Genomic DNA, 144,179 nt, shown 5'->3' on the forward strand with positions numbered 1-144,179 from the left:
GGCTGAAATCAAGGTGTCTTAGGGCTGTGTTTCCTCTGGAGGGTGTGGCGAGGAATCTACTTCCTTGCCTTGGCTCCTGGCCCTGTATCACTGCGACCTCTGCTTCTACTTTACATCTCTGTCTCTGTCCTCTTACAAGGACCGCTGTGATTGATCACATCGGATTACCCAAGATAACATCCCATCTCAAGATTCTCAACCACATCTGCAAAATGCCTTCTGCAGTGTATTGTAACTTAGTCACAGGTTCTGGGGAGCAGGGCATGGACATGTTTGGGGGACATTAGCCTACTACGGTCTTTCATTTGGTCCCAAAGATTCATGTCCATCCTGCATGCAAATACATGTCTCTCATCCCAACATCTTCCAAAGTCTCAATATAGCATTGCCTCTAAGTCCAATATATAGTATAAATCTCATCAGCTCAGAAGTCTAATTATCTAAGTCAGGTATGGGTGAGAGACCCTGTGTGTGATCCACCTTTGGGAAAACTCCATCTGAAACTGTAAAACTAAAAAACAAAGTATTGTTTCTGAATATCTGGAATGCCTGGAGAAAACCCCATGGACATACAAAGAACATTCAGACCTCATATAGACAGTGGCCCTGGCCAGGAATCCTTTTCTTCCCCTCAACAAAGCAAAACACTGTTGAACAAAACAACATTATTTGAAGAACTGAGTATCTATGTTACAGGCGAGAGAACTAAGGCTCTGGGACATTTAGTACTTTGCAAAGCACAGAGCTAGTAAGTGGAAAATCAAGTTGGGTTTCAAGTAAATTATGAGCCTATGGAAGGTTTGAATGATGCCTTCTGTTGGTTAGCATTTCTCTGGTATCTGTTTTGTCTCTCTCTCACTTTGGAGCTCTGTGTCATCCTTTTTAACTTTCAATCTATGTTTTAAATTTAAATTTTGCTTTGTTTCAGGTAAACAAATGAAATCTATATATAAATCTATCCTTTAACTTGCAAGTTTATTCCATCGAAATATATTGTAATTCCTGATGATGTTTCATTTCTAGCATCGTATTTTGTGATGTTTATTTATGTTGCTCTATTATTCCTGCTTTATGTCATGCAGTCATGGCCAAGAACATGGGGTCTAGAGAGTCTCTCTGGGCTCGGACCTGTCACTTGCTAACAGTGCAGGCTTAACCAGAATACCTGATCTCTTTGGGAATCAGTGTCCTCTATACAAAAAGGGATGATACCCACCTCCAAGTCTGTGAGCATTAAGGGGTGAAATATACAAAGCACTTAGAATAGTGACTGGCCTATCGTACATACTCCATTATACTGCTTTTGTATGTATTCTCTTTTTAAGTAAGTATTTTAGAGATAAGTCCTGAATTTTAATGAAGGTACTAGATATTGAAAGTTACAATCTGCCTGGCTGGCGTAGCTCAGTGGATTGAGCGTGGGCTGCAAACCAAAGTGTCACAGGTTCCATTCCCAGTCAGGGCACATGCATGGGTTGCAGGCCACAGCCCCCAGCAACCGCACATTGATGTTTCTCTCTCTCTCTCTCTGTCTCTCTGTCTCTCTCTTTGTCTCCCTCCCTTCCCTCTCTAAAAATAAATAAATAAAATCTTTAAAAAAAAAAGAAAGTTACAATCTACTGTTTAATCTACCCAGTGAATTTTATATATTAATTGTTATATTTTATTTTCATAAATCCTGTTTGTTTTTTTAAATGTTATTGTAACAGGGCGCAGCCAAGAGGGTAGCCTCAAATACGGATCTGTAATAAGATCCAGAAGAGCCTAGAGATAATTGGCTCCACACCACAGGGCCACACCTGCACGGAATCTGGCAGCTGTAGCCAATTGTGAGAGGAGCCGGAAATGGGGCTTCAGAGGAAGATTGGCGCCGGGATTTAAACCGAGACGCAGCAGCCATTGGAGGGGGAGAGCTATGCTGCTTTAGAAAGGAGAACTATGCTGCATTGAGGGGGGAGAGCCATGCGCAGCCCTGCAAGAGAGAACCCCACAGCTTTGGCAGAGTGAAGACTCCCTTGGCCCTGAGAGGAGAAGGAGAAGCACGCGGACTTGACGGAGTGTAGACTCCTGCAGCCCTGAGGAGAGAACCACGCGGCCTGGCAGAGTGGGGCCCCCACAGCTTTAGAAGGGGGAACCACCACCTGGTTTTAGCAGAGATCCCGGCAACTCAGCTGAGGGTGCCGGGAACCCAGGGAGGTCTCCCAGTCGAGATGGAGTACTAACTGAGAAGAACCAGAGGACTGCCTGAGCCATGGACTTCTATTACCTTCCCTGAGATACGGTACTCTGGACTGGGCAAAGGGGGAAGGAAGGAAGGACTGGGTCTGTTTGTGGGTGTTTTAAGGGACTTTGGGATTTTGGTGAAGACATTAGGTCACTACTTTAAGTTTGTATATAGCATTAAATAAACGTTTCCTTTCCTTTTCACAAATCTCTGGCATTGAGAGACGTCTTTCCTCTGGCGGCGGACATAATGGACCCGGGGCCTTCTTTCAATAATAGTATATCATCCCAGGCCTCCCCTTGTGTTCTGTAACATTATCTGTTCTTTTTCATGGTGTCCTGATTTTTTCATTACATTTTCTATAATGTATTTTTTTACAATGATTCATCCATACTTATTTCATGTTCTCTTTTAGATTATATTTTTAGATTCTGGAATACTAATCATCCTGGGGTTTAAGAGTTTGCTTCTTCTACTCATGATTAATTATTGCTGATTGTTCTTGGTCGTGTGAGTGTGTGTGAGTGTACATGGAGTTAGTTGTGTGTTTCTCTTCAGCCTGTATAATTTTTTTCCTATGATGGTACCACGAACCCTGGTTTATAAACGTTTCACTAGAGAATAAATTTGTGTTGCTTATCCTAGGCTCTAAGTGATTTGATCAGTCTGGAATTGTGTTATTTTTTGCTTGGAGATCCTGCATCATAAGTCGAGAGTAAATCTGGCTCTCACATCCACATGAAGCATGAGCTTAGGGTTTAGTCTTTTTAAGAGAGACTTTTTCCCTAGAGACCCTGGTAGAACAGGTCTGCTCACCCCTTTCCTGTGTCAGTATGTGGAGTTCTCTGGGTCTCCCTTTCATTGAAAGCAGCTCTTTCCTTACTTTCATTCAGGGGGTCTCAGTAAAGTAAGAACGTGTGTCAGGTATGGATCCTGTCTTTCTGAATGGACATTACGACACTCTTCACTATGCAGATTAAAACCCCTTCCCTCCAGGGTGCTGTGGCATCAGCCCCCAAGCTTCCTACTCTGCCTGTAAGGTTCCTGTTTATTTTTGTCACCTGCAAACTTCTCTTTCCTTCATGGTTAACACAGGGCTATTTTTGTTGTTATATTTTACCCAGTATTACTAAAAATTTTATGTTTCAGAGGGACCCAAATTAGCTCAGTTCATGTTTCCAGAACTGAAAGCTTCAGTTCTAGAGTATCTGTTAGATTCTTCTTAAAAATAACCTCTCAGTATACTTCCTTGGTGAAAATCTTTATCCTTTAATCTGTCTTGCCTCTCATTTCCTCTATTTCATTGAACATATTAGTTATCTTATATTCTTTATTTGTCAATCCCAGTACCTGGGCTTTCATTTGTTGTCTAATGCATCTTACTCTCATGTTATCACTCATGGAGTGTTGACACTGCAGACCTAGGGATTTTTCATTGTTGGGCACACATTGTTACGGAAATCTCCGTGGACGCTGCACATGGTGTCGCCTTCTGTGAGAGAGTCCCTTCCTCCCAGACAGGCAGGTCGGGGGTGAGGGCTGACCCTCCCACTGTAGCCAGGCATGGATGGAGGTGGGTCAGGGCTAAACTGCAGTTTTAAAAACAACTTTGAGGTACAATTTACAAAATACATTTCACAGGCTTAAAGTGTACAATTTATTTTGACCTATGTAAACACCCAAGAAATCATCAACACAATCAAGATAATGAACATATATACATCACCCACAAAAGCTTTCTCATGCCTGTGTCTAATCCCTCCCTCCCTCTCCCTTCCCCTCAAACTGCTGATCTGCTTCCTGTCACTACACATTGGCTTGCTTATACGACCAGGGATTACGATGCATGCGATCCGGCAGGTGTCTGCTGTTAGGTCTGGCAGCTTTCATGCAGTGTAATTATTTTGAAATTCATCCATTTATTGTATCAATTTTTCATTCCATTTTGTTCCTCAGTAATATTTCATTTTATGGGTATGATTTGTTTACCCATTTCCTTGTTGATAAACATTGGGTTATTTACAATTTCTGGCTGTTAAAAGTAAAACTGCTATGGATATTTGCTTACAAGTCTGTGTGATTATAGGCTTTTATTTTCTTATGTGCTCAGAAGAGGAATGTCTGAATCGTATGGTAGACAAGTGTGTCTATCTTTTTAAAAAACTGCTAAATAGTTTTCCAAAATGACTGTTGTATCATTTTACATTCCTCACAGTGTATATGAGTTCTGGTTGCTCTGGTTCCTTGCCAACATCTTGTAGAGTAAGTCTTTTAAATGTTATCCATTCTAATGTGTGTGGAGTAGCATCTTATTGTGGTTTTAAGTTGCATTTCATTAATGACTAATGGGATTTAGTGTCTTCTTACACACTTAATTTTCATCTGTGTATCTTCAGTGAAGTGTCTCTCCAAGACTTTGGCTCATTGTTTTATGGGGTGTTGTCACTGAGTTCTGAGAGTTCTTTATGCTGGTTATGAACACTTTATCAGAAAGATGACCTGCAAATAGTTTTTTTTCATCTATGGCTGTCCTTTCATTTGCTTAACAGTGTCTTGGAAGAGCGGAGAAGTCCGATTTCCCAATTTAAAAAATGGATTATACTTTTGGTGTCATATTAAAGAAATCTGTGCCAAACTGAAGGTCATAAAGGTTTAAAGTTGTGTTTTTCTTCTAGAAGTGTTACAGCATAGTTTTTCTATGAAGGGCTGTGGCCCATTTGGAGTTAATACTTGAGTACATTGTGAGGTATGGATCAAAGTTCCTTTCTTTGCATACGGCCATCTACTCTCCCGGCACTGTTTGTTGGAAAGGTCCTTTCTCCACTGAATTGCCTTTGTGCCTTTACTGAAAATCAGTTGTTCATATATGTGTTATTTCTGAATATTCTATTGTGTTCCACTTGTCTGTTTCTCTTTTTTATGCCAATGCCAGACGTCTTGATCACTGTAACTTTATAGTAACACTTAAGTTCTCCAATTTTGTTCTTGTTTGAAGCTGCTTTTGGCTATTTTGGGGTCCTTTGCCTTTCTATAGGAATTTTAGAATGGGCTTTTAAATTCTTTTTTTTTTTAATATTTTATTTATTTATTTTTAGAGAGGGAAGGTAGAGAGAGAGAGAGAGAGAGAGAGAGAAACATCAATGTGTGGTTGCTGGGGGCCGTGGCCTGCAACCCAGGAATGTACCCTGGCTGGGAATCGAACCTGGGACACTTTGGTTCCCAGCCCGCGCTCAATCCACTGAGCTACGCCAGCCAGGGCGGGCTTTTAAATTCTTTACCTTAGATCCTGTTCTGCCAAAATTCCACCCATTTCTCAAGATTCATCTCCAAAGCCACATTTTCCAAAAAACATGAAAGGAATTTCTCTTTCTTCTGTGCTTCATTCATACTTCATAACACTCTCATTGCATTTATTCATAGTTGCTTCTATGAACTTGTCTGATCTTTCCTGGCTTACTGTAGACCCCTCATGATCAGAAAACTTGACTTGTTCCCTCTCTGTGCTGAAAAACTTGCTTTATGTTTTGCAGGATTGAGCCTTTCCTTAAGAGAGGTCTGCAGAAGATATGCGGCTTATTTCCTGCATATTGTTAAGGAATTTAAGAGATTTAGAATGGTTTATTTTTTGTTATCTCCAAGATCTCTCAGCCTTTATTACTTCTGTTGCTATTACTGTACCTTCAAAGAATAGTAGGATAATTATTTTCCAAATATCAACACACTCTAATTTACTTGAGATGATAATTATATGCAGCTCTCTTAACCTAGTTATTGTTCATGTACTCCCTCGACATTGAACTCCTGGGAGAATGTCATATCTTTGCAGATATCAATGATATCTTTGGCTCCCAGGGCAAGAGTACCTCATGTCAGACCTGCTATATTTCCACTGGTCCCCTGTAGCCCTACACTAGCTCTCAACTGGGGGCGACTGCAGTCATGCACTTGCCCCCTAAAAGCCTATTATTCCCAGGAAGAACTTTTGCGTGGAGTAGAATCATGTCCTTCTCATGGGAGAGTTCAGCCCAGTGATCTGGCAGCATGGGAATAGGTGTAGCCTGCTGTTTGTAGAGTCTAAACTCTTCTGTACCTACTAGGGACAAATACAATGGCGAAATTGTATTAGCATGCAACAAGTGAGCAGCATGATACATGAGTAGGAAAATCAGCTTTCTGGTCACACTCAGGCATTGTGTCAATGTGACACTCAGTGTGGGGAATGATTTCTCCTGTGAGCAGTTTGAGGGTTGAGGACTTAGGAATGGAGTTTTGTTTTTCTTTTTTAGCCATTGCATCTGGCAAGATTGTACAAATCCTGTGTGTTTGTGGAGCACAGCACAAATCTTTATTAAAGCATCATGTGTTTAAAGGGCTAGTAGGCAATTTGTTAGAAGATAGAAATACTCTTTGATTTTTATCCTAAAGTAGAATCTTGATTAGTGGTTAAAGAAAATTTACATTAAAATCTTAAGTAGCTATGTGTAATGACTGATGGGTGCTAGACTCATCTGGGTGATCACTTAATAAGTTGTGTAACTGTCCAATCCCTGTGTGTGCACCTGAAACTAATGTAATATTGTATGCTAACTGTAGTTGAAAAAGTAAAGAAATTATTACAAAAACTCCATGTCCTAAAAAAATCTTAAATACAGTGATATAAAATAAAAAATGATTAACATGATACCAGTTCCGAGTCAGTTTCTGTGTCAGCTTTGTAATGACTCCTTCCTTATCAGGGCGCCCGAGGGGCTGGGCTGTCATGGACACATCATCAGCATCATCGTGGAATTTATTCCTCTCAGAGTCGTCTAACCTTTTGGTGCTCTGCTCTACCCTGGAAGAAGAGTTGTCTTGGGCTACACATTAAATACATTGTGACATGTAATTACAAACAAATCTCATAAGGTTTTCAATAAATTTGATTTTGTGTTGGGCTGCATTCACAGCTATCCTGGGCCACAGGTTGGACACCCCTGCAAAATAAAAAGATGAACAGAGGATGTGTCTGCATGTGTAAATGAAGAACAATCATGAGATGAGATGCAGACATGAGATGCAGAATGAATGTTCCATTTGGAGAATGTAATCATGAAAAACTGGTGTGGTGGACAAAGGAAGTGGTGGGAGTGAGCTGGTCAGATGGAAGAATGAGGACCAAGCAGAGGAGACCGCATGGATGGCACGGTTAGATTCGTGGTTTAGTTTGAATGAGGGGAGTGTGACAGGCAGCCACCCATCCAAGGTAGCCACCTGTGAAAACATTACTGTTCATGGAAAAGGGACTTTGCAGATGTGACTAAGGCTTTTGAGATGGGAAGCGTATCGTGGATTATCCAGGTGGGCCCAATCTAATCACATGGAAAAATTAGAAGTGGAAAAATTTTCTTAGCTGAGTTCAGAGTCGGAGATGTGAATGTGGAAGGATGCCCGACAGGTGCACTGGGCTGGCTATGATGACGGAGGAAGGGGGCACAGGCCAAGGATTGTGGGTAACCTCTGGGGGCTGCAAAAGGCAAGAAAGCCATTCTCTCCTAGGCCCCTGGGGATACCCTGATTTTAGCCCCATGAGAACTCTGTTGGACCTCTGACCTACAGAACTGTAAGATGACATATTTGTGCTGTTTTTAAGCTGTTAAATTTGTCAAAATCTGTTACAGTAATAAGGAAAAGTAATGGAGGATTTGTGTAAGAGTAGAGGTCTTGAATGGAATATGGAGACAAAGGCTGGGATCAGACTGAATAGTGCCTTGAAGACTGAGGTAAAAGTTCCGATATTAACGCCTAAAAACAGGGTGAAATGGGAAGGCTGTGTGCAGAGTTTTAGAAGAACTGCCTGGCAATGCTGTTTTGCAGACAATTTAGGATGAGAAGAGCATTGGGGTAGAGGAAGCAATTAAAACTCTATCTAAAAAGTAAGTCGTGAAATGGTGACAGGGCTCAGGTGGTGGTGGATATGGGACCGGGGAAGGACAGAGAGGTTATTTTGAAGGAATTGGCTATAGGTTTGGTGATTCCATGCCAGGGAGAGTTAGCCAAATGTGGACTGAATGTTTGTGTCTCCTCAAAATTCACACTGAAACCCCAATGTGATGGTATTTGGAGGTAGTCAGGGTTTCTGAGGTCCTGAGGGTGGAGCTCTTATGAATGGATTAGTGCCTTTATGAGTCTCGAAAGTGCTTGCTTCATTGTTTTCCACCGTGTGAGGATAGAAGAGAGCCATCTTCAAACCAGGACATGAACCTGCACCCAGACGTCTGGATCTTGGGCTTCCCAGTCTCCAAAACTGTGAGAAATAAATGTTTGTTGTTTCATCTGTGGTATTAGGTATAGCACCTAATGGAGTGAGCAGCTGGTTTCAAACACGTTTGACTTTCACGAGATGAGTAATTCTGGAAGGAATTGGGATGAGGGGCTGGCACTCAGGAGGACAGGCAGAGGGGCCGATCTGATGTTATCCTGCCAGCTGTGGTAGCTGTGCCCTGAATGTGCGAGTACATGCACTCTCTGGGGACTGGAGGGAGGAGGGGGCTGTATTTGTAGGTGAAAGTCCAGGGTCAAAAGAGATTTGTTTACCAAGTCCCTACTACGTGTGTGTGACTGGGCTGTTGTGAAGACTCCGTATGCAAGTCAGTGGAGTGAGGATCTGGCTGTTCTTGTTAGGGTTCTTTGCACGTGGCCGTGATGAGCAAAACAGGTAGGAAGACAAGGGCATGCACCTGTGCGACTACTTGAACTGACTGCCTAGAACTGGTGGGAGGGGAAAGCTGCTTCCTTCTATTCCGTCTTCTCTAATGAGCTGGCTCATTTAACCCTTTATATTCTTTCCCTCATGACTTCCCCTTTGCTTTCCTTACAAATCCTTCCGCCAAATCCCTTCCAAACTTTTCTCTAAGGAGTTACACAGGCCATGTGCAGTTCTACTTATCTGTCTTCTGCATCAGAACTTTTTCACTGTTAATATAAATACCCTAAGAAAGAAGGGCCCACTGGCAGGTGGCCGGGAGGGGTTGGAGTGCAGGGCAGTCCCTGGGACTAGCTCTACTGGGCCAGACTCCCACTGTGTTCTTGCCTCTTCACCTGTGTGCTCCAAGGATGCACACCTGGAACAATTGCCCTATTTTCTTGTCCTCTCCACAAAGTCTAGTCCATTTCTTGTTCTTGAATTATACTAACAACTCATGTTATTCTAAAGAAACTTGATGCATCTCTTCCTCCTAGGAAATAGGTTTCCGCTAATGGATGCTTCCCTACTGCTTACAACAATCCTATAAAGTAGGTATAGATGGGAAAGAATATCTTTTCTCCTGTTTGCACTACTGAGGTGATTGTGATTGAAGCTTTGACAAAAATTGGAGAGAAAAATTGACTTATTGTGGCTTAAGCTACAGGGGAGGAAACAGGTTCATTAGCAGTAGGACCTAACCTTATCAAGCTGGACAGGTACTGAGAAGAAATACATGTGCTTTTTATTAACAGCTCTTCTACAGAAACTGAAGAAAGGCTATAAATGGATCATATTCTAAAACAATTAGTAACTTGGAAGGATTCAGAAACATTCAAACTTCACTCTTCTCATTATTCACTGCTAAGCTCTTTGAAGCAGGATGGCTGTTGTTACTAAAGTATCTTACCTCATTCTTTGTAAGATTACCTCTTAATGCACCAGAAGATAGATCTTGGACTTACCTATAATCCTTGGTAGGCATGGGTGAGAAAGAGGAAGGTTTTCATTTCCTAGAGATTTAGCCATAAATTTAGGAGTTTTGCAATAAGGGATGGAACTCTAACACTAAAGCCGGCTTTCCCAGGGTTGATAGGTAAATACTAGCTATGGAATGCTGTGGGCTCACAAGTAATAGATCCCATGCAGTGGTGTCAGCAGCAAGCCACATATTCTGATCAAGTTCCTGATGGGAAGGCCTGTGGATGCAGGTGCCTTATAATAGTGTGAGGAGGTGGGACTGGAGGAGAGGACTGGTATTTCCTGGAGTGTAACTTCATAAAAGCCTTCCTATTCAAGACAGTCTAAATGTGTCTATCTTCTGTGTTCTCATCCTGGACCCTTATAAAGGCTAAGGAATGGAGCATGATTCTTGCTGTTTTTAGTTGTAACTAAAAGTTCTGATAGTGTTTATGGATCTTCAATATGAAAATAGAATTAAAGACCAGCCAAGTGCACAGCTTACTCCAAAATAGGATATCAAATCCTCATCCAAGCAGGATGCACTTTTACTGTAAGTGATCCTCTATCCGATGCCGGCACTTCCCTGTGTTTCAGAATCAGCCATGTTTGTGCCTGGAACGAACAGTCCATGAATAGAGTCATCAAAGGGAGGGGGGTACAGCTATAAATTAATAGGTTTTCAGATAAAAAACACACAAAATAATAATCAAAATAGTGTATATTATAACTTAAAGTAAGATTCACATAAAAAATAGCAAACTATAATTAATGCTTTTTTTACCTTCTTAGGAAAAGGACCTTAAAAAATTCTGGACATTAAGACATTAATTGCATTTCTTATATTTAATTTCCACATTTCACATTTGCTACCCATAATTTCACCAGGATCTATTGCACCTGTCCTTTACACAGTTTATTAGCCTCTGATTATTGAGCATTTGGAATATGGCTAGTCAAAGTTGAGATGTGTTTATAAATGTAAAATATACCAGAATTTGGACACTTGGTATGAAAAAAGGAATGTAATAACTTGTAAAATCACATTTTGAATATATTAGATTATATAAATTTCCAAAATTAATTTCATTAAAAAATCTTTTAAAATGTGGCTACATTAAAATAAAAAATTACATGTGGCTCACATTAATTATACTTTTACTGGACAGTACTGGGCATTTGAAACATTTGAAAACAAGGTGGCTATAGCTTTAACTTACCAGTATCTTATATACTCACTATCTGCTTTTGAAAATAGGAATTGCAAAGTAAAAATAACAATCTGGCTACTTTTGTGCATGCTTTAGGGTTTAATTTTTTTAATGAACATATATTACTTTTTAAATAGTAGAAAGTAAAAATGTTATATTCTATCATCTTAGAGTTACAAAAAAAGAATTGGCATTTAAGACATGAAGCATAGAACAATTAATCAAATCCCCCTATTACCTGTGAAATACATTTTTCACCTGTATCAGGTGAAAGAAAATGAGGTAGGAGTGGACATCTGGGAGACTACAAGATAGTTCACTGGCTGCTTGTACAAAGTTACAATTCTTGGCCAAATGACAGCAGAAGCTCTCCTGCTCAGGTGACAGTCGATGTGGTTGTGCTCACATGCCTGTGTTTCCATGGGAAAGAGGGGCTGTTTTTCTGGCACCAAGGATGAGTCAATGATGGCAGAGTATGTGCAATTTTCTTTTCTTTTCATGTCTAGCATATGAGTGAGAACTTTTACTACAAAATTCACTAACTCTAATCACCTGACATAAATCACCTGCCCATAAATTATTTAAAATGTGACTGGTTAATGCTTTTCAGTAAAATACACCATAATGTTTTTTTTTCCCCTTATTGGTTAAGGGCAATTTATTCTGAAACATTGCTTTTATGTTGCTTGTTTTCTGGCAACATATTGGAGCAGCTGTTTTCAAAAGCCGCCTCTGACAGAGGCGCAATCCCAGCCATCGTGCACCTCCAGGCCTTGCCAGGAGGTCATGTGGAGTGTGCATTCCTAGTAATACTCTGGTGCATTCACGTCATTTGCAAGAGCAACTGGCACAACCACCCCTTGTCGGTGCAGCTCTCGGAGAACATCTAATATTGAGTCTAATTCTGTGCGGAACTTGTCCAGCTCACGATTCTTCAACTGTGCAAGTCTTTTCCACTTCTCAATTTCTTTGTTTTGCTCAGTTTCTACCACTTGGTGCGTCTGCTGTATTATCTGTAAATAGAAAAATTCCATATTACTGTTACAGTTCATAGTGGGGGTGAAGAACCTTTAATGACCTCAAAGAGCTGAAGTGGGACAATGCCGACAATGGTGACCTGGAAGGAGAAGGACGGGGAACCCTACCAAACGAGTTCCGTTGTGTCAATAAACAGGTGTGCAGGTGAAGCAGATAAGACGGAAATTCTGATAGGGAATTTTACAGTCCTTTTCTTGTAAGCTGTGAATGATGAGTACCATTTAAAGCAACAGAAAACCTTGGTATGAATCCAAACATTCCCAAAATGCCGTTCCTCATTAGAACAGCATTTGAGATGCAATAAGGACAGTTTTAATATACAATGCATGTCATTGCATTCATTAACAGAACTGAAAATAATGATAAAAGCACACACATGCAGCATCTATCACGTGCAAGGCTTGGTTTTTAACATTTTATCCATGTTAACTCATTTAATTCTGACAACCTGGGGGATACGTTCTGAGAAAGGAATTGTTAGGCAAATGTGTTATTGTGCAAACATCAGAGTGCTTGTACACAAACCTAGATGTTGCAGCTTACTACATACTTAGGCTGTATATAATCTTGTGGAACCACCATAGTATATGTGGTCTGTCACTGACTGAAATGTCACTATGCAGAGCATGACTGTCCTGTAAAAAAATGCCAATGGAATTTTCATATGGATGGCAATGATTCTACAGATTGCTTTGGAAATTTTAACAAGTATGCCCTGCTTTTCAAAAGTTTGCATTATGCCACTTCATGTTTATGATAGACCTATATTAGTACCTGTTTTTGCTAACCAAAAGAAATGTCAATATTTTCACCTTTATTAAAAAAAAGGCAAAAAGAGAAAATAGCATTCAGTGGTTGTTTAGCAGCAAGCTGTTGATAGAGACAGCCTGCACCCCAAACAGCAAGTGTGGAACTTCTTTTACTCTATGTTAGCATTATTTTAGGTTTTATGCGACACTTGGGTAGGTTATTTTGGGGGTCTGAGAATGCTAAAAAAATCTTTACATATAAATTAATGGTAACGGCTTCTTTTTCATGTCATTTCTGCTTATGAAAGTTTTCATGGGACGTACTCCCTTCGGAGAATGGGGGAAACCTGCATTAATTCTTCCAATAAATACAAAGGAATACAGAATACCTCCCTTGGATAGATGACCAAATATTTCATTGCTTGTTTTTGATGCTACTATACACAGGATTGTTTTCTTTTTTTTTTTTCTTTTTTTTTTTTTTTTAAACCAACAGCTTTATTGAAAAATGAGGACAGCTGAGCCCCTCACCCCCACGGTCCTGGCAGCATCAGCCTCAGGTTTGGGGCATCCGGGCATCCTGCAGTACCCAGGATTGTTTTCTTTCTCAGACAATTTGTTATTAGTATGTAGAAATACTACTGATTTTTGTATACAGATATTTTTATTCTGCACCTTCACTGAATTTGTTGACTAACTGAGTTTGGAGGTGGAGTCTTCAGGATTTCTCTATGTAAGATCATGTCACCTGCAAATAGAGTCAATTTTACTTCTTCCTTTCCAATTCTGATGCTTTTTCTTTCTTTTTTTCTTGCCTGACTGCTTGGGCTAGGAATTCTAGTACTGTGTTGCATAGCAGTGGTGAGAGAGCAGTTGTCTTGTTCCAGATCTTGGAAGAAAAACTTTCAACTTTTTACCACTGAGCACTGTTAGCTGTGAACTTGTCATATATGGCCTTTATTATGCTGAGGTATTTTCCTTCTGTACTTAAGAATTTTTGTCATGAATGAAAGTTGAATTTTGTCAAATACTTTTTTTTGCATCTGTTGGGATGATTATGATTTTTATTTTGCATTCTATTAATATGATGCACCACATTTATGGATTCATATGTGCTGAACCATTCTTACATGCCAGGGATGAATCCCACTTGATCCTGGTGTATGACAATTTTAATGTGCTGTTTAATCTGGCTTGCTATTTTTTTTTAAAGAATTTTTGCATCTATAATCATTACAAATAGTTGCATACAGTTTTCTTGTCTTACAGTATTCTTATCTTGCTTTATCTACCAGTATTTTTGAAAAATTTGAGGAATGGCATTAATTTGTGTTTAATAGTTTGCTGGGCTCTCTCTCTCCTCCTTCCTCTCTCTTTTATTCCTCTATCTTAAAAAAATTGTTTTGTGGAATTCACTAGTGAAGCCATATGGTCCTGGGCTTTTCTTTGTCAAGAGATTTTTGATTATTGGCTGACTCTCCTTGCTAGCAACTAGTGTGTTCAAATCTTCTATTTGTTAATGATTCACTCTTGGTAGTTTGTATATTTTTAGGAACTTATCCATTTCTTCTAGTCTGTCCAATTTGTTGAGGTATAAAGTCATACCTCTTTTAACTGTGATTCACAGATATTAGCAATTTTTATAAACTGAAGGGAACATACCTTACCAACAAAAAGATTATGACTAGCTTTACTGCCGGACTCCCTTTCTTGCAGTGGTCTGGAACCAAACTCAGTGTCTCTGAGGTATACATGTTCACAGTAGTCTCCTATGATCACTTGTATTGTTGTGGTATCAGTGGTAGTATCTCCTCTTTTCTGAATTTCCAATTTTGAATGTTCTTTTTTTCTTGCTTATAGTTTTGTCAATTTTGTTTATGATTTCAAAGAATCAATGCTTAGTTTTGTTAAACTTTCCTATTGTTTTCCTAATCTATATTTCATTTATTACTGCTCTGATCTTTATTTGCTTCCCTCTGCTAAATTTGGGCTTAGTCTTTTTCTAGTTCCCTGCGATGTAAAGTTAGGTTGTTTGAGATCTTTTTTTCTTGATCTATGCATTTATCCCTATAACCTTCCCTCTTAGAATAGTTTTTGATGCACTTTATAAGTTGTGTTTTAATTTTCTTTTGTCTCAAGATATGTTTTTATTTTCCTTTTAATATCATCTAAATTGGTTATTTAGAAGTGTTAATTTCCATGTATTTGTAATTTTTTTCAGCTTTCTTCCTATTGATTTCTAGTTTCATATATCACTGTGGTCTGAAAAGATACTGGCTATAACTTCAATCTTCCTAGATTTGCTATGACTTTCATGGAAACAATGATTTATTTGTCTAACATGATCTATCCTAGAAAAAGTACCTTGTGTGATGGGAAAGAATGTGTACTCTGCTGTTTTGAAGGAAATGCACTGTGTATATCTGCTAGGTACATTTTATTTATAGTTAGTTCTAAGGCTGCTATTTCTTCATTGATCCCCGCCCCCATCATGATCTGTCCATTGTTTAAAGGGAAATATTAAAGTCCCTTACAACTACTCTACTGCTGTTATTTTTCTATTTAGTTCTGTTATAATGTTTGTTTTATATATTTGGGTGTGCTGATGTTGGGTGGCTAAATATTTACAATTGTTATATTTTGATGGATTGACCTCTATCATTTTTTGTGTCTTTTGTTTTTAGCTTAAAATCCATTTTGTCTAATATAACCATAGCTAGCCAGTCTGGCTTTCTTTTGGTTAACATTTGCTTGAAATGTTTTTTCCCATCCCTTCACTCTTACTTTATCTGTGTCTTTCAAGCAAGCAAGCTCTTACATGCATTGGATTGGCCAAAACGTCTGTCCAGACTTTTCCACAAAATAAAAGACACTTTTCATTTTCACCCGTAACTTTATTGATTTGGATATTTTGAGTATGTCAGCAATCTCCTGCTATTGGTTTCTAGCGGGTAGAGGCCAAAGTGTTGCTAAACATCTTCCAATGTATAAGCCCTACAACAAAGAACTATTTGGTTAAAATGTCAATCGTACCAAGAAACTTTGCATAGCACTTTTGACATGTTTGATGAGTCACAGCACCTTCTCCATACCCCACACAAATCTTTTTCTGCATTTCGGTTATAATTTTACCATTGTTAAAATAAAGCATAACATGCCAAAAATGTTGCATATTTTCTTCCATCTTCAAATGGCTGCACAAAAATTCACCAATTTTGATGTGTTTTTTTTTTAAATGCATATGACAGCTGTCACAATACAATCTAACAAAATTGTTTCAAGTGAAGTTAAAGGAAACTAAGCACTACTACAGCCATCTTACCAAAAACACTAAACTTTTTGGCCAGCCCAATAGTATATTGTTTGGATCTTGTTTTTTACCCATTCAAGAATTCTATGGTTTTGAATGGAGAAGTTAGTCCATTTAAATTTAAAGTAGTTATTGGTTGATAAGGACTTACAATTGAGATTTTGTTGTTTTCTGATCCTATGTTCCTTGCTTTTTACCTTTTGTACTCATCTTTTATTACTTGATGAGTTTTAACAGCCCTGTGCTTTGACTTTTACCATAATCTTTTGTGTAAGCACTACAGGCTTTTCCTTTGTGATTACCATGAGTCTTACATAAACTGAGATGTACTTAAAATGTCCTGTTTTAAATTGATAACAACTTAAACTTGATAGCATACCTAAACCTTATACTTTTATTTCTTCTACCCCCAATTTTAGGTTATTGATATTACAGTTCACATATTTTTATTTTGTGTATCCAAAACCAAATTAATGCAGTTATAGTTATTTTTAGTAAGTTTTTTTAATTTTTAAACTTGACTTGTAAGTGAATAATGCACCATTACAATATTAGAGAATCTGACTTTGACTGTATATTTACCATTACTAATAAGTTTACACTTGCAGTAGTATGTTCTTATGATGTTAATTATCATCCTCTTATTTTCACTTGATGAATTCTCTTTAGAACTTGTATGGCAGGTCTCTGATTTTGGGGGGAAGGTCTTTATTCTTTGTTTCTAAAGGACAGTTTGCCAGGTACAGTATTATAGATTGGCAGTCTTTCAATATTTTGAATATATCACCTCATTGTCTCCTGACCTCCAAAGTTTCTATTGAGAACTATGATCACAGTCTTATGGAAATTCCCACATATGTAAGAGGTTGCTTTTCTCTTGCTGTTTACAAAATTCTATTTGTCTTTGATTTCTTAAAACTTCTTAATGAGAATTGACATATAACATTGTATTAATTTGAGGTATTCAACATAATTTGGTGTTTGTATATACTGTAAAATTATCACCAAATAAATCTAGTTAACATAGTCACAAAACTTATTTTTCTTGTTGCTTGAAACTGAAATATTAAAAAAATGTTCAATTACAGTTGACATACAGTGTTATTTTAGTTTCAGGTGTACAACAGTGATCAGACATTTATATAACCCAAGAAGTGATTGGCCTAATAATACCCATCTGACACCATACATAGTTATTGCCAATAGGCCCCACATTGTACTTTACAACCCCATGGCTGTTTTTATAACCAGCACTTTGCATTTTTTAATCCTTCCGTTTTCACTCAACCCCCTAATCCTCTTCCTATCAACTTATTCTCTGTATCCATGAGTTTGTTTGTTTTGTTGGTTCATTTATTTTGTTTTTTATTTCAGATTCCATGAACAAGTGAAATCCTATGGTATTTGCTTTCTCTGACTTATTTAATGTCTCAAATGGCAAGATTCAATGTTTTTATAGCTGACCAATATAATATCTACTATATATCATATGATGCATATCATTCACACATATATACACACACACACATATATAAAAATAAATATACATCTATAAATCACTTCTTTATCCATTCCTCCACTGATGGACCCTTCATTTGCTTTCATATCTTGACTATTGCAAATAATCTGCAATGAACATAGGGGTGCACATATCTTTTTAAATTAGTGTTTTGACTTTTTTTGCATAAATACCCAGAAATGAAGTTACCCTTCCTAATGGTCTTCCTAATTTAGCCTTTTAATCTTTGTACTAACTTTATAGTTGGTCGATTCAATGCTTTTAAGTGTCTGCCTTTGTCAATGAGAATTTTTTTCTCTTCTACATTTTCAATCTTTTCTGCTTAAAGAAGTCCCTTTAGCATTTCTGTCAATACTGGTTTAGTGCTGATAAACTCTGTTAGCTTTTTCTTGTCTGGGAAACTCTATTTCTCCTTCCACTCTAAATGATAGCCTTGCTGGGTAAAGTAATCTTGGTTGTAAGTTTTACTTTTCATCATTTTAAATATTTTGTGCTAATGCCTTTGGCCTACAGTTTGTTGAAAAACCAGATGACAGTCTTATGGGAGTTCCCTTGTATAAAATTAACTGTTTTTCTCTTGCTACTTTTAAAATTCTTTTTTTTTTACCTTTGGGATTTAAATTATGATGCACCTTGGTGTAGGCCTCTTTGGGTTCACCTATTTGTAATTCTCTGTGCTTCCTGGAATTGTATTTCTATTTCTGTGGCCTAGTTAGGTGTTTTAGGTCATTATTTCTTCAAATAAATTTTCAATCCCTTGCTTTCTCTTCTTCTTCTGGTACCCCTATGATGCTAATATTGCTGTATCTGATGTTGTCCCAGAGGTCCCTTAAACTATCCACACTTAAAAAAAAAAGATTTTATTTATTTTTAGAGAGAGGAGAGAGAAGGGGAGAGAAACATCAATGTGTGGTTGCCTTTCGCACACCCCCTACTGGGGACCTGGCCTGCAACCCAGGCATGTGCTCTGACTGGGAATTGAACTGGCAACCCTTTGGTTCCCAGGCCAGTGCTCAATCCACTGAGCCACACCAGCCAGGGCTGGTTTTTTATACAATAACATTGTCATCTGCAAATAGTAACAGTTTTACTTCTTTCTTTCTAATTTGGATGCTTCCTTCTCTTGCCTAATTGTTCTAGCTAAGACTTCCAATACTATGTTGAATAAATGTGGTATGAGTAGGCATTCTTCTTTTATTTATGATCTGGAAAAAAGGCTTTCGGCTTTCACTATTGAGTACTGTGGGCTTCTAATATGTGAGCTGTATTGTATTGGGGTACATGCCGTTCAAAACCCATTTCTTGAGAGTTTTACAATGAAAAGTTGAATTTTGTCAAATTTTCTGCATTTACTGAAATAATCATGTGATTTTTAATCTTTGATTTGCTAATGTGGTGCATCACATGAATGATTTGCATTCCTTGAATAATCATGTTTGTGATCCTTTTAATGTAGTGTTGAATTTGGTTTCCTAATAGTTTGTTGAGGATTTCTCCATCTATGTTTAGTGGGAGAAACTGTTCTGTATGTTCTCTTCTCATAGCATCCTTGCCTGGTTTTGGCATTGGGTAATGCTACTCTTGTAAAGGAGTTTGCAAGAGTTTGGTATTCATTCTTTAAATGACTTGCAGAATTGATCCGTGAAGCCATCTGGTCCTGGATGTTAAAATGTTTTTGATTACTGATGTAATGTCCTTACTAGTAGTTGGTGTGCTCAAATTTTGAATTTCTTCATGATTGTCTTAGTAGGTTGTATGTTTCTAGGAATTGATCCATTTCTTCTAGGTTGTCTATTTATTGGCATACAACTAATTGTTCTTAATAGTGTCTTATGATCATTTGTACTTGGTATCCACAGTAACAACTCTCCTTTCATTTCTGATTTCATGTATTTTATTTAGTCCTCTTTTCTTGGTGAGTCTAGCTAAAGGACTGTTAATTTTATCTTTCCAAAGAAACCAACATTGTCTCATTGACCTTTGCTATTGTCTTTTTAGTCTCTACCTCACTTATTTCCACCCTGATATTTGTTATTTCCTTCCGTCTACCAACTTTGTGCTTCATTTGTTCTTCTCTTCCTACTTCCTTGGGGTGTAAAGTTAGGTTGTTTATTCAAGACCTTGTTTCTTAAAAATGCCTTGTAGGCATTTATTGCTATAAAATTATCTCTTACAAATGATTTTGCTGCATCTTGTAAGGTTTAGTATGTTATTTTCATTTTCATTTGTCTCAATATATTTTTTAAAAATTTCTTTTTATTTGTCCTTTGATGCATTAGGGTTTAGAAACGTGGTTTAATTTCACATATTTGTGAATTTTCCTGTTTTCTTCTTGCAAATGATTTCTGGTTTCATATAATTGTGGCTGGGAAAAACGTTTAATATGATTTCAGTCGTCTTAACCTGTGGAGGTCACAGTAAAAAAAAATTACAGCTTAGGGTGTGTGTATCCAAGAGACACATGTACATGTTATGACCAAACTGATGGCTTAAACATCATGGCTTAACACTAGTCATGTACAAACATGCAGCAGTCATGACCTTGAACTTATACACCTGATATATGTAACAATATTTAAGAGTTTGTATCTCTCAAGTCAGCTATGACCTCCTGCTGGGTTAACTTTATTAAGACTTCTTTTGTAGGTATATGATCCATCCTGGACAATGTTCCATGTGTGCTTAGGAAGAATGTGTATTCAGCTGCTTTTGCATGGAATGTCCTATGTATGTTAAGTCCATGAGGTTTAATGTGCTTTTTTAAGATCAGTGTTTCCTTATTGATTTTCTGCCAGGATGATCTATCCACTGCTGAAAGTGAGGTATTAAAGTCCTCTACCATTATTGTATAGATTCTTCCTTTAGGCTTGTTCATACTTGCTTCATATAGGGTCCAGCAGAGGTAAGGCCTGCTAGAGTGCAGTTGGTAGAGTAACAATATGGGTGCGGTTGGTAGAGTAACAATATGAGTGCGGGGGTAGAGTAACAATATGGTTGGTAGAGTAACAATATGGGTGTAGTTTTTGGGGGTTTTTTTAAAGATTTTTTTAAGGCTTTATTTATTTATTTTTTTAGAGAGGGAAGGGAGGGAGAAAGAGAGAGAAACATCAATGTGCAGTTGCTGGGGGTCATGGCCTGCAACTCAGGCATGTACCCTGACTGGGAATCGAACCTGTGATACTTTGGTTCACAGCCCATGCTCAATCCACTGAGCTATGCCAGCCAGGGCAATTTATAGTTTTTAATTTGAACATTTCACTTCAAGTGTCATATGATATGCTGAAGTGTGATATTGTTATGTTACAGAATTACATGCTTATGATTTTGTAATAAAAGAGGGGCTGGACCCTGTATATTTAGGTGCTCCTGTCATGGGTTTTATATCTTCTTACTGTTAATGTTATATCTTCTTAGTGGACTGACCCCTTTTTAATTATGTATTAGCCTTCTTTGTCTCTTATTACAGTCTTTACTGTACAGTCTTATTTTGTCTGATATAATTGTAGTTATCAAAGCTTTCTTTTGGTTTCCATTTGCAAGGAGTATCTTTTTCCTTCCCTTCACTTTTAGTCTATCTGTGTCCTTACTACTGAAATGAGTCTCTAGTAGTCAGAATATAGATGGGTCTTAAAAAACAAAATCCATTCAGCCACTCTGTCATTTGGTGGGAGATTTTAGTCGTTTTACATTTAAAGTAATTTTAAGTATGTACTCATTGCCATTAAAAATATTTACTAGGTGTTTTGTAGTTCTCTGCTCCTTTCTTTTCTCTTCATGTGTGATTTTACTATTTTCTTAGTGGTATGCTTAGATTTCTTTCTATCTTTTGTGTATCTACTGTAAGTTTTTGCCTTGTGGCTGCCATAAAGATTACTTACATAAGAAAATTTATATTTTTAAGCCTATTTTAAGCTATAACAACTTAAATTTGAATGCATTCTAAAACTCTACATTTTCCCTCCCCTGTTTTGTTTTTGATGTCACAATTTACATCTTTCTATCCTGTGTATCCCTAAAGAAACTTTTATAGTTGTATTTTGACTCCCTTTGCCTTTTAGCCTTCATACTATCTTTATATGATTAACACACCACTTTTACAATGTTAAATTATTTTGTATATTACCAGGTATTACCTTTACCAGTGAGATTTAATCTTTTATACATGTATGTTTTCCTGTTACCAATTAGCACCCTTTTGCTTCAGCTTAAACAATGTCCCTTTAACATTTCTTGTAAGGCTAGTGTAGTGGTGATTAACTCTTTTAATTTTTGTTTATCTGGAAAACTCATTTCTCTTTCCATTGTGAACAAAAGTTTTGTTGGGTATTCTGGTTAGTTGTTTCTTCATTTCAGTACTTTTTAAAAAATTAGCATTTTAAATTATGGTTGACATACAATATATGAATTTCAGGTATATACCATAGTGATTCAGCATTTAAATACCTTATGAAGTGATCATCACAATGTAGTAATCATCTGTCACCACATATTGTTATCACAGTATTACTGAATATATAGTAGCATTGTATATTACATTCCTGTGACTTACTTTATAATTGAAAGTTTTTACTTCTTAATTCCTTTCACACTTTCTGCCTGTACTTTTGTGCCATTTCCTTCTGGACTGAAAAGTTTCTGCTGATGGTATTATAAAGGTTTCCTCAATGTCTTTAGTTTCTGAAGATTTAATTTCAATGTGTCTTGGTGTGGGTTTCTTTGGGTGTTTTTTTTGTGGAGCACTCAGCATCCTGAATCTGGATGCTATATCCTTCTCCAGGCTATGAAAGTTTTCAGCCATTACTCTTTAAGTTTTCTGTCCCTTTTCCTTTTTCTCTGGGACCCCTATAATGCAAACATTGGTCTGTTTGATGGTGTTCCATAAGTCCCGTAAGCTACCTCCACTATTTGTTTTTTTCCCCCCTTTCTGATTGGATTATCTTCACTGCCCTGTCTTTGAATTCACTGATCATCTTTTCTGCTTCATGAACACCTCGAAATATTTTTCAGTACAGTTATTGTATTCTTTAGTTCTGTGACTTTTACTTGGTACTTTCTTATAATTTCTACTTCTTGATTGAAGTTCTCACTCTGTTCATTCATTCTTGTTCCAAGCTTGGCGAATATCTTTATGACCATTATTTTAAACCTTTTAACAGGTTAATCACTTTGTTTCATGAAGCTCTTTTTCTGAGGCTTTACCTTGTTCTTTCTTTTGGAATATATTTTATCATTTCTTCATTTTTCTTGACTCTCCGTGTTCGTTTCCATACATTAGATAAAAGAGCCATCTCTTCCAGTCTTGAAGAAGGGAGTCACACAGGAGATGAGCATGTTTGCTCAACTTTGCCTTACTTGTCAGAGAGCTCTCCTTGTCTCTCTACTTACCCTCTTCCACCCTGCAGTGTGCACACTGAGGAAAGGCCACCTATAAGCCAGGATGAGAGTTCTCACCAGAAAATGAATTAGCTGGAGTTTGATCTTAGAATTCTAGCCTCCAGAATTGTGAGAAATTTAATCTGTTTTTTAAGCCTCTGAGTTTATGACATTTTGCTGTGCCACACCAAGCTGAATAATACACTGTTCAAGCAAAGTTCAAAATCAGCACCAAGGCTAATGCCTAAAACATATCATGCCTTTACTTCTGCCATTTTTCTTTTGCATCTGTTTGTGAACAGTAATGGTATTACTTATGTTAGGCTCATAAGAATTGAAATGATCACAGTTTAATGTTTACATTAAATTACATTAATGTAATTACATAATTAATTACATTAATGTTGTAAATCTTTACAAAGATTTATTGAAATGACTTGAACTTTTGAGAGACCTAACAATAATTAACAACATGATACAAGTTGTTTCTCTATTTCTCCATATACAATGCAAACCAATCTTCAGGTATTTGAGATTTAAAGTCACTTTTAAATTGTTAATAAGATTAATATATAATGGAAACACTTTAAAAAGTAAGTTTTGCTAGGGATGACAAAGCTATAGCAAAGTGGAGGTACTTAAAAGTGAAGAACTATCCCAATATGTAAATGTGATTTACTACCTTACCTGTTGCAGTTCTTGCTCTCTTTGTTTATGTTTCATTTCCATCTGTTTAATTTTCTTTTCTAAGTCCATGAAATGTTTCATTTCTGGCGTATGGTTTTCTTTGGCCTCTCTCAATTCTTCCAAGAGTTTTGTAATCTAAAATTGAGGTATGAAGTAAATGAAAAACTATGATATGGAAATAATTCATTTTTAACAAGTAGTCTTAAGAGGTAAGAATGTTAACCACGTCTTCTGAACTGACCTCACATTCCAAAAGGTTTCAGAGTGGGCCACCTTTCCCTCCCACATATGCCAAGCTGGTTTATGGCACTCAAAATTAAGCTGGGCACTTTTCTTTGGTGTATTCAGCTTTGCTAAAAAATATTTGTTAATGGAGTGATTACTTTTAAGATTAAATAATACAAAAAGTTCAGTAAATATGGATCCTTCTGTCAACTCCCTATAATCCTATTTATAATTCTCTTCTGGCTCTTATCATTTTACCCTTTATATTTCATTCCACAAACAAATGCATGCATATAAAATAGAGATAATGAAGTAATAAACTTTCTGTGCTTGCTGCTGTGTTAAATCCTGAGGTTGCAGAGGTGAAAGACACGGGAAGTCACAGTTTAGTGCACTATCTCCTTTTTCACATGAGGGCCCACAGAGAAAGTGGAAATATCTTATGTCGCCAGGGAGTTAAATGGGAGGATGTGAAGCTTCTTTATACTGGGCTTGATGAAACAATTACCTGTATTTCCTTTATGCCATATAATTATAATTTGCTAATTGTTAACATCAAAAGGCAAAACAATTGACAAGCAAATGAAAATAGACAAAATTAACAAATTCAATTATGTTTTACATGGAAACATGTAGTAACTGATAATACTAAACACATACTTCTTCCTAAATTAATTTTTAAAAGGAAAAAATACAAGCAAACTAAGTCAGGGGCAAATCAAAGTATTTTAAATGTGAAACATTCCTGACCAAAAAAAATATGCAGACTTTAACTGGATGATGTGCAGAAAGGTCATACAGGCTGTATAGAACATGCTGTGGTGGATATAAACTATTATATCAAAACAATGATCACCAAAACCTGTAAAACACCAAGAACATATAAAACAAACAATGACTCTAAACTAAAAAGTTATCAGAGGCATTGTTATACACATAATGGTCAAATATCACTTTAACTTCTATAAGCTTTTTAATGATTGAAAAGTGACTGTGAGTATATCAATAGACAACATTCCCAGCCATCACTATCTTGTGATCCACAGGTAATCAATCCATTTCCTGATACATTAGCTGGGGAGTGCTTCGTCAAGTGAATAAAAAACAGTTGAGTGAATGAGAATTCCAATACAATGTGCTATGATGGTGAGATGCCCAAAGAGCAGTGAAGGACACTTAACTCAAAAGAGAGGTGGGCCACAGGATTCTTAATCTGAGACAACTGTGTTTGAATCAATCTTAATCTGAGACAACTGTGTTTCAATCTTAAACAGCAGTAGTGAGTCATGACATTATGTGCTAGGCACTATTTTAAGTACTTTACAGATGTTGTCTTAATTTATCAAACATTTTTTGTTGTCTGATTCCCCAAATAAAAAGTAAGCTCTAAGAAAGCACGGATTTTGTCTACTTTGTTTTTCTAACACTGTGCACAGCAAAGAGTAGGTGTTTAACAATTATTCATCAGTTAATAAATGAATTCCCCTTTAAACAATTAAACATTCATTTGTAAATTGCATGAATTCAGACAATCGGTTCTAGACAAAGAATAGAAAAAATTTCTCTCCATTTGTACCTACTTAAACGTATCTTTAAGAGTATAATTAAAATTGAATACTTATTTTTATAGAATACCTATTTTTACAAAGTTCTTGCATTGTAGTGAATTTATCCTATGTAAGTATTGTATTTTGCTGTGTATAATGTGCACATGTGTTTTTGTGCATGTTATACACGAGATTATTATACCCATGGTATGTAATTATTATACCCACGTATAATGTGTATTCTTATTTTTCCCTCAAAAATTTGGGCAAAAAGTGTGCATAATACATAGGAAAATACGGATAGATACATAAGCAAAAATGCATGATCAAACATGTTTCCTGTTACATAAATACTATAGAAAAAACTATAGTAACAACCTCCATGTCCAATGATAAGGAGGGGCTTGGTAACCTCAGGCAAGTTACTTAATTTTCCTAGCATCAATTTCTTCATCATAAAATGGGACTAACAGTACCTACCCTTTGGGGTTATAATGAAGAACCACATATAGCACATATCACAGTGCCTGGTACATACTAAGTACTTAAAACTCAGTAACTATTATTGCTATGGTGAGTTTACAAAAAGATCTATTTCCTATAATTATATTATTATTGGCGATCCAGTATCAGTCATGATACTTGACCTATTTCCTAACCCAATTAAATAGTGTTAGTACTTAAAGAACAAATGGTTTCAATCATACAATTATATATCATAAAAAATCTAACAAAAGAACCAAAAATCCCATTTCCCCACTGCTCAGAAAATAACATCTGGGAAAGCAAACTTTTTTTCTATGAAAAGTAGACATTTATTGAAGATACAAGATATAAGAAACACTGTATGTAGGACAATGACGTCTCAGTCCCCTTCAAAGTAGGCACCTTGGGACCTCACACAGTTCTCCCAATCACCATCAGCTGCCCCATTGTATTTTCCTGAATCTCATCAATGGTCTGAAATCTCTTCCCTTTCAAAGGTTATTTTAGTTTAGGGAAAACCCAGAAGTCACAGGGTGCCAAGTCTTATTCATTGGCAGTGGTTTGAATTAAGTCATTAGCCAACAGGACTTTCCATAAGCAAGTTATTAATGTAATCTTGACATGATATTTCTAGATACGTCTATTTGTATATTTGTTAAAAATTTTATGCAGAAATATGAGTATGATTGAAATGGCTAAGAGAACCTTATGTTAGTCCAATATGTTTGTTATTTCTTACCTCTTTCTGTAAAATTTCTTCTCGAACTTGAGAAACTACTAGAGACTCTTGTTTATCCTGCAGCTCATTAACTTGATTTTGGAAATGTTTTATAAGTACCTAGAAAATTATGTTAGAAATACTAAGTTAAGAAAGCTCTTCCTTGAACATTATTTGAAAAAATATATGAAAGTCAACTAATGACTTTTGTTCATACTACAAAATTTTTTAAAAATCCTAATACTTTAAAATTACCAAGTTCTAACATAGAAATAAACTGCCATAGGAATTAAGTTTATTGAATTAATTAAATTCACAAAATAAATTCATTGTTTTGCTTCTTTCAATATTTAATATAAATTTTATGTTAAATTATAAAGCATCACGCTTATTACAAATTAATGGCTATGTAACCCCTTGGATTTTTAACCTCTAGTACTTTTTTTCTGAGGCCTGAAAAATACCTTTTAAGACTGCTGGAGGTAGGGGACTATAAGGGGACTAAATGGTAATGGAAAAAATATAATAAAGATTAAATAAAATAAACCTATAAAGTCTAAACATTTTGAAGAAAGTGGTTATTTTTATACTTTGTGATTAAAGTAGAATAATAGCTTTTATTTAAAAGCTATTGACTAAATAAAGATAACACAAGCCTAATGTCTGTGAAATAAATGTTAGCCTCATATTTTTAGATACAGAAACTGAAATAACACTAAGACTTCCTTTAAGAAATCAAAAAAGCTTAGGAAAAAATCATCTCATCTGTAATGTTTTACTTTTACTGTTTACATGATCAAACTATGCCAACCTCTATTTAACGCACAATTTGCAATATTACATTTAGAATGCTGGGAAAGTAAAATATTTGTGCCACTACAGCATCATGAGACTATTTTGCCTCTCCTAGACCATGCCTTACTATACAGTCATGTGACATGTTTACACCACACACTGACACCCACTCTTATGAAGAAAAAGGCTACAGAGGTTATCTTCAAGGCTTTATAATGGTTACTTTTGATAAGCACTTTAAATCTTTTTACTGAATTGTTGAAAACAGTCACAGTTCTTTCTGAGCTGAGATTAAATACAGGCCTCATTACATTTCATCCTTATGTACCCCAAACATTTCAACATGAATCTCCTGATATAGATATTTTCTCACAAAATCACAATGACACTTTCATACCTAAGAAAATGAACAATTTCACAACATCTAATATGTAGTCCATATTTGAACTTCCCCAATTTGGGGGTTTGTTTTTAATTAAGATGATATTAAATAATTATAAGTGGGAGAAGTGGTAGTGAGATAATTATTTCTTGAGTAATTGCCTTAGCTTTTTTTAAAATTAAAACCTACAGAAAAATATAGAGCAAAATGAACATTCATATAGTTTTCAACTTGAATTACCAATTGCTAATATTTTGCCCTATTTGCTTTTTTTCTTGGATACAGCATTTGAAAGTAAATTGCACATTCTATTTTAATGTTGTTTGTTCACCTTACTAACTCCACAGATGGGCCACACTGTAGATATTCATAGATATCTGAGAAGAAAGACACTTTCGAGGAAATGCAGATGAGCTGTCAGCATACTGTATAGAGCTATCTATGTATATCTCTGTTCAATATTTTGTCCCCCAGTGCCTGACCGTCTACAGATGCAGGATCGTTCTTTATTCAACGGATAACAGTTAATGGGGCAAAAGAATGACTGGGACAATTACTTGTCAGTTGAGATTTGGGGTAGAGGGAGATGGTTTAACATTCAAGTTCAAGGACTAAGTTCCCAATCACATTAGACACAGCCCTCAACCACCCATTAACACTAACTTAGAAGAAGATCTACTTGAGAAATACAGGGACAAAACTGTAAAACACATACTTAGAGGTATAACTTTAGAAGAGTTAAACATAAGTAATGGCATCCTACACAAAAATAAAATCAAGCTAATACCATTTTTATCACCAACATAAAGTGAAGTTAAAATAATTCTAAAGTAGTGTTCTGTTAACAATACCAAAAAGAAAAATGATCACATTAAAGCAAAGAAAGTTTGTTAAAGTCACTTACCTCCTGAGTAGCTATTTTACGATTTAGTTCAGCTACTTTGGAAGAAGAATTTTCTACTGCGTTTTGGCAAAGGAGCTTCTCCACTTCCCTCTGATGAGATGCTTTGAGAGATGAGATGTGTGCTGCAGTCTCTTCCTTGAGCCTTTAAAAGAGCAAACAAAAGAAAACCACACATAGAAGCGGCTCTTCAACCTCTAATTCAGAGTTAGCACAAAAACAGTGTAAGAAGACGGGAAGTTAAAGAAGTGAAGGGAGAGCAGGCACCAATGTCTCCTGCACTGTGCTAGGTGACTTACACATTATTTATTTATGAGTTTGTACAACCACTCCATGAACTCAATTATTTACTGAATTGTTTAAGGACAAACTTGACTTTAGGAAGGAGTGCTGTATCTAGGCTCCTGGATCAGTAAGTTGCAGAGCTGTGGTTTGGGCCCAGCAGAGCTAAAGCAGGCCAGGCCTTCCACTCTACTCTAGTGCTGCACATCTGAGGGAATCAGGTTCTAAATGTTCTGTCTGGATTTAAAGCAAAGGGCCTGTTATTTTACCTTTTAAGAAAAACTCATATTTCTTGCCCAGATTCTTATTTGGATAGTCACAATTGTTCCCTTTAAAAATCACCCATGCTTTGTCTAGGCATCCTTCTCCAGTTTTTGGTCCATGAATATGACTCTGGGCTAGCTGCATGTTGTGAGAATAAAACTGTTTTTTACAGTAATTCTCAGGACACAGAGTAACTGAACCAAATTAATCTGGATCATAAGAGACTAATGATTTGTCTCTGTGACAAAATGTATGTATTCAGAGACCGTTTAGCAAATGGTAGAGTTATAACTCTGATATATTTCTTATAAACATTTCCTCTCTTATTGAAAATATTATTTTAGGGAAATGTAGAAGCTAAAGAACTCATAAGTATGACACATGGACATGGACTAAAGGGGGGGAATGTGGGTGGGAGAGGGGGCACAGGGTGGAGGGGAGTGAAGGGGGAAATGGGACAACTGTAATAGCATAATCAATAAAATATATTAAAAAATATCTTAATAAAAAAAGAAAATATTATTTTAAAATGACAGGATTGTAATCAAAGCAGATAGTCACTAGTGATACCTATTAATATGAAAATTCCAAAATCACAAACAAATATATCAATTGCTTATTTGATTATATGAATACTTTGAGTAGGGCCCTAAGAAAAGCATAGAAATCTGAAGCACCCATGACATAACTGTATATAATAAAAAAGAAACACAACACCCTAAATCTGCTGCTAGGAAAGGTTATTTCTTCTTAGACCCAGAGCAGTTGGAGAAACAGATTAATAATACTAAAAAATTATAAATATGTATAGAGAAATTTATAGGAAAACCTGAAATTTTTCTAGTAAAGAATGTAATTCTTTCTAAATAGCTTCATTGCTACTATCACATTTGGGACTATAGAAAAAGTTTCAACTTGGAAGCAATATGGTTACCATGATGACTCAATGAGACATCCCTGCCAGTCAATCAATAAGTATTTGTTAGGTGCTTCCTATGTTCATTTGGTTTCCTGTGCTCACCCTTCCTGTGTTCTACTAGGACCCACCTATTCCTTCATGCGGGCACTCAATACTCAGTGTGACGCCTCCATCTCTGTGTTCCTTGAGTCAGGTAAATGTACTGACGTCCTAACCTTTGAAGATCCTAACATTATAGATTCTCAATATATGTATCATAATTAATACGTTGGTTTATAAACATTGAATTACATGTTTTTGTGCACCCTGAAACATTTTAAATCTCACAAACCTATTGTGTTTACTGGTTGCAAAGGATATATAGTCTTTCATCAGTTCTCAAGGATCTACAAGGCAGTTATGTATGATTAGTGCTGTCTAGGTTTATACTCATAAATCATGTAAGAGTTGGGAGGCAGAAGCAGGAAATTTCTTGGAAGCTCTAGGAAATATTTTGTGGAAGAGGTAGGACTTGAAACACAAATGAGCTTTTGCTCATGAGTGAATTTGTTCCAGGCAGTGAAGAAATTCAACAAGTTAGGCTAAGAAAGTTTGATTTCTGGGGAGGCAGAATGAAGAGTTGTCATGAGTCAGTTAAAAGGAACAGAAAAAAAAATTTTAGTCAGAGCTGCCAAGTCATGTAGGTTAAAGGAGGCAATCACTTCAGAAAAGGTGAGTGGTTAGCTATGTCAAGGAAAATGAGGATGGAGAAAACTAGCTCCGCTGGACTGGGAAAGGTCATTGACCAGGTTTAAAAGAACGGTGAGGACAAGAGAGACAGAGAAAGAGGACTGAACTTGGTTTATCAGGTGAAGACAGTCTGAGCATGTGAGAAACCTCAGGAAGGAGACATTAGAGAGTCCTTGGAGATTCTGCCAAGAAAAGGAGTGACAACAAGTTCTTCAATGCATGAATGGATGTGATCAAAAGATTAATTTGAAGGGTTATTTTGGAAAAAAGGACCATTTCCTCTTAGAATGTCAACTCGTTTTCGTAATAGGTATTTTTTGACAGCAATCTGCCTATGACAATCATAAATAATGATACTCATTTGCAAAATGGCCCAATGGGTCAGCTTACTAACACCATTTCAGTATATGCAGAAAGAAGACAAGACTGGTCAGCCCAAACACATGACTTGGGTTGACACAGAGATTCAGGTTCATCAGAATCTGGCTTCCAAAATGTGGAGGATCCTACTCAGAAATAGATCTACGCTTAGCAAGCACTATAATTTCTTAATTTGACTATGAATTCAGTTCAGTGCATAACTAATTATTCAGAGAAAATACATCTTGTAATTTAAAAACTTGTTTTGTCCCCATATATTTAAAAATTCACGTTTTACCTTTTTATGGAATTCTCAAACTGGTTCATAGCTTCTTCGGATTTCATCTTCAGCTCATTCCTCTCCATAATTAATCCCTCCAGTTCATTTTTCAATCTGCAGTTTTCTTGTAAAACCTCTGAAATATGGGAATCAGTAAAAGTATGTGGTTGGTAAAGCTTGCCACCCAGGGTTCCAGGGAAGGAGTTTGCACTTCCTTTACCTGGGTGCAAAACATCTTTCTTCACCCTTTTTGCAGTCCTTTCCTCCCTACCCTTAGAGTTCTGATTAGACAGCATCATTCTTCTCTCCTTCTGAAGCCTTTCCACAGTTTTTGAAAGATCTTGTATTTCTCTTCCCTTTGCAGCCAGCTCCTCATTGAGTCTTACCAGTTTAGCTTTAGCATTAGCCTGTTCCACCTGAAATTCTATAGACTGGAAATCTTCATCAACTTTACCATTTTTCTTGAGTTCTAATTCAGCATTCTGATGTTTAAGTCTGTCTATTTCGGCCTGAAGATTTCTTACAGTGATTTGATGGGCTTCCTTAATGTCGTTGAGTTCCTTCTCTAGTGCTTTAAGCCTGGAGCTGTCAGGTTGGTTCTGAGGTGCTTCCTTCAATTTGTGGGCAAGTAGCTGCTCCTGCTCCTCTAGCCTCTGTTCATACTGAATCTGAAGAAAAGAATGCATGTAATGCCAAACCAGTGCTAAAACATTTCATTAGTTACTGAAGCTCCCATGTTACCAGGACCCACCTAATCCTTCATTCAGGTACCCATTATATATTCCGATGCCTCCAACTCTGTTGGAGGTTCTGTATTGAATGCCTAACCTTCAAAGGGCAGAACATTATATCGTCTCAATATATGTTATATAATTTCAGAATTAATGTTAGAATAAACATTAGAATAAGGTAGTGTTTATAGAATAAACACTACCTTACACATTTTTGTACACCCCAAAGCTTATTTTAAACCTCACAATCAAACCTACTATTTTATACACTTCTCTAAGCAAACTGACAAACTATATACATTTTGAGGAATAACAAGGAAAGCAACTGGGGGTACTAAAGTCTTTAGGATAAAGTACATTTTCAGCTTTCTAATATCAATTTAGAAATCTCATGGGGAGTAAATCAGTCAGCTTGAAATTTATATCCTTGAGATTTTTATTAATAAATGAAATAACCTCAACAGTTTACTCTGGAAAGAGGCACTGACAGTGTTTGTTCATTTACTCAATGAATATTTAGCTATGACTGTGTGCCAGGCTCTGGGCCAGATTCTAAAGAGAAAGAAACTCAGGTCTTGCTTCAAGAAGCAAGTTCACGGCCTGGTGAGGACAGTGACATGGCAACAGCTTCAATGTCTTATGATAAGTGTTAGAGTGGGCCTCTGAGTGAGTGACTTTCAATGAAAATATTTTCATCCATGGTAATTTAAAAAATGTTATACTGACTGTGTTATCAGAAATGCTTTATTCTGCTTTGTCATGACTTAATTTACACTAGTTCTAATATCATTGGGAGGGGCTCATGTAAAGATTATCCTGTGCTTGATTATTTTACATTTGAACTAAGTTACTGAAGGAGGACAAAAAGATAGGATGAATCTGAATTTGTTTCTGCATCTGACAACTACAGTAAAGGTTTTGTGGGAAAGAGCTATCTGGTAAAACCAGATCTAAGAAGTGCCAGTTCCCATGGTCCATCTGAGCCCCATCTCTATGGCTACCTGACACTCACTTTGACTTTCTGGAACTGCTGTTCCATGGTACGAAGGCTTCTCTTTGCTTCTTCATCTTTGCCTTCCAGATCAGTTTCTAGTTTTTTTATCCGTTTTTCCATAAATTCCACTGTATTTCTATCCACTGTATCACCAGCTGCTGATGCAGCCAATATTAAAGCAGGTAGAGAATTAGGATATCTTCTCTTTATAATTCCTTCCATTTCCTTAACCTATTAAAATATTTTTGTATATGTGTAAGTTCACAAATATAATTAAGCAGTTTAATATAGATTATGCTTATCAGTTATATCTAGATTTCAAAAAGATGCTTTTATCACATCTCAGGACTAAAGTGAATGCACAGAAACACAGAATAATTTCAAATTTCATATCCTTAGATTATCTGATTTAAAAAACCCTATAATGTACTGTCTAATTAAGTACTGGTGAATTTATAAAATCCTTACATCCATTTGAAATAGATCTTGGAACTGTTTTACATGTAATAGCCAGTCTTTTTAAGGACACAGCTCTTCCCCCCCTTTTTTCCTGCAGACACCCTCAAATGATAGTGCTTATGCTATCTACTGACTGAAATATTACTTACATGTACATGAATGTGCAAACTTCTTACAATAAACATACACCTTCATAAGCACCTGCCCCATCCTGCTCCATCCTCCATCGTACCCTATCCCCACCTCCAAAAGTACCCCTTCAAATGAAGTTTAAAATAACCTCAATTAGAAAGGAGGATTAGATGACAAAGACTAATATTCATTTAGTCTATCAAACAACTACATATTATATGGTCTTTCTGTATGTGAGAATGGCACCAGGGTCTACAGAAATTAGAGTTTGATTTTACATATGCATATGTTTGTATACCTTCTTTTTTAAAAGGTATTGTAGTTAAGATATCTTTGAAACACACAAAACACTCAGTTCTTTTGTTTAACAGTTTTCTAGTTTCTCAGTATGCAAATGAAATAGCAGCTAAGAGGCGGCAGTGCAGTGGTGAGAGCACATCTGTTGTTAGACACTGCCACTAGCTCTGTGCCTGTGTCAACTCCTCAGTCAAAACCTCTTTAGCCTCACTGGTAAAATGGGGATGATAACAATACCAATTTCATGGCAAGATACAATTAAGTGAGGAACAAATGGCATTTATTTTGGTAAACTACTTAGCAGGGTGCCCAGCATATCGTAAGGACTTGATCATGTGAGCTTTTATTATAACTTGGTATGAAAAACTACTTTTCTTAAGGCAAGATGAATGGCTGGTGCTCAAAGCTTGTTTATAAACTGAACACTGTTTATATTAAATATTTAAGTGTCACATCATTTGCAAAGTTAACAGCAAATATTTCCATTCATAACAACTGCTTGCATATTCAGATATACCATAAACTGGGATATAGCCAGCTATGGGTATTAATAACTTATTTCATCTACAAAATTTTCAAAGCTCTGCTTCCTCTGGTATTTAAAACCTAGTTATCTGAAATAGATGTAAGCATATAAAGGCATGTACATATATATCACATGTATTAAGAAGAGAAGCTCTAGATTTTAGTTGTGGCATTTGGGACAAGTGTAATATAATAAACAACAATAAAAAATTTAAAATAAAAAATAAATTTTAAAAGTGAATTTCTTTTAACATATTCACAATGCATTAATTTAAAATTTTAAGAAATATTTTCAGTCAATTTAGATGCCTTGAAATGTATATTAATGCATTTTTGGGGAATCAGATTTTATTTGTATCTTCTTTTTCTTTTTTAATATTATTCTTTAATCACTGATACTAGTGTGGCTGTCATACAAAGTAGATTTTTAAAAAATTCTCACTGGAAATTAAATTACAGAATATTCTATTAATTAATGCATACAATCTGAAATTTTCACTAAAGTATGCATCTAATTAGCCCCATTTTTACTTATATATGCTCTTTAGAAAAGAAGATATTTTATTCTGTAATCTATTTCAGAATAAATGGCTTCAAAATGATTCTGAATATCATATGCCTTGATTATAAAATATTTATTAAGGTTTAAAATCATTAGGATAGAAATATTCATGGGAATATAATTGAGATCTAAAATGCACATGCAGCAAACTATACAAAAAACTACTGATATAATATGTTAGAAATATATAATCTCATAAACAAGTACATTTTTAAAAGATAGTGTTAACAAAAGAGGAAAGTTACTTTTATAAAGTGTTGTATTTCTGGTCAATATCATCATTTCACATCTTTATTTTGCTATTAAGCATGTTTAATATTTTTCTCACACATTTAGTTCTACATTATTTCTCTTAAAATTATTTTATCTATTAGAGAAGTATTTCCTTTGGCCTTTTTTTTCTCACAATTCTGGATGGCTAATCCATATTGACTAATCTAAATCTTAAGCACAGAAAAAGAAGCCAAGCAATGTTAAACTACAGTTATTTTAGAATATTTCTAGGCTCTCAAATCACTTTTGTGGTTGCTTTCCTGTGGACCACTGAATCACACTACCAAGTCATACCTTTTAATGTAAGAATAGGTCATGTAAAAGTAATGAAGTTAATTTTTGCTTAGTTTTCCTTTTCATAAAACTGGGATAATATCCAGCGCACTGATGACCTCACAGTTCTGGGTTTGTGACAGAACAATAGCCATGCATTTAAATGTCATGACTTGACTGCAGAATCATGCTCTCCTATGAGCAAGGCTGAAAATTCTTACTTTAATACTTAGTTATGAATAGAAATACATTATTGAAAAGTTTTTAAAAAAGAAGGAAAAAGGAGGAAAAAGTTTTTAAAAAGGAAGGAAAAAGATCTCCCTGCTACACTGACCATGTAACGAGTATTTTTAAGCCTAAATAGTAAGAAGTCAAAATTACAGCCAGTTCTTTGGGGTGCTGAATGTTCTGTTTCCACGGTGTTTTGTAACACTTCCCAGCATCACTAACACGTTCCAAACTCAAGTATTTCATTTCTTGTACTCCTGTCACCAATATTTTGTCAGGAGAAGGAACCCTAACTCTACACCCAGAGTTCCTAAATTTTGCTTCCTCTTCCTAGACAGACCTGTGATGCAAAATAATCTATCATTAATAGGTCCACCATCTAACAAGGCACATTAGGTCTACAAGAATTTCCAGATTGACCACATCATATAGGATCTCCTGAAACAAGAAAAAACATAATAAGATCATATATAAAATACCTTAATGAAAATTTACCCCTAACACATACTTGTCGCTCTAGGTCCTGAATCTTTTTGGCATCAGCTGCTTTATCTTTTAAATGTATCTTCTGCTGAATAGATGGATTTCCAGATTCAGCTTTCAGTTTCTCAACCTATCAATAAGTAAAAACATGTTAAGAAGTGTATTTAAAACAGACCAGGAAAACACCAGGAAGGTGGCACAATTATAGTTGATTCATCATTTACTTATTAAATCTGAGATAGGGCACTCCGCTAGAGATGCGGACGGCAAACAAGCAGAGCCAGGTCCCTGTTTTTGTGGTGCCGATGCTCTCTAGTGGAAGGAGACAGCTGAGAAGCTAATAAACTAAATTAACAAAATAACCTCAGAAAGTGACAGTACTGTAAAGAAAATAAAAATAGATTGAAGGAATGGGAAGAAAGGGCCAGAGAGGGCGAGACTGGCACCTACACTAGATAAGGCTGATCAGAAAAAGTCTTTCTTGGGAGTAGAAATTTGAGCTGAGACCTCAATGACGAGCGAGACACAGGGAGAACCAAGGCCAGAGTAATCTGGGCTAAGGCAACAAGTGGTTTAAGCTTGGCATGTCCAAGAATCAGCAGGAGATTTGGTGTGGCTGAAGGTGAGTGATTTGTGGGAGTGTGGTTTGTATGGGCTGGAGAGTCAGGCAGGGTTCAGGACACCTGGAGACCTGACAGGTTGTGATAATGAGCTTGGATTTATTTGCAGTCTAATTTGAAATAAACTACACATCTAAAAGTAAACCAAAACCCAAGCCAACTATTTTAATTCACAGAATTTAGAGTATTGGTTCAATGGCACAAGACTAAGAACTGATTGTTGAATTTAATAGGGCTGATTTACAGAAATATATTCTGAAATGATCTATTACCTCAAGTTTGAACTTCTCAATTTCTTCATTTGCTTCTTTAAGTCTAACTGCATCTTTATCTAGAAGTTCCTGATTTTCTGCATACCACTGTAATCTTTTTTGCAAACGACTTATTTCTTGTTTATGCGTTTCTTCTAAAATTCTTATTTCATATAATTTTTCACCTACAAGATAAGTAACTTAATGACTTGATTGTTATTTTTCAAAATGTAGACATAAAGTGAAAGATTTAAAATGAAAAACAATGGTTATCTAATAAATTATGAAAAAATAAGAGGAAAAAACAACTGATGTATGCAAAGTAGTGTCTAGTTTAGCTTATTACTAAAGGGACAAGATTATGTTCATAAGCTAAATCCTCAAACTCATAGCAAAGTTGGTTATATAGAAATTTTTGATACATCAGTTGTTTTCCTCTCCTGACTTTCTTTACAAAAGTAAACTTGTTTTCATGGAAAAATAAATATTGGATTCAAGATATTAAAAATAATAAAAATAAAGCATTCCTATAATTATATTAAAAAATAACACTAGCAAACATCAGTAGGTGCTTACCACACATGATTTTATTCAACACAACTTATGTGATGGGTATGGTTATTATTCTGGTTTCACAGATGAGGAAAGTAAATGTAAGTAATTTTCTCAAAAGCAGGTAAGTGGATTTCACTGTACATACCTTACACTGAAGATTCTAACATCACAGAGGAAAAATCTTTACTTTGGCAGACAAGAGCTCTTCTGATCTACCTTTCTGGCCCTATATTCTGCCATCCAACCCACACGCTCACTCAATAACATGCTCATGAAACACTCAGAACAGTGTCCCTCCATTCTTTCAGTTCTGAATCTTACTGGTCTGCAGGACCCAGCTCAAATGCCACTGCTCCTTAAAACCCCTATTTAGCACCCTTCTCATGTTTATTTGTAATTTTTTTATATTAAACTTTTCTGCATTCTTGTCTTACATACTTTGTTTTCCCTAGTAGGGAAAATATTGTTATATTTTCTTGCGTTTTCCTTGCGTTTATCCTTGCATTTTCTACCAACATAGTACAGTGCTATTTGTTCACTTGGCAAATACTTGAGAGCCTACATTTTTGACCCATAAAAAGACAGACCATGACCTCAGGAAGGTCAAAGACCAGCTAGACTTTCAGACATGTAAACAACTAAACATAAAATGGCACAAATTCAAAATAATCCTTTATTTTCTTTGATCTTACAATTATTCCTGATAAAACCAATCAAATGCAAATACCTATGAATAACCAATTTAAAAAAATGTTTCTAACCATTACATATACTTTAAGGAACAGCATTTTGTTTATGCTGTCCAACTGCTATTACTTAAATTCAAGGTTAAACAGTTATGAGTATATAGGTAAGCTGTTTTAGCTCAGTGTTTTACCTGTGACATAAGCAACCTGATCTTTGGCTTGGTCTCTCTCTTTTTTCATTTTTCCCAAGTCTACTTCAAGAGCTTGTTTGTCTTGCTTCAGTCTTTTGATGTCTTCCAATAAACTGTTTTTTTCTTTCTTGATATTCATAGAAATACAAGGCAAATTATTTTTAGCCACAGTAAACCGTAGTATAGTCTCACACAATCCATCATAAATACTGCTATTTTTCCTAAAATTTAGCTCTGATTTTTTTACCACCCCCCAAATGATTAATAGCTCCTCACAACCTACTAAAATCAGTTCTAACCATCTAACTCACCACAATCTGAAAGACCTTCTTATCTGCTGTTCTAACTTCTGGATATTATAATAACCTCCTAAGTAGTCTGCCTTCTCTATGTTCAGTAGCTACAGTTTATTCTCCTCAAGGTAACCAGAGGAATTGTTTTAAAGAGTCAGTTACTATCACTTCTTTGTCTGAAACTCTCTGGTGGCTCCCATGTTCTAAGGACCCAAAGGCCTTACCATGCCCTTCAATGCCACATAACCCAGGCTTGCCTGTGCCTCTGACTGCATCTACTACAAATCCTCCTCCTCCAACTCCACTCCAGCCAGAGACCTTCTAGTTCTTTGAACACATCCAGCATACTCCTACCCCAATGTGTTTGCACTTACTGCTTCCTTTGTCCCCAGCACTTAGCCCCCAGAGAGCAGGTGGCTTGCTCCTTCACTTCCAGATTTCTGCTCAAATGGAGCCCCAGGAAGACCTTCCCTGATCACTCTTTCTCAAACAGCAGCACCACCCTAGACCCTAGGTATGCTGCTTTATTTTCTTCTCACAACATTCATCACCACCTGACACATTATATATTTACTCGAAAGCAGGATTTTATTTCGCTAACCCTTATATCTGTCATAAACGCATAAAAAATGCTTGGCACATCAAGAAAATGTTAAATGAATTCTCAGTATGCCCTACATTCCACACTACCCTCAGTGGCCTCATTCTGCTGCTTCACAAAGTCATACTTATCTTTCAGAGCTTAGTTCACATGAGGCTATTCTTTATCCCCTCCTTTGCACGCCCACAAACTTTCACTGCACCTATAGTACAGTATTTGTTACTTTGTTTCATGTGACATTGATTTGTGTACATGTTCTTCTTACCAGGTTGAAAGCTCCATGGGGACCAAGATTGATTTATTACTACCTGATGGCACTAAGCACATGGCAGATACTCAATAAATGTGCACTGAACTGAACTCATAACTGCTGGAGAAACTCTTGGACTCATGGTAGTATATTTGGTATAGTTATGTTTCAAAATAAAAATTCTTACAAACACTATACTACCTTACAATCTAAAAATGCAGTCTCACTAACAGCTTTCAAGTGACGCTAATGCTAGGCTTCAAACTTTACTGTGTTTTTCCAAGCTGTCATAAAATATGGCAATATTCTTTTTTAACTTGCTAATTTTGAGGCCCACTGATAAAGGGATGGGGGGCCTGTTCAATTATTTATTCTTTCTTTCTACCTATCTGTCTACGTATTTACCTATCTAATAATTATTCTGTATATACATATATCTGAAAAAAGATCTCTTAATGGATTCATATTTGAAGCTGCATTTTATATACTACAAAAACCAGTTAAACATCAATTATTAAACTATGATATGTTCAAATTCCTATGTAACTGTAACCTCACTTCATATAATTTCTAATTAAAAAGTGGCACATAACTGGAATTTTTCTAGTTTACAACAGCAATCAAATAGATTGGAAGGGCTTTTGTATTTAGTGCTATGATTCTTAAGGGGAGGGCGAGGAGAGAATTAACTGCCCTCCTACAGGGGATGTTTGGAAACAGTGGTTTTGATTGTTACAATGACTGGTGGGTCCACTGGGGACAGGGACTATAAAAATTATGCAATACAGCCCTGACTGCTGTGGCTCAGTGGATTGGGCACCAGCCTGCAAACCAAAGGGTCTCTGTTTTGATTCCTGGTCAGGACACATGCCTGGCTTTTGGCCCAGACCAAGTCCCTGGTTGAGAGCGTGCAAGAGGTAACCAATCAGTGTTTCTCTTGCACATCGATGTTTCTCTTGCTCTTTTTCCCTCCCTTCCTCTCTCTAAAAATGAAATCTTAGAAAAAAAATTATGCAATACATAACACTGTTTTGCTTAAAATACAATTAACCTACCCCAAATTCCAAAAGGTTGATAAATACTCCTCTAGAAAATTCTAGGCCATATCTTTGTAATACAATTAATAAAATAAAGAAAAATCAGGGAGCAACTATTGCATTTTGTATTAGGTACATCAGATACAAATATTTGTGGGTATAGTCTCTGACCCCTAGAAGGAAGTAGTCCACTTAGGAAGACAGGTAAAAAACCAACTAAGGTTTTAAGGTAAACCATCATCTTCAAATTATTTGTCTATTTTTGCTGTACATTTTTCAGGAGGAACTTGTCTGAAATAATGTATGCATGCCCTGAGAGGTTATGATTGCAGTACAACTCCATATAATAAATGCCTGAAGAAACATTGTATTATAAATAGGATGCCATCTAAAACCAGGATTTCGTTGTTTCCTCTGCCTTAGCGCCACATGTATGCTAAATGCTATCTTTGATTTTCTTAATTTTTAAATGGTATAACATTTATAAAAGGGTCTCATTTATTCATAAATTACAAAACCCAGATTGTTTACACATATGGTGATTTTTATAATAATCTTTACTATTGTTAATAATTAAGATCCTTATGCAACTCACCTGTGCCATCCGTAGTTCTGCCAACAGATCTGTAAAATTCTGGTTTCTGGTGGGCTCTGAATCTTCAACTACTTGAGACAGGAAATGATTTTTCTGCATCTGTTCTCTGATTTATTTGGAAAACAAATGTTTTATGAGACACTCTTTTCAAAACAAAATATTCAATTTTGAAACTAAAAACTCTTAATGGATGTTAGAACTAAGTGAGTCACTGAAGATAAAAAGTTTATTTAATCTAAACAGTAAAATACCACTTAAAGGGAAAATACTTTAGAAAAGGGAAATGTTTATATTTAATCTAAATGAACTAAAACCCTAAGACTATTGGCTTATTTAATATATAATGAAATAATATAAGTATAAAAACATTTCCTCCCAATTCTGAGAGAGGAAAAAACTCAACGTCCCGGAAAGACATGCTGAGTATTTTCTGTGGTGTTGCGTACTCCTTGTCACATCCTCCTAGATTCCTTTCTGAGAAACACAAACTGCCTATCATCCACATGTAAACTAACAAAACTAAACAGTTTACTATTTTTACCTTAGATTCAATTATGTTTTTTCCAGAAACATATAAGGAGTTTAAGAATCCACATGTGATGGAGAGCAGATGACAGCTAGTGGGGGGAGGGGGTTAGGGTGTGGAGGGATTGTGCAAAAAATAAAATGGATTCAGGGACATGGACAACAGTGTGGTAATGGCTGGGGGGAGAGGGGTGTAAGGGTACTAAATGGTAATGGAAAAAATACAATAAAGATTAAATTAAAAAATCCATATGTACTCACTCAACCCTAATGTGCTAAAGATACCATTTATTTCATTAAGAAAGTTCATTTAGAATTTTGGTTTTGGATCCTGGAATAGCTCTATTTTAAAGGCCAGGCAGTATAAGATGTAATATATTAAAATACTTTATTGAAGCATGTGGAAAGAAAGCAGATGGAAATGCATTCATGCATCAAAACTGCAGATTGTTACCTTTGGGAAAGGAGTATTTGTTTATTTTTAATATACAAGATAGTGCCCTTGCTTCCCAACCTGTGTACCTTTTTCTGTTTTGCATGAAAGAACAGTAGGAGCTAACAGCAGCCCTGCCTCTTATACCGTAGGTTATTCAACAACAAAAGAGAGGAAGAAGTATGCATAAATATAGCATTCATGTGAAATGATGCACAACTGGTAATCATTTCCTACAAGCAGATAGGACTCTACAATGCCCATGTTTATAGGTTCAGTTTTTTCACTTAGTATGTTAAAGCTGAATGTAGTAATATCCCAAAGACCTGAAATATGATTCCTACGTAGGTGCTGGTGCTGCAACAGCCCACCACAGTGAGTGCTGATCGATAACTCCATTTCTCCTCTGTAGAAATGCCTCAGACAAAGCAAATCCTCCCCCTGGCCCAGAGGGTATCCCTCAACTGCTTCCTGGGACACACCTCAGTCAGTGACAGACTGGCAGGGGGTACAGAAGGCTGCTTCCCAGAGGATATCCTGTAACCCCTTCCTGGGGTGCTCTTGGCCAGTGACTGCCTCACTTAGGGGTAAAAAAAGGCTGCCCTCTCTTGCCTGAAGTGTGGACCAACTACATGATGCATCTGTTCTCCCAAACTTTCTATGAGAGCAGAATGAAGCCAGTCTCAGATGAGAACACATTCCTGCTTACCTTCCCTACCTCCACCCACCCCTCACCTTGCTTCTCTTGCTACTTCTCTCCTGAGAGTTATCATCTAGGAAATCACCTCCACAGATTCCCACCTGAGACTCTACTTGTATGGAACCTGACCTAGAACAGTAAAGTGACACTGTATGATTTTTTTAGCATTATTACTGAAGGCATTATTACTAATATGCATTACATAGGCATCTCAGGTTTAATGATCAGTCAAGAGAAGTATTGTGTGTTCAGTTTTCTGAAACTGATTTTAAACTCAAATATAAATATGCTAAATATACTCACCTATGTTTTAGACATGTAATACTAAAGGAAAACTACTATTAAAAATATAAAAGTTACAAAAGTATAAATCAGTGTACACACTTTTTCATTTCTAAGTATAAAAATGTATTATTAGCCCTGGCTGGCATAGCTCAGTGGATTAAGTGCGGGCTGTGAACCAAAGTGTCGCAGGTTCGATTCCCAGCCAGGGTACCTGCCTGGGTTGCAGGCCATAAGCCCCAGCAACCGCACATTGACACCTCTCTCCCTTTCTCCCTCTCTCTCTCTCCCCCCTCCTTTCCTCTCTAAAATAAATAAATAAAATCTTTAAAAAAATGTATTATTAATATAACAATAAAATGCTTGGAAACAATCTAAGTACATTTGATTTTAAGAATTTAAGAAGGACTTACTTTAAGGAAGCTAACTCACTGAATAAACTCTGGTTTTCCTTAAACATCCGCTCCTCATTTTTCTTGTTTTCTTCCTGGAGGTCTTTCACTTGATTATACAATCTTTCATTTTCCTTTTTATAAATAGAAAATAACATTTAGTTAAAGTCAGTAAATACTTATAAGTACATATGATCGTAACAGATACATCCTTTAAACATTTTTAAGGTTTTTAAATTTTTCTTCAGTTTTTGAGCAAGCAGAATCTTTTAAGAATTCTTTATGTTACAACAGAAGAAAACTTATTTTCTGAAAACTATTTTTTCCAAACTGCTTATTCAAAAAAAAGTTGCAAAAATGCCAAAGCTGAAGAGCCCAATGTCAATAGGAGGTACTGCATTTCACAACGGTAAAAGGGTGGGTGAGTGCCGGAGTAGCCAAGTTCCAACATTGGGCTCCACGGGTGGAAAGGCCAGTGGGACTGTCTGCACCCTGTTTTCTGTTTTTGGCCTGTCTTCCCACAGTGAGGTAGTTTGATGTAGGCTCAGTGAGTGTCCATGCTTGTTTCTGGAACTTTCTGTGATCAGGGAGTTAAGAGACTTGGTGTTTCTGAAAGATCAGAATAAGGCAGAGCAGAGACTAGACCTAGTTCACCACTAGGCTTTAAGCTAAAAAGTGACTCAGTGAGATCAGAGGGAGAAAGTACCAATCCATGTGTAGGTGCTGTGGCTTATTAACCTCTTTAAAATTAGGAATCTGATAAACACCAAGGAGCCTTGAGGATCTAATAAAAACTAGGAACCACCTCACCATGTCTGGCCTCATGCCTGGCAGACTGTTTATGCTTAAATATCTGCAGAATTAATGACACCCCCAAAACTACATAAATGTATTATATATAGATATTAAATTTTGTATTTCTTTTTGGGAGGGGGTGGTTGGCAAACTTATAGGTTTGTGGAATCCTCCTTAAAATTCATGCTCTATATAGCAAATCAGAACGGCAGACCAAGGGTTTGGAAGGGTCTAACTCAAGGGTGGTATGTTCTGCAAAATTAGTACTACTTCATTTACAGTAAACACTGTCATCTCTGATGTGGTAATGCCTAGGCTACAGGTGTCAAAAGAGGAAAAGGTGATAAGGGAGAAGGGAAGGGAAGTAAAAACAAAATGGAGAGGGCAGGGAGGAGGGAAGAGCGAAGACGAAATCTCATGCTGGAGGTCACCAAACCTGTCCTGGCTAACTGTCAGGTCAGCATGACCAGGGTTCCATCACGTATCACAATTATCTGCCTTCTGTAGGACACACAAATTTTCTCCGATTTAATTAAAAAATTTTCACTCTCGCCCTGGCTGGCGTAGCTCAGTGGATTCAGCACAGGCTGGGAACCAAAGTGTCCCAGGTTCGATTCCCAGCCAGGGTACATTCCTGGGTTGCAGGCCTTAACCCCCAGCAACCGCACATTGATGTCTGTCTCTCTCTCTGTCTCTCTCTCTCTCTCCCTCCCTTCCCTCTCTAAAAAAAATAAATAAATAAAATCTTAAAAAAAAATTTTCACTCTCAAGTGATTTCAGATTTATATTTTTCAATATAACAAAACTATTCAATATCACCTATTGAAAAGCACTATAAAAACAGGGAAGTTTTTAAGGAACATAGCTCTTAAAAATAATAACAGGCAACATTCACTTATTGGTTACTCTGTGCCAGGCACTAAGAGGTTAATTTGCATTGTCGTATTTTAATTTCATATCCACCTATTGGGACAGGTACTATTATTATCATCCCCATTTCATGGATGAGGAAATCGGCTTAGAGAAGTGGTCTGCCCAAGGCTCCACAGCAGGTGGCACAGCTAAGTCTGCAACCAGATTTTTTGAATTCAGAATCCATGCTGTTAACTACTTCAATTCTGCCTGTGAGAAATGCTCAGACTCAAATTATCGCTTCCTCATATTTGCCAGAATTCCCATTACCTGTTAAATGAACACATAAATATTTTAATATGCCTTATTTTTATAATCAAAGGATCTCAAGAACAATCCCACTATGTGCTGAAAAAAATCACACCTGTTGATATCCTTGAAGAAGTGTCTCTTGTTCTTGTATTTCTTTTTGGATTTGCTTCAATTTTTCTTCAGTAATAGCATCAGCTGGTTCTCCAAAATGTAACCACCTTTGTTTTTTGTTTGTTTCTCCAAAGCTATTTAACTTGAAAAAATACAGAAATTGTTTACATGGGGAAAGAGATGATAAAGTGAGAAGTGAGGAAGAAAAACAGTCTTATAACCATACTGGAATTAACCTAACACCAACTACAATTAAATCATTACAGTGTTGTTTGTGCTGATGGTGGTTCGGAAATGAAAGTTACTCAGAAATGCTCCACAGTGTTAATCTCTTAATCTAGACCTTCAACAGAAGTTCTTTCTGAACTGTCTTCTTTGAAGGTCACAGTGAACTAAGAGATGTATTTTACAAAGGACTGCTAACTGAATAAAGGTATCAAAATGAGCCAATACAAATTTTGATTGTTTCCCTCGTGGGACTGGTTTTGGACTCTTGTGTAAGGAGGCACTCCGAGGAACCACGCTCACATTTTACACAGCACCTACATCAAGCCATACAGCCCCAAGAACAAAAAGATGACAATGCATTTATCAGGGGGTACAAGCTCTTTTATAATCAATAAGAAGAAACATAGGAAAACATGTCTAGTACCTTGGCTTGAAGAATATAGTTGTCTTGACTCAATTTGAAGAGTTCCTTTTCCTGTTGCTTCTTTAGTTCTTCCATCTTATTTTCCAGCTCTCTCTCTTTTTCTGAGAATGTGACTTTAATTTGCTCAATTAGGGCTTGTGCGCCCCTCCATTTTTCCTCTGCTTCCTGAACTCTTTTAAACATAATTAATTCTGTGTCCATGTTCCCACCATGGTATCTTGCAGAATCCTTTTAAGGAAAAGCATTATTTCATTACAGATTTACATGTAAGATTCAAACACAGGTGGTTTTTAAAAAAAAAAACCCACAAAGAATAAAATGAGAATATTAATGTTCTGCTAAATAAGAAAATATGTATTCAGTAAGAGTGAACACTTAAAGCAAAAGAAATGTCATTTATTTATTAATAATTTGGTTTTAATATGACTTTAGAACATAAAAACACTATGAATAGTGTTTTAAAATTAATACCTACATTCTGAAACTGAACACCGGAAGCACTTTCTGTAGGGTCTTCAGACTTCTCAGGAGTAGCCGGACAACTTTCAGTTTTGGGAGCTGGTTTAGTTAATGCTGCAGGTTTGATGAGTTTTGTTTCAGATAATATCTCTAAATAGTGTAGACAGTAGATAAAAACACAAATGCAAACAGAGTTGAATGTGTATTCAGCAATTATGTAACAATAAGATCAATGAGGATCTCAAAGAGGCTAATGTGTAACACTGAGACCAGAGCTGTTGCCCCTAATCAACATTCTACTCAATTTGACACAGAAGGCTAATGGACTTAAGATTCATGTCAAATGACAAATGGAGCTAAATAAATGTGAGAATGTGGACTGAGATAATTTTGGGCTTTGCTACTTTTAAATAAATTATTCTTTTAAAGATTCATAGCACTAACAAGAATAAACAATGAGTCAAAGAGCAGATGATAACTTTATGAAACGCCTTAGTTGAAATTAAATGTGCTTTCAAAGCATACTTTTTATTTATTTATTTTATTATTTATTTATTTTTAGAGAGATGGGAAGGGAAGGAGAAAGAGAAGGAAAGAAATATCAATGTGTGGCTGCCTCTCGGGCACTCCTACTGGGGACCTGGCCCCCAGCCCCCAGGCATGTGCCCTGACTAGGAATTGAACCAGTAACCCTTTGGTTTGCAGGCTGGCACTCAATCCACTGAGCCATACCAGCCAGGGCCAAAGCATACTTTTTAGAAGTAGTGTGTATTAAGATACTATAATATGAATAGAATGATATAAATTGCATGAAAACTTTATAACAGCTAAATTGACTTAAAAAGATAAAATTAAAATACTGCTCTACTACTCTGTTAATATATATATTCAATTAGAAAAAATGTGATTACTGTATATTCTGGTCAAATTTTCAGCTTCTAAGCTAGCTACCTTGTAAAACCCAAACAGGAGAAAACATTCTAAGGCCAATAAATTCAATTAATAATTTAAAAAATTTAAGGGAAATACCTACAAGTGATCTTGAGGTACATATTCAAATACTACAGGTTTTGAGCTGAACATTCAGTAAACATTACCTGATTGCCTTAGAGGTAGATGAATAATTTGAAATTTGTATTTTTAATATAATTTCTTCAAGATGCTAAATTTTTAAGTCTCAAGTTTACCTTCTGATTAAAAGTGAAATACATGGTTATTAAAGATTTCCAAATAGCCCTGACTGGTATGGCTCAGTGCGTTGTGTGTCATCCCGCAAACTGAAAGGTCACCTGCTAGATTCCTGGTCAGGGCACATGCCTGGGTTGTGGGCCAGGTCCCCAGCTGGAGTATACAAGAAGCAAATGATCAATGTTTCTCTCCCTCTCTTTCTCCTTCCCTTCTCCTCTAAAATAAATAAATAAAATGAAATAAAAAGATTTGGAAAATAAAAGTCTAAAGAAGAAACAAGTCATCAACAGTACCCCACCGATAGATTTCAATCATTTCCCCAGGCACACGGACATTTTCCTCATAGAATAGTAATCATGTTTAACTGGACTGCATGATTTAGAAGATTTTGTACAGAAATTTCTTAAAGCATTCACTAAGAAACTGTTTGAGTCACTGGAAACACAGGCATTAATCCTTCCACCTCACTGGAGGTCCAGTAATGTGGCTGTGGCGTGGGGTGTGATCGGCTGGCACTGTGATTCTCCCTAGGACAGGGCAGCCAAGAGTGGCAGGTGGATCTTGTTCAAGCTGTAGTCAGTCATTGCTTTTATACCAGAATTCTCCCTTCCTAAGTTCTTAATTTTGATTTCACTAAGTAGTTATTTTCAATAATTTATTTTCTCACTTTATACATAAAAAATTACTTGGATATAAAATTCAAACATGAAAACACTGCAGAATTTGGAACCCATGAGCCCTTCTTTGAAAAACAATAGGTTAAAAAAATTCAGGCAAATAAGAAACCAATCAAAATAATTCCAGAATGGAGAAGCTGTGGCTAGACTGGTGAAAAGCATTAAATTTCTTTAATAATCAAAACGAAGATCTAAACTCGAAAACTGAGGGAAATTACAGTTGTAGGAGAGAATATAATAACATATCTTAAACAAGTAAAAGTTAAACCAACAAAAATTGGTAGGAGGCATGTGATTTGGGGATGTAAGTTCTACTACCTTGTATTTCAAAGAAGGGAAAACTAATAATGTATAAAATGTACAAAATTTAACAAAAGAACATGGTGTTCACAACCTCTGAGGGGTTTCCATAGTCTATTTTCTCAAAGGGATCTTTTGGGATATAATATTTCTTAGAATGAAATATTTCTAATCTTTTTACAAATTTAAGTAAAACCAAATCTATCATTTAATTTAAAAAGAACTTGTAAGAAAAGTGTGATCCTATTCTTATAAAACTTGTTCTGCCTCTTTCCTGCCTTCCATCTACTCATGCTTCCTTTTATCTCTGTAAGTGTTGTACATACATAGTGAGAAGCATGGATCAGTTTTTTCTGGCTAAATTATTTCTTCTTTTTACTATCCTCTATTTTTTATTTAAATAATGAACAACTATTCCTTTCATGACAATAAAATTATTAGTCTCAAAATAAAAACACGAGAGTTAACAGAAACCTAATTTTGCCCTGGACAGTCATCCCCCTGGACTCTGTGCAACTGGGGGTGGCCACGCCATCAAAGTTCTGGCCAGTAAGATGAAAGCACAATTTTCCTACACGGGACTTCCAGGAAAGTGACTACTGTCCTGATTAAGAAGTTGATGATTTAACTGGCATGCACCTTTTACCTTTCCTTATGAGAGGGTTTGGAGGTTGAATAAACATGTTACGACAAGGAAGATAAACGTCACATACTAAGGATTTTGCAATGGTAAGGAAGGGATCTGGTTCCTTGCATGGTTGCACCAGATTTGGACTGCTTATCCCTGGCCTCTTTGTTACATGAAAAAGAGAAGCCTGTTGTTCGGGTAGGCCTCAGTAGATGCACTTCTTTTACATCTTAGTGACTGTTGATCCCAAGTCTCTAGACTTTCTGTACACAAACCTCCATCTCAGAGCCTGCTTCTCGAGGAACCCAGCCTGTAACAAATAGCAGTCACCCCAAAGGAATTACAATTCTGAATAAAACTAACATAGCTTTGGGCAATTTTTTCAATAAAAAGAAATAAAAATTCATACCTAATAGTCTAATGAAAAAAAAAAGGAGCTTAGTATAAAATAGACAGCCATAGTTGTGCTTCAATATAAATTTTAGTGATTTGTTTTATTTTTATCTTGGTATTCATAAATACTATAAAATTTTGAATTAGGAAACAGTACTATAAAAACATTGTTGACTTCATCTATTAACTGCTACATCAGCCTCTTGTTTCTTTTCCATCTACTGTGACATTACTTGTGTCTTCACTTTCAGTGACATTCACATACTCACAGGGAACCCTTGCAAACCCTGGGCTTTTGTTTGGTTCCTTACACTTCTCTCCACATCAGCTACTCACTCCCACTAGACATACGCTACGTCATTTTCTATTACCAGTAGTGCAATACCTCCCCAATCGCAGTCTTAGGCATTTACTCTCTATCAGTCAATCCTGTCTCCTACCTGCCACCCCACTGGCACTCACAGTTTGATTCTACTTATTTCAAACTGTATTGCACCCCCTGATGTCTTTTCTTCCTTCATTATTCAACTTCCACATGTGTCAGTAGTTACCCTCTTGCTCCTCTCTCAGTTTACTGTACTCATTTGGCTAGAAATGCTCACCTTGGTAAATTTACCTATTCAGCTACTGAACACCTGCAATCAATCAGTCAGTGAAATGGGGCCGTGCACACAAACACAGACACACACTCTGCCTTGTCTCAATTTAAATTCATGATCACTAACTTCAAGTGGAGTCTGTTGCTGGCAGTCTAATTCTCTAGGATAAGACTCTTCCACATCCCCTCTTCTGTCCTCCAACACTCCTGGCCCATCCTCACTGCCAGCCAATGACACTGTGTGACATTTGTCAGAGAAAATGGAGGCAATCAAAGAAATCACCCCCTTTCTCACCACTTCTACCCACCTAACGGTATCTGTACCTTCCTATCTGCTTCCACAGATGAACGATCCATGTTCCTATCTAAAGCCAACCCTTCCAATGTACATGAGGTCCCACTACAGCCCCTCCACTCAAGGACATTACTCTAGAAATTCTTCCCCCTCTCCACCACGGCTTTTTTCCTGTCTACTGAATCTTTCCAAAAAGCATAAAAATACTACAATTTATACTATTATTTCTTCAATTAAAAACAAGGCAAAGCAAAACTAAAGGCTTCTCTCAACTCCACTTCCATGCCTATTTTGTTTTCCTGCCTGGAAAGGCTACTGACTGTTTTGTTTTCCTGCCTTTTACATCCTTTTCTTCAGGGTGGTCTATAGCTTGAAGTATACAATTCTGCTCCCATTCCCATTCAATTTGCATTTTACAGCTATATACCCAGGGAAAATGCTTGCCCAACTTACTGATGACCTCCTTCTTGCTAAACCCAAAGCTTAGTTGTCAGTCCTCATCTTTACCTCTCAGCAGCAACTGATGGAGCACATCAATTCTCCTTCATACACTTTCTTCACTTGGATCCCACATACTCAGGTGTCTTCCAACCTTTTTGTGTTACTCCTCTGCTCCCTGACCTCCTAAGATGAGCATGCCCAGGGCTCAGGCCTTGGTGGGCTTTTTTCTCTAGCTATGCTCACTCTCTTGATAATCTTCATCAGTCTCATGGCTTAAAAAAACCATGGCTCAAAGAGTATTAGTTTTTAACATCTCCCAAATGATATGTACAGTCCATACCTGCCTCTAGAACTCCAGACTTTTATTATCTAACTGCCCTGTCATCTCCACTTGCATGTAAGACAGATCAACAACTAGATTCCTGACCTCCCCACCCTGAAACCTATTTTGCCTTTGCCTTCCTCACTCCAGTTGGATATAACTCTATTTTTCCAGTTTCTTACGCCAAAACTTTGGCATGATCCATGACTCCTCCTTAATAACCTACAACCACTCTTTTAGATTTTTGGTTCTACCTTCTAAATGTATCGTTATCCAACCACTTCTCATTACCTCCACTGCCAACATCCTGGTTCAAGTCCCACTACTTCTAGCCTGGATTCCTAAAACCTTCTTACTGGTCTCCTTCCTATCCCCTCCATGGTATACATACATGTGTATGGTCTGACACAGCAGCCAGAGAAATCTGCTTAAAGGATAAGTCAGACAGGTCACTCCTATGCCTAAAACTTTTCAGGGGCTTACCTTTTCACTCAGAGTAAAGCCTAAGTCTTTCAAATGCCCTAGGAAAACCTGTGTGTGCCTGCCCCTTTGACCCTCTGGTCTCATCTCCTGCTACCCTCTTTGCTCACTCTGCCCTGGCCGTATGGGGCTTCTGTGCTCTTCCTTGAACGCGCAGGCAGTCATCCCCACTTTAGGACTTTTTCACTGGCTGTTTCAACTTTCTGGGATATGCTATACCCAAATATCCACAGGATCAATTCCCTTACTTCCTACAAGTGTTTGTGCAAACAGCTCTTTCTCAAGGAGACCTACTCTACCCTATTTAAAATTGTGAATGGCCTTACTCCACCACTGACACGCTTGCTCTACTTTTTCTTTTCCTTAGTATATGACATCATTTACTTATTATGGTTATTGTTAAATGTCTCTCTCTTCCTCATCAGATGAAAAGTTTGACAGAATGGGGGAGGGGAGGTTTCTCTGCTTATTTAGTTTACTGATGTTATCTGCCAGTGCCTAGACCAAGGTAGGTGCTGAAAAAATATTTATAAATGAATAAATATGGAAAAAGTAAACTTCAAAAACGGGGGTCATTTTATCTTAAACAAATATAAGAGTAAATAATATTAAAAGCAAAATTTCATTTTCTTGCTTCCAGAGTACAAAATGAATAATATTAAAACAATGAAAATTTTTCATATCTTCTTGATGATTCTAAAATTTGATAAAACATTCCAAGTGTCTTTTCTTCAGTAATATATCTAATGAATGGTCAATTATTAATAGATGACAACATCACAAGCAAATATTCCACACAAAAGTAAGCCAAGAGAGAACACAAAAGATTTCTTAGGGGAAGGGATTACAGGTCCCGAGATTAAGACCAGGAGGAAAGGGTGCTTGTCTTAATCCAACAGAACCACCGTCCTGTCTCTCCAGAATAACCAGCCCCTACTGCTGTTCTCCTTCACTCTGACACAGATCAGTCCTAGACTTTCCATCTCACATGCACAGGTTGCTGCATCAAAAACATACATAGTCAGAAGAAAAGAGTCTTTGATGCCTAAGAATTTTGAATATGGGCATTCCTAGGAGATATGGATTCAGCTCCAGACCACCATAATAAAGCAAGTATTACAATAAAGCTGAGTCGTAATCTTTTTGTTGGTGGAGGGTCTCGCCCTCCATTTTTAAAACACATAATTTCTGTGAAGTGTAATAAAGCAAAGAGCAATAAAATGAGGTATGCCTGTGTAGTCAAAGTGGTCCTGAAATGGACAGTAGTAGGGAAGGGCAAGGGAAGATACTTTAAGGTAGAAATGAATTTTCCAATGAGGGCAGTTCTTCACTGACAACTATCACCATATAACAATGATGAAATTGGTCACTTATTCAATTTGGTCATAAAGAAAAGGACAAAATGTGTCTGGCTCTATCACTGCTCCCCTTCCTCACTCGAGTCTAAAGGCAGCAGAAATGCTGGTCTGACTTGAACATTTCTATTTCTTTTAATAGCTGCATCGGGTCTAAGTTGAAAATTGCCCTTTTCAACTGTCAATATAAATGACTCCATTAGGAAATAACAGAGGCACTGTGATGTATAAAACTATGCAGTATTTGATAAGTACAACGTCCCGTCTCTCCAAGTCTATATTGAACTAATGTCTAGATAATCTCTCTATAAACCTTTATTAGTAGGCTACCATTTGCATTCTGAATTTATTACTGAGCCAACCAGATGAGGAGAGGTTTGACTCTTCTATTCACTTTCCATGTTTTCTGGGTCTCATTCAGGAAAACCCAAATGTAATAATGAAAAACCTATTGTATCTTAAATCTTTCAGAAATAGAATACGTATCCTAATGTTACACAGAGAACAAGTAAAATAATACACTACAGGTGACCCCTGAACAATTCAGGAGTTAAGGACACCAATCCCCCCTATGCAGTCAAAAATCCACATATAACTTGATACCCTCAACACTTAAGTACCAATAGTCTACTGTTGACTGGAAGCCTTACAGACAACATAAACAGTCAATTAACACATATTTTGTATATTACATGTATTATGTACTGCATGGGTCCCCAGGCCACAGACTGCTACTGGTCAGATCAGGGGCAGCATTAGATTCTCACAGGAGCACAAACCCTACTGTGAACTGTGCATGTCAGGGATCTCGGTTGGGCACATTCCCTATGAGAATGCAACGCCTGATGATCCGAGGTGGAACCAAGGAGGCGATGCTAGCGCTGGGGAGCAGTTACAAATACAGATTATCATTAACAGAGAGGTTTGACTGCACAGAGACCCTAATGAATCAATTGCTTGCAGACTCATATCAAAACCCTGTCTGTGAGTGGCAAGTGACAATTAAGCTGCATCTGATGGCAGGTTATAAAGCTATCCACCCCCCTCCCTGGACCATAGAAAAAAATTTTCCATGAAACTGGTCTCCGGTGCCAAAAAGGTTGGGGACCACTGATGTACGATATTCTTAGACTAAAGTAGCTATAAAGAAGAAAATGTTATTAAGAATATCATAAGAAAAAATACATTTGCAGTATTTACTAAAAAAATATATGCATATAAGTGGGCCTGTGAATTCAAACCCACGTTCAAGGGTCAAATGTATATATACAGAATTCTATTGTGAAAAGAGTATATGATGATTACCTTTTTTCCTGGCTTGATGTGAGGTGGGAATGGACCTCAAATTTCTGCTTTTCATGTCTTTTGAAGTTTTCTTTTCATTAGTAGAAAATGTCTTGAATGGTGAACTGGGTTTTCCATAGCCCGAGCTCCTAACTGATGCATATAATCCACTCTGGGGATGTCTTTTAGGTAAAGGAGGTGCACTTCTAGTCTTGTATGGTGCCTGTTTACCAATTACAGCCCCTTCTCCAGAACTGAGTTGAGATCTAAAAGTCTGCACACAACAAGTATAAACTCTTTAGTACTTAAATGAATTTCAACTACAGTTGTAATGAAAATTTAACAGATGGCAAAATCATGGTGATTACTAAATAACATAGTTTGCTAAAGGGAAAACACTACATTAAAGTTCTCTGTCTAATTCATTAGAATTTTGGTATTCTGAAGCACATCTTCAAATCAGGAACAAAAGAGCAAAATATTATAACAAAATAAGCCTGCCAGAAAGCAATATGTGTAATTATGTGAATGAACATGGAGAAAGATGGGAAGAACATATTTTGAAATGACATAAAGTCTTATTTTCTTTTTCCTCTAAATTTCTCAAGATAGAATAAAATTTTAATACCCTGCCTTATTCCACAAAGAACAGGAGATGGTTTTTCAATAAACACATAACTCATTGTTGTAAAATAAAAATAAAATATTGGGATCATAAACTATAAATCAGAATGGATTGAGAGGAGAGGAAAAAGAAACAGTGAAGTTCAAGTTATCAACAGTTTCTAATAGCATTTATGGGAAATGCTAACTTAACTTACTTTTACAAAACACAAATTACTAGAAAGATTGAATGAAAAGCACTAAAATGATGAATTAACTTTATTTCCTTATGCTACTCAAATTCTGGACTATGGTTACTATAAAAAGGAAATGTAAAGGATGTCTTCTAAAAGAAAGCTCATGCCACCCTGGCCATGTGGCTCCACTGGTTGAGTGTCATCCTGAGGACCCGAATAGTCACAGGATGGAGCACATACCCAGGTTGTGGGTTTGATCCTTGGTTGGATGGCACAGGAGAAGGCAACCAGTTGATATTTCTCTACTCCCTCCACCTGTCCCTCCCTCCCCTCTCCCTCTCTAGAAGCAATGAAAAAATGTCCTCAGGAAAGGATTAAATAAATAATTTTCTTAAAAGGAGAAAGCAAATGCCATAGAAGTATTTTTGAACTTGGGGACTGCAGGGTGTTGTAATAAATACTGCTCACAAATACCCAGGATCTATGTGGAGGATAGTTAACTAATCAATTCTACAAGTTTAAGAAGTACCTACATAATAATATTGTAAGGTACTTACATGACTTTATATAATATCATTTATCAGTATGTGAAATTAATTTAAATTATAAACACTTACTTTCTTTATTTTGTCATCCTGAGATAATATTGAGGGACCAGCAGATAGTTTTTTCCTTAAAATATCGAGGTACATTTTATCTATATATTCTTCTGTAGTGTTTACTCTTGGACAGCTACGGTCTACACTTTCACTTGCTGTCTTGTGTAAAACCACATTCTCCTCATTTTCGTTAAAAAATTGGTTCACATTTTGTGGCTCTTGAGATACAACATTTGGCTTCACCTTAAGTGGTAAAGGTCTTATAATTTCAGTTTCTTTACTACCAGCCAGTTTCTTACAGCTATGAAACAAAACAGGACATACAGAATAAACCTTCCATGACTCTTCAAGTACCAGTTTTATTCACATACACACGAAACTATTCAAATTAGGTCATTAATGGTAAATACATTATTTACAATCCTGGTTAATAGAGTATACTAACATGTATCCTATAATTATTTTGAGTTACAAATAATAATTTTAATGCAGTGTAATGAATTACATGAATGACTCTGAGACCTACCTTCAAAGAAAACCCAAACCAAATGTGACTAAGATTGCTTTTGTATAAAAAAAAATAAAATATAAATTTCTAGGTGAACTTTTTATAATGTATCTTTTATCCATACTGCCTTTTAAGATCAACATGCATTTGTGACAGAAAAAACATTTTATACATTTCTAGAAGAGATTAAAGAGATAGTCATAATTTATGCCAAAGAGGCATAAAATATAAATATTAAAAAGCATAAATTTCATCACAGTCTAGGAAAAATTTTAAAGTAAAACAAAGAATCATGAGGATTTTTTAACAAAATCACTTATGTAGTTTAAAACACTTAAATAGGATCTAACATTTAAGACCATTAGATTTTAAAAATATGGAAAATTGTCCCTTGAAATGTTCCAAATATGCTTAAAGATCAGCATATTATGGGGGCTCCTACAACATGGATATTGTCATTTTCAAACAACTTCATAATAGTTAATTAAGTCACTTAATTTTGTTATGTATAAAATAAGATTAAAGGGAATTTAAGAGGCTACCATTTTCATATAAGGTAGATAAACTTCTTAGTAACTGTTACAAGCTTCTTCTAAAGTAGAATCATGTGAAAATATAATAGTTCTTTTGTTCTTTATGGTAGCAGAACCTGACTAGATGTTCCATCAAAACTGTTTCCTGCTTTTGCTGTGAACTAAAACTGTATTTCCTTTCCACCACACATCTAGATGGGGTCATTTACTAGTTCTTGACTTAGAATGTGAGTGCCATCGTGACGAGAACCTAAAATGTGTCATCAGCACGGTGGTTGAGTTTTGGGTGGCAAGGAAACTGATAATAGCTGGAGAAGTGGCAACCCATGTTTACGGTGGTGAAAAACTTGCCAAATTGCCACCTGCAATATTTTATAAGGCCAACCATGTGCCTATTGAGTCAGGATACTAAGAGAAGTGGCCAGAGAAAACAGGGAGTTTTTAAGTGCCAGCTACTGCTGGCTACTTTGGCAAGATATTATAAGAGAGATGAGCTTAAGAATGTGCAGGTTTGTAAGAAGAGATCAAGGGAAGGAGAGTCTAGAAACTCAGGGCCTCTTGGGTTCACGCTCTGTGTCTAGACTCAGACAGTAAGATTTGCATTGAAAACTGCTATAAGAAAGCAGTATTTCATGAGACCTCTCAGCTGAGAAAACTAACTCAGTCCCTTGGCAAAGACTATATTAAAGGTGCCATCTTCACACATAAGGTTATTATGCCCAATAATATCCAAGCGGTTGCAATTAAATCAAGAGAGAAAAAAAAGAGGAACAAGGAAGGAAAGATTTGAAACTTTTGTCAAATAGAACTCCCAAAGAACTTCGTGCAGTTATTGGCACCTGGGATTGACTGGAACCAAAAATATCAGAAGCCTACTAACTTTCTGAAGGCACTCTAATGCCAAAGAAACTACAACCTTATTTAAAAAAAAAAAAAAAGGCCAGTGACTGTCTGGGAGACTTAAAACCATCTGCAGGCAAGAAGTGAACTGAGAAAAGAGTGCATCCTCCAAGATGGGTGCACTTGCCTTGCAAAACCCACCTTAGTGTGCCCAAGGGTGATTAAATACTAGAAAAATCCTCCAAGGAATGGAACCAGGACCTATGTGGAACAACTTATTAATCCAGTAGTTCCTTGTTAAGAGCAGAACAATGGTCTAATTAAGGAAAATCCCTATTTGCAATGGTGTGTGTGTGCATGTGTATGTTGCAGGGTTGGATGGGGGTGGGGGTGTCTCTGAAAGGCCTCTCCAGTGGATTTCAAGTTGCATTAATGGTCACTATATTTTCCTTCCTGAATGGGAGTATTTGTTGCAGTTCCACCATTATACATTGCAATGGCAGGAATGAGGCAGTATATAATTTGCCTTTTTAAATAATTGATTATAGTGAACAGGCTGACAGTGACCAGAGGGGAGAGGGGAGGGAATTTCAGGAGAAAAGGGGAAGGGTTTGCAGGAACAAGTATAAAGGGCAGATGGACAAAAACAAGGTGGGGGGGGGGTGGAAATGGGAAGGAGGTGGGGAGGGCAGGGAGGTGGGCTCGGACGGGAGTAAAAGGCAGAAAACTGTACTTGAACAACAAGTAAAAGAAAATTAAATTAAAAAAATAAATCATTGATTATTAGACAATCAAGAGCCCCATTCAAACCTAATGGAAAGGACTGCACCTCACCTGGAAATCCTGGCCTTTCAGATGGATACAGACCTGAATGGGACTCTGAGCTGTCTGCTTTGGTGGGGGGAGGAGATGAGAGGGTCTGTGCATGAAGGTTAAAATGGAAATTTGGCTATCAGAAGGGTATATTTTGGTTGAGACTGGCTAGATGTCTACCAAAGTCGTTTATTTTTCTTTCTGGGTTTACAAGCAAACCACATTTCCCAGTCTTCTTGGGTCTTGTTAGCTAGATGTGCTATGGTTTTTATCAATAGAATTTGAGCTAAAGCAGTGTACCCTTTTATGTTGAGGCACTTAAAAGAAAGTATCCTAAACTATCCTTTTCTTTCCTTATCAACTGATTGGATGAGGCCATGACATCCTTAAAACCACATGTTGATGACTGAAAAGCCTGAGTCCCTAAATGACTGTATGTAGCAGAGTCCCACCCTTGCCCCACAAACACACATGAAATTACGATGTAAACAAGAAGTGAATTCTGATGATGTTAAACTACAAAAATTTCAAGGGTTTTTTGTTACAGCAGCTAGGATTATTTACCCTACAGTTTCCTAAAGAATTTTTGGACATGTGTACTAAAATTTGTACTACTGACATTTCTATAGTTACTGTTATGCTTTTAATGTAAGTATACTTGTTTGCAGCTTTTAAACACAAATGTAATCTATGTTTTAGAATTCACATTACTAAAATGGTTCCACGTATGCCAGCAAAGGCACAAGACAGAGAAAATCTCTTCCGTAACACTAATATATCCCCAAACAGCAATGGCGAGTAAGTACAATCTACCCTTTAAAAATAATAACCAGCATTGCACATGTGTGGAAGAATACTAGACTGAGCATACAAGTAGATGGGTTTCAGTGTAAGCTTCACTGTATCATTTTTGCTTTAGTACCAATATAGAAACAAGGCCAAGAAATCAACGCAAGTGGATTTCCATGACACAGGTATAATACAAGAAGGGGCTCAAAATGTGTCTGTTGAAAACATGAATGAATGAATAGTACATGAATGGATGATAGACTTTTCACAGACATATTTCTTGGACACCAGAGGTCTGACATTGTTAAGTGGTTGAGCACATGGACGTCCTGTGTACCCTGGTCACAGATCACTTTTGGCCATTTATTTAACCTCTTTTAAGACTCAGTTCTCTTATCTATGAAATGGAAATAATAATCGAATATATTTCATGGAGTTGCTGTAAAGATTAAATAAAATAGTGTACGTAAAGGACTTTGCATAGTGCCCTGGCCTGGGTGGCTCAGTTGGTTGGAGTGTTGTCCCGTAGACCAAAAGATTATGGGTTTGATTTCTAGTCTGGGCACATACCCAGGTTGTGGGTTTGAACCCCTGTCGAGATGCATGTAAGGTGGCAGCCAATCGATGTTTCTCCCTGACACTGATGCCTCTCTCTCTCTTCCCCTCCCTTCCACTTGGCATAGTACTGGGCTCACTGGTGATAAAAATGTTAGCTGTTGCCCTGACCAGTGTGGCTCAGTTGGTTGGGTGTTGACCTGCAAAGCTAAGGGACACTGATTCGATTCCCAATCAGGGCACATGCTTGGGTTGCAGGGTATGTGCGAGAGGCAACTCATCAATGCTTCTCTCACACATTGATGATTCTCTCCCTCCCTTCTTTGTAACAGTAAGTAAATAAAATCTTAACAAAAAATGTTATTGTATTCATCCACATCACTCAGTTCTTGTGAGAGCATCACCACTGAAGTAAGTTTACTGTATTTTCATCACTTGAATGACGAGGATTAAGGATGCCTCTCCTATTTGTTAGAAAAACCACATAAAATAATGAATGTGATACTCTGAAGTGATACACAAATGCCAAGTATATGGCAAGGTCATTATGATATGCTATTTTGTGTGGTAGAGAATGACGGTGAGGTTCCACAAACTTCAACTAAAATGTACTGGAGCTGGAGCACCTTCATGAAGCCCATTTCTCCTGTGCCCAAAGAATTCGCCCTATGAAATGATGGCCAGTCTATGACAAAGTATGAAACTAACTGGTTTATAAACAAGCAAGTCTATGACTCACATATAGAATAAAATTCATGTTTCATCTCTTCATTCCAATCAACTGTCCCTGAGCTACTGAAAGCTGAAGAAATTATATTTTTCAGTAAAAGCCTTTAAGACAACTTAATGGCATTAACTTTTTTAGTAGCATATATATATTTTTTTATTTTGGCACTAGAAGTTTGATGAACTAAGTAAAAATTAATTTTAAAAAATTTTTAAAAAGAGGACAACAGTGACTCACAGGTAAACACATATAACTACATTAATAATTCACTAGGAATCATTATGTAGAACAAATGATTGTAGGTGTTTCCAGTGACAAAACAATACACAAGAAAAAGAACTTGCACAATCCATTTCAAAAAACTCACCTGACAGGTTGTAAATCCAAACCACTGATCCCACAAGAATCTATTCTGATAGGTTTCATCAGCTCCTCTACTGTGGGCAGATCTAAGAGGGGGGGAAAAGTTAAAATAGCAACAAAAATATATTTCACTTGCTTAATTTTATGTGTCATACCAACAAAATTACATTTTCTCTGATTGACACAGTTAAAATGGCAGGTACAATTAATCCAACTTCCCACTGTAAAGTTACTTATACCGAGACAACCTCTTTGATATTCATATTTGAAATACATATATATATTTGATACATAGTTATACATATATCAAATGCATGTATATGGATATATCCACACACATATTTATCTGCTAGGTATGTATTTAGTGGATCCCACAATACTGTTCTCTATTTAAAAAATAACTTTGGTATATATATATATCAAAAAGATTTAAAAATGTAAAAACACAAGTAATTTCCTACTTTGGTCAAGGCATATTAGAAAAGAAACTGAAATTTTATCCTGTGTTTAGCTCTAACTTTACAGTTAAACCACCGATTTCTGGATTTTATTTGAACAAACCCTTTAAATAAATTCAGAGACTGAGAAATAATCACTACAGCAAATTGTATCTAAATTGTACTAAACTGGAAACTATTCAGAGAGGGTCTAAAATGAGCTTTTACCAGATTCCGTAGTAGAAATGTTTTTGGAGGAGTCTTCATGTTCTTGAGGATGACCTTTCACTGAGCTCTTGGTATTTTCCATGGCAGTGGTCTCAATTCTTTGTTCATCAGCATCTCCCAAGGAATGGGCTATATGACAATAAGCCTGATGAAGAGCTTCAATGTCACTATTGCTTTGTCCATACGAAACACCTGTTAAAATAAATGTAATCTTCAGTATAGTCAGACAAATACATGAGAAATGTAAGCAACTAATATCACCCCTTAATCTATGGTGAACAATGCTGTAGGACAATGAAGACATTATAAAGATGGAGTTAAATACAAAACTAGTTAATATGTACGTATGGCCTACCAGTGTGAAATCATACCAGGTTCAGTAGCTCTTTCCAGCAAGTTGAGATGTTAACTCTAAAATCTGACTCCACTGGTTATTTCCCTCTCTTCCTAATACCTTTAATCAGACCCTATGCATTAGATAAAACTACTCCTAAATTTCCCAAACTGACACAATCATCTCAAGGATTCTGTTTCTCCCTTACCACTACCTCTCTCAGCTTCCCTGTGCCACCAAGCAGTAGTAGTCTGAATTTCTTCAACTAAAATTCAACTCCTCTAACTTTGCAATCCAGTGTATTCCAACATCTCACTCAAGCTGCTATAATGAAAAACAATTTCCTAAAGGCCAAACACAGTCATCTTTAGTTCTCTTCAACCCTGTGAGACATCTGGCTCTGCCCTTTTCCTGGGAACTGTTCTGCATCCCTTCTCTTTGTTCTCCCACCACTCTGATGGCTACTTTTCCATCTCTTATGGTAACATGGCTCACCTCAGGGCTCCCTCTTTAGCCTTCTTTTTAAAACTCCTTTCTTATTTATTTATTTACGTACTTACTTATGCTAAACATCATCAAAACCCTTAGCTTCATCTACTACACATATGCCTGTGATACTCTTACCTGTCTTTTGTCCTTATTTTTTTTCTGAATAAATACACTTAGATTGTTTGGTAAGTATATCACATCTAACATATCCTCATCTGAATCTATTATATTCCCCAATACAATTCATTTTACTACTAGCATTTCCTACTTTAGCTACGGGCATCACTGTTTCACCTAGTCATCCAAAAATGGAACACCTGATGTCACTGTTCACTCCTCCTTCTCTATTGACTTTCTCCTCCTCCCACCAACTGATAAATAAATCTGAAAAAAAAATTAGAGGAATGCAATGATAACAACAATCCAATATTTTTATGAGTATTTCCCTACTCATTTTGTAATTTTCATTACAGTGAAATTTTCAAAATTAGAAAGAAGTGCAAGTCATAAAAAAGGGGGAAAATGGGTCGACCAGTCTCCTCTTCTTTTGATTAATGCTTAAAAATATAATAGTACATACAACCTCATCTTCCTCTACATAAGTTCTATAGTTGCTATTACTCATCTAAGGAGCTCTTTTTAACTCTAAATGAAAGAGGCAGCCAAATGCCACACGAAAAGAGTGTGTTATGGAATGCCTTACAGTGGGATATCTTTCTACCTAATTTTTCAGGTCACCAATGCTATTTGGAGCATGTTCAATAAACAACAGATTTGCTTAAATAAATTATAAACAAAAAAGGGGGATAATTAGAGCAGAATTGTTAACAGTTAAGTGGCAAGTGGCAGGGATTTTTCAATAGGACTTCAGAAAAAGATCTTGCCTGTGAAGGTAAGCCTAACTCTTTCCCTAACCATCCGACAGACTGAGGAACATGAATGAAGGAGAAAATTAGTCTTTATAAAAAAAGAAAAATGGCACAGGTATTTTTTTCTCTCTTGAACAGAAATATCAGAATACTTCAGTGTCTGCTGAGTATATATAACTGAAATGACCCCCATGTTAAGTAACATAGCAGTACTGAATGCTCATACCTAATTTATCAGGTGTGAGCTTGTCAGAAAGAAGAGGGTCCAGGCCCTCTAAAGCAACAATAGGGCAAATGTGCACAAAAACAAATGACTAAAAGTTAGAAATTAGAAACAGAGGATAGAGAGGTTTAAGGGTGACTCAGAAAAAAGACCAGGGAAAAGATACTTTTCTTCTAACTTGGGTCATTAACCCAAATGACATTAAAATATTTCAAAGTCATACAAGTTAACTTTTTTCCTGCATTTTATGAAAAGGCCTGACCTGCCTGCATCTTATATTTAGAAAGACAGTGTTCTATGTAGTTATTTTATATATTACTACAAAAGTCCAAAGCTCCCTGTATTTTTCCACTAAGAAAGCTGAGACAGGTCAAATCCTACTTTGCAGAGGCAAGGGCAGGTGGTGGAGCAATACTGTCACCCTGTGACTGCTCTAGTCCAGGCAGCCAGTGCACAAAATGGTACCTGCCCATGAGACAAGTGAAAGTAAGTGAGAGTCTAGCTCTCACCTGGTGTTAGAAAAACCTCACTTTTATATATACTAACCTTTTTAATACAACAAAGCACAAAGGCTTTCATAAATATTATTTTAAAAAGATGATCTTTGACAATGTAGCACCTAGTCTAAGCCTGCTTAATCCTGGAAAAAAACATAGTTAAAAAAAAAGCAAAACAAAAAAACTATTTGTTTTAAGAATCTATTCAGTTCTTAAACAAAGTTCAGGTGCTGATTTGAAAATTTTCAAGGGTACTTGAAAAGTACCAGGTAAATTCAATATCCCACAGCCAATCAAGTTTATACTACAATACCTCCAGGTTCTTTAACTTCTATTAACAGAGAGTTGATATAAATTATAATGAACAATAGAGTTGCTATTGCTTGTTGAATCTTAACATTCCATATATGTTACCTCAGTGGACTATCACAAGGTCTCATTTTAAAGAGCAAACAGGCTTAGAAGTATTAATTGCCCAGTGTCACCCAGGTGATAACTGGCAAAGATGAGAATATGAATCAAAGTCTACATGATAATAAGTTTATATTCTATTATCTTCCAGTAACTAACTCATCAAAATATTTCATTGTCAAGAACATTTAAGAAATGACACCAAAAAAAAAAAACAAACAAAAACCTACAGCTTTATATAACTGCTTGGACCATCTCAAAGGAATTTTTACATTTATCAATACATTTTTTACTTCTGAGTTTCTCTTACAACCTACAGTAGTGGTTTTCATACTATATTTTAAGAAAGCATAATGCTTCACAGAAAATCATGGATTCCACAGATGTTTGGTTGAAATTTCACTTTTAAATGTGCTTTAAAACTTAAAACTTATAGTAGAAGTTACTCTAAACAGTGCACCATTTATGTAACTGTAATATTTTAAAGACCATCACAGTGATAACTTTGCCTCCTGCTTTATTTTCATGCAATTGTAGAATAAAGTTTCTCTGGTCATGCTGTACATGAACTTCCTGTAATGTGTGTCTAACTAGAAAAACTATAGCTTGACACTGGTCTTTTAAAAGAATTCATGCCTACTTACTGAAAACTGCGCAAGTGGATCTATATCACAGCCCTTAAGTGACATGAACTTAAATGACAGCAGGACTGAGGAACATGTGTTCACCACATGCGTTTGTCATAGCAGAATACCCAGTTGAGTAATAACAAATAAATGAGTAACATGTCTTGATGGAAAAATTCTGTTGTAGTTTTTTGACTTTTATATATATTTTAAAATAGAAATGGGTGAGACGAGTCAAGGCAGTGGTGACTTAGCATGGCAGAGACTAGAAGAAAGAGATCTGAGTAGATTTTGTGGGTTGGATCATGTGTTTTTGATCTGGTTGCTGGCTACATGGGTGTGTGTTCAGCATTTGAAAATTCATCAAGTTGCACTATTATAATACATGATATAGAAGCATTATATTACTTTTCTATAGGCATATTATACTTCAATAAGAAAGTAAAAATTAAAAAATAACAATAAAATTCTAACAGATGTTTAGAGTTAGTTAGTGATTTATCAATTCTATTGCTCTTTTTTCCCAAGTGTTTGGTTTAGTTGACCATACTGGTCAACTGGGACTTGCAAAGCAAACTGATTAAAAGTTTCCATTTGCAACTATTTATGTGGTAAATCACGAACACTTTCATATTATACAACAAAAACAAAATACACAAACATATTAGAAGTCCGATGGTCCAATGAGAATAACAAATATCTGTAACTTCTGATTTCAAAAACTTCAAAGACCATTACTGCTTTAACTTTATTTGTAAGTGTTACAATTGTAAACATTTATGTTTATACCAACAAAATACCATTTTTATCTATATGGAGTATACATAAAATTTCATTTGAAGATAAGGAGTCCACATTGTCTTAAAGATCTTGACAACCTTGCCCTGGCTGGTGTGAATCAGTGGGTTGAGCACTGGCCTGCCAACTGATAGCTCCCTAGTTCAATTCCCAGTCAGGGAACATGCCTGGGCTGTGAGCCAGTTCCCCTATTGGGGATGTGCAATAGGCAAACAATTGATGTTTCTCTTAAATATCGATGTTTCTCTCCTTCTCTTTCTCTCTTCCTTCCCCTCTCTCTAAAAAATAAATAAAATCTTAAAAAAAAAAAAAACCTTTACAACCTTTAGTAAAGTGTAGATGGTCTTAGGCATTTCAAAATTTTCTGGGGTATAATCCAGCTTTTTCGTGAACAAGAGAACTATGGAAAAGCATAATAAGACTGAAGTTTCATTTCTCCTATACAGGGCAAATTTAACTAAATACTCTGGAGAAGGACAAAAAATTTAGTTAATATTCACCTGTAGTGGTACACTTTGTATTAATATCATTCATTCATTCATTCATTCATTAATGAGCATTTACTTAAGCCCTGGCCAGGTAGCTCACTTGGTTACAGCAGCGACCTGACACATCAAGTTTGTGGGTTCTATCTCTGGTTAGGGCACATATGAGAAGCAACCAATGAATGCATAAATAAGTGGAACAACAAATCAATGCTTCTTGCTCTCTCCCTTCCTTTCTCTCAAATCAGTAAATTAAAAAAAATTACTTAAAAATACACTTTATTTGGCTGACTAGCACTAGGTATGACCATCAGCAAATTTAGATTAGATTACTTAAGGTGTTAAATACTGTAAAAAAATGTAAGATATAAAATTTTATTGTCAATAAAATTACTATATGTTATTATGTAGTATATATAAATGAAGTTAATCAGTCATAAAATATTACATATTTAGAAAACATTTGAGTTTTTCAAACATTTTTACCTGTTCCTGCCATTTCATTATCAGTTATTTCAGGCAGAACTTTTGGCACAGTTGCTGCTTTATCCTGTTCATCAAGGTTGACCTCTGCAACAGAATCTAATGAATCAAGCAGCACAACTGGAACAAAAAATAAGAAAAGATATTATGAATGTAGAGAAATTTGTATGGCTCCTTAAAGAAAGCATTATAATCATATGAAATCCATATAAAAACAAAGATAAATATTTACATATAAAGAATATATAATCACAATATTTATAATAAGCATGATTTTCTTCTTATGTACAAGAGTAGGATTACATCAACATACATATCTATAATTATATACATGCCTAATTTACATTTATATGTGGAAGGCAAAGGGCCTGAGAAAACTTTAAAAAAAAAAAATGGTTTTTCCCCCTAACTTTATTGAGGTATAGCTGACAATGAAAAATTATATATATTTAACATGTACAAGTTGGTAATTTGATATATTTATACATTGTGAGGTATTTACCATAATAAGCAAATTGACACCCATGACCTTGCATAGTTATTTACCTTTTTTTTATGTGATGAGAACACTTGAGATCTTCCTTCTCAGCAAATTTCAAGTACATAATACACTACTGTTAATGACAGTTAGACACTGGACCCAAGGAAGTACACATCAAGGGACATCATAATTACATTACCCAAGATTAAAGATAAGGAGAGAATCTTAAAAGCAGCAAGAGAATACGAGAGAGTTGCCTACAAAGGAGTTCCCATAAGACTATCAGTTGATTTCTCAAAAGAAACCTTACAGGCAAGAAGGGGCTGGAAAGAAGTATTTGAAGTCATGAAAGGCAAGGCCCTACATCCAAGAATACTCTATCCTGCAAAGTTATAATTCAGAATGGAAGGGCAGACAAAGTGCTTCTCAGATAAGGTCAAGTTAAAGGAGTTCATCATCACCAAGTCCTCATTATATGAAATGTTAAAGGGACTTATCTAAGAAAAAGAAGATCAAAAATACTGAAAGTGAAATGACAACAAACACAACTATTAACAACAGGACCTAAAAAAACAAAAACAAAAACAAACATGAACTAAGCAAACAACTAGAACAGGGACAGAATCACAGAAATGGAGACCACAATGGAGGGTTATCAGTGCGAAGAGGGGAGAATGGGGGAAAAGGTACAAGGAATAAGAAGCATAATTGGTAGGTACAAAATAGACAGGGAGATTAAGAATAGTATGGGAAATGGAGAAGCCAAAGAACTTATATGTATAGCCCACGGACATGAACCAAGGTGGGGGAATGATGGTGGGGGGGGTAGAGGGTGGATGGGAATGAAGGGGAGAAAAAATGGGACAATTGTAATAGCATAATCAACAAGATAAAAAAAAACCCAGCCACATTGTTACACACTAGATCTCCAGAACATTTTTATCTTGCATTAACTAAAACTTTGTACCCCTTAGCCAACACTTTCCTATATCCTGATCTCCCAGCCCCTGGTAATCATCATTCTATTCTCCTTCTATGATTTTGGTATTTTTAGATTTCACATATGAGATCACAGTTATTTGTCTTTCTGTGTCTGCCTTCCTTATTTCACTTAAGTGTCTATCATGCTCAACTATGGTGTTGCAAATGGCACGATTTCCTTTTTTGTTTTAAAGGCTGAAAGAAGTGTGTGTGTGTGTCTTTAACCCATTTTGATTGATTTTTGTATATGTTTAAGGCAGGGGTGTCAAACTCATTTTCACTGGGGGCCCCATCAGTTTCCTTCAAAGGGCTGAATGCAATTTTGGGACTGTGTAAATGTAACTACTCCTTATCAGTTAAGCGAGAGCTCGGCGCTGCCACTGGGTAGAAACAAGGTGCCAGGCAGGACAAAACAAGGTGAAGGGCCAGATTCAGCCAGTGGGCCTTGTGTTTGCCACCTGTGGTTTAAGGCATGGGGTCCAGTTTCAACTTTTGCATGTGGTTACCTGTTTTCCAAACTCCATTTACTGGGGAGACTATCCCTTCCTGGGTATTCTTGGTACCTTTGTCAAAATTAACTGATCATATATGCATAGGTCTATTTCTGGACTCTATACTGTTCCATTATGTGTGTTTGTAATGGTAATAGCATACGCTTCTGATTACTATAGCTTTTTAACACACTGATAGTTTGAAATCAGGATGTGTGGTACCTCCGTTTTGTTTTTCTTTCACAAGATTTGTGTTGCCTATTTGGATTTTTTGTGGGTCCATGTGAATTTTAAGATTATTTTTTTCTATCTGTGAAAAATGCTACTGGAATTTTGATAGGGACTGCACTGGGTATGTAGTTCACAGATCCAGTGATTTAATGTCCTGTAGTATGGACTTTAAAACAATATTAATTCTTCCTATCCATAAGCATGTAATATCTTTCCATTTACTTGCATCTGCTTCAATTTTTTTCATTGGTTATTTTGTAGTTTTCAATGTACATGTCTATTACTTCCTTGGTTAATTTATTCTTTTGGATGTTATTTTAAATGGGATTGTTTTCTTTTCATGATGTTCCTCTGATTTCGGTACCAGGGTGACCCTGGTCTCATAGAATGAGTTTGAAAATATTCCTTCCTGTTCTTTGAAAGAGTTTTAAAAAATTGGTATAAGTTCTTCTTTGAATGTTTGGTAAATTGCACCATAAAGCTATAGTCTTGGGCTTTTAAAAAAGAAATGCTTCAAGATAGCAGAAGGGATATATTATTGAGATAAACCATGAACTTTAATTCTCTAGAGATATTAAAAAACAAGTATAGATAGTGATTGATTCAGAATTATTTAGATGTGAACAATTAAAATAAAAATTAAAAAAAATTATTTAGGTGCAATTCCAACTAAAATATATGAATATACATAATATTTACCATTGGCCAGCATGCCAGTTTTCTCTTCTTCCTGTATTCAAGGTAGAAAAGAACCATATCATTTAAAATGAAAGTTATATAAAATGACCACAATGGAAATATTAACAGAAATTGAAAGTCAATGCTTTATTCCATTAGGAAAAGATCAGGAAATGTTCTTTCTAGGTTTACCATGCCCATTCACTGGTAATTCTATAAGACTAGACATTGTACCTATGAGAGAACTTCTAGAAGTCTCTTTAGAACCTTGGAAATTATTAGAAATTAATTTAGACTTTTAAAAAAGCCTTGTTTAAAATATACAGATGCCAACTGCTCATCTACTTTGCTCAGAAACTTTTTTTTAACTCCAGGATAACAAGTATACCTCATATAAGATTCCTTCTATTATAATATCACCATTCCTCCCTTGTTAAAAACTAATGATGAAATATAATTTATTCTCATGGTCTCATCTACATTTTGAGAAAATTTTTCAAAAAGGTGGGCCACGAAGTGGTAACATTTAAAATTCATCAATATTATAGTTCCCTTACCGTAAGTTTTCTGATCAGTGTCATCTATATTCTCCACGTGGACAGGCAATGTACAATTATCTCATTGTAACAAAGCCTTATTTCCTTTCTATTTTAATCCTCACCCAGACAACTCTCTCCTAGGTTCCCACATTGAGGTTGACACGTTTTTGATGCAAGCTACCCTTTCTTAGTATACCACATTAGCATGCCTTCTTCTGACCTGTTTATTTTTCATAAAATATTATAAATGCCATATTCCAAGTATAAATCCCATTCAATTTCTAAGGATACTCATCAGATCTCATCAATCTTTGTGTATTTCTAAGGCCATTTTGTTTTTCTACCTAAACTATAGGATACAGACTCTCACAGACACGGTACTAGGTAAGAAGATATTTCTTGGAGTATTTATTAATACCTGAAAGTGTTTCTTACTCAGAGAGTTTATGGTTTCACACTTTCAAAACATCTAGACCTGACATGTAGTGCCAACGCATGTCCAGATCAAGAACAACATAATAATAATCGTCCTTCTGGTTACTATTAGGTAGCTCCAGGATAAGGTCTATAGGACAGGCAATATGTTGTAATATCCTTAACTAGTCTTGGCAGGAACTGAGAAGAGAGATAAGAGTATAGCAATGTTAAATGTGAAGAAAGTAATTTAATTCATGGTCTCAGCTAAGTAAATCTCAGGCACTTGTACTACTATTAGCGTAAATACCAAGGGGTACTTACTGTATTCACGAGGACAAGACTTACCAAAGAAAAGCATAATTTATTAAACTTGCTTAAAATTAGATCTGAGATTTTAATTAAGTTTTTATCTTTTAAAGCTTAACTTAAAGAAATTACTTGCCAAAATATATCCTAAAGAATATCATCATTGGCCATGATATTTCATTAAGATTTATGCCAAACTGACATCCTAGGAAAATGTCTGCATGTTGAGACCTATAACTTTATAATAATGAGCAAGACTATAAAGAATTCTGTATTTCTTGTTCTTCAAATAGTGACAGCTAAAGTGATAAAAGTAGTTTCAAAGCTGTCAAATGCATAATTGATGTATACCTGTTTGGATTCATTTATTTTTTGTGACTCAGGATTTTCTCTGGAATTAGTCTCCTCATCTTTAGTAGTCGAAGATGCATCAATATCCTCCTCATCTTCAAAATCATCAGTGTAATTTTCTGAAAAAAAATAATTTTTAGAAATAGAAGGATCACATTGTCAAAAGGTCAAATTCCAGGAAAAGACTGATTTCCAAATGAAAAATTCTGCAGAAGAATAATTTATTGAAATAGTAACATAAATATAACTTTAGAGAACAGATTTTTTGGCAAAGATTTATTAATTCCATTCATGAGACTTAGTTTTATTTCATTTTTTTTGTACTACCAGGTACTTATAAAATTATGTTTTATATTTTTAATCCTTTATATTCTTAACTGACTAAAATTTTCTAGAGCTGCCCTAGAAATATCTAGAGCTGATAGAAAAAAAGATTTTGTATCATCTTTAAAAACAAACTTTAGTATGTTTCTTAAAGACAAGAATCTCATATTCTCATAAAGGCAACACTTTTATTAAATCATGACTCTCATAAAAGAATGGTTTTACTCATTTTTTAAGTTGATTTTCTTGGTCTCTAGGTATCTCTTGGTCTCTTGGTCTCTAGGTATACACATTCAATGGTACTTATAAGAAGTCCATCTCTGGTACTCCCCTTAGGAAGTACTGACCCTCTGTGACCTTCAATTTCCCAATCCTGGGCACTTCTCAGCTAACAGCCCAAATTATATTTCAATGGCTTTGAAGTAGAAGAGAAAGGTGTGTCCATGTTAACATGATGCTATCAGATTATTTATGGGGAAGGTAGGGCAGGGATGATTTAGTCAGGATGTATTCATCAATTTTCAACTTGTTGTTTATAGACCTTATGAAGGATTGGCTGGGATCTGCAGGCTGCAAAGGGGGAATGACCTTTTCAGGGTCTACAAAGAAATGCAGACTTATTTGTATTTCAAATATTAGATCGCATTCAGAAACAGGATGGCCTGATGAGAGAAAGACTGCATGAGGAAGAGAGACTGCTTCTGGAAAGGCTTTTAGTCTTCTCGTTGAATGGAGGGGACAACTTGAGTGTAATTATTAATGGAAGTTTGGGAATAAACTTGAGAGGGCTTGGAAGTTAAATAGAGATGCTTCCAGTGAGACCTCCCTACAGAACACCTCCATTTTAGATCATTAGGAATATGAGGCTAGAACAGCGTGGGTATTGTAACCTAGATAGATAAGCTAGGTTTCTTGGTTAACATCTACATTTGGAGGCTGAGAAGCTCACCTTTGTTTCTCCACCATATGAGAAAGAACACTGGGATTTTCTAAGTAATGGTGGACACAAATTTACAAAGTTATTGAGAAATTACTTCATATCAGACATTGTTCTAGGACCATTATAAAAATGACTATGATTCTAATACTTTAGGTGGGAATCACTGAATTTTAAGGAACCTAAAAGATCAGATTTGGTTAAGAAGAGATGATAAACAAGGAGGGAGGAGATATGAGAGAGTATGACAATAAACTTAGACAACTACTTGGGATTTGGGAACTACCTGAAATAAGTGGAAGGGGGTATAATGTTTGTGTGACTGCAAACAGGTGGTATAAGAAGCAGTGCAGGCAGTATGACATAAAGTTTAAGAGCATGACCAAGAGCCAGGAGGCTTGGATCCACTACTTAGTTCTACTAATTTCAACTACAGAATGTCAGCAATGGTTTAATGTTATTTGAAAGTCAAGTCTAGTAAGATAAAGATGCATATTGTGAATCATAGGACAACTAAAAAAATATAGCAAAGACGTACACCAAGCCAAAAGAAGGAATAATGGAATGCTGTAAATACTCAGTCTTACAGAATGCAGGGCAAAAGGAGCCATAACAACAAAAAAGATGGAAAGATACAAAATGAATGGCAAAACAGTACCGTATTTTTCGGACTATAATATGCACTTTCCCTGCTCCCCCAAATTTGGGAGGAAAATGGTTGTTACTGCTGCTGTTGAGTTCTATTTACATTGGTGAAATATTATGTTATTTATGTTATCAAATATTTTACCACATTTTTTGCTTCAAAATTTTTTTCCTATTTTCCTCCTCTAAAACCTAGGTGTGTCTTATGGTTCAAAAAACACAGCAAATGACCATTCCAAAAAATTCATTTTTGTAAAGTGTAGAAACATGTGAATTAAAAGTCAGAGATTATCAGATTGGATAAAAAAGCAAAACGTAGCTATATACTATCTGTAAGAAAATCACTTTAAATGTAAAAACAGACACATTACAAGTCAAAAGATGGAAAAAGATAAACCACCCCAATCACAATTTAAAGGCATTGGTCTAGGCTCCACTGATTTCCCTGGTCCTGTCTTCCCAACTGGCCCACTGCCAACAAATAAGGCAGCAGTGCATTTGGCAATTTCTTTGTAGCTCAGACTGCAACATAGGCAATTCACGCTACCTGTTTAAAGTTCTTTCCAAGACAATATGATTTTCTTTTTAATTACTTGTCTCTTATGTTTACTAAAAACTATTCTTTTCAAATATTGAAATTTTACTTTTATTCTTTTAATAGTTCGTTTTCATATTTTTTCATTACTATTTATTCCCCTATACCCTTTTCCACCTCCATCCACCCCTCCCCCCACTCACCCAATCCCCGCAGTATTTAAAAACCAATAAAATTACCTGCCGGTTCTTCATGTCTCAATTCATTCTCATATTTATCTTCGGTTAGTTCTATGTTAGCTTGATTACTGGAAAAATATTTACTTAATTTAGTATTACATGTTATTAATACATTTCCATGCAATCCTTTGTGTATGTTTAAAAAAACCCTTAATACTATGTATTCCTTCTCAAGTTTTCTTGTTTTTATCAAAAGCAAAAAATTGGGGAGCTATAAAGAAAATATTTTGAAAATAAAGGTTTCTTAAAGCTTAAATGTAGCTGACAAAATAACAGGGAAAAATGCTATGTTTTAAACTTTACACACATACACAATATTACACCTACAGTGTGTGTGTGTGTGTGCATTTACATGTTTAATGATCCAGATATCTTTTCTAAAGATTAGAAACTGACCACAAGCTATGAGAATCAGTGAATCTCCATGGAGGCCAGAAAAAAGGTGCCAGAGCCATCATTTACATGCTAAGCAATTTGCTCCTGAAATGGGAGTTGCACAGGAGCCTTAAACCAAGAAAAACTCAGCAAGGCAACAAAGATGCTTGAACCAGTTTGAATTACACTAGATGTATTAGTTCAGATGCTGCTTTCTTTCAAACCCAGGAATTAGTTCTACCCTTTTCAGTCCATCAATTCTGTCTTTAGTGAGATTAGAAGGTCCAAAAAATTATAAAACTGTAATAATAGCAGAAAACAATATTGTATACTCAATACTATGCTATCCTCTGACTAGTGTGTTTTGGAGTAAAAATATCAGTAGTTAAGAATAGCATTAAGGAATCAGAAAAAAGTTAAGGGCAAAGACCTGTGGCTAACCTGGGCATGCCTAGTCTATGTTATCACTGTTGGGAGAGGCAATCACCATGGACCTGCATGTTCTTGCTGGGTATGCCAAGGATGCAAGGCATGGACTCCCCTTTCCTCGGTTATTTCTCAGGGTTGTGTTTGCAGTGAGCCACCTTGAGAGGAGGACTGTTTCCACTTTACAAGCAGTGGAATCCCTAGCCTCAGTGATCTTCTTATAAAGCAACCCACCACATGTGTGGAGAGCCATCATGGACCCTTTGGGCTGCTCCCATTGGCCTTGTGGGACATAGGGAACTGAGGCAACAAACTTGACAGTTAGGTACTCAAACTTTTGTTGCGAGAAATAAAGTCCCTCGTTTCTGACCCAGGAATCTTGTATCTATTGTCAGCATCTATAAAACTGGCAGGCTAACTCACTGACTTCCAGGTAGGGTACAAATCCCAGACCCTACATAGTTCAAGACAATCACTGCTTTGTCTACCTCCTGTAAGAAACTAAGCATCATGAGAACAGGCACTGTAATATCAGAGGTTATGATTCTCTTGACCCTTAATATAATTATAGTTTGGTATTCTTAAAAATCTTAAAATTATGACTTTCACTTAAAATTTAAATAATTAAATGATACATGAAATTGAGGAAATTAAAGGTATCAGGTTTCACAAAGGTCTTGAAAATGTCAAAGGTCCACCATGCTTACAGAGAACCAGCTCAGTCAACTAGTAGGATTTCCACAATAAATGAGGTTTTCAGATAGTCTTTAGGGTCAAATATACACAAAGGTAGGGCACAGACCAAACCTGTCTTTGCTCCCTGGTTCCCCATCCCCTTTCTGTTCCTTTTCCCCCCTGAGTTTACAGCAGCTACCTGGACTCTCTTATTTACCTCATCTGTGGAAAATCACTTGATAAATCACTCTCCCAGTAACATCTTTCTGGCAATGTACTATTAGTCTCAACAGTTATCTCAGGCATGAAATTTCAGATAGCTAAAGGTCAAGTGGCTCTCAAATATAAACCAATGTATTCTGTTGATATAAAAGAAAAATTCTGACCAATATAATGAACTTAAAAATAAGATTCCACTTTTGCCTGTTACAATATTTACCCATTTTAGTCCATGTATACACTAGACTTTCAAAAATATAGAAAAACACAAAAATCATTTAATGTTCAGTTTATACTTTATCTTCATTACCTATGGAAAGCTTTAAAATGTGTGGTATCGTTAGAATCCAATTCCTTATTTAATCTTGAATAATCAATGGAAGATGTTAAGCCTTTCTCAAGTCTGGCAAAAAATTGCTCTTTTTCCTCTTGTTCTTCTAATGTGTCCAATCCAAATCCAAGAACACTATGATTGAGCTCGGAAACTATGTCTAAATGAAAAGCACAAACACATTTCATTAACATAACAGAATTTTGATAAAGTTAGCTTTAATGATGCATTTATTGATATTATATATTACAATTTTTAAAAATCTGGAACACACTTTTCTTAATCTTTCACCACCAATATAGATTTATATTCATAATCAGTAAGGCTCCTCTAGAAGTATAATTATAAACCTTCAAGGAAGATATTAAATCTATCTGTTTCATAAAGGAGGTTCCAATATAATTGTAAGTTAATTTTTGTAAAAATTATAAGTATGGTAATTAACCCATCAACTCTTATGTCTCAGATTTCTTACCATTTGTTTCTAAGCTGTCAATACTTAAGATAGAGGTTCCACTGCTCTTGAGAAACTGAATCCTTTCAGCAGACTCCTCTTCTATTTCCATAATAGGTTGAGAAGTCGTCTTTGTTTTCAAGTAACTTACATTTGTTCCAAGCAGTCCTAGGGATAAGATTTAAGATTGCTGGATATTTATATTCCGAGCATTGTTTTGACAATCATGCCAACACTGTAATACTAACTTTGTGGATCATCACTATAAAATAAATCTAGTCTACTGAATAAAAATCCATCAGATCTAAAATTCACAAAAGAAAGATTATAATTCTATTTGCAGTGTATTTTATGAAGAATGTTTCAAAATTCTGCATAATGGGGTGAAAAGAGACATGATTTTTAAAGATTATTTTGAAGGATAGTACTTTATCCAGTATACTAAGCCACTTTAATGAGTATCTTCTGTCTTATATACAGCAAAGAGTAGAAAATAACTAGCTGAACTGGAAAAGAAAGGCAATTCCAAGCAAAGGGAAGAAGAGCTACAAAGGGTCAACAGTGGGTAGGACAGGCCACATCTGAGGTACAAAAGGGCCAGTGCAGGTGGGTCTGGAGAGTGAGGGTAAAGTCCAGGTAGAAATAAGCCTGGAGCAGGAGTTGACAGTTACATTGTGTTCATCCTCACAGGCCGGGGGTAAGATTTGCTCTTTATTCCAAAAGCACTAGAAAACAGTGAAAAAGTTATTCAATCAAAATTTCTTTATCCTAAGAGTACATATTTGTTGTAAAAACTGATACACAGAAAAAGTAAAAAAGTTATATTATGTGATAAGAATATGAAGATTAGAATAATATCACTTTTGCTTAGAAGGAAGCTTTATTAAGAAGTCACAAATTCTATAATTCCCTAATTAGTGTCCTCTTGGAAAGGGTTCAGAATCTATTTATTTTATGGCTTTGTGTGAATAATGGTTTAATAGCTTGAATAACTTTCACAGCTGCAGAAAATCAAGAGGTATATCTATAGGCATTTCAGAAGAAAAGTGCCTGCCAAGGTTGGGGTGCAATGGTGGTGTCTGTCTAGGGTCTCGTGTTGGCTCCAAAGCTAGACGCAGGGATTTGACCCACACTAAGTGTGCTCACAAGAGACTGCTGTAACTGAAAACATGATCCAATTTAGATATCTGCACTGAAAAGTACAAAAGGATTAGGTAGTTTTCCCTCTAAGCAGAAAACCTTCTCTAAGCAGAAGATTTTATCCTCATGGTAACTAAAAGAGAAAGCAAAATTAGAAGGCTGGAGTTGCTCAATGTAGATGTTTAATGGCATCTGTCTCAGATGGGCAATGTGTTCATTCCTCAAGGGGGTGTTCATGTCTGCTTCAGCAGCTCCGACATTCTGGATGGCAAAAATCATCTAGTAGTAGGAATTACCTAGCACTAAGAGCAGGACATAAACTCCGTAAAAGTTTGTGACTGAACCAGGGACCAGGTCATTCCGTTGGGTGGAGAAATGCTCTTGCTTTCCTTTAAAGGAACACTGTCAAAGTTTGTTTCTTAAGTATCCTATCCTTCGTTGTATTCTTTCTAATCAAATCTACTTCTGATTGATAAATTCCTTTAAAGATTATTAATACCTTTAGTCAGATTACATTCAAGTGTTGGTCTAGTACCTATTCTTTCCCTTTGTGGTAGGTGTCCACAGCATTCCATCTGATTATTTTCTAGAAGAGACTTTAATACTATTAGTATTATGTAAGTCTTAAATCTTTGTCAACAATTCCTATAGTACTTCATCATATAATATCCTTTTCAACCACCAACATGGAGAAAGATTCTAAAAAAGAATTCTTCACATGCTAACTTTAGCAATGTTGCATGATTTGGGGTTTATGAAAACGGCACTGAATTTTTCAATAAGGCAATTCCTTATCACACACTATTGAGAACAGAGAAGTGACTATCAAATTCACTCTTACATTCGTTTGTTAAACAAATTATTCTTTACTATTGAGGAGCAGGGGATATGAGGGAAATAAAGTGTTTTATGCCTTCACAAAGCTCCTAACCTCCAGAGTAGCCCTATAGGTTACAACTATTAACACAATGTATAAAGGCTATTGTGATGTTCTGACTTGGAAACAAAGGAGAAAATAACTGTGGTAATAAAGGAGTTAGAAGAGTTAGGGGAGGGTTGCAAAAATACTAGACTTTTCTGGACAAGGAGGAGAGGAAAGGCATTCTGGTGGCAAGAAGCATAAGCTAACATGGAGTCAATGGGTGTTTCCAAGAGACAAGGAATAACTGAGTGTGGCTGGAGTGAGGCTAGAAAGGTGGTTTCCCATCAGATTATGTAGAGCCTTAACTACTGTATTAAGGAATTCAGGCTCAATTTTATAGGAAAAAAAAAGCCATAGGTAAATTTTTCCTCTAGAGAAGATTTATCAAATCTCATCAGTATGTAAAATGGTGCTTAATGATCCACAGTGTGAACATAGGTATTTCATAGAAGTAGTCTTGAGCTTCGCTACATACAGAATGCTTATCACATATAGTATAGTGAACAAAATACTCCACAAAGTAATTTTCCATTTGTAATGACACAATGAGGAACAGTTCAGAGATAGGTATTCAACTGTGTCAGAAAAGATTAAGAATGAATTCTCTACCATTAAGGTAATAAATTAGCCCTGGCTGGTGTGGCTCAGTGGATTGAGTGCTGGCCTGTGAACCCAAGGGTTGCTGGTTTGATTCCCAGTCAGGGCACATGCCTAGGTTGCAGGCCAGGTCCCCAGAAGGGGCACATGACAGGTAACCACACATTGATGTTTCTCTCCCTCTTTCTCCCTCCGTCCCCTTCTCCCTAAAAATAAATAAATAAATAAAATCTTCTTTAAAAAAGGCAATAAATTAGTTCTTTTACTAGTGTTATTAAGAGACTGTGATACCAAACTCTATAGATTTTGTTAAAATCTGTCCCGTAAGATGGCATTAATGTGTTGTCAGAATATTTTATTAAATCACATTAAATCAATTTACCATTAAACATGATAATGTATAAATATACCTATACCATTATTCATCATCTTAATTTGAGTAAATAGAAATTACCTAAATGTAAAATAACCTAATAGTGCAGAAACATATATTCTCAATTACATAATATATAATACAGTGAAGATAAAAATCAATTTAAGACTCAAAAATTCACACCATTAGTATTAAGCCTCAAAAATTCACACCATTGTATTTTACTACAGTAACAAATCCAGAATTAAAGTCTTGACTGACCCCTTGTGGTCAAATAATTTGAAATCAAAAATCAGCAATATTTACCACCATCTTCAAAATCATCTGCTGTTATCCACCATGGAAGTGTATCTTTCTTTTTCACTTCTCTTTTAACTTGTCCAAGTGTTTTGTTTGAATTTTCAAAAGAATCATCTGAAAGCTAAAGAAGATATAACCTGCTGAATTTTAAATTTGAATATTTCAGATTCATCACTAAAAATGTTCCTTTGTTCTCTCAGTTAAGCTATCTCACATACATAAGCAATATTCTCAGCAATAATGTATGAATTCACATTTCTAAACATGTGACCAAAGTACTTAAAAATCAAGCATGTATCTCTGAACACCAATTTTATACACAGAATTAAACAAGTAAACTAATGAGGGAAAACATAAACAACAAAGAAATAAAGAAAATTTGATCAAGAAACTTAATCAGTAAAGGAAAGGAAGAAAAATACAATCCTCTTCTAGACATTCTCAAGGGTCTAAGAATAAACAATAATTAAGCAAAATTACCTAGCATCACTCTAGAAAAACAAAGATTTCTAAGACTGAAGAGAATTGAGTGTCAGGTGTTTACCAGAGAAATTAGCATTTTGTCACAATAATTTATAAGCTTTAATAAATATTTATTTATCCTTTTCAACTCTTCAGGTCCAAATTTTACAATCCTAAATTCCCCACTATAACCCCAACCTAGCCCCTCACTCTTAGCCAATAACTTGGCCTCTCTCTTCATTGAGGAAATAAAAGACCTTCAGTCAAAAACCATCCTCCTTCCCCTCATGCCATCACTAAACTCACCTTTTAAGATACTGCTTTCCTTTCTCATAAGAGAAATTATTTTCTTCTACTTCAAGGAGAACCTGTAGAGGGGTTACTTCCCATCTCTCCAGGCTCTTACTTCCTTGGTTATCCCATTTTACCTCTGCCTCTTCAATCCCTCCTCTCCACCCTTCCTTCGCATTACACAACTGCTCATCACTGCATCCCCAGGCCCTGAAACAGCACCTGACACAAGTGTAGACTAGAAGAAAGAACACTCAAGTCTACCCTACTTAAAAAAAAACAATAACAACAAAGGAAAACAAACAGAATAAGGTCCATATTCCTATCTCCCTTTTACTCAAAGTATCATTTTTCCTTTATATACCAACTTTTTAAAAAATCCTTACCTAAGAACACGTTTATTGATTTTTAGAAAGAAAGAAAGAGAGAGAGAGAGAGAAACTTCGATGTGAGATAGAAACATTGATCAATTGCCTCCTATATATACCCTGACCCAGGATCAAACCTGCAGCCCAAGGTATGTGCCCTGACCAGAACCAAACCCACAACCCTTTGGTGCACCGGATGATGCTTCAAACAACCACGCCACCAACCAGAGCTATTTAGCAACTTGAGTTCACTGCTCAATCCCTTAAAACCTGGTTCTCATCCAAAACAGTTCCCCTACGAGACACCAAAGGCCTCCTAAATGCCACTGATAAAGGACCACTGTCAGTCATCTTCCCTAATCACATCATAGAACTTGATACTGGTGACCAACTCTTAAACTTCTTGAAACTCTCCACCTTTGATGCCACAGCACCACTTCCTCCAAGAAACTTGGTGGTTAGGTGGCAAAAGTTTGGTGACCTTCCCCACTCATCTATTTTAACAGCTCTTGGCAATTTTGTCTATTTAACACTCAACTTCCACACACCTCAGCTCTTTGTCCTTTTTATCCTTATTCTACACACACTTTCTAGAGAAGCAACCAACATTTTCCCCATAGCTGCTCTATTTCAGGAACTATTCTCAGGTTACCCCATTGTTGAAGTAATCAAGGAGATTTTACAGATAGGGAAACAGCTCAAAGAGGTTAAATAACTTGCCCAAGTTGCTACTATTAGTGCTACAGAGCTGGGATCCAAGCTGAGATCTCTGTGACTAAAACCTGTCTGCATTCCATGACATTGTGTGACATTGTGTAGTCCCCCAACCAGGACATTGCTACCAGAGTGACCTTTTGAACTTCCAAGATGACAACACACATATTTCCATCTGCCAGCCAAGCAACTTTACCTCAATGATTTGTGAGAATATCATTTTTAAGATGTTCAAATGGAACCCATTGTCCTCCCTGACAACCAGACAGGAAAAGAGAAAAGAAAATATTCTTTATCCCACCTGAATTTTACTTATTTTTTAAATTTTATTTTAATCGTTGTTGCAGTACAATTTTCTATCTTTTACTCCCATCCCAGCCCACCCACCCAGCCCTCCCCTCCTCCCTCCCATTTCTACACACCCCTAGTTTTTGTCCATGTGTCCTTTATACTTGTTCCTGTAAACCCTTCCCCTTTTCCCCTGAAATTCCCTCCCCTCTGAACACTGTGTCCCACCTGAATTTTAGCACATCACTTTCTACTCAGTCTCTAAACTTACTATCACCTTGCAATGTTCCAATTCTCTCTCCTCCCCACATCTCACCATTTACCAAGTTCTGAGAATCTGGCCCAGACTCAGCCTACTCTTCGTAAACCCCACGGTCACATAAAAGTGTGGAGAGAGTACAGGTTTGGGGGCCTCACAAATCTGAGTTCAAATTTCAACTTCAAAATATGCTAGCTCTGTTGTTTAGTGAAATTACCTCTCTTTTTATTTTATTCACCTGTTAAAAATAGCCACAGTAGCACTGACCTTGCAGGGCTGTGGCAAAAATCAGGGGAAAAAAAATGGAGAATGCCCACCTTGCTGTTTAACACACAGAAGGTATATTACCACTTTTGACACTACTGCAGTTTTCCAGATTACTATCATTGAAAACAAAAAAAAAAAGAAAGAAAAAATCTGGTCCCCAAATAATAAGTGTTGGCAAGGATATGAAGAAATTGTAACCCTAATATACTCACACACTGCTGATGGGAATGTAAAATGCACAGCCACTTAGAAAACAGTCTGGTGGCTCCTCAAAAAGTTAAACAGAGTTCCCACATGACCCAGCATTTCCATACTAGATATATACACAAGAGAAATGAAAACATTCATCCACCCAAAGACATGTGCGTGGCTGTTCATACCAGAATTAATCCTAATTGCCAAAAAGTAGAACAGAACTCATATGTCTATCAACTGATAAAGTGGGTAAACAAATGCAGTGAATTCGTACAATGGAATATTATCCAGTTAAAAACAGGAATGAAGTACTCAAACACGATACAACATGAACCTACCTTGAAACATCACGTTAAGTGGAAGAAGCCAGACCCAAAAGACCACATATGTATGATTCCATTTCTATGGAATGTTTGTAATAGGCACATCTTCAGAGACAGAAAGTAGATTAAAGGTGCCTATGGCTGGGAAAGGGAGTAACTGCTAATGGGTTTCTTTTGGGGGTAATGAAATAGTCTAAAAGGGATGGTGATGATGGTTGCATAACTCTGTGAATATACTAAAAACCACTGAATTATGCACTTTACGTAGGTGAACTGTAAAGTATGTGATATCTCAGAATTGTATATAAAAAATCTGGTATTACCAATCTCCTTAAGAACCATATGTAAACCATATATCTCCTAAGTAAACTATTTGAATAATTTATGAAAATGATTTTAGCATGACTCTAAAATTTTTTCATTGTTAATAATGAGACACTATCTTACCCAACTCTGTAATGTGACACACGAGCTTTTATCAGTTGAGGCTTAATATGAGAGAGAGAGGGAGGAAGGGTCGGAGAAAGGATGGAAGGAGGAGAGTGCTGCAGGGGTGATGAAGGGTCGAAGAAAAAAATTACTTGTACTGCTTTTTATTATTTACAATGAAAATACTTCCCATAAATTTAATTTTCAAAATGTGCCCATATTTGATATAAACTTTTTTAATGGGAAGTGAGAGTCATACCCTGAGTATCTACTACATCCTGGAGGCTGGCAGATGCTTTTTTAAACCCTCACAACAATCCTACACAGTAGACATCATTTTACCTATTAGATAATGAAAGTGAGGTTCTTTCTACTACATCATACATCAAACTCCCTTTTCGAACAAGAATGTTAGCATAATAGTTTAAATGTGACTCTTCAGATTGCTCTACAAGGTCTCTCTCCATGTACATAAATACATAGGATGTGTTGTAACCCTTTAATTTGTACATTCAGCAAACACTCATTAAGTACCTGTTAGGTTCTGCAGGTATAGCAATGAACATATAACCATCACGTCACAGACCTATACAAGTAAAATAATGAATGCTAAGTGTTACATAGAAAATTAAATACATGGTATATTAACAAGTGACTTGGTGTACCTTTTTACTGGATAAACAGAAAAATCTCTCTCTGAGGTAGTGATATTTAAGGTGAGATTTTCACTAGGCAGGTGAAGAACAGGGGAACAGCTAGTACAAAGCTCCCTGTGTGAACTGAGCTTGGCATGTCTAGGGGGTAAAAGGCCACTGTAACTCGAGTGGCCACTGTAACTCGAGTGGGTAATGAGAAAGTGAAGTAGCCATGAACAAAAATCATCCAGGGCTTTGTAAACCACGGGAAGGAGGACTTAGAACTTTTATTCTATATGATAGGGAAGCCAACAGAGTATGCTGTACATAAAGGACGAACAGAGTCTGAGTTATGTGACAGATTACGCAGGACACTGAGTGGGGAAGCAATGCTGGGGCAGCACCTGGGAACTGATGCAGCAGCGGAGCTGAGCTGCTGGACTAGGATGGGGGCAGTGAGAGGGAAGGGAACTAGAAGGATGATGAACTATATCTTAGAGGTGAAAGAGAACATTGAAGGATGAGTTTCTTAACAGACAGAATTATAACATAGCTTTTAAAAATACAAACTTACCTCTTTCATGAACTGTTCAAAGTCTTTATCCAGTTCTTCTTTGGCATAGTGAGCCATAGTCAGTAACTTTCACTTCCCAAAATAAATATTCCACAATATTTACAACATTGGAAACACTAAATAACGAGAATAAACATCTTTTGAGAAAAGTCACCTCACATCATGAAAACAACCAGACTTAAAACCTCAGACATTTCTCTTATGATTTAGTATATATACACGCTTGTGGACCAATAAACTAGACAAGAGATTCCCAATTTGTTCATAAAAATAAAACTGATTTGGAAAAACAGCCTTCAAAAGCAGTTTGCCTTGTACTTAGGGTCCAGAATACGTTTTTATTGTTAACATCCAATTGGTAAAGGGTGGCCTCCACACTACACATATTTGTGTGTGTGTTAAAATTTAACATCCCTTAAAACAAACCAGGTCCTCTCAAGGAATCTTTTAAAAATTATAAATTAGCAAACCCAAAAGGCTGTTTCTGTTTTGCAAAGCATAGGACAGTTTGAGCTGCCTTATCATTAAACTAGTTATTTATCAAATCATAGTTAACAGCTTTGCAAAACAGACTTCTCAGAAATGAGGATGTTTCCAAACACAGACAAATGGAATCAAAGGGAATTTTAAGACTCAATCTACCTAAAACAAAATTAATGGAGTACACCAGTTAATCAGAATCCGTTGTGTTTCTTTTGGAGCGAGGGAAAGTCAACAAAAACGATGCAACGTGACTTGCAACGCACAGCTCTCCACTGCACCGCTACGGAACTCAACCTCAGGTCCGCCCCACACCGCAGCTTCCTTTCTCAGAGGCGGGGAAGAAAGGAAGGAGGGGACGTGGAGACCAAAGCAACACTTCTCCTTATCGGTGAAATAACACCTCCTCACCCTCATCAGCATTTCTGATTAGTTTTAAGATGTGTGCGGTTAAGGTCCTGAACCCAAATCTTGGTCAGAGGCGGATGCCACCCAAAGGCAGGGTCCCGGCTCCAGGAAGCGAGGGCTCGAACTGGCGGGAAGACAAAGACTAGCTCGCAATTGCAATTGGAGTCAAGGCGGAGGTGGTGAGACCTGAAACTAAAGCTCCAAGGACACTCTTGGCCATGGGGAACCGAGTGGGAAGCAAGTGTACACGACTCACCTGCCTTCACCTCTGAATTCCCCGCTTTGCCAAAAGATGGGCTGGGGCCCCCAGCAGTTGTCAGGGTAACAGACCTATGCCGCCAGGCTCCCGGGTCACCTGATCAGGTCCAGTCACGTGGTTCGTGGGCCCTACTGGACTGCCGTTAAGAGTCTTTTTGCCTCAAAAAGTGAAAATTGAAATAACCTCCGCTCGGGATACTTTAGTTACTGGTAAGAACCGTTGCTGCCGCACCACTAGAGACCTTGCCGCTTCCTTTGCGCTTCTTGGAAACCTGGAAACAGCAACGGGTGGAGCGAGCAGAAACATGCATGATGGGTGTTGTAGGCTAGCTAGCCCATGGCTTTCTGGGAAATGTAGTTTAGCTCCCCTAGTTTTTGTAGTTCCGCTCTCCTCACCTCCTCTTTGTAACCCTCCCTTGTTTCACCTCTCTGCATTTCAAACTCAAGCTTTGAAAACATTTAATTTTTTGGATTTATTCTACGTGTGAAGTCCTGTGTGGGCGTTGTAAGAGAGATTTACACCTGTGACAAAGAACAGAATAGGGATTCTGTTCTACCATCTAGTGGGCAGAAAATTGAAAACACTGTATACACTACAACCTACCACACTTCCTCTTTTCCTCTCATTCTATAGCGGCATCTTATAATTACTTTCTTGGAATTTTATTTTATTTTTGCTCTTTCTGTAAAAAACAACAGTTTGGAATTTCAGAGGACAGCAGTTAAGGTAGTGAAAGTAAAATCCACAACAGTTGAAAGAGTTACTGCTGGCTGATGTAGCTTAAGGACCTCATCATCTTCAGCCTCAATTTTTAATTCAGCATGTGTTTATTGTGATACAAATGCATACATGGCAGGAGCTGTGCCATATGACAAAGATTTGAATAATACAGATTTTTTGAAGCTATTATTTATTGCATGCTTAAGTTGATAGGAGCTTCACCTGCATTATTTCATTCAATTGTTGCAATCTACAAATCATTTCAATTCCATTTGTATTTTCTTGGTGCAGGTACAAGATAATGATAGGTGCCAATTCTACAGCCCTATTACATTGCTCTCCCACCCATCCCTACTAGTAAGCTTCTTGCAAATCATGCCTCTTTCACATTAATTTGTATTATGCAGTAGCCTCAGACCTTTTTGGTCTCTTCTTTTACTCCAGCCATAGCTCCTTAGAGGCTTTGATGAATTTCACGCAGGTGTAAGTCGACTGTGAGCCTGCGATATACACCTCTTACTTTCTGATCCCTGAGATTTCTCTGATCCTTTAGGGCAAGGGTGTCAAATGCACTTTCACCAGGGACCACATTGGCCTTGTGGTTGCCTTCCAAGGGCTGAATGTAATTTTAGGACTGTATAAATGTAACTACTCCTTAACAGGTAAGCGAGAGCTCAGCTCTGTTGCTGGGTGGAAACAAGGTGCCCAGCCAGATAAAACAAGGTGGAGGGCCTGATTCTGCCCTCGGGACTTGTGTTTGCCACCTGTGCTTTAGGGAATTCACTCAGCACTTAACACTTACAAAGTGGAAGTATGGGGTCTTAACCTTTGTGGGCCCATCATTAAACAAAGAGGGTTGAAGCTGATGAATAAATGATTCCCCTCTTCAACTTCAGGATGAACTGTATTTATACAAATTTCATAAGGCTTCTCCAAATGCCCTGTGTGGTCCAGAACCAGTTCATAGCCAATTTGATTATACATTCTTGTATTGACTTTCCATACTTCTCTATGTCATTTTCCTGTTCATCACTTCTGCTACTTGGCATTACATTCTCAAATAAGTTGCTCTCATGTAGATGTATGCCTCATGTTCTGTTTTCAGGGCAACTGTGGGAAAGAGAGCGAGTGTCAGGTTTCACCCTAGAGAGCAGATCATTAGGATGGAATTTGGGAACTGGATATGTCACTAGTCAGATGGCAATGAAGACCCACTGATAGTGGGATGTGTGGTGGTGATAACCAGTGACATCAGCTACTAAGATTCTTATGTGAAGTTGGTTGGGCAGAGGTACAGGTGGAAGGTGAAGAGTTGACTTATACACTTACTGTTATATGAGATCATCATTTTCTGCACCTGATGAGTGTGGTGAAAATCAGACCCAGGATCAAATTATCAGGACAACATAGCTGTAAAGGAGACTGAAGATACAACCCCTCTGGGTGTACTGAGTTAGGGCCCTGGTAGAAAGTAATGTCATCCTGAAACCTGAAATATGGACATTTGGGTAGATGAGTGGGAATCACTGTCAGATTTCCCTGAACTCTCCACACTGGCCCAGGCAGTCTCATTCTCCTTGCTAAAAGAGAGCATCCCCTACTGCCTGGAGACTCTGCAAATATTTAGAGGCCCCGTATAAAGAAGGCAACTCACAAGATGTTGCTTGTCCCCTTCAGGATCCAGCCCTGCCACTACTCATCGTCTCCATGGCAATAACTAGGATCAGATCTCAGACACCTGAGCAGGGAAATATAATCCTTGCTCCAGGAAGTAATGATTTACAGTCATTGCTGGTCCCACATTGTATACTAAAAGGAATCAGGGGAGAACATGTAGGTGTAGGTGTTGAACTAGAAAGGGGAATAAAACAAGACTGCACAGGGAAGAATTTATTAACATGGGAACATTCACTCATGACTTGGTGTTCAATTTCCTAGCAAGAACACCTGGAGCTAGTCTTAATATGCTGCTGGGATGTTTCTTTGAAGGCTGGATGTGATAATGGCCAGTGGGAAAATGAGGTAGAATCACTGAAATTGCTTTGGCATAATATAAAGGGCGATGTCAGGAGGCTCACAGAGATGGGAATGTTGAATGGGATTTGTTACATGATACCTAAACTTAGCACCTGACTTTGTTCCCTGGTAGGATTCACAGGGCATTCTCTTCACTAAGGCAATAAGGAATTCACTGGTGAGAGGGAAGCAACTTTTCTGAACAAATTTGGTGACATCTGTCCTCCACAGGTCAGAGTTACTAAGGGGAGATGTTGCTGTGGAACAAATCTCCCTAGTATCAGTGGGACCAGGGGATTTCTGAATGGCAGAACCCTATAAAAGTACTTTCTCAAAGGCAAGGTGGTTGTAATTGCTGACATGATCAGAAGTCTGTCATAGCAATCAGATTGCTTGAATTGCAGGAATCTGTGGCAAGGGCTAATAAATCACAGTGTTTTGAGAGATGAGACAAATGTACAACTGACTGGGTGATAATACATGTTTGTGTGTATAACAAAAACAAAGAGAGAGATCTGGAAAGCAGAATGCCAGCATCAGCTATCACAATGGGAAATCCAGGTCCTTTACCCATTTTTTAGATTTATACAACTTCACAGACCCAGATCTCATTGGTTAAAAGGGAGGCTGAGTGCCCTTGAAGAAGGACCCTCTATACCACAAAAATAATTATAAAAATTCTCCCTACCCTTCCACAAAGAGCCCTATAGCCATTTACCACAGTAACACTACACATAAGAAAGAAGAATAGTTAGACTTTTGGGGAATTTTGGATAAGGGATATGAGGACCAGAAAAGCCACCATGGTCCTTTAGTTAGAAGGGGGCATATGGAGGCCAGTTAAAAATTGGAAAGAAGGATACTTAGACTTTTCAAGGACTGTTGGATTAAGGATATGAGCTGACACAATGCCAGGGGACCAGAAATGCCATTATGGTTTTCCAGTTAGAGTAGGGGCATGTGGAGGCCAGGTAAAAGTTAAAGTTTTAGCCCAAGAATGTCTCACAGAGGGTGCAATGAGTCTGTGGCCCTGCCACTCTGGAAGTGGCAGCAGTTCATCCTTACTGGAATTAAAACCCACTGTGGCAATGAATTTGCATTCTCTGCCAGCAGAGTCTACACCAGCACCACTAACTGAGGGCTTATAGTATGCTGTATCCATTGGCAAGGCTTTCCTCACACATTGCCTTTGCTCAAGGGATTAATTTATGGCAAAGGTGGTGAAACAATGGGTGCAGGACCAGAGGGGCCACTGGGATTACAGTATATCTCATCACCCAGAAGCAGATGACCTAATACAATGGTGGTCACCTAATACAATGGTCTGTTGGTGTCTCAGCTAAAGTTCCAGGTTGGAGAAAAGATGAGATATGTGCTCTATCAATGGCTGACATATGGTGCTATGTCCCTTCAGGAACCAAGCAGTGGAAGTACAATTATCTCCTTTCATCGTTACTCCTAGTAGCCCATTTTCAAAGTTTATGTTTCCTGTTCCTGAAAGCTTAAACTCTCCTGGATTAGAGGTTATGGATCCAAGGAGGGAGAACATCTCCACCAGAGTACAAAGTAAAATAGTTCTACAGAACATGACTATCACTTGGTCATTTTGGGCTCCTCATTCCAGTGATTAGGCTTCTTATTACTGAAACATCAAGCAAATGGAAATAATATATGAATATATTTTCAAGATTAATCTATCCTTATTACCATAAAGAGCCTGGGTAGCTGCTATACACGTCTGTTTGGAAAAAGTCTATCCATTGTTAATATAATGAGAATAGTTTGCACAACATCGATGTAACCTGGCAGTCAAGGAGAGTGGACTGGAATGCAAATGTGTGAACAATGATAACTTCACTGTACTACTCAGTGGGGGTGGTAGACTCCACTGAGTGAGCATGTGTACTGTGTGGCCACTGCATTCAAAATGCCTGAGCAAGTAGAGCAATGAATCTGCATCAAATTTTGTCTTAAGCTTGAACATTCCTTTATGGAAACTATTTGGATGATTCAGAAGGTTGCAGCTATGGGCAACTGGTGATTGGCAGCTTCATCATGACAATGTCCCCACTCATGCATCATGTCTCGTGTAGAGTTTTTTTGTGAAACACCAAATAATCCAGGTGACTCAGCACCCGCTACAATCCAGATTTGGCTCCCTGTGACTTCTGGCTTTTCCCAAAACTAAAATCACCTTTTTTTTTTAGAGAAGAGGGCGTTTTTTAAAAAATATTTTATTTATTTATTTTTAGAGACAGAAAGGGAGGGAGAGAGAGAGAGAGAAACATCAATGTGTGGTTGCCTCTCACGTGGTCCCCACTGGGCACCTGGCCCACAACCCAGGCATGTGCCCTGACTGGGAATCGAACCTGTGATGCTTTGGTTTGCAGCCTGAGCTCAATCCACAGAGCTATGCCAGCCAGGACTAAAATCACTTTTGAAAAGGAAGAGATTTCAGACCATCAATGAGATTCAGGAAAATACAATGGGGCAGCTGATGGTGATTGGGAGAACTGTGTGAGGTCCCAAGGTGCCTACTTTGAAGGGGACTGAGGCATCATTGTCTTCTGTACAATGTTTCTTGTATCTTCTGTCTTATTCAATAAATGCCTCTATTTTTCACATTACATTGGTGGATAATTTCTGGACAGACTTCATATAATGAAGGCTGGGAGAATATCCATGAACTTGTTTGGTGCATTTCCTGGCGTTTTGTGCCAGGTGACAATGGTGAAACCTAAGGGAAGCAGGTCTGGATCACTCTCAAGCAAACAATCATAGACCAGCTGAGATGCTGGCTAAGGGTGAGAGAAATTTAGAAGGGATAGTGCAGGAGAAAGATGACAGCTATCAATAAGTCTTTGGGACCAGCTACAGCAGCCTGCTGCAGCTAGTTCCATAAACCCTCTTGCAGAGGTTGCGGCTAGCCAGCACCTTGAAGGAGAGAGGCTTAGAAACAGACTAGAGTTAATGACAAGAAAGGGTGAATCTAAGTAGTCCAAAGGTTCTGCTGTATCAGATACTACTTGTGCATCACTTCAAATCTTCTCATCCACATCTTACTGAAGTCACTGTTTCTGCAACTAGTTCTCATAGACTTTGACCAGCTTCCTGCAGCTGCAACTGCAGAGTGCCTCACTGCTGGTCAAGACATGAGCCTCTTGTTTCATTCCCTGGAACTTTTCTGACAAAGAAATGTGAAGCGTCCGTTGAATTGCTATAGATGTGCAACCTACCATTGGTTATGCAGTAGTCTAAGTCCAAGGGGCCACCTTCAACCACAGGGGATGAAAGACTGTGGAAAAACCATTTTCCTTTTTATTTCAGGGATTTCATTAAGGTTTCTCAGAAGACCTATGACATCCAGCACAAGTTGGCCATCAGGCCAAGACAGTATATTATTAACTATCTATTAAGATGAAATAATAAATAAATACAAGTAATCAGGTGTTAATATACAATTATGCTTCAATATTCATATATAGAGATGGTGATGATTTTGTAAATTGTTTCAACTTTTTCAAACTTTATTTTACATTTGAGAGCTAATTAGTGGTAACAGTAAGTTGCTATGTCATTAAAATATTCAGTCTGCTATAGAAGGTGCACACACATATTTAGAGATTTACACATTGTTAATAAGAGGGCTTTATTGTGCTTTAAAGTTGAATGAAATTTTCCAACATTTTTTCTATACTGTTGAATAACCAGTACCATTACATCCTCATGGTGAATAAATAGGAAAAGAAAGGAAAGTTTCTTCAATAACAAGGTCAATGGGATTTGAGGCGTTATTTCTATTGGTGTTTGTAATGTCAGTTTACACTTTCACCATCAGAGGTCATGAAAGGACAGTGTAGAACAGAAAATTTGAGCTTTGTTGAAAATTAAGTTTGAAATTTGAACCGCCACTTTCTAAAAGTTGTTTTAAAAAAGAAAAATCATAATCTACTTACTGTCATTTATAATGAGAGAAAAATAATTCTTAAGAATAAAATTATCTGTTGGCTTACAAGAACATCAGGCTATTATTTGACTTTGGTGCTCTCAATTTTTAAAGAATAAAATTTAAACTGCAAAGTATTGATGACTGCTTGTCTTGGAAATATATAGTGTTTAATTTCATCTGGGTTTGTGGAGCCTATGATTGACAAAAATAAAGAAAGAAAAATAAGTAAAATTAAACTTAGATGTGCCTAGAAATACATTTCTTAGTGAACACAGCATATACTTCATAAAGCATAGTAAAGTGTGTCTCACAAACTCTGCATCTAAAAACTTGACAATGAAAAATGTATCAAATATGTATTGATGATAATATATTTTAATAGAAATATCTAGTATTGATATGCATTTTGGTTATCATAGGTAGCATACACTGATTTAAAACTTTTCTTGCCCTAGATAAGTGATTAGAAATGAAAAAAAAAACCCTAATAAGTTAAAACTAGTTTGCATTTGGGTTTTAAAACCTGCAAGTCATTAGCTGACATTGCCCTTTTTAGTAATAATAAGAAACCTTACAAAACTGATTGTTAATGTTTTAGCATTAATATAGTTTTTTTGGTCTCAAAAATCCTGTACCACATGAAATAAGTGAGCCACAAAAAGACAAATACTATGTGATTCCCATTATATAAGTATCTAGAGTAGTCAAGTTCATAGAGATATGGTTGGTCTGTGGGTTACTAAATAGATATAGAGTTCCAGCTTTTCAAGACTTGGAAAGAATTCTGTAGTGGTTGCACAACAATGTGAATTAACTTAACACCATTAAACTGCACACTTAAAATGGGTAAGATAGTACATTTTATGTCATGTGTATTTGACCACCACGAAAATACTGTGGTACATAAATTGACACTGGACAATCAAAATCCTCTCCACTGAAGCTGCAGTCCAAAGCTACTAGCACCTGTGGTCACCTGTGGGGCCTCTCAGCAGCTCGGGGTCTGCTCCAAAGCGGCCGGCTATAGGCAAAGGAGCCCCTGCAGGCAGAGTGCCTGTCTGGGAGAAACCATATTTGACTTCCACAATTTTAGATTAGAATGTGATGTCACTCATCTCAAATTCCTCATTGGCTCAGTAGGTACAACAATAGCATCTATACCAGTAGTGTTCTTAAGAAATAAATGAGTTAAAATATGTGCAAAATTTGAACAGTGACTTGTACATTACAAATGGTCCATATGAGTTAACTATTGTGTTATTTGTGAAGCATGTCACAAATAACAATTTGTGGTAAACAATTTGATACGAATTATTATCACCATGATTATTTGTTCCATGTTTCCAATCTAGTATATAAAAGGACATTTTTGTCTCTTTGAGCCCCTGTGGCATCACAGGTATCAAAAAGCTTTAAAAATAATAAAACCACACTCTGTGACTGAGTAGAGGCATCCATTTTGTGGGCTATTTAAATAGCCAAACCTTAATCTTCACTCATGTCCATACAGTTGTCCCTCCCCTCACTTCTACTCCTTTATTGGAGTCAGGTCTATCTCACTGGATTTATCCTCTAATCTTCCAGCAGCTCTCAAGTTTTGGAAGCCTCCTCGCTGAAATCCTGTCTTTACATGCAATGACCATGTGTGGCTGTTGGCAGGAGGCCGATGAGCACAGATCAACTTCTGAAGTTTTGCTACAGGTTTTATTATTGTGGCTTATGCTGCTTTCTTGGTAATAATAACTATTCTAAAGTCATTCTTTAGGCTTCTCAGAAATTAATTTTAGACTTTTAGTTGCTCACACCTGCTTAGTAAATTAGTAAATGTAGGGTTCATCAATTTTAATATGAAAATATGGCATTTACACATGAAAATAGAGCTGCTGCCTGTGTAAATACTGATGTGTTCTGTTAGTTAAGAAATACTTTACTCATTTTTGTTTGTTTTTGGTTATGTAATCAATTTTAAAAGGAAAAATATAAATTAATATTTGATATGAAATGGGAGAAATTTTTAAATTTTCTTTCTTGAAGTCCTTCTTTGAAGAGCTTTTTTTTTAATTTAAAAAGTCAAAGCACACATACCATTTTCTAGTCACCATATAAATCTCATTGATGGAAAGCAAACTTTCTTTGAAAAAAATAGCAAATATAAAGAGACTCTTTCTACAATTCTACCAAACCTTTCACCAGTGCTTCTAACAAGTTCCAAAATGAATTTCATCTCCATTCCCTCACTTGTTTGCCCTCGGCAGGAGGTTTTAATGAGCAATGAACTGGTTCTCATGGTGAAAGCCAAAGGAAGAAAAATTCTAAATAATCCACCTTTTGCATTATTTTACATGTAATAAATAAGGATATTGAGAGTAGCATGAGTTCTATAGCACCAGTACTTCATTAAAGGAATCCATCTATCTTTGAGAAAACTGCACATGGAGCTAGAGAACACTGAATTCTAATTTATTTCATGCTCATACCCAGGGCTTCAGTATCATCCTGACACTTCAACTGGAAAAGACAGATCTTCTTTGCTTATATCTCTGAAGAAGAGTTATCTTATTTATTTATGTTTTAAAATATTGATTGATTGAATGATTGCTCTTTCTCTTTTCTCTGACCAGATCATAAACTCTTTGAGGATTTTTGTTGTTATTAATTTTGATATTACACCAATGTTATGCACAAAGTAGGTGCTCAACAAGTAGTTGTTTCAACTGATGGCTTAATTGTCTCTTGGCTGCATTTTATGATCTAATGGTTTAGGTTATAATTTAACACTTTTATAAGTGTTAATACTTCCTGAATGGTTGTCGTATATATAGAAATAATGCTCCACACAGCTGCCAACTTTTTAGCCCACTCCTGTGCATTCACAAACTGTTTTTTCTGAGCACAGGCAAGCACTTTATTTCTAGGCAGAGCTAATTACAATTACAATAGAAATATGGTGAGCCATTATTTCTTTCTCTAATTTTAGTGATAGTAATGATAACCTAATGACTATGAGTAGCACAATGAGAGGTGTGGGAGTTGTAGAATCTCCTCTGTCAGCTCAGCCATTGCTCGAAGTCAACTCTCTACCCTCCTCCAGTCTAGCAAATGAATGATTAAGTTGCTTTCTTTAATCTAGATAAATATTGCATCATGAGAAAATTCTTTAATTTTGTGTCAATTCTGAGGGGCTCACAGCAAATAAAAAATCCTTAACTGCTGACTACTCCAGAATAGGGTTCCTCAGAGTCATTAGAACAAGGATGACCACTGCAGATGACCCTCAGGATGAAGTACCTGTCCTAATGCCTTTGAGGAGCCTGAGAAGCCTTGATATTTTTTTTAACCACATTTTTCTCATAAGTTAATGCTACCTAAAGTAACTTTCTTCAGCAGTTTCATTTTCTTCCTCTCATAACAATAAACACATTTAGGCTGTTCATCTAGTTTATTTAGTAATACATAGGTGAAGATGCAAGATTTATGCTCTCTCTTCTTCCCCCACACCCCACCCCTAGGAAGAGAGGTGTTAATGTTTTATTTTACTTAAAACAGAGAATAAAACCCATGAGATTATGACCTCCATATTTCAAGGTTGTTTCTGAGTTCTTGATACTCTCTTAAAGGAGATAAATTTGATTTAATTTTGTTGAAATTGAGTTTTTTAATTTTAAACTATGTAATACAGACACTGTAAGAAATAAAGCACATATTAACATTATTAACATTAACCCTGGGTTTTTGAAACATTTCTATGTATAAATCTAAGAGTTTATAGGCTGGTTCAGAGGGAAAACCTCTAATGAGAGTCCCAGTTATGGTTTAACTATGGAGACTGAGCCCTTTATAGAGCTTAGAAATGTCACCATCATGAATACATTATACTTTGAACCAAAACATCTAGTGTGTTTGTTTGACACTGGGAATGTGGCAGACAAATGACCAGAGGTGACCACCATTATGAAGGATTAAATTGGACCCACCAGCCCTCTGAGTCTGAAAAGCAGGGGTAAAAGGGGGCTGGAGGGCTAACAGGAAACAGAATGAAAAACAATTATACACAGGCTACCTGGAAGGTATCACCTGAACATTAGAAGAGAATCGTATACTTTTTGTCTCAAATCAACAGCCTTTTAAGATCTGATCACACAACCAGAATTTATTGCTTACCTGAGTTTGTTTTATATTTTTAATCCTAGCCATTCTTCAAGGACAAGATTATTTTCTTTTCTATTTTTTTAATTTTGAAAAGTTGCCTAGTCTTTAAAAAATGAACTTCTAGAATATGATAGAATTTCAAATATCAAATTTAGAATTGTAATTCAAGTTTTGTTAAATGCATAACCTATAATCTCACAGGAAAAAATGTATAGGCCATACATGAAAATTATTACAGTAGAGGGAACATATTTGATTTCTTTTGTTTAAACTTTATTATATTTTTCTAATATCTGCATTAAAAGTATAGTCTTTTTTGAAGTTTGAAAAAATGGAAAGCATGAAGTAATATATGAAACATGCAAATATATACTACCTTTGTTTACATTTAAAAGAATGTTTATTATTGAGACATTTTGAGAAGAAATAAATTACAGATAAAATTAAAGTTCTCTGTTTTATTTCAATTTACAAATACATTTATAATTTGAAAAAAAAAAGCCCTTAATTTTCTGAGAAGTTATTGTTAATATGGTTGCATTTCGTGTTTATGCCTATTTCATGGGCAGTTCCTAATGTAAGAGCTTTATATTTTAAGAAATCCACAGAATACAGAACAATCTGTTAAACTTTAAGGATATTTATAGTTTAAATGAAAATAAAGTAAGTTGTTATATATTTGTAATAAAGACTTCATATTGTGGAAGGGGTCCAAAGTAATAATGCTCTAATAATAAAATAAATAAATATTAAAATAGGAATAGTAGATGCAAGTTGAAACTTGGAACAAAACTCCCTTTTTTCCATTGTTTCTTTATCTAGGTCATGATGAATCAAAATATTTTGTCCTAAGGCTGGAAACTCCCATTACTTGATTCTTGGCACACTGGACCAAATGCAGGGGCCCCAGGGTAAAGATGAGAATACATTTTAGAGACAGAAGTAGGGAAAGAACAAATAATATACTGTAATAATTTTATGAAAATACTGTACTCACCTATACTGGCAGAACTTGTAATGGCAAACCCAAGCAAGACTATATGGAATTGAAAGGTTCCCAAAACCCAGATTTAAAAAATGTTATCAGAATAAATTTCTGAGGACTGCTGGAGTGCCAAAGCCTCCTAGGCACTTTGTTGAAAGCTGTAACTTGTGCAATGAAATAGTGCATTTACATATGTGTGAAAACAATATATCACTGACAATGTAATTATCAACAATAATTACATTGCCCTGAATTTATGCATATTTATTCCACACACAATTTTCCCATTGCAACTATTATATCACTTCTTTTTCCAAAGTTAGCTATTTCAGTTTCATTTGGTGCATGTTGGTGGAATGATTATGATTTTTACCACTATCTCTTAAATGCCTGGAGAACAATAGTTGTCTGTGCCTCTCCAGTAAGCATTCAGCCGACAACTGACAATGGCATTTGTGAAGAATCATATTGCTTTTTGCCAGCATCTAAGTGAATACCAAGTAAAAGAAATCTCAACCCTAAAATAAATAAACATCAATCACCAACGCCTTCTGTTACATTTCAGTTAATATTAATAGTATAAAGAATATTATCTCATATTACACTATTGATCAAAATTTTAATATTTAGCATGAACTTTTTTGCCTTTATAAATTTAATAACTACAACACATGCTGAAAACGATCAAATTGTATATTGCTATACTGACATATTGTGCAATGTTAAAGAGTTTAAAGAATTGTATCTCATTTGGAATCTGAAATCTACTTAGAGACGATGGGCTCTCTACTGTCTTCACAGCACAGTGGTGCCCATGTGAATTTTAGTTTGTGTGAGTATTACCCATCAGGATTTGAAGACTTTTCGAATTTCTTTAGCTTTCATCTCTACAATGATGAAAAACTTTCCAAAGATCGCTGTACTATCCAGTTTATCACTAGTTTAGGCAATAAAACAACCACATGTAAGCCTCACTACAGATGTAACTTTAGCAGTATGCTAAAGACCACAACATAATAAACGGTAGAACTGAGAATGGCATTAAGAGGTGCCAGTTATGAGGCTGATGGCCAGTGTTCACATCAGGAGAGCTTTCCAGCTTCCAATTGTCCTGTGATGTTCTGGGAACAGTCAGCTCCTGCCATTGGGCAAGAGGAAGGTGGTGCCTCTACTATTGACAGGAGCAGCAAATGTCTTGTAGAATCCAAAACACTGGCTCTAGGGGAGCCACAAATTTATTCAACAAACTCCACTGAACATATATCTTTTTCCCCAGGAATGATTTCTGGTCCTGCAGGCAGAGATAAAAGACAGTCTCTTCCAGGAGGAACTTACTGTTGAAATGGGAAATGAATTGTGAAATGACATTATAATCCCAACTCCTTATGAGAGGTGCCATAGTAAAGTGTGGTGACCACAAACAAAAGAAACACCAGCCAATGTTTCACAATGGAGGTGACTTTAAACCAGTGGTAGATAGATGCTCCTTTAATAGAAAATAAGTGTTGAGAGCAGCATTGTTTATAAATGGAGCAAGTCTCCTTTGGAGAATATTATATAATCCATGCACCTGAGGTGTAGATTGCACCTCTGTTAATTTTTTTTTGTTGTTGTCCAGCATCTGATTCCATTTTTACAGCCAGCCTCTCTTTATGAAGCTAAAAGGTCTACCTGCTGCTTTTGCAACCCATACCACGTTCCTCTTTCTTTCTAGCCAGAAGGAATGGATATCTAACAGGCTCTACCAGTCAGCTAGAGCAAGGGAAGGAGAAAAACACATTGAGCAGAGAATCCTTCTGGTGTTAACAGCATCATTGTGGTAGCAGTTTCCAGGGGCAGTAGCTGTGAGGCCAGGGCCACACTCAGTGTCCAGAGAGAGTGGCATTGGTGGTACAAAGCACAAGACCATTGCTCTATGGTGGCAGAAGTGATGGTCTCAACTGTCTTGATTCTATAGTCTGTGTTCAGCTGTGGTTTTTCTGCTTAGCCTGCGTTTCTTCCTGCCTTTTCTGCATCTGGTTCTTCAACTTACCCAAGATTTCTGTGAGCTACTCAATATGTGCTGTCATAAATTCCTTTCCTGTTTAATCAGCCATAATTCTTGCAACTAATGACCATTTTAGGTCAATATTGTTCATATCTGATTTGGGAAGGTGAGGGTGGAGTGTTAAGGGTCTCATATGCCATGCTGAGTTTTTTTCACAGTGAAGTCTTTAAAATAAGGAAATGATATAATCATATTTGTGTTTTAAAAAGATCATTTTGTTTCTGTTTTGAGATTGGAAAGGAGGATAATAAAGACAAAGAGTCCAGGTAGGAGATGATTGTGATGGTCAGGCAAGAGATAATGACAGCTTTAAAATAAAGGGGTAGTGAGAGAGAGAGGGAAAAAGACGACTTAAAATATTTTTCCAGAAGCTAAACATACTGGTTTGGGTGACGTATGGAGTGGGTTAGAGGGAGAAGTGTTGATAGCTTTGAGGTTTCTAGCTTAGATGAATAGACGGAGACATGGGTATTGGGGCCATTGACTAAGGGAACTAAAGAAGTTTTGAATATTTTGAATTGTTGAATTTAAGGTGCAGTTGGAAATATCCAGTAGGCAGGTATATATGCAGAACTGAATTTGAGCTGAGAAGTGAGGGATAAAAAGCAAGGATGACCTTGTAAGTGGTCAGATTAGATGAAGCACCTTGGACTGTTATAGATGGGTAAACAGCTGGCAAAGGAAAGTAGCCTCGGGAATATCAAGAGCAACCACTCTCAATGCTACTTTAAAGATTTTTCATCCATTACCAGTTATTTTGTCGTATACATTTATAAAGGGTATTCAAATTCAATTTTAATTGGAAAAAGAGAGGTATTATGGTGTAGTTTTGTATTTCATTTTTAAAGCAGCAGAATTTATTTAAAATTACTTATAGCATGGAACTCCAATTTATGAGATGTTTGAAAGTTGACAGGCTCTTGTTGAAACAGACACAGAGGCCAGGAAGGAGTCCCACCTGGTGGGCCTTCTCCTCAATTTCCAACACAACACTTACGGTCCCTCTTCAGAATCCTAAGGCTCCAAGGGTAATAATATACATTGGTATGTAAAAATGTGTGAAACTATAACAGTAGATCCACTGTCTCCCTCTGCAGCATCCCTTAATTCCTTACCTGTGCTGCCTGGGCCCCTGTTTGTGTCTGGTAGGTACTTGCAAGGCCATATGGAGGAATTGCACACTGCCACCTGCTATGAAGAAAACACGGGAGCCCACAACAAGGAAACTGTCTTAGGCTACTCTCAAAGCTCCCTACCTGGGATGCCAAGACAATGCCAGGCATCGGACACAGGTGGGGATAAGGCCTTTATCTCCCAAGCTCTAATGTACCTTTCATGGTAGCCCAAAGCACATGTAAACATTTTCATCTGCCTATAGCCATTGCCTTTTAAATCAATCCAGTCTACTGGTCCAGATGGAAACAGATACCATACCATCCCTTCTATCTATACCTTATTTTACTGTCCCTTACTTTGATAAATACCAAAGGCAAATAAATAAAGTCAAACAGATATGTTTGTAAAAGAGTGGTGTGGGTGTATACATATGTGTGAGTCTATGTGTGTGAGGAGAGTATAGGGGGGCAGGTCTAAACCATTAACCTCCAGTCAAAAATGCCCTGCTACACATGGAACACAGCTTAAAAATCACTGGACTGCTTTGAAAAGAACAATGGCTTTGCCACCAGAATGAGGCTGAAATCTTACGCTATTTAGTGCTGTGTGGTTTGGGTTTTAAGTTACTTCATCTCCTTGAGCATTAATTTCTTTATAAGTAAGATCGGAATAACAGTAATACTTATCTCTCAGGACTGTTAAGATATAAAATAGTGCTGGCAATGTACTTGGCACTGGTGCTTGGCAAGTAATTAAGGAAATGGGTCTGATCTATTTTCCTAGATATTGAAAATGTATATAATTAGCATATGCCCTTTGAAGTGGGCATCCACATTGTTCTCTTTGTGTTTTTCATTCAAAATTGACTTCTTCTGTATGTGTGCACATATGCATTACAGAAGAGATATGTATTACACTTATACATATGTATATGTTGAGAGAGATGTTGAATATGTTCAATCATTTAATATGCATGGAGAACTGTATCTTCTATTTACTATGGAGTTAAAGTATTTTTAAAAACTGTGTTTGTAAGATCCCACTTCAAAATGACTTGAACTGTATAAATATTTTTGAGATATTGCTAACTAACAATCTGTGAGCAAGCGTGACCTATGGAAATATTGTGCAAACACATTTGTGCCTTTTGCTTCCAAACACCTAGTATGATTGGAACAAATGTGTGCTCTAAAAGCATTTTTCAGCAAAACAAGGTTTTGGAATGAAAATAAACACAAGGGCTGTTGGACAGGCAAAATAACACAGATGCTGACCATTTTCATTTTGGTGAAATAGTAGTTTGTTAATTACTGTGGTCTTTTTTATACCGTGTGCTCTTCCTTTGTCCCCCTTTATATCAGACTCAGAGAGTCCCTCAAAGAAATTGCCTACTCCTTGCTAATCTATTCCTCTTTTTCCCCCTCTTAAGCAAGACTCTACATGGAATAACTATTTAGTAATAGATGCTTCAGTTTTGCAAATTATAACATAATTTTTCTATCGTGTTGTTGGCAAAGTTTTAGATTGAAAAAATATCTCAGAGTGAGGGAGAAAGTAAAATGTTATCATCGATACCAACAAAAAGTTTTGCATGTTTCTCATATTTCCCATTTAAAATACAATCACTATTGAGACCATCTCTATTTTTCAAGCTGTTCATACATTTGTTCTTTCATTCATTTACTCAACAAATATTTTGTGAGCACCAATGATTGATAAGCTCTGGAAAAGAGCTGTGACTAGAGTATAGAGCTGGTCCTTGCCTTGAACAGAGCTTAAAAATAGAATTGGAAAAATCTTGGCAAAAATCACCAAGAACCCAGAATCTCCACCAGTCACTTCCATGACCCAGTATGGCAAAGTCCAGGCTCGGGAACAACACACTTCATTGTTCTCGTACACTGATGGTCTTACTAATCACTCTCTTATCTGCCTCTTAAGTCAGTTTTATTAATCTGATTTATCAATTGGTACTTCACTCTGATAATATGAAACAGTTTGCCTGGCAAACCTGATGATTGAACTCAGCTATTTATAATTGTTATATATAATTGTCTGTTATATTTAAGATGAATTAGTTTTTAAAATTTCCATGGTACATGTAAATGCTTTCGGATAACAGTGTTATTTCTTAGTGTTATCTTGAAGAGTCTCTATCTTTCTTTATTGCTTAGTTTTATAAGGAGGGATTATCACTGCGAACACGACAAAGACAGCAGTTTGAACAAAGTTCTTAATTCACCACTGTTTGTTTGCTTTTAATTCAGTATCAAACTGTTAACCTTTACAAATAGACAACTAGGAATATGGCTAAATATTTATTTTCATAATCTCTAGTTTCACATATTTGTAAGTTCAGACCTGAAATCCTATATCTCCTCTGACTCTCTAGCAGAGTTAATGGTACAAATTCCTTTTTTGAACTTTTTCCCCTGACTTAGTCCTCTTAATTTTTTATGGCTCTAAAAAATAAAACATGAAAAGGCAAAGCCAGATATATTTTATCTTTCATGTATGACAGATGTTCCCTCACCCATGTTTCATGGACATAATCCATCTTTAGAAAACATAGAGATGGATATTTCTGCCTGCAAAGCTTCATGAAAAGAAGCCTGCTTGTCTTGATTAGCAAATCCTTCGTAATGCATCTTAGGGCCACACACTATTCAGTTTTCTGGTTGAGATTCTACGCTGAGTGGCAAAAAGATTAGCATGAGACTAAAACCTAGAAAGTGGGTCTAAGTATATTAATGGTGATAGTAGTGATTCAGATAGAATATCTGTATCATACCAATATATTCTATTGGTACCATTTTAAAGTTACATTTACTGTTTTTTTTAAAATGTTAGATGCACAAAGGGAAGGGCCAAGCATGACCTAAGGGTGGTTTCATTTTTAAGACGGTCATGGAAGCTTAGGTGTTCCTATGGATATTTTGAATGAACAAATGGGAAAAAATAAGCTTATTAAATTCAGACATAAAACAAACCAGAGGCTCTAGCCACAAAACTGCTATCAGATACAAACTTGCTTTAATCGTCACAGAAGGACAAAGATATGCTCTCTTTTGGTTAAGCCTGATCCTATCTCCTCATAAAATGCTGGCAGATAGAGCAGCTTTGCCTTTCAGATTTTCACCCAGTTATTTTTAGTTCTTCTGAAGCCTGGGAAATAAGAAATATAACCTCCTTGCAAAATCCAAGCGAGCCAACCATAGCAGGGCCTCTGAATCTGATTAGATAAAACAACAAAGAGGGTCTGTCGGGGCAGAGGCAGGAAGAGCCAAGGTGGGTGGCAATCTCTGCTTAACTCAGGGGAAATGTAGCCTCAAAGAATTCAAAAGTGGGTGAAAAAAATAACATAAGCAACAGACAACTTTCCCACATCTCAGGTCACTCTCTAAATACAGCTAGAAAAATTTTCCCCACACTAAACTTTAAAAAAAATTTTTGAAGTATAATAAACAGTATGTGAATGTATGTTTATCCTAAGCACCACACTGAGGGAGATATTTGCTCTCTAGTAATGTTTGTGCTCTATATTAACAAGTTTTCTTCCCTCTTATTAGCTTAGAAGCTAAATTGGGACCCAATTTAAGTTATAAAAGTAGAAGTATTTAAAAGTATTTTAAAGTTCCCAATATAATATTGAAACAATTTCATGAAGCCTTTCCTCTCAGTTATTAAAATGGCAGAGAATCATGAAAATAAGGGTAGATGGAAATTCTCCACCCCCACCATGTTCTGCCATGGAATTCCTGGCTTTAACCTGGCAAAAGGAGGCAGAGTCCAACCAGGGAGGTGCGGGTAGTTGATGTGCTGACAGTTGTCATCAGTAGCTTTGACAGACCTACTGAATAAGCAATGTTGTTCGTGCCGTCCCCCGCATCCCCACTTTGTAAAAGAAAACAAACAAAAAAGGGCCGGGTAGTGAAATACAAGATAGTGGACATCTGGCATCTTCTGGGCTCTGGAAGTTGCTGAAGTGCCCTGTGTTTCAGTCTTGCTGTTTAAAATGGGGTGATTGTCTTACATGTCACATTCATTTGATAATTTGAAAACTGCTGCAAATTTGCATATTCTCCTATATTGCTGATGTCCATGGTTAAAACTGTAGAGAAGCTAAAAAATGTCAAATTATAGTAAGGCATTTAAGTTATTTCTTAGGTATGAATAAAGTCAACCCTGCTATACTTTCTTCCTTTTTCTCTCTGAGTTTCTCAACTTCTGTCTTCATGTATCAATACCCTGGTTCTTTAACTAATATGAGCAGCTGAGAGGCACCACAGCAGTTGTGGGAGGTTTTAATGGAAGAATTGGAGCATGCTTGGGCCAGGGAATCCCCCAGTCTGTGCAGAGGCTGGGAGGTATTCAGGACATATATGAAAATGAGCTAACAGGATGGTGGGTCAGCCAGGATACCAGAAGGGACCATGACTCTACCAGATTCCACTGTTAGCCAGGCTTCTGAGCTATTCCCTGTGGACACATAGGTTTTTCAATATAGTCCCAGTTCCATGACAGTTCTAAATGCTATGGAGAATCTCCAAGCAAATGAACAATTATTCATCTCCACTACTGCAAATCTGAGAACACCACTGACAGTGTAGAGCTAGAGGTGCTCCTGGCTTCCCTACCACAGAAACATCAAGCGCTTGGTCGGAGATCACCCATTGGTCTGTTTGGTTTGAGCTCGTTTGGCAGGTCTGCCTCTTTCCTGTGCCTCCTTATACAATGCCACTGGGAATGGGACCTGGAATGTGCTTCTCAGTATCCCTGTGGCTCTGGTCGTCTAGGGTTCCTCGGAGTCAGACTTGGAAATCTGATAACCGAGGTGGGCAGCCTCCTACACCTTTCTGCTCTTTGGATTGCCAATACTCCTAGACAAAGGCATGGGGAGACTTGTGGTATTAAAATGTCACACAACTTTTTATATCATACACTCATTTTTATCCAAAGGAAACAACTTGATAAAGTGTATCTGTCTTCTGAAATACATAATATTGGCTCCTCACTTGCACTTCCATTAGGTCAGACTGTGATCACCTATACAGAAGTGTTTTGGCTACAGTTGACAGCTTCTTTGTTTGAAGTTTTATGTGTTGCTCATAAGATAGACTACTTGTACTAAAAAGTCCTGAATTCCTCATTCAAAATATACATTCAAAATAAAAGTTGTGGAACTCAGGATCTAATTTCAAACCTTGTCATGAAAACTTTGTATGAAAATGTTAGAATGGGTTGTGCAGTTACCTACCAGCCTCAGGTATAGTAGCTAAGTCATAACCTTCTGGTCACTGGTTTCCCAATCCTCGAAATAAAATACCTTACTCTTAGGGAGAATTTTTCAGTTTACAAGGTGTTTTCACACATGTTACCATTTTGATCCTCTAAGAAGCTTGGGCTAGATGGTTTATAAGTCTCCCCTGGCTTTAAACTTCTATTAGTCTGTGGCTATACTTCTGTGAAAGAGTAGAGGCTGGAAGGTGGTTTCTAACAACAAAAACAGTGGAATGAACTGACCCCGTGTAGCAGAGTGACTTGAGAATGCTCTTCATAAAGTCCCTGTATCTTCAGATAGCACTTTTTAAAATCACCATATGGCGCTCAGACTTTTTGTTTAAAGGGTCAGAGACTCATCATCTGTGGGTTCTGAAGTGGAGGAGACAGTCTGTCAGTGCCCTGGGAGCCCCAGCAGCTGAGCATTTGAAGTAGGCAGCCACCCACATAGTCCCAAATTTGCCACCGTGGAATTGGCTGTGCAGGCTCTGAATGAGAGCACAAAGACTATGACACCTGTCCTCTCACTGATTCCTTTTCTTTCACCATCTTTTTCACTAATCACCTCTGAACTGCATCAAGTACGAGAAATAAACACTGGCAGAGACAAGCCTCCAGCAGAGCGCTCAAAGTTTCTCTCCAAAGTGTGTCTTGAAAATAATACCCAGATTAAGCCTCTTTGTTGTTGCAAGCTTTTTGAGAGCGGTCATTTCCTTAATGTGATAAGAAAGTGAAACTTTTTCAAAGAAATAAGAATTTGGTTATGTGTTTGTCAGGATCAACAGAATCTTAACCAGCACTTTAGGGAATATTTCCATGGCAAGAAATTCTCTCAAGCTTCTTATTCTAATTAGGAAAATAATTTAATCAGTGTTGTGGCATGTTCCCATTTTTGAGGTGGTATAAAGCAAGCGCATGGGGTTTATTCACTAAGGAAAACCTTGCACAATCTAAAACCACCAACTGCAGTTTGGGTAGGATGCACACAGAATTTGAAAACAATCCTTTTTTCCCTTGACAATTAATTCATAGAGGGAGATCAAGTTCTTTTAAAGTTTAGGATCATTCCTTAACGGTCGTGTGTGTTACTAATTCTGTATTCTGTCAAGCTGTATGAGTAGTTCTCTTAAGTAAGGGAGCAAAAGCACAATGGCTGACTCATCTTCGGGTTTGGGTTACATGTGTGGAGTTGTGTTTTGGATGGAGCTTTCTGGAATAGCAACACTCCATCAAAAACACAGTGGCACACCTGTACTCCAAATGCTGGAATAAGGCAAAACATATGACATCAAAATGCTGGGAATCATATTAAAAAGAAAAAAGAAAAGAATGCAGGCTGTAGCAAAGATAGAGACAGCACCAAGGCACTAACACACATGAAGAGTAGAAAGTTTTACGTATGTTGTTCATGAAATGATTTATCTGTCATTTAACCTCTGCTCATAAGCCATGTTTGTTCTGCCTGATGTTGACATGGATGCCACATACACAGTGTGTGAAAAGTTGCTCAGATCAATGTTTCAGCCTCAAAAATAAATTATCATCACAAGTTGTACAATGAGAAATGACTGTGGCTTATATTTCCAAAGGCTCTAAGATACACAAAGGCAACAAAATGCTTTCTTCTGGAATTTTTGGAGGTAATTGATGATGCAGAATAGATTCCACTATTTGAAGAGAAGATGTTATAAATTAATGTTTAATTTTAAAAATGAGGGATTTGTGTCATTGTTTTTCAACTAAAATTTTCACACATTTCTTTTTCAATACAATGCATTCTTATTCAGACCTCTTAGAGGAAAACATTAATACTGTCAATCTGATTGACCTTTTAACTCAGTTTATATTTATAGATATAATTAAAACAATTGTAATAAAAAATTTTTCTGTTTGCATAATCATCTCAATTGGCTGCAAGAAATTGTTCTTGCATGCAAAGTACAAGCAGGCAGTTGTAAAAATAGAGCTTCTGATAGATAAAAGTTTATTTCTATCTGTCAAAAGATTGATTTTTAGTGATTGAGTGTGAACTTTTGTTCACTAGAACTTGTTATATTATAGATCTTCTTGTCCTTGTGGTTATCTGCAAAGATTTATCTGTTTTTCCCCACTTATAGATGATAAGAATATTTCTTATTTGGGTAATATTTTTATAATTTTTTCAGAGAATGCTTCTATATGTGGTTTGCAATTGATTTAGATTTTTAGGAGCTGCCTTCTCTCCATGCTCCCTGCATTACACCCACAAGATGACTGCTCACCAGCCCCGGTGCTGCTCCTTGCTGGGGTCTAAAATACAGGGAGTGAGATTAACATCAGAGTTTGAGAGTCCAACTTTCTAGTAACTGTGCACACGTTGGTTCTATGCATTAGATCAAGGTTTGGCCTTAAACACAAACTTTTTCCTCTAAAATATCACAAGAAATGATTATTAAAAAATATTAACTACTTTTTATATTGGGCACAAAGGAAAATAGACAGCATCTAAGTTGGAAGTTTGTGCCACCTTGGTCTTTATTGAGAAACATGTGGCTGACAATTGAGAAGCTGAGAAATATCGTGTGGATTAAAGGAAATAAATTAAGAGCTGAGTTATATAAATCTTGAGGGCTCGTTGCACCTGGAATCATTTTCGAGGCAGTGCATACAATTGGGCTTTCTCCTCTTTAAAGTATCCTGGCTGCAGAATGAAAATTGCTGTTTTGAGTAAAATGTTATACAAATCTTTCATTTGGCCACTAGAAAAAGATTTTTTTTAAACATTTTTTTCCTTCTTGAGATTTTCATGAAGTACCAGGGTATTTTTGGTAGAGATTAACAAATTCTTCTGTCACACATCTTTGATCCTGGATCAACATTATTTCTGTGTGCATTTTCCTTTAGTTTTTGTTGAATCTATCTAATTCAGCCTATGCTTTATAGTCTCAGAAAATTTGAGGTGTTGACACAGACTGAGTTCAGTGGAGACATTCTGGATATGGTATAAAAAGTTTTAGGGTGTTTTAAAAGAATTGGTTTTGGGGACAAAAAACCATACTGGATTTGTCTGTAGGACAACAGAAATAAACATTACAGTTTCCCTTTATACTATGTTTAGAGAGAAAGTAAGAGGATAATGATTATGCCATTTTGAACTTCTACTTTACCATAGCATTCTGCTAAATTATGTGTGTTATCCAATAATATGAACATTTATTGAGTATTTAATATGTGGCAAACTATAGCTGAAGCCCCCTATGTATATTAACTCATGAATACTTACCAGAAACCCTATTAGATATTTTGTTATTTGCACTTTGCTAATGAGAAAACTGAAGCTGGCAGACCTCTTAACCATTTTGCTAGCTTGCTTCCCTATACTACTCTATTCTCTTAGTCAATATTTGTAGTGACCTAGAAAAAGGCGCAATTATCCCTTTTACATATGCAGGATGATATGGGAAGCTCAGACATTAAGTTACTTGTCCCAAATCATACAGTTAGAAAGTGGTAGAGTCAGAATTCAGGACAGTTCCAGCCAAGATGGAGGTGTAGGTAGCAATGCTTCCTCACACAACCAAAAGAAGGATAACAACCAATCTAAAACAAAAAGTCAACCAGAACTGCCAGAAAATCAAACTGCATGGAAATCCAACAACCAAGGAGTTAGAGAAACATTCAACCAGACTGGGAGGAGGGGCAGAGGTGGGCAGCCGGGTGGAGAGGACTTGCAGCAAGGCAGTGGCTGGCTGGCCTGGCAGTCCCACATTCATGTGGATAAGCCCAAAGGAGCAACTGGGGAGGAGACAGACCATGAAATCAGGGTTCCAGCATGGGAAAAGAAAACCCCTAAACCTCTGGCTGTAAAAATCTGTGGGGGTTGTGGCAGTAGGAAGAACTCCCAGCCTCATGGGAGAGTCCATTGGAGAGGCCCACAGGGTCCTGGAACATACACAAACCCACCCACCTGGGAATCAGCACCTGAAAGGGCACAATCTGCTTGTGGGAAGCGACAGAAAGTGGGGTGAGAGCTGAGCATGTGACTTTGTATCTTCTCTGACCCCTCCCCCAAATGCAGAGCCACAAAACAGCAAACAGGGTTGCCCCACCCTGGCAAATATCTAGGGCTCTGCCCTTTTCAACATAACAGGTGCACTGAGACAAAGAAATACAGCCCAAATGAAAGAACAGATCAAAACTCCAGAAAAAGAACTAAGTGACAAGGAGAAAGCCAACTTATCAGATATGGTGTTGAAAACACTGGTAATCAGGATGATCACAGAAATGACTGAGGCCAGTTGCAAAATGAAGGAAGAAATGGAGGCTATACAAAGTGAAATAAAGGAAAATATACAGGAAACCAACAGTGATGGGAAGGAAACTGGGGCCCAAATCAATGAATTGGAGCAGAAGGAAGAAATTAACATTCAACCAGAACAGAATGAAGAAACAAGAATTCAAAAAAATTGAGGAGAGGCTGAGGAACCCCTGGAACAACTTTAAATACTCCTACATCCAAACCATAGAAGTGCCAGAAGGAGAAGAGGAAGAGCAAGACATTGAAAACTTATTTGAAAACATAATGAAGGAAAACTTCCCTAATCTGGTGAAGGAAATAGACTTTAAGGAAGTCCAGGAAACTCAGAGAGTCCCAGAGAAAGTGGATCCAAGAAGAAATACACCAAGACACATCATAATTAAGTTGCCAAAGATTAGGGATAAGGAGAGAATCTTAAAAGCAGCAAGAGAATAGGAGAGAATTACCTGCAAAGGAGTGCCCATAACACTATCAGCTGATTTCTCATAAGAAACCTTACAGGCAAGATGGGGCTGGAAAGAAGTATTCCAAGTCATGAAAGGCAAGGACCTCCATCCAAGATTACTCTATCCAGCAAAGCTATCATTTAGAATGGAAGGGCAGATAAAGTACTTCCCAGATAAGGTCAAGTTAAAGGAGTTCACCATCACCAAGCCCTTATCATATGAAATGTTAAAGGGACTCATCTAAGAAAAAGAAGATCAAAACTATAATCAGTGAAATGACAACACACTCACAACTATCAACAACTGAACCTAAAAAACAAGAACAAACTAAGCAAACAACTAGAACAGGAACAGGATCACAGATATGGAGATTACATGGAGGGTTATAAGCGGGGAGAGGGAGAATGGGAGGAAAGGTACAGAAAATAAGAAGCATAAATGGTAGGTACAAAAAAGATGGAGTGGGGGCATTAAGAATAGTATGGGAAATGGAGAAGCCATAGAACTTACATATATGACCCATGGACATGAACTAAGCAGGCAGAGAATGCTGAAGGGTGAGGGGTTGCAGGGCAGAGGGGGGACAAAGGGGATAAAAAAATTGGCACAACTGTAATAGCATAATCAATAAAATATACTTTGAAAAAATAAAAGAATTCAACCCAGGACTGAGTGATGCCCAAGCTTCTATTTCACCTTCACAAGAGAATACTTTTTCTAGAAGACTAAGTCAATGCCTTTAGGGAGCTTGTTCTGCCACATTGTATGTGGAATGGCTCTGGACTACCACTATAGGCAGTGTGGCAAGGGCACTGCAGTCTTCCCAGAGCTGTAGCCCATACACATGGTTCCAATTGGCCTTCTTACCCATGCTGCAGGGTCAGTGCTCAGAGTGAATTGGGAATTTCAGAGTGGTTTGCTTCCCAGAGTGGACATGCGCCTTCAGACAGGCTCTTAGAGGAAATCCCGCTGGGACTGCCACATAGCACACATATTTGTAATGCTTTCCCCTGCCTCAGGCTACAAGGGTGCTTTGTAGTTAGAACCTATCATTTTAGTATCCCATCTGGCCTTTGGTGGAGCACATTGCAGAAAGTGAACTATAGATTAACCTCCAAGCCAGAAAATATTTTCATGGTTCCCATTTCCATAGGGTCACAAGGGTGTATGAGAATAGAGTGGTTGGCAGGAAGTAAAAATCCATACTCTCAGGAATATTCTTTTCATTAGTTCTAACTATATCTGTTCAGACCTAGCTACTGAGAAGATACGAGGCTGCCAGTAGGGACCAGTTCAGGAAGCATCATGCTGTTGCTATGGCAAGAGAAAAGGCAGCATATTCCAGGCCCTGCCTGTTCAAATCATATAGAAATAAACTTTCAATAATTGCCTATATAGATGTACTATTTTTATACTATGGTGCTTCCTATCCATTTTGAGGATTACAATAATGTGTGCGATGAAAGATACACCAGAACTACTCTTCACATTGTTTTGTGACTACAAACATATACATTGTCAACTCAGCTCCTTCTCATTTACATTATCATCTGAATTCATGGGCACTGGGAGTGTAATGCTCCCAACTATCTTTTCAGTGCATGTAGTGAGTGCCTAGCCTAAACTCTTTTACAAAGTAGAGATTAATGTAATTTCATCTACAAAATGAATCCAGCAAATGCAAATAACGTAAGTCATATGACTCTGACTCCACTATGGTAAGAGACCATGAGGCCACTATGGTCAGATTCTGAAATATTTTAGAGCAGAGGTTCTGAACCTTGGGTCTGTAGGGCATAAACTCTAGGAGGTCCACAATCCTCTGAAACTGAATGTAGAATTTTGTGTCTGTCAACTGTGGGAGAAAGGGGCCATTGCATTCATCAGAGTCTATAAAGGGCTTATGACCCATAAAAGGGTCATAGATACATGGGAATTCCATTAGCAATATGTCTCTCATCCAGAATTGAAGATGATGAAAACAATAATAAAAATATACATATAGGCAATTTCCTTTTAAGAAAAGATTCCTCATGGATAATGTTATTCTTTTTGCATGTAAGGAGGTGATATGTATTAATATGAAGATGTCCACTTCATTTTGATGTTTAAAGGTTAACATAAAATTCTGTGAATAATGCATAAAAAGTATGTCACATACATAGAATAATTTTGCATGCATAATTATTCTCCTTAATGATGCATGCATAATTTTCTCCTTAATACTTTCAATGTATTAAGCTGTTCCTTCAGTTGTTACTTAACTAAAATAAAAAATATTCAATAACATTTCTAGAAAAATATTTTGAATGATTCATACATTATTCAGAGCTACTGAAGGTCATAAAATGAAATAAAATTCTGTGAGTGATTTTCCATATTGGAATACAAAGATGCTGTTTGTTTTCTTCAGAATACCGATAACAAATATACCAAGAAGAATTGAAGATTCATTTGTAAGACATTCCCCTCTCCACTCAGGAGCAGCAACCCTGCAGCTCGTGAGCCAAGATTTCTCTTTTCTCTGTGACCATCAGTTGGCATCTCCTTCCTTTTGTGCTCACCCTTTCCTCCTCCTCCTCTCCTGCATGTGACCATTGCCACCACTCTCCTGGCTTTCCACATTTTACCTCTTTGGACCAGCACCCACTGGCCTCTGGAACAGCAGTGACATTGATGTGGAAAGGGGAAGAGACATTCAAGTCAAACCTTATCATTCGCCCCGTGTGCATCTATTTTCCAACTATGGCTGTGTCCCCGGAGTCAGTGCACGATGCCATCAGTCGTATGCTCAGCCCCCAGGTCTCCTTACCAATCTATCAGTCCCTTTTCTGCTCTCAAGATGATATAATTTGTTCCATTGAATATAGGTGAAGCTTGCTTCGGTCTGGTTCTAGAAAGCCCGTTAGTTAACAAGCATGCTGACACCCTCACCCTTGCTGCCCCAGGGCATTTGCGCTTGTCTTTCCTCGCCCTTTCAGCTGTGCACTTATCTGCTTGGCGCCCTCCCTCATTCCTTCCAGGGCTCCCATCAAATGATCTCACTACTCGCCTTCCCAGTTTGTCACTTTACATCTCCCTCCACTTGCTCCATTTTTTTTCACAGCACTTTTATGATCACACTACAATGAGCTATTTATTTGTTTATGTTTGCCTCTTTCCATCAGAGTGAGGGCACAGCTCTGTTTCATTTACTGCTTGACGCCGAGAGCAGTGCCTGACTTGTAGTAACACCCAATAAATATTTTAAGTTCATTGAACAAACAACACCTAACACAGTTTTGCAGGTTACAAAGTACATTCATATTTATTGCTTTATTTAATCTGTTCCAAACCCTTATTTGTTATCCTTATTTTATTAGTGAGAAACCCGAGGCCTTACCTACACTGCAATTTCAGATTCCTATTCTGGAATTTAACTCCTAAAAGATATTTGTCCCTTATTCTTTGGTTCTTAAGTTATACTGCCTCTTGTGCTTCTTGATTCTGAGTATATTTCAGAACTTTTACTCAAATATTTAGGAGAAAAATATTATTTTTAGTAAGATGAATTCAGTTACATCATGGATTTCCACTTAAAATATCCATGAATTTAAAAAGAGTAATTTCTAAGACTTCCAAGAAGTGTCTTGCTTGTAGCAGCCTCAGTCATGGTACTGATTCATCCTGGCCAAAGCAAAGTAACCATAGAGGATGGTTTAGAAAACAGAACAAAAATGAACATTATTCAACTTGAACAACAATAAAAGTGCAAAAACATTAACATTCAGTGTAATGAGGCAAGGACAAGAGCTTTAGTTCTTAATGCAAAAAAGAAAAATGAGAAATGAATTAATGAAAAATGGGGGGCCCTATGTAAATATTCATACAGTGTTCGACAGACATATACCAAGATTGCCCCAGACGCTGGAGCTAGGGAGATGCACTGAAGGGGGTCACAGGCTACTGAGAGGAACAGGAACAGTCAGATACGATTACAGCTCAGTGTAGTCAAGGCTGGGAGGGAAGGACACAACTGCAACCGGAGTACAGAGCGTCACCCTGATAATTTTGTACAGTAAGAGTGGGGACAAAAATTGGTCAGAGTTGATACTATGTATTTGTAGAGTACTTTTGGATGAATTATTTGTTTGATCTCCCTCGAACACTTTGAGATCCAACGGTCATTTCTGATACATGAGGACAAGTGAGACTTGAACGGTGTCACGCTGTTGGGTCCTGCCCTGGTCTTCTGTTTCCTGTTTGTGCCCTTTATATGTAACGTCTCTGGTGCTAATTAGAAAATGGGAGAAACTTAGTGCTGTTTATTCTCCTTTTTAAAAAAAATGACAAAATATTAACTTCCATTGGGCCTGAACACAATCTTCTATAACATCAGTCTGGTATTTATAGCAAAATTGCAGCCTGACTAATAAATGGAGTGATTTTGTTGGTATTAAATGCTTTTGCATAAAACCTCTGCCAATCAATGCCTAATCTATCTAAAGAATAAAACCTACCTTTCCTTTGAAATTTTTAAGGAATCCTTTTCATGGTTAAAAGCTAAAGCTTCTCCTATTGGTTTCCCTTAAAAATATGTTTTTTAACTTGCACTATGCGTGTTATCATAACAAATAAAAACATAAGAAAAGCACTGGGTATACTTTTTCCTTTAGATAAGTGCTATGCTACTGGAACATATGACATCACATTTGGCTCCAACATTTGGAAATGAAACAGTATAAAAGATGACAAGTTCTAGTAGCCACGTCATAACAGGGGATGAAATTTAAAACAAGACTGACAAAATAAAATTTGAGGAAACTGACTATTTTTTAAATTGTACATTTATCGTGACAGTTTTGGGGTTAATCTCTGGAACCGGCACAAGGATGAATGAGGTAATAGTTGCACATGTTGTGGATAAGATAACCAAAGGGGGGAAAAGCCCATTTCCAGGCTAACGTGCAACTAAGATTATGTGCCTGATGGCTGGAAACTGTTGTGTGGTTAGGATAATACAGGGTTCAAAAAATGATGCTGATGGAGTGGTGAGCAGTCACATTCGATCTGAAGCTTTCTGAACGGGGGCATGACAAGGAGTAGGTTGGGGCCTGCCGGGGGAAAGATTTGGGAACCAAGAAGATGGGAGGTGAACTACAAAACTCCCTCACAGAAATGACATGATAAGGGTGGGTAATTAAAACTTCACTGCAAAGTGAAATCTGATGATAAGACTAGCTTAATGCTGCTCATGTGTACATTAGGGCACGAGAGGAGATGTGACGCGGACCTCCATTCCCGGTGACCCAGATGTTATTGCCATCAGAGAAACGTTCCGAGTTCCTGCTTGGACCACTTTGTTTTATTCTGTGGCTTTGAGGAAGGGGAAAGAAAGCACTGTGAGAAACGTGTTGACTGAAATGCACCATTAATTTCATGTCTCTTTTCTAAAAAGCACTTTTAAAGTGTGCCAAGATGTTTTTAGTGTTTCAACAACATGCTTTTGTGACAATAGAGAAATGAGGGTACATTTTCATGGTATCAATAAAAATACCATGGTAATTTACAAGGTTGGACTGAACTCTAAATTGGGTTACAATGAAGCCCTTTCAGTGTGAACAGAGATAGAAGCAATCTCTATTTTGTTCCCGAGCCACTGAGATCAGAACAAACATGATCTCTGACCGCCTCTATGATCTGAAAGCTTGGCTGCCAGGGGGCTTGAATTTTATGAAGGGCCCCCATTTCTGGAACTCTCTTCCCTGCCCAACATATCCCAGATTTACAAGCTTTGAGGTCTTAGAAGGACAGAAAAAAGGCATATTTGTTTCTTTCTTAACTGGTGTAGGTTTCCAGATGGTATTAGAAGCTATTATTGGCTGAGAAGAAACACTTGTCTGCATCCCAGTCTTGTACTTGAGTCTGCAAATTTGGCAAATGGCTTCCTTTAAATATGTGAGGAAATAAACAAGGCATTTTCAGTATTTGCTGACACTCATTATCCTTTCCTTCTCAGAGTTTGCCAGATGCAAACACCAAGGGCCAATTTCTCCAGTTTTCTCTTCAGAATTCCTTCAGGGAAGCACACCCATGAGATTTCCATATCTGATTCTTTGTACTAATGCGTCTGTGCTCATATGATTCCATGGTGGCTTACTGATGAGTTAAGTACGGCAGCAAGACAGGGGCTTGTTGATCTAATCCCCTCAACATCCTGCCAATGGGGCACTTTCATGTCGACATCGCATTAAGTTGCTACTCTTCCATGCACAGAAGTAGGCACACTGGTATGCAAAGATGTTTGAGACCAAGTTTCTGACCTGAAAGTATCCTCAGTATTATAGAGACATTGATGAGTACATATACCACTTTTTAGGTCTATTGCTCTAAGAAATCATGATGGAGGCAATGAGTTTTGATGGAAAGCCCAAACGTGAGCTTTGAAATCCAGATGTACATGGGTTCAAATTCTGGGTCAGCTACTTCCTTGCCCAGACCATACCATTTAACCTCCCAGAGCCTTAGTTTTCCTGCCTGATGAGTAGAAAAACTGGCATTACTTCCTAGGGGTGTTGTGAATGAGAAATTGGATAGTCCCTGAAAACGACCCAGCACTACGCTTGATATATAAAAGATGCTCAGCAAACACTGGTTCCTTCATTCAAACAAGCAATAAAGGATCCACAGCTGAGAAAATTAGGAAATGCTCTGCCTTTGAGTAGAGTATTGAAGGATATGTAGAATTTCATGCTAATGATTTAGAGAGCAATGCACTGGAAGACAGAACAGCAAAGAAAGGCAACATATCTAGGTAATAACCTGCCCTTCGATGTGATTAATAAGAGAGCTCTGTGTAGAGACAGGCTACAGATACAGCCGTGGAGGGCCCTCCATGCGGCGTGAGGAATTATAAAGTTCTGAGAGCAAAAAGCATCAGTGACATAAGCAGGGTGGCACTATATCATTGGATTGTCCCAAAGGAACATTAATCTGGCAGCAATATGTTCATCGGTTTCCAGTAGGGGAGAGGCAGAGGCTGGGAGACTGGTTCAGACCATTGCAGAGCAGTTCAGAAGAGAATGAAGGTTTCGACCGTGGAGGCAGGGCAAAGGTCATGTAGGTGTGCATGGAGCCCACAGGCCTGGAATGGCTCCTCCGACTTCTGCCTAGAGAACACTCTATCCGCTACTTGTCTCCTTCCATTCATCACACTAGACAGAATGTTACTTCTCCACAGGGTCAGCTCCCCCTCTCTTGGGGAGTTTGCTGAGAACTGTATTTTGTATTTTACTCATTTGGATATTTCTAGACTCTATCACAGAGTCTGGGAATACAGTCAGCCTTGAAAAGAGTTTGTTTAGTACAGGAGTAAATGTTGAATACCTGTGAAAGACAGATAAAAAATGGAATAAATAGCAAAAGGAAGATAAAAAGAAACGAAAGAATGTAAGTATACAATGAGGGGAAGGAAGTGAAGAGAAAGATAAACGGTTGTTTTGGAACAGTGTGAGTTCATTCACAACCAGGGATGTGAAATTGTAGCCATTAAAATTAGATTAACACTTCCTTTCTTTTTTCCCTTTACCCTGAAGCCTTCACCCCTTGCACTGTTCTTAATAAATAATACTTGATGAAGATGGTGATGATGTGTCCTCTTCATGTTAATCCAGGCAGCTCTCAGTTTGTGAATGGGTCAGGTTCCAAATGTCTGTTGTAAGTCGGTTGTTTGGCTATTGGAATGTATTTTTCCTTAGAGACAATGTAACAGTCAGTGCTTAAATTCTCCAACTACTTCACAAAAGGCTATTTAATCCACAAAGTGTTAGAATTATAGTGCTAATGTACTGTAGAATAGTAATTCCTTATAGGCATATTATATACTTCTTGACGGTTTGCAAAGTGCTTTCGCATTGCATACATTTACAAAACAGAACGCCTCTGCATATTTTTTTTTCCATGGAAAATTGTGTTCCAAGTTTTAAATGAGGAGGCCAGTAACACATCCTCCACCCACTCTGCTCTCTGTGAAATGACTTGGCTTCCACACAGAGGCTCCCACGCTGCCCTTCCCAGCGGCACTGGCCTCAAGGGAGCCCCCCAGACAGGGAAGTGGGATGGGTGTGTGTCAGTGCAGGGGGGCTCCGCAGGGAGGGCACCGCCTTGAGTCTGTCGTCTTAAGAGTCAGTCTGCATGTAGATTCTGCCATCACCAGCTGGCAATCTTGTGTGCGTTTCGAGTCCACTTATGTGGAGTGGAGATAACGGTGCCTACTTCATGGGTGTTTGTGATGTTTAAGATGAGGTAATGTACGAAGGAAAACACAGTACAGTACCTGATACATGGCATATGCCCAGAAATATTCTTAACGCTCGTCCCTGCCCACCCACCAGCACTAAACTCCAAAATGGAATGGGTAATGAGAAGCTCCTGCAGCCCTCAGCTCAGCTCATGGGGCAGGGCCTGGGGCTAGGAACTGGGCAGAGGTGCCACTGGGAGTGCTTCCCTGGTGGGTAAGTTCCGGGTTGGGGTGAGGGCTCCCGAGTGCTGATTCTCCTAGACACCACTGGCAGTTGTGGCGAAAGTTTCTGCATCGACATTGTGTGGAGCTCCATGCCATCAGCAGGGGAACCAGGGCCAGGTTGTGAATTATCACTGTAACTGATGCACCCCAAATCTCAGGCAGGTAACACAGGGAGGGTCAGTGCTCACTCACGCTCATGTGCAGCCCTGCCAGCCACTTTCCCCTAGGCGGTGTTCCGCCAATACAGGTTCTTTCCATCTTATGGATCTGTCCATCTTCCCATATGGAGCTGGTGGCAGAGGGGAGAAAAAGTGCCATTACAGGCTAGGCCCATAAAAAAATCCAGTACACAGCATTCATGTATAACGTTGGCTGCAAAAGATTGGGAAGTGTAGACTTGTCTGTAGCCCAGGAAGAAAAGAAAACAGCTTTGGCGGTCAGCTGGCAGTCTCTACCACAGACCCGAGTAAGAGTGCTAAGCAGCTCCTGGTTGGTACAAGCTGTTTTCCAGTGAGTAATAAGTAAAGGAACACCTGACTGCAATTCAAGATAAATAAGTCAAGCTGAATGAGTACCAGAGAATTCACAATAAGAGGATGGCCTGCGTACTTTGTGGGTAAACTTTGACATGTATGTTAGTTTTCCTTCTCTGGAGGAAGTGAAAGACATGAAATAGATGAATGTTAAGTAGCTTTCCATGTAGATTAAAGCATAAAGATAATGACTCTTTAAAGTTCCTACCTCAAGAACGTGTTTAAAACAATGCCAAATTTAATAATATAAATTAACTTCAGCTATTTTAATATAAGGGCTCTGTCTAAAGACACAAACAGTCACTTTTCATGTTGTTCTTTTCTTTGAGTTATGTAACATGCTGACTCAATGTCTGGATATTCAAGTCACACCCAGAGCTGTGGTTGATTAGGACAGCTATCTACATTCAAACCTCTGACTGGCCTTATAAAAGGTTTTATAAAGAACATGAATTTTGGAGCCTAAACACTTCAACAAGTCAGAGGGTTTCCAGGTGTTAGACTTATAAAGCTCTCTCAGATCTGTGATCACCCCACAAGAAGCTTACAGTCTAGTGACAAAGACAGTAGTATGAACAAGCCATAGCAGCACAGAGGGACCAGGGCAGCCCAGAGTGTGTCCCTGGGATAATGGCATCACAGCGGAAGGAGTGCTGAGAGTGAGGGCCAGGGGAGGAGGGGAGAGTGAGGGTTGGTTTGGAACAGAGATGAGAGTAGGCAGGAGCAGTCAGGACACAAAGGCTGCTTGCTGTAAATCATACTGAAGGGCTCAGCTGTTATCCTATCCCTGGGTAGGGGCTAATTTCACTCTGGTGCACCAGCCACAGTGAGCTCAGAGAAGTGTATCTATTGATTCAAGAATCATGTCAATTTATTTGTAAAAATAGCTTTCTAGAACACCTCGGTGTGGTCTGACTCTATTAAATTATATTAGCACAGGTGTGTGTGCGTGCTAGGGCACACACATTCTTCAGATTATAGGCATAGAAGGCCTCCGTGTGTCAGAGGCAGTAAGTGAAGGGTGCAGATTATGTTCCCTGTGTCCCCTGGGCCTGGGCTTAAAAAATGTTTTTTTTTTAGAATAAAAGTTGCTCAAAACCAATTTAAAATGTATAAATGAATCCCATTGAAAGTTTGGGTACATTGCACTTTGCATTGATTTAACTACTGGTTTAGAAGCCAGTAACTAAAGAGGAGTCATTTTGCTTGTCTTCCAAAAGAGGAGGGAATAGTACCAGAGGGAGGGAAAATAAAGACCCGTACATTATAACCTAAGACACTGCAGTCACCCTATAACGTGGGATTGCTTGCCTCAGAGCATTTCTCAGTTTGTGAAACTTCTTGGTATTAAAGAGATTCTTACCCTTGTCTTCTCCTGAGAGTCATCTGGGAGCTTTAAAACATTCGATGGTCACATCCCAGACCAATTAAATCAGAATCTCAGCAAGTGGTACTCAGGCACCAGCATATTTTAAGGCTCCCCAAGTTTCAATTCCCAGCCCAGTATGAGAAGCAATGGTCTATTAGGTAGGATTACCTGTTCTCATGGAAACAGCAAATTTCAATTAATCAACTCATTTAAATCATGTGCCAGATACTCTTCTTGGTACTGAGGGCTACGACCTAGGCCTGCCTTCAATTGTGTCCCACCCTTGGACGGAGACTGAGCCTGGAGGGGCCCGAGAAAGAGGAGAGGGTGAGCAGTGACAGACTGAGTGTGGAACAGTGGTTTGAAGGTGCATCATGGAACATCGTGGTAAATATTTGCTGATAGTCACGTTTTGTAGCTGGCTAAAAACTGGAATATAAATCTAGATGAACTTGCTAGAGGAAAATTTTATATTAGGTGGGGATTAGAAGCCAAAGAAACTGGCTTCCATTCTCGTGTAAAATTGAATATTATGTTTGTCTATCTACTCCAGACTTGGCTAAGGATTTAAAAACAAAACAGCTAAGGAGTCTTTTTAATAAAATTGCTTAAAAACAACAATACATTTCTAAATAAAATTTACACAATATAATTTGTTTAAAATATACTGTAAAAAAAGGGCACTAACTTGAAAAGACAACAATTTTCTCTTAAATGTTTAGAACTAAAGAGCTCTTACCAGCAGCAGGACATGATTTCATTTTATAAGCTGATGACCACATTCTGTAAGATGATGAAGATGTTAAGGCACTGTTGACTAGCAGGTGATGGATGGCTAACTAATAAACCACACCAATTCTTATTTCTTTCCTTTACATTTCCCTCACAGGTGGGACTACTCTAGACCTTTCCAGAATTTGGGTCTGGACTTGTGCTTTCTTTTCTCTGTATTAGATGAGTAGATGTCATGGAAAAAGCATGGGGGTTGAGCTCCAGTTCCACTCAGGATCTCTGAGTGTACAATGGTGACGGTAAATGTTTGGTTGAACAGCTAGAGTATTAATTCTAACCAGTGTCCAAGAACCATATGCAGATTTTTATACTCACATAGTTAATACTGATCAATGTACGAATGGGGACATATGTCACTCTTCATTCTGGAAAGTACGCTTAGAATGTCTATTCGATACTGTGTGTTGGTTCTCCCTAATGGACTTTGCTCGAGTACATTTCTCCATGGTCTGGAAGGAGCCATGGTAATGTCCAATGTAAGTGAAATGACAGATTCATACAGAGTTCCTATAGTGTTGATGGGGGGGAGGAGAGAAATTTCTAGGTATTAGTGACCGAAAGCTAAATCAGAAAATAATGTAACAGTAATTTAACAAAAATTTAACATGTTTACTAACTTAAAGCATGATTTATGTCATAGCTGATAGAACATAGTTGGATTCTCAAGTATTGCCATGATTGATTTAAGATTAAAAGATCACTTTATAATTCATTGTTTTAACTAATGAAATCCACTTATCTTAATGATGTATACCTCAGTTAATAGTTTTAAGGCAATTATTTTTAGGTGTTGGGAATAATAGGTAAGCATAATTTGTGTGTGAATTCTCTGTGACTTGGCTCATATAAGACCTTTCAACCTGATGCTGGTGTTTCAAATTAAAATATCAAGTCAGTTTATACATCTGGCCTTACTTGGTGGTTTTCTAAGTTGCCCATGCTATATCTTAAGTGTACTTATATTAATCATAGTTCAAAGTAGCCACATTATTAAATAATAATTTTCAAAATATATGTTCTTAGAAATGATACCTACACCCGCTTCAGTTTTTGTTGTTAAACGAAGGGCAGAGGAGAGGCGGGGGAGGGGCAGTGGTGTGGAGAAAAGAATGCCAAGTCCGCCCTGCAGGCCATCAGCTAACCCCAGGAGTTGTTTCATACAGTCTCCATTCTGTTGCCAAGCGAAGATGGAGATGCATGTGGCCACACTGTCATACTCTCCTGCCAGCTGCAAACCTCATCACAGTTCCTGTGAAGTACATTTCCACAGATCAGATTTCTGCCAGGGAAGATTTTAACAATCTCCCACTCCGCTTTCAACCAACAACAATTAGTATTAGCAAATGGTTCAGGCCACTGCCTGGCATTACATATGATTTCTCTTCAAAAAAGACAAACTTTTACTCAAACCAGATCCACATGCTGAACATTTGAGCTCTCCCCTTAGATATAATGAGGTTGAGACAGTTTCTATCTTTCATTTAAATAAAAAATCACTCTCACATTTGAAATCAAGTTGGCTGTCTTCCCTTGCTGGGTTCACCATCTGGTAAGAGGGACTTTAGGGGACTTATGCTCAGGCCAGGAGTTTAGGAAAAAAATTATTATCCTTTTGTCCTTTTGTGCCTTACTCTTTTAATGTGGTCAGACTTTGTTTTAATGTTTTCACAGCAGGTTTTTTTCCTCTTTCAGATAACACATATGGCAAATAAGTTAAATTCTTAATATATTTTACAGCCAAAATGTGCTTTTTTTGAGTTATGAATAAAAAATCATATACCTGATTGAAGTCACTATGGCTCATTGTAAAACAATAAAAATTCAGGGGGTTCATCCTGTCGATCTACTGCATACCTGCGTTTCTTTTAATACTGCTGTTATTTTTTGAGGGTGAATTATTTCTCAGGGTAAGATAAAGTCAGTTTCCTATCAACAACATGTTTCCAAGGTTCACGATTGCACCAAAGAGAGAGACTACACGTTAGCATGTCCAGGGATTTTACTATTTTTCACCAGTTAAGTTCTTTAAAAAGATAGGTTTTGATGCATGCTATCTATCCTTCTCTCTCGTGGTTGTTTTTATCATGGATAAAGACTGATTTTATGTCCAGCAGTTAAGATACCTGTTCATAAGAACCACCTCATAGTAATGATCCTTTCCACTACATTCCCTTCAACTTCAGAAAATCATAGATAATTGAAAGTTATAAGTTTCATGAAACTGAAGGTAGTTATAGAGAGCATTCCTGTTTTACAGATGAGGAAATTAAATTTCAGAGAATTAAAGTGATTTTTTTAAAGCTCATCAAACTCATATAGAGCAAAGAGACAGCTAGAACTTAAATACACTTTCTGACTTGTATAACTTTGCTCACTTTCCCATTAATACAGATACACTGCATCATGAACTAAACTATGTTTATAGTGGTAACAATTTTCAGGAAGCAATGAATATTCATGAAATTCTCATTATGAAACTGCATGGATCTCAACTAGGGATATAAGTTTTGGAGAGAAAATATAGCATTCAAAAAATAAGCATCCACATACGCTTCTAGCTAGCATCTGTGAATTTTGAACTAACTTCAGAAAGTCCAGGTATTTGAAAAACAATTAATGCCTTTGAATTCTTGAAATCATGTTAATGGCTCCATACTTATTAGCCAAGCAAATTCATTTCCATGGGCTTCATTTTTTCTAACCTGATGTTAGTTTAGGCAAAGCTGACCTTTTGTAAGTCATCCAACAAGTAAGTCTGTATGTAAAACATATTCAAATTTATGCATAGTACCCTAGAGTCACAGGAAATATTTGTCCTTTGCTATTTTACTATTTCTAAAGAAAATACCCTAATGCATTTAAACATTTAAAGATTAGATTTAAAATCAACCAGTTTGATATTAATTTCCTCAAAGGAAAGGAAAGAAAGTCAGAGGTCAGAGGTGATATTGATGGTAAGGAAAGCCTATGTAATACCTTTATATGTGTCAATCTTCTGGGCTGCACTAAGTTTCCCAGAGTCCTCTTTCTTACATAGCATGGACCTCAAAAGAGGTTCTTGGGATATTTGGAAGAGGAAGGGCAGCAGCAGCTATTTTGTAGTGCACACACATGATGCTGACCTCCTGACTCACCTTGACAGAAAGCAGCAGCTCGGCCTGCAATTGCTCAACCTCCCTTTGGGTCCTTCTTCAGCTTCTCTGACTCCTGGAGGTGTGGTTAGCCTTGTGACTAAGGGCTCTTGTGTCTGGGTGATATTTGCATTTGTTTTCATTGCTGCTGTAACAAATTATCACAAAAATAGTAGTTTAAATAATTTCTCATTTTATAGTTCTGTAGGTTAGTTGTCTGACATGCATCTCACTACAATAAAAGTCTCATTTAATCCTGTATTTGTTCTAATGTGGGGAAAAGAAATTTGCATCTAATAAGGAAAAGAAATTTGCATTAGCAAATCCCATGACAACAGGACTATTTCAGTCAAAGCTGGAAAAAGGTAAATTGTGGGAAAATTATGTAAACATTTTTTCATGATTTTCTTCTTTAAAATCCAGGCTGTGATGTGAAAACATAAAAGGGATATTGTGAGATTAAACACCTTGACTATAAAATCATTTATATTAATCAGAGGCAAATTATATGCTCCTTTAAGGCTTAAGTAAATAGATAATCATGGGAAATGAATTTGAACAAATTGAGGTCTTGGCGGAATTACTAACTCTTTTTTATTAAGCAATAAAATTATTCATGAGAGAGGTAGAATTTAAAGTTCTTTCATAATGAGTTAAGGAAAAAAATTGTTTTGGGCAGGAGGCTTTTTTTTCTCTAATATATTGCAAATCCACTAGAAACATCTAGATTTATTTCCGCCTCATTTTCTATCCTCCCATGTGAATGTTAGTGGAATGTCATCATAATACTGCATGTGCAATCAAATCACATAGGTGGTTCTGAAAATACAGTAATATGGGGATAGTCACAGAATTCTCCCATGTAATTGGCATAGACAGCACTTCCTCATGTGAATCTCACAGAGAAACTGATACTGACTCAGACTGCTTGGAAATCTGATGGTCCATAAAAATTTTGAAATTAGGTGCATACCCACCCCTTTATACATTAGAAAGAACACATCCAATTTACTTTCTCATCTAACTTCATTCAAAACTTCTACATTTGTTAATCAGCTGGTGTGCTGATGTGGTTCTCAAAGAACATTGCTCTCTCCAAGAGCCCTCACTTAACCACCCACATCCTGACCTGTGTCTGTTTGCACACTTGTTCCCTTTTGTGAATCAGGACTAGAGTGTAAGCTCAATCTGCTACACACCCACACAATGGCACATTCTTGGAGTGTGGCTGTCTAGACTATTTCCTTCACACAGTGGCTCAGGGTCCTTTTTGGAGTGATTACTGAAATGTTAAATTGTGACCAGTGGCTTCTTTAACAGGTTCCTTACCCAGTTTCGACAGTGAGGTTTTAAGTGGTCTTCTTCCACAGATTGATATTATCATTAATGTGTCCATTCACATTAGCTGTAAAGTGAGTTTTCTGGTGGCCAAAGCTCTTTACCTCTCACTTGTTTTCTCTCTAGAAATGAAGAGGATTTATTTAGTTTCTACTCTTTTTTTTTTTCTTTTTGCCTTTTTTTTGGTTAGTTTTCTGTACTGGGATATAAGTTTTGGGGACAAAATATAGTATTAAAAAAGTAAGCCCCATACATCCAAGTACTCTTCTAGTTAGCAGCTGTGGATTTTGAATTAATTTGAGAAAGTCCAAGTATTTGAAAGAATAATTAATGCCTTTGAATTTTTGAAGGCTGTGGTAATGGCTCCATGCTTATTAGCCAAATTCATTTCCATGGGCTTCATTTTTTTCTATCTCAAAAAAAACGGTGCCCAATTAGTAACAATAGCAAATGAGTTAAAAGTAAGGATAGATACAGGGGAATTAGAACTGAGCAGGGGGAAAATAAACTATGCATATGTCAATATTGGGTAAGTTGTAAGGTAATACTTATTTCTCGGAGCTCAAAATTACAACTCACTTTATGTTTCATTTAGGAAAGCTTACTCTTTATAGTATTAACATTTTTTTCTATTTCTTTTATGATTTCTTTTGCTGTGTTTGTTAAATGGCTGCAGTATATTCTTGTGTATGTCTTAAGATAGGCATTATGTCCCATTGTCTTAACATCATTGAATACTCTTCCAATTAGTTTACAAGATATCTTTATTTCAAATTCTAAATCCCCCAAACTCCTGGATCTGTTTCTGGTGCATTAACTTTGCTAGTGCCATAATGCTTTGGTTACTGTAGCTTTCTATCGTATTCTGATTTGGCATACCAAATAAATATATTTTGTCTATTATTTTTAGAGATAAGACTTAATATCAACCTGTCACATTTATTAAGGAATCCCATTTAGGTTCTGGTTAAAACTATGCTGAATTTGTACATGTATCTGGGACAACTGGTGATTTCATACTACTGAATCTTCCCATGCAAGAACATGGTCTACTTGGGTGTTCCTTTGCGTCCTTTTGTTCTTGCTCAGTTGCTACACAGCCCAATTTGATTACATTTAGAGAAGAAACAAAACAAAACACCTTTATGATGCTTGATTTTAGCTAAACCACAAGTTCCTTTTGTGACTGTTGATCTAGAAGAGGTCAAATTATTAAATGTATTAGTTGTAAAAACAAAAAGATAATTGCTTTGGCCACTTGCATGTATAATGTCAGTCCTGTTATATCACAGAATATCCCTTAACAAGTATTTGTTATTAGATAGAAAGTATTGAATATTATTATTTCCTTAATAGGTGGAGGCCTATTGGCTTCCACCTCCAGTTCCACAACATCTCTCCTTGTAGCCAGTAGGGGGTGCTCCTGCAGCAACCTGCCTTCTTTCAAAGCCATTGAATCCTAACACATTTCAAACCTTAGGAAGTATTGGTTTATAAATTATCAGCTGCGGTTCTCACACATTCTAACAGACTCACATCTGTGGGCATTTTATGTAGAAGACAAGTAATGGGAGAAGGTGAGATCTTCAAAGTGTCTTGTAATCGAAGAAGGCCTGTATTATATAAGCACAGAAGGCAGAAAGGGATTATAACAACTTGTGTTTGGGCGAAAGAGGGGAGCCTCTGCTTTTAGGGGCTGTTTTTTTTAGCTTTGGTGCCAGCAGACTGCTTTGTGAGCTGTGAGTTTCCTGATCTTAGTCTTTTAAAGGCAACATTTTTTAAGTGTTGCTTTAAATAGGGGAGACTAGCTCCAGAGAGCAATGAGTGGAGGCTGTGGAAGGAAGCGGGTCTGGCTACAAACAATCCTGTGAGGGGGAAAAAGTTTGATTCTATCTACTGGCTTTGGAGCAGTTCCCCTCATTGCTGATGGCAGCAATGTTCAGAGAGGTGTGTCACTCTCCACCTTCCCTATCAGTCTGAGCTCAGTCCTTCCTTACACTCCCAAATCATACAGTTTTTATTTCTATACTGCAAATGGCACATGTTGTGATATTCACCTGTGTATTTGTCTATATCCCCCTTTAGAATACGCAACAGGAGGGCAGGATCACACTGCATTTGTCCAGCATAGAGTTTGCTGTACTGTAAGCAGCTGACAACTTTTTGTTCAAGGGATGACGGAAGGAAAAGAAGGCAGGTCAGAAAGAAGGAGGGACAAAGCAAAAAGTGTGTCAGAGAGTGGTTAGATTGAAATCATAGGGCAAGTAAATTTTCATACTGATCCAGAATCTGGAAATAACAGTAACAAAATTCACACAAAGTAGTATTGGGTATAACCTAACACAAATGATAACAGAAAGCGATTTGTTTCTAATGAGGTTAGTAACATGTGTAATAGCAAATACATAATGTAACCATAATCACCTGATTGTGAAACAAAAGCTGTTTGATATTTATGTAGAGTTCAGAGCTTAATTGCGTAATGTAAAAGAGCCCTTTAAAAGCGGTGAGATTCTCCTCATTCACTGCAGGTGGAGATCTACACTGGTGCAGCCACTATGGAAAACAGCATGGCAGTTCCTCAAAAAGTGAAGAATAGAGTTACCATATGACCCAGCAACTCCTCCTCTGGGTATCTACACCCAGAAAAATGTGAAAACATTTATTCATAAAGATTTATGCATCCTTATGTTCATTGCAGCATTATTCACAGTGGCCAAGACATGGAAAGAACTGAAATGTCATTTGTTAGATGATTGGGTAAAGGAGAGGTAATACATATATACAGTGGAATACTACTCAGCCACAAGAAATGATGAAATATTGCCATTCACTCAACATGGATGGACCTTGAGAATATCATGCTAAGCAGAACAAATCATACAGAAAAAGTTAAGAACCATATGATTTCATTCATAGGTAGCATATAAAACAGAAAACAATGAGTGAATAAATAAGAAAAATAAACAAACAAAAACTCATAGACACAGACAATAGTATGCTGATTACTATCGGGAAGGGGGGTAGGGGGGTAGGAAGGGGTGAAAGGGTTAAATGTATATTGACAGAAGAAGATTTGACTTTGGGTGGTGGACACACCATGCAATATACAAATGATGTATCATAGAATTGTGCACTTGAAGCTTATATAATTTTGTTAACCAATGACACTCCAATGAATTTAACTTAAAAAAGTAGGGAGGTTCTGAAAGTGTTCCGTGTAGAATTTTATTAAAATCATATATAATATTGAAATTCAAATATTGCAGCATCAACTCATAATTCTAATTGTGACTCCTATTTGAGTGGAATTTTTCTTACCACTGTCTTCTCTCTCTCCCTCCACTCTTAATAAAGCATCAGACACCTATAAATTGAGATTAGTTCAGGTGTTTGCATTCATAATTCTTTGGGTTATTTTCCTGGTAATGCTACTAACTTTCCTTATCTTCAAAAAACTGCAAAATGAGGGTATTTGAGAGTTATCATTCTCCTGAAGAGTTCATTGTCCAACAATGTAGTCTATATGAATCTCTTTTAGAACACTTAAGGGTAAACTGGATGATATAAATGCTGATTTGAGTAAAAAAAAAATAAATGCTGATTTAAGATTTAATAATAAATGATGATATAAATGCTGATTTAAGATGTTCACACTCAAAAGTTTCATGTTTATTAATTTGTTAAAAATAATTACATTATTTTTCTATATACTATTGATTTCCTGTATTTACCTGAATAGACAGTTAAATTTATGAAAGTCACCTGTGTTGAAGATATAGCTGACACTAAAACAATCTATACAAAGCAGCCAAAACAGAGCACTTTCATTTTCACTGATTTAAGTACTTAAGAAGATTGAAAAAATTATGAATATGGTCATTGATTCTTCTAAACACCCTTTGGATCCATTTCACTTTATTCAGTGTGTTTATTTAGTGTTGTGTAAGAGAATCACTGGGAAATTACAGAAGGCTGAGGAGAAGAGGAAGCAGGCTCTGAGAGGAGGATTTTCCTAACACTTATGTATATGAGGAAGGGTTTCTTTCCTTCCTTTTATAAAAAAAACAACTACCAGGCCCAAAGGCTCACTGTACATGGGATTATATGCTTTGTGAAAATTACCAAATGTTGTTTGATATATTGTGTTTTATTAATTGATAAAATGTATTATTTACATCAGATTGAATTTAAGTCAAAGTAAATATAACTAACTGATTTTTAAATATCTAAAGTGATGCAATGAACAGAAAATATGAAGGTAAAATATATATAATGAAAAAGTTTGGTTAGACAAGTATTTGTTGAACATTTGCATTGGAGGTAGACTCTAGAGTGCTCTAGAGTCCGACTGCTAGGGTCCAGATTCCAGCTGTGTGGCCTAGAGGTGGGGTCCTCAGGCATGGTACTTAACCTCTCTGAGCCTCAGCCTCCTTATCTGGAATATTCTTTAAAATAATTACAATTACTATTTTTTATATGTTTATTTATTTACTCACTTATTTATTTGATTCTCACCCAAGGGCATGCTCATTGATTTTAGAGAAAGGGGAAGGGAGGGAGAGAAAGAGAAAGAGTGAGAAACATCAAGGTGAGAGAGAAACATCAACATGAGAGAGAAACATCAATTGGTTGCTTCTTGTATGTGCCACAACTGGGGACTAAACCTGTACCCTAGGCATGTGCCCTGACTGGGAATTGAACCCAGGACCCTTTGGTTTATGGGATGATGCTCCAACCAACTGAGCTTCACTGGCCAGGGCTACAATCACCATTTTTAAGGTTGTAGGAGGATGAAATGAGATAATTCATGTAAAGCAATTAGCATAGTCCCCACTGTATAGTGAACTCTCAGTAAATAGTAGCTCTTACAGTCTCACCATAAAAGATGTTTAAGACACTGCCTGTGTTTTTAAAGAGGTTATCATATTAATAATATTTTATCTATTGAGAACCCTGGGATCTGTGAAGCTGGTTGGAACATTACACATGATTCATTTAAAAAAGTATTCCTGCCTATAAAATATACTTTTCATGTAGATATATAACTTATATCTCATATGGGATATGCTTATATTTCATTAATCTATTACCTTTTATTGTAAAATAAAACAGTTACAGAAAAACATGTGCACAAAATGTATAGCTGAAGAAGTTATAAGGCAAATAGCTTGAAACCACCACTCACTTCAAGAAATAGAACATTGCCAGCTGTGACGGTTAATTTTGTGTCAACTTGACTGGCCACAGGGTATCCTCGTTAAACATTGCTTCTGGGCATGTCTGTGAGGGTGTTTCCCAAGGAGATTAGATCTGAATCTGTGGACTCAGTAGATTGCCTTCTCCAAGGTGGTTAAGCTCCATCTAATTTATTGAGAGTCTGAATAAAACAAAAAGTGGAGAAAGGAGGTATTGACCCCTTTTCTCCTGCTTCACTGATTGAGCTGGGGTATCTCTATCTCATCTCATTTTCTCCTGCTCTCATACTGAGATTTACACTGTGAGTTCCCCTGGTTTTCAGGCCTTTGGACTCAGACTGAATTACATCACTGGCTTTCCTGGGCTGCCAGTCCGCAGAGGGCCGATAGCGGGACTTCTCAACTCCATAATTCCATGAGCCATATTATATGTCTATATTATCTATATCTATCTATGTACTTATCCCATTGTTCCTCTAGAGAACTCTGACTAATAGGGCAACCTCTCCACAACGGCTTTCATCGACCTGCCCGTCACAGCACCTCCCTCCTCCAAAAGGAGCTGCAATCCTGATGTGTACAGAAAGCACTTTCCTGCATTTTTACAGTTTTATCACCCAAGTGAGAATCTTCAGACACTGCAGTGCAGTCTTGTCCATTTTAAAAAACTTGATACATCTTTTATGCCTCTTTCAATCTACAGGCTTTCTTAGCCATTCCTTTGTTTTTCTTACAAACTATCTGTGAAGAACCCAAAGCATTGGCCCTGTCCAGAGTCGGCAGTCCGGATGTGGCTCACTGCATGCCCATGGCACAGGCCAGCATGTTCCTCGGCCCTTTGTGTTTCCCACAGATTGGCAGCTGGACCCAGATACTCTCAGTTAAACGTAAGTGCCATCTCTGCAATACTATGGTTTTCATTAGAAGGCACACAATGTCTGATTTTTAAAAATGTTTGTAGTGCTTGATCTTCAAAGCTTATATATGTATTAATTTATTAGGGTTGCAAAAAAAGGTAATATTTAATTATATCACTTTTTCATTACTAACTAGCATGATTTTTTGAGATGATTCCTCTTATCTACTATTTGGTTGCCCAACATTCTAGGTCATACAGGAATGACAGTTTAAGTGTTTCTTGATTCTTTTATTTACCCAATTTTTAAATTATTTTGGTAACATTTACTGGAGTAACATTGGTCCCTAGGAACCCAAGATTGCTCGCTCTGGTCCATAAGGCACACTTCTTCCCCACTGGCTTCTTTCAGGGAGAGAGAACATAATCTTCAGTGTCCCATATTTCCTGTTCCAAGGCAGCATTACTACAGGCCTAGTTTGTCTTTAATATTGTTCTTAAGTTTTCTGTAGTAAAGAGCTGATTAGGATGGTGAAGCCAATGTAGCTAAGAAGCTACTTACAAGGCTGTGTTTACTGGAGCTGTGCATCCCACAGTGGTTCTTTGGGGTTCATGTGAAGAGCATTCTCCTTTTGCCAGCTTAAGTTTAAGTATAGCTATACCATGCCAAATGGGCTCTGGCTCCCAATATCACAGCTTCCAGTTAATAATATACATGCAGCCCTGGTCCCCAAAACACACAGCCTCATTGTGCTTAGACACAGTCCTCGCCAGAGCTCTTGGTTCTCGGTTTCAGTGCAGATCGTCAGTACTGGCTCCTCCTGCCCATATTGTGGGAATTGAGAACTGGTGTCCACTAGCATCCAGGATCACAGCATGGGATGCCTGTAGGAAATGTAAAGGCCATTGGTCCTAGTCCTGTCATTTTACTGATAAAAAGAACCAAAGCCCAGAATAAAAAGAACCCAGAGTAAAACATCTGCAGTACTTGACTATGTAGCTTTAAGGTGGGCTACCCTTATTCTCTTCAATGCCATGCCTTTTTCCTGTCTCTTGAGTAAGAAGTAGGATTTAAAGAAGTACCTTTACACAATAAAATTTCTCACTCATGCAAGTCCAATGCAGATATTTCTGGACACCTCTCCTCAAACTGTAAAGTTATATGATAATGCCACCTTCATACATGACACCCAAGGTTGCAGTTGAATGGGGAAGAGACGGTCAGGGAGGGGCATGTTGCATATTTGATTATCTTGGCCTTCTGATGGCATTCTGTCAGCTAGAACTAATCTTTTTTTAAAATTTTATTTATTTATTTCTTAGAGAGGGAAGGGAGGGCGAGAGAGAGAGAGAGAGACAGAGAGAGAGACAGAGAGAGAGAGACAGAGACAGAGACATCAATGTGCGGTTGCTGGGGGTCATGGCCTGCAACCCAGGCATGTACCCTGACTGGGAATCGAACCTGTGACACTTTGGTTCACAGCCCGTGCTCAATCCACTGAGCTATGCCAGCCAGGGCTAGCTAGAACTAATCTTATTTCCTATGTATGAAAATGGGGATTGGGGCATATAGTACCTGGCTGGGAAGCTGAATCCCAGAAACACACTAGGGAAGGGAAAAATTAAACTTGTGGGGTCAGCTAACTCTCTAGTACAGAATCCTTTCCCAGATATATGCCTATAGACTTCCTCTTACACAGGCATTGCCACATTCATCATTGACAAGGGGCATGGAAAAACTGTGATTGGCTTAACTAATGCAGATTTATCATTCAGCTGCTTATAGAATGATATTCCCTGAGTAATGAATATATGAATAAAAGTGGGGTTCTGTGAAAGAAGGGGGAGGCCAACTAATAGGGTCTTCTAGTTACCATGACTAATGTCCTTTACAAAATCGTTACACTTGGCTGAACATGAGCAGGGAATAGATGTCACTTTACCTGCTCCTACAAGGCAAACTGATATGGACATAATTAGAGAAAAAAAATGGAACAATCCTTGAATGATGATTAAATAATTTTACCTAGTGATTAATAAGGTCCATGCTCTGCCTACAGATTCATTTTCTTCTTCTTTTTTTTTTTTTGTTTAATCTCTATTGTGTTTTTTCCCATTGCCATTTAGTCCCCTTTTACACTCCTCCCCACAGAAATCACCACACTGTTGTCCATGTCCATGAGTCCTTTTTATTTTTGGTCAATCGCTCTGCCTCCTAACCTCCCCCAACTACTGGCTGTCATCTGCTCTCCCTCTATGAGTCTGTCTCTGTTTTGCTTGTTAGTTCAGTTTGTTCATTAGATTTCACATATTAGTGGAATCATATGGTATTTGTCTTTCTCTGACTGGCTTATTTCACTTGGCACAATGCTCTCTAGGTCCATCCATATTGTTGCAAAAGGTAAAATTTTCTTCTTTTTTATGGCCAAGTAGAATTCCACTAAATAAATGCCCCATAGTTGTTTTTATCCACTCATCTGTTGATGGATACTTGGGGTATTCCATATCTTGGTGATTGTAAATAATGCTGCATTGAACATAGCAGGTTGCCTATATTCTTTTAAATTAATGTTTTGGTTTCCTTTGGATACATTCCCAGAAGTGGGATGGCTGGGTGAAAAGGTAGGTCTATTTTTAATTTTTTGAGGTATCTCTATATTGTTTTCCACAGTGGCTGCACCAGTCTGCATTCCTACCAACAGTGCAAAAGGGTTCCCTTTTCTCCGCATCCTCACCAGCACTTGTTTGTTGATTTATGGATGATAGCTGTTCTGACAGTGTGAGATGGTATCTCATTGTGGTTTTAATTTACATTTTTATGATGATTAGTGAAGTTCAGCATCTATTCATACGTCTACTGGCCATCTATGTCCTCTTTGGAGAAGTGTCTATTCAGGTCCTTAGTCCATTTTTTAATTGGGTTGTTTCTTTTTTTGATGTTGAGCTTTGCATGTACTTTATAAATTTTGGATATTAACCCCTTATCAGATGTATCAGTGAATACGTTCTCCCATTCTGTGGATTGTCTTCTTCTTTTGTTTATGAATTACTTTGTTGTGCAAAATCTTTTTAGTTTCATGTAGCCCCATTTGTTTATTTTTTCTTTTGTTTCTCTCACTTGGGGAGATATATCCAATAAAAAAATTGCTATGACCAATGTTCAAGATTTTTCTGCCTATATTTTCTTCTAGGGTTTTTATGGTTTCAGGTCTAACATTTAAGTCTTTGATCTATTTGGAATTTATTTTTGTGTGTGGTATAAGAAGGTGGTCTAGTTTCATTTTTCTGCATGTATCTGAGAGGTGAAAGCAGACATTCCTGTTTTGTTCCTATCTTAAGGGAACAAGAGAAATAATGTTTGTAGTTTGTAGTTTTTGTCCAGAGTATGATGCTGACAGTAGATTTGTCACATATGGTCTTTATTATGTTTAGATACTGTATTTTGCCATGTATAATGTGCATGCACATTTTTGCCCCAAACTTGCAGGAAAAAAAATCTTTTGTTTTAAAACTTTAATTCAATTATTTATTTATTTATATTTAGGAACAAAACCAATGATCATATTACAGGGTATTATTTCGCATATAGATATCATTACTGCTTTCTAGAGTTACACTTTTAATGCATAAGTATAAATAAAAGAATTAAAAACATTTATATAGATATGGAATTAAAACTACCAATGTATATAATATGTATTTTTCCCTAAAAAATTGGGCAAAAAAGTGTGCATTATACATGGCAAAATATGATATTTTCTCTATTCACACTTTGCTGAGAGTTTTGGTCATAAATGGATGCTGGATTTTATCAAAAGCTTTTTCTGCACCTATGGATATGATCATGTGGTTTTTATCCTTCATTTTGTTTATGTGTTGAATCACATTTATTGATTTGCCTATGTTGTACCATCTTTGCATTCCCAGAATAAATCCCACTTGATCATGGTGTATTATCTTTTTGATGCATTGCTGTATACATTTTGCTAATATTTTATTGAAGATTTCTATGTTCCTCAGGGATATTGGCCTGTAATTTTCTTTCTTTGTAGTGTCTTTATCCAGTTTTGGAATTAGGGTAGTCCTGACCTTGTAAAATGTGTTTGGGAGCTTTCTCTCCTCTTGAATTTTATGAAATACTTTGAGAAGGAGAGGTGTTAATTCTTCTCAGAATGATAAAATTCACCTGTGAAGCCATCTGGTCCAGGGCTTTTGTTTATTGGGAGTTTTTTTTATGACTACTTCAATTTCATTAGGTATATTCTCTCTATTTGGACTCTCTGATTCTTCCAGATTTAGTTTTGGAAGATTGTATGTTTCTAGGAATTTATTCATTTCATCCAGGTTGTCCAGTTTGTTGGCATATAATTGTTCATAATATTTTCTTACAATTCTTTGTATTTCTATGGTGTCAGTTATTTCTCCTCCTTTATTTCTGATTTTACTTATTCAGGTCCTTTATTTTTTTTCTTGATGAGTCTAGTTAAAGGTTTGTCAATCTTGTTTATATTTTCAAAGAACCAGCTCTTGGATTCATTGATCTTTTGTATCTTTTTTTTTTTTTCAGAATCTGTTTCATTTATTTCTGCTCTGGTCTTTATTATTTCATTCCTTTTACTCACTTTGGGCTTTGTTCATTGTTATTTTTCAAGTTTCTTTAAATGTGAAGTTAGATGTGAAGTTGTTTATATGAGCTTTTTCTTGTTTTTCGAGACAGTTCTGTAATGCTATGAATTTCCCTTTTAGGATTGTTTTCTGTGTGTCCCACAGATTTGGGATTGTTGTCTTCATTTGGATCTTCATTTTCATTTATTTCAAGGTATCTTTTGATCTGTACCTTGATCTCATTGTTGACCCATTCATTGTTTATTAACATGTCATATAGCTTCCATGTCTTTGCATGTTTTTCAGTGTTCTTCTTGTGATTGATGTCTAGTTTCATAGCATTGTGGTCAGAGGAGATGCTTGATGTGCTTTCAATCTTCTTAAATTTATCGAGACTTGTTTTGTGTCCTAACATGTTGTCTATCCTAGAAAACATTCTGTGTGCACTTGAAAAGTACTGTATTTTGCAATGCATAATGCATACCTATACTTTTGTGCACATTTTACATGGGATTAGTATACCCATGGTATGTAATCATTATACCCATGTATAATGTGCACACTTATTTTCCCTAAAAAATTTGGGCAAAAAAGTGCATATTATACATGGAAAAATAATGGTATGTATATTCTGCTGCTTTGGGGTGAAATGCTATGAAGATCTCAATTATGTCCATTTTGATCTAGTGTGTTGTTGAAGGCCACTATCTCCTTGTTGATTTTCTGCCTGGAAGATCTATCCATTGAAGTCAATGGGTTGCTAAAATCCCCAAATATGACTGTATTTCTGTCCATCTCTCCTTTTATGTTCACCAAGATTTGCTTTACAAAGGTGCTCCTCTGTTGGGTGCATAAATGTTTACTAGGGTTATATCTTCTGGTTGGGTTATTCCCTTTATCATTATGTAGTGTCCTTCTTTGTCTCTTACTACAGCTTTGGTTTTAAAGTCTATTTTGTTGGATATAAGTATTGCTACTCCAGCCTTTTCTTCTTTCCCATTTGCATGAAATAACATTTTCCAACCGTTTACTTTTAGTGTGTGTATCTTTTGATCTGAGATGGGTCTCTAAGAGGCAGCATAGTATGGGTCTTGTTTTCATATCCATTCAGCTACCCTATGTCTTTTGGTTGAAGTGTTTAAGCCATTTACCCTTAAAGTGATTATTGATAACTATGTATTTAATGCCATTTTATTGTTAGATTCTTTCCTCTGTTTTTTTCCTTTCTCTTTTTCTTATTCTTCTTCTTAAAGCAAGTCCGTTAACACTTGTTGCAGTACTGGTTTGGTGTTAACAAATTCCTTTAGCTTTTTCTTGTGTAGAAAGCTCCTTATTTCTCCTTAGATTTTAAATGATAGCCTTGCTGGGTAAAATAGCCTTGGTTGTAGGTCCTTGCTTTTCATCCCCTTGAATATTTCATGCCACTCCCTTTTGGCCTGAAATGTTCCTGTTGAGTACTAAGGTGCCAGTTTAATGGTGCTCCCTTGTGGGTAACTACCTGTTTTTCTCTTGAGGCTTTTAGAGTTCTCTCCTTGTCTCCACCCCTACCTCCCCCCCCCCCCCCCCCAGCCCCCAGGTGCTTGTCTCCAAGATCTGAAACTGAGAGCCACAGGCTAGGCACTTAGTCATGTGTCACTTGAACTGCTATGGCATTAGAATGGAACCCGTCAGCCATGGCAGGTTGATGGGTCATGAACAGTGCTCTCTCCTAGTCTTTAAACCATGCCATTTTAATTATGATGTATCTTGGCATAGACCTCTTTGGGTCCAACTTGTTTGGGACTTTCTGAGCTCCCTGGACTTGTATGTCTTTTTCCTTCACCAGATTAGGGAAGTCTTCAGTCATTATTTTTTCAAATAGGTTCTGGATCCCTTGATTACTCTCTTCTTCTTCTGTTATTCCCATGATGTAAATATTGTTACACTTCATGTTTTCCAAAATGTTTCTTAAACTCTCCTCCCTTTTTAATATTCTTTGCTTTTTTTGCTGTTCTGCCTGGGTGTTTTTTTTTTCTACCTTCTCTTCTGAAACACTGATTCTGTCCTCTGCTTCATCTAACCTGCTGTTTATTTCTTCGAGTATATTATTTCTTCCAGATATTGCATTCTTTATTTCTGGCTGGTTCTCTTTAGTGGTTTCTATGTTCTTTTTTTGTGTGTTGAGTATCATTTTAATCATTACTATAAACTATCTGATAAATTGCTTGTCTTCATTTCATCTAGTTTTTCTAGAGAATTCTTTTGTTTTTTCATTTGGGGTCTGTTTCTTTGTCTTCCCATTTTGGCTGCTTCTTTGTATTTTCTGCCTTAGATGTTAAACTAAGCAGTCATTATCTGATCAGCTGTCAATATAATCAAGCTGTAATCAGCAGTCTGGCTTAAGCACCTCAGGGTGTGTCAGAGTAATTCCTGTGGATGGGGCTATTGCTTGCTCTTAGGCTGATGCCACTTAGAGAGGAGTGCTCTGCCTGAGAAAGATGGCTCCAGCAGTATGAGGGATGACTCAGCACAGGGATCCTAGTAGCTGTTTCTTCAGTTCTATCCTAAGAGCCACCAGTCCCTTACTCTCCTTAAGCATCTCTAGTCCACTCTGCCCCTCCTCTGCTGGAGCCCAGGGTAAGTGACTGCAAATGAATTTCTGTGTGTTGGCCCTTTAAGAGGCTGTCTGCATCTCCAGCCATCTCTCCCTGGCAGACAGAAACCCTGCTGCTTTTCACAGCTGAATGTTGTCTAGGTTCCTTTCTGGATTTGATGCTGTAGGCTGGGGAGACGGGCTTGTGGTTTAGATACCACATTTCTCAGGGGGGACTCCATGTCCACTGAAATATACCTCCAGAACTACAACTGCCACCCATGGAAGCCCAGACAACCCTTTCATGCCTCCTCTGCACTGCCTACCAGTCTTGTTGTGGTAAAGTGGTTCCTTCTGTCTGTCCTTGGTTATAAGGCTTCTCTCCAACTAGTGTTCAGTTGGTTATTGAGGATGCATTCTCTACAATTCAGTTGTAATTCCAGATTGGTCCTGGGAGGAGGTTAGTGTAGCTTCCACTTACTCCCAGATTCATTTTCAATATGGTATGTAGGCTGAGTAGTTTTTCTAGCAAAGTTAATAGATTTTGTTTTATTTAGCTGTGATGTATTGCCTAGATTACCTCAAATGTATTTATGAGATACTTGGTCAGACTTAAGACATGGCACATAACCAAGTTAACTGGTCCAAACAAGAATCTAATAGTCTTGATTTAATTAGCACTATGCCAAAGTTTAAAAAAATTCACCATTTATTATTTATTGTTTATATCCAGCTTCAAAAAAGATGAGGCAATTTTGAGTAACACATGAAACAGGCTGTGGAAATCATGTATTAAGAAGAGAAAAGATCGAATACTCTCAAAGGAGTGGGAGAATGGTATACCAGGACATTTGATCACTGAAACTATGTATAATAGGGGTTAGAATTCAAGCATGTGAAACAAGGGGTAAATGGGACATTTACTATGCACCCTCAATCCTGAGTGTTTCATTCCTCTGTATTTTCCCACTTCACTTTATCTTGTAGATTTACAAATATTTCTTGTCAGATAGCAAAAGGAAAAGAAAAGCAATTCATAGTTTCTCACTAGTAGGGCGATACAGAAGTGTTGGTATTTCTTCTGAGGTGTTCTCCTTTCCTATTATTCATTTCTTGGTTCAATAATTAAAATCCACCCAATATTTGAATCACATGATAGAATGAGTATATGTAATGGAAACTCTAATCTAATTTGTAATGATAACAAATAGCTCAGTTAATGCATTTATGGTCATTGGCATTCAGGAAAGAGGTTATTCCAAAAGTCTGTGCCTCACAAGGAAAGCTAATGTTCATCAATCAGCTGTTGTTCTATGAGATGGATCAGAGTCTTTATAGATGGGATTTGTGCTGAGTATTTTTGTTTACTTTTAAAAATGCAGGAAAAGAAAATCTTGTAGGTTTTTTACCCTAACCTATCTAACATAACCTATTAATTCATTCTGCTTGTTACTGGCTCTCAATTATTATTTTACTGACTTCACCTTGTCTTGCCATGTTCCTATCCCTTTCTTAAAATTTGGCTTTAAAAAAGTGAAAGACTTAAGAATAATAATCACAAAGCCAGCAATAACCACAAAGAACCACACCCCTCCTTTCAGACAACACATAAATAGTCCCAGACAGATCTCTATCCTAAGGATTTCCTCAGAGGTAGATTCTACAATCCCCTCCATATTTTTAATTTAAGTATTGTAATATTCAAAGATTGTCTTTTCTTAGTCATGCATAAAGAAACCATCATCCAAAGTATAAAATTAATGACCAGCTTTTGTTGTTGTTACTTAACTCTGGGAATAGTATTGTGAGCTCAAGAAACAGTAGATAGCTCTCCATTTTACTCATCTGAGCTATGTGCAAACTGAAAAATTCTGGTCTTTAAAAAGGGTTCATATATTAACTAACTTACTATAGTTTGCTATAGAAACAATCCATGTCATATTAGTGAGCTTACATTGAAAAAGGGTAGCTGTGGGAAAGATGGAGTATTTATCCTTTAAAAAAATTAATTGTGAAGCTAAGAGAGTCCTAAAGAAGTTGGATGCAAGGAGGAACACACAAAGACACATCATAATTAAATTACCCAAGATTAAAGGTGAGAATCTTAAGGAGAGAATCTTAAAAGCAGCAAGAGGAGAGAGTTGCCTACAAAGGAGTTCCTACAAGACTATTGGCTGATTTCTCAAAAGAAACCTTACAGGCAAGAAGCTGGAAAGATGTATTCAAAGTCATGAAAGGCAAGGGTATCCAAGATTACTCTACCCAGCAAAGTTCTCATTTAGAATGGAAGGGCAGATAAAGTACTTCCCAGATAGGGTCAAGTTAAAGGAGTTCATCATCACCAAGCCCTCATTATATGAAATGTTAAAGGGATTTATGTAAGGAAAGAAGATCAAAACTATGAACAGTAAATGACAGCAAATTCACAACTATCAAGAACTGAACCTAAAACACACACACACACACACACACACACACACACACACACAACCAAACTAAGCAAACAACTAGAACAGGAACAGAATCACAGAAATGGAGATTATGTGGAGAGTTATCAGTGGTGAGGGAGAGGGGGAAGAATGGGGGGCAAAGGTACAGGGAATAAGCAGCATAATTGGCAGGTACAAAATAAACAGGGGGATGTTAAGAATGGTATAGGAAATGGAGAAGCTAAGAAACTTACATGTATAATCCATGAACGTGAACTAAGGGATGGGGAATGCTGGAGGGAGGAGGGGTAGTGGGTGGAGGGGGATAAGGGGGGGAAAATGAGACATCTGTAATAGCATAATCAATAAAATTTACTTAAAAATAATTGCTAAAATACATTAACACATCTATATATAGCACCTATTAAACATATACTTTTTGGTATCTATACATGAACATAAATCACAAAAATAGATCATAAATCATAAAACTAGATATTCTGTCTGGCAGGGTCCTGTGTTAGTGCAGTCCCCAAATGTAGTGTATAGTGTGTGGTCCCCAAACATATAGAGAATTTTAACCTAAAACATTAAATAGGTAAGTATAGCACATAGGTGAGTTATTTCTAAACTGTAGCACTATTTCACACTTAAAACAGCAAGCAAACCTATTTTGAGTCAAAGAACAGCACAGAAAATTATAAAGCAATAAAGTTATAAATTGTGGCTGCACAAACGAATGCACTAGATTTTATATACATGTCAAAGAGCATAAGCTATACATAGGTCTTTTCCAATTTTTATCATGCCAAATGCCCTTAGACATTGCACTCTGGACAATTTTGACTGCTCTGGGGCTTAAACAAGAGGCTTGGATTAGATGATGTCTGAGGTCTCCTTTGGCTCTAATTTTTCAGGCTTTAAGTCTTAATTTTAAATAAATTATAATCTGTGGTTAAAGTGTGACATGTTACTTCTCTTGATTCCTTGGTGGTCACTGGGTCTTCAGTGCATGTGTGATGAGTAAGTGAACCCAGAATCCACTTCCACCAGAGAAATGAGGTTCATTAGAGACTTTGACAGTAGACGTGCTAAGCTTACAAATTTTATTTTGCTGTGTGCTACTATGCTTTTAAAATATCTCTACATGATCAAACAGCTATTATACTTGCATATCTGAGTGACAATAACTAGTCAGAGACACAAATGTTCTTATAGCTGTTGATTTTAAAAGTTGCTCCAGTTCATTAGATATGACATATTTTCCTACAGCAAAAATTGTAGACGTCAGAGATAGGTTATCTTTTTGGTTATAAGAAATCAAGTACATAT

The 144,179-nt window shown here is 37.0% G+C and overlaps 1 protein-coding gene and 1 non-coding gene across 5 annotated transcripts; both read right to left on the minus strand.

Annotated features, from left to right (window-relative positions):
- Positions 1–11,753: 11,753 nt before the first annotated feature.
- CEP162 (centrosomal protein 162) lies at positions 11,754–86,862 on the minus strand. 4 transcript variants are annotated; one of them, XM_036024434.1, is made up of 28 exons: positions 86,518–86,790; positions 85,370–85,485; positions 80,571–80,685; positions 77,254–77,400; positions 76,758–76,938; positions 74,753–74,820; positions 72,073–72,191; positions 70,481–70,511; positions 67,601–67,717; positions 62,383–62,574; positions 61,722–61,803; positions 56,608–56,890; positions 55,212–55,464; positions 47,246–47,379; positions 46,771–46,998; positions 46,120–46,260; positions 44,070–44,182; positions 41,717–41,822; positions 38,941–39,067; positions 37,530–37,693; positions 36,663–36,767; positions 33,424–33,636; positions 31,901–32,348; positions 31,699–31,816; positions 28,850–28,991; positions 26,790–26,888; positions 23,793–23,927; positions 11,754–12,129 (listed from the first exon to the last, which is right to left on the minus strand). In XM_036024434.1, exons 2-28 carry the CDS (start codon positions 85,424–85,426, stop codon positions 11,920–11,922), a joined length of 4,128 nt encoding a protein of 1,375 aa, XP_035880327.1. In that variant the 5' UTR covers positions 85,427–85,485; positions 86,518–86,790; the 3' UTR covers positions 11,754–11,919. The 4 variants fall into 4 exon arrangements, with proteins under 4 accessions (XP_035880327.1, XP_028365678.1, XP_035880325.1 ...); XM_028509877.1 differs by having other exon boundaries at positions 31,699–32,348; positions 86,514–86,862; XM_036024432.1 differs by having other exon boundaries at positions 31,699–32,348; positions 86,518–86,789.
- A 52,562-nt stretch (positions 86,863–139,424) lies between these two features.
- On the minus strand, positions 139,425–139,550 carry LOC114495861. Its single transcript, XR_003684525.1, has one exon. It is a non-coding gene; the product is annotated as a small nucleolar RNA SNORA54 (small nucleolar RNA).
- Between the last annotated feature and the right edge of the window lie 4,629 nt (positions 139,551–144,179).

Source organism: Phyllostomus discolor, chromosome 4 (assembly GCF_004126475.2).
Source record: "Phyllostomus discolor isolate MPI-MPIP mPhyDis1 chromosome 4, mPhyDis1.pri.v3, whole genome shotgun sequence".
NCBI lineage: Eukaryota > Metazoa > Chordata > Mammalia > Chiroptera > Phyllostomidae > Phyllostomus > Phyllostomus discolor.

What these genes read in the sequence shown, in the direction of transcription:
- CEP162 (XM_028509877.1), bottom strand. Translation starts at nt 85,426, where the DNA reads ATGGCTCACTATGCCAAAGAAGAACTGGATAAAGACTTTGAACAGTTC. An exon ending in TTGGATTTACAACCTGTCAG is followed by an intron (nt 56,891 to 61,721) that starts GTGAGTTTTTTG and finishes TTTGTTTCATAG; the next exon opens with CTGTAAGAAACTGGCTGGTA. An exon ending in AGTGAGTTAGCTTCCTTAAA is followed by an intron (nt 41,823 to 44,069) that starts GTAAGTCCTTCT and finishes CAAATAAATCAG; the next exon opens with AGAACAGATGCAGAAAAATC.